This window comes from Melospiza georgiana, chromosome 4 (genome assembly GCF_028018845.1).
Source record: "Melospiza georgiana isolate bMelGeo1 chromosome 4, bMelGeo1.pri, whole genome shotgun sequence".
Lineage (NCBI taxonomy): Eukaryota > Metazoa > Chordata > Aves > Passeriformes > Passerellidae > Melospiza > Melospiza georgiana.
In genome coordinates this window covers 68,686,800-68,822,602 of record NC_080433.1, presented here as the reverse complement: position 1 = coordinate 68,822,602, position 135,803 = coordinate 68,686,800, and the positions used below count along the sequence as shown (strand labels likewise).

General features: G+C 38.6%; 3 protein-coding genes across 4 annotated transcripts; 2 read left to right on the top strand and 1 right to left on the bottom strand.

The window, feature by feature from the left end:
* Positions 1-31,498: 31,498 nt before the first annotated feature.
* GSAP (gamma-secretase activating protein) lies at positions 31,499-77,150 on the top strand. 2 transcript variants are annotated; one of them, XM_058022974.1, is made up of 31 exons: positions 31,499-31,594; positions 35,067-35,140; positions 38,593-38,649; positions 39,346-39,415; positions 39,831-39,887; positions 40,017-40,105; positions 40,517-40,586; positions 41,630-41,679; positions 42,982-43,086; positions 44,020-44,079; positions 44,715-44,758; positions 46,341-46,429; positions 50,930-51,007; positions 53,120-53,197; positions 53,669-53,761; positions 55,046-55,263; positions 55,558-55,627; positions 56,262-56,344; positions 56,960-57,013; positions 60,672-60,797; positions 61,208-61,263; positions 61,687-61,718; positions 63,243-63,304; positions 64,832-64,927; positions 69,313-69,383; positions 69,955-70,049; positions 71,161-71,280; positions 72,603-72,664; positions 74,558-74,662; positions 74,813-74,906; positions 75,464-77,150. In XM_058022974.1, the coding sequence occupies exons 1-31, from the start codon at positions 31,510-31,512 to the stop codon at positions 75,562-75,564; spliced, it is 2,544 nt and encodes an 847-aa protein (XP_057878957.1). In that variant the 5' UTR covers positions 31,499-31,509; the 3' UTR covers positions 75,565-77,150. The 2 variants fall into 2 exon arrangements, with proteins under 2 accessions (XP_057878957.1, XP_057878958.1); XM_058022975.1 differs by lacking the exons at positions 31,499-31,594; positions 35,067-35,140; positions 38,593-38,649; ... (3 more) ...; positions 40,517-40,586; positions 41,630-41,679 and adding an exon at positions 42,817-42,880.
* A 28-nt stretch (positions 77,151-77,178) lies between these two features.
* CCDC146 (coiled-coil domain containing 146) lies at positions 77,179-134,714 on the bottom strand. Its single transcript, XM_058022973.1, has 19 exons — positions 134,648-134,714; positions 134,424-134,509; positions 112,151-112,233; positions 107,738-107,944; positions 100,042-100,099; positions 99,337-99,510; positions 98,672-98,745; positions 97,389-97,616; positions 96,313-96,499; positions 92,981-93,076; positions 91,812-91,982; positions 91,080-91,168; positions 90,799-90,963; positions 88,218-88,436; positions 87,370-87,598; positions 81,970-82,098; positions 79,963-80,100; positions 78,330-78,575; positions 77,179-77,401 (listed from the first exon to the last, which is right to left on the bottom strand). The coding sequence occupies exons 1-19, from the start codon at positions 134,712-134,714 to the stop codon at positions 77,201-77,203; spliced, it is 2,847 nt and encodes a 948-aa protein (XP_057878956.1). The 3' UTR covers positions 77,179-77,200.
* On the top strand, positions 121,834-125,982 carry FGL2 (fibrinogen like 2). Its single transcript, XM_058022976.1, has 2 exons — positions 121,834-122,572; positions 125,276-125,982. Exons 1-2 carry the CDS (start codon positions 121,834-121,836, stop codon positions 125,980-125,982), a joined length of 1,446 nt encoding a protein of 481 aa, XP_057878959.1.
* Positions 134,715-135,803: the final 1,089 nt, after the last annotated feature.

The following is a 135,803-nucleotide window of genomic DNA, read 5'->3' as shown; positions in this document are numbered from 1 at the left end:
TTAGCATTTTCACATGACCTGCTGCAGACTTCAGCATCTTATTAAGGGGTTGGGGTTCTTAGCTGTTGATATTCATCAGCAAATATACAGGAGAGAGACATAAGGACATGTGAAGGAGCTGGGAAGGCATCAGCTCTGTGGTGAGATTTAGTGAAACCTTTATGAACACTCCACACAAATATATCAGCTGTCAGTGCTCAGTCTCCTCTCCACGTCCTTTGCCCTGAAGAGCCACAAGGATATCTGCTTTTCTTGTTTTAATTCCTCTCTTCCTTCTTTTCCAAATCTCCTTTTCTGCAATACCAAAAAGCAGCTTTAAAGGGTAAGAGAGAAATTAGAGAGAGACCTGAGACTGCAAGGATAGCTGGGGCTTGGATCATCAGATAATTTTTCTGTGCTACCTTGCTGGATTTCCATCTGCTTAGAAAGGTTGCTGTTTGCTCAGCAGTTGTCCTGGTAAACCTGCTCCCAGTGCCAGATGGCAGGTAACTTCAGAAAGGTGATACTTGAGACTACACAACCAATTAAGGAAGTCTGGAATGTTATATGGTTTTCTTCATTTATTCACGCAACTGAGTTGTAGAGGAGGAAAAGAAATATCATTATGAACCTGATGTTGTTATTGCCTAACATGGAAAGGACCCAGCTGTTATTCTGGCCTCATTCACAATCTGCAACTCAGCTGTAACAAACTGCTGTGAACCAGCAAGTGTGGCCTTTCACTTGGTTTAACTGATAAGGTTATCAGTCTCAGAAGACAAAAAAAGCCCCCAAACTAGGCACGTGTCACTAGCCATAACAAAAAGTAAATATGAAACAGAGAAATGAGGAATAGCGTGGAGAACTGTGCCTGGCATTGTCTGCCTGTGCATGTGTACCTGGACCTGGGAGAGCTGCAAACCAAAGAGCGCCAGTTTTATCTCCCACAGCCCTGCAAATGGTGCATGAGGTTGTCTCATGTCTGTGCTGTGAACAGACACCTCAAGCCTCAGCAGCAAAAATAGCATTTCAACCCAGGCTTTTGATGTGAGGCTCACAGTATCTGGGTTAACCCCAGACATCTGACCAATGCAGCATGTGTGCACGAGTGCCTATTTGTGTAGCTGTAGGAGAGGGGCGGAAAAACAGACACACAGCGTGAATTACTCACCCTAGACTTAGAACAGGAAGTTTCAACCCAAATCTGTAGAAGAAAATTCTAGTTTTGTCTTAACAATCCATATAAGTATGGTCCTTGAAGAAAAACAAGTAAATCACCTACAGCTTCTCTGCTAAAATCTCATTTTGCCTTGCCGTGCACTGCTCCAGCTGCAGCAGGGAAGGCAGACAGATGCTTTTTTCTGTTCCAAGGTGGCTTCTCATGTTCCCACAAGGTAAACATGGAGCAAATTGGTAAATGTGCTTCCTGGCCTGCATACCATGGTACTGCCCACTCAATGGGTGGGACACATCCCAGTTTACCAACCTTCAGAGGATTCCCTCCAGCTGAGATGGAGCACAGGCTCACATCAAAGATCTTTGGCTTCAGTGCCTCCGTGGCTTGGAGCTGTGTTCAAACCCCAGCACATATCCACCCAAAAGTATGCTTCAGAAAGAAATCAAAGAACTGGGGTGGGAGGGAAGGGTGAAAGGACCCTACAGCTCTAAGGGCATCACCTCTGACAGTTTTAATACCTCCTTTGTCCAGCAAAACAAGACCTTGTGTATTGCTTGTAATTTCGTGTGACTGCTTTACAATGATTGCTCACTTTGTCAAGGTTTCTTCTCCCCATGTAGACCCATGGGCTTTCACTTTTGGAGTAATGCAAAAGAACCATAATACATCATAACACTTTATGTTGTTGTATACTTAATAATGTAATACTGAAATTATAATTAAATTATGATAAATATATCCTATACATGAAAGCCCAATGAATTTTATCTATCCTGGGTGTCTGAAAAGTTTTTGTAATCAAAATTATTTAGAATAAAAAATAGATGTTAGCATTAATAGATTTCATAATAACAGGGCTGAAATATACTTTAAATGCAGTTAGTTGGAAGTTTTCTAAAAATGTGTTGTTTCAATGGAAAATGCTGTTTCTGTAAAAGTTACATTTTCCACAGGAAACAATTTTGCCAATGTTTTTCTGCTTTCCGACAAAAACAATGCACTGTTATACTTACAGATGCAGAAATGTCTTTACCATTGAAGTCAGCACAACTTGGGTTAGGGACTCAGCACATGAAAGAACTGGAGCATGGAGTATAAATGCCAGGAAGCTGTTGAACACCTCAAGGGTACACATAAAAACCAAGTCCAAGCGAAACATTTGTCTTTGATCTGACAAACTGAAATGCAATGTGTCTTTCCACAAATGTCAAAATGTTTCATGCTGGTTGAAAATAGTTAAATGAAACATTCAGGAATATCAGGATCACATACTTTTTGTATACTCTTATCCTCAAAATATTTCAGTATTTAGTCACTTTTGTTTCTGAAGAAGATAGAAATACTGTATCGAGTTTTCTGGCTGATCTTCAGCTACAATTTAACCACTCAGATTAAAAGTAACAAACTAAAAGACAGCAACCCCCATGAAGTCTCAAAATTCTAATTTTGGAAACAAAAGGCATTGTGGACAATAGATCTGAGTAAGATACATAGTATCCTTTGTATACTACAAAGGATAAATCAGAAAGTAAAAATTCATTTACTTTCTGATTTAAACCTGAAACAAATCTTATTTTAAATGAGTCATAAAGACCTGATCAGTGCCTGTATAATATGTTCCATTCATATTCATTAAGTGCCATGTGACTGCTGAATTTCTTGACATTTGCCTCTATTACTCTAAGTTCAGCAATGACAGACTCCTGTAATTACCACTGAAAATACTCCTACTACAATTTAATTTTACCTGGCTTGCTTAGTTTTTATTTATTTATTTACCATCTTCTGGGATTCATTGTGTGATATTGCTAAAACCCTTTATATGTGACATTTCTTATGCGGGTAATAAATATTTTAGACCAGAATTACTGGTCTAATTTATTAATTAATCTAATTACTGGTCAATAAATATTTTAGACCAGAATTACTGAATCAGAGTTTCATGATTAGGGCATATTTTGGAATCCTATCTAAGAGTAACACACACCTCTCCACCTCATACAAACACAGTTTCAGTGCACAGAAGAAACTTTGTTCTTGCTGCAGCACTTAGTGAAGCAAGCGCTTCACTAGTGAAGCAGCATTGAGGTTTAAAGTGGGTTTTAGGTATCTCTAGTACATAACTGAAAAAAAAATAAGAGTGTGCACTATGATCATCAGCATAATATTCTACCATGACCAGCTTTAAAAAGAAAATAGCTGTGAAATATTGTCCAGACTAAAAATGTTTCTGCTTTTTTAAAAATGTAATTAAAGATTGTTGACTGAGGCACTTCTTTGATTTTTTGTGAGTGGAAAAACAAGTTTCAGAATACAATCAAGATTTTCTGCAAGTTTTTAACAGTATTACAATAAATAGCAAATGGGTTTCAAATGAATTGCTGTGTCTCCTTTTGATAGCTGCTGTTTGATAGCCTCACTGTAAACCCGTCCCTGAGAGACCCGACGGCTGTCATTTATACATGTCACTATTAGTGCAGTGGGAGACCTGCTCTGTGCTATTGGATCAGGACAATCTGGAGCCATTTTCCATCGGATCTTTTGACCTTGTTCAAACTGGACCCAGAATTCCTGAGCCCTGTCTGTGGCCGGCAGTGCCCCTGGCAGGGCGCGGGGCGTGGGCTGCTGCGGGCCAGCTGCAGCACTGCAGCCTGGGCTGCCCCGGGAGCCTCATTTGCCTCCCTGTGACAGAGCTTTCCTCGAGGGTATTCCCCAGGCACAGGCACAGCACATCTGACATGGAAACAGCAGCAGCAGAAGGTAAGCCCGGGCACGGGCCATGCTAGGGAGCTGTGCTCTCCAGCCTTCGCCTGCAAGTATCAGAAAGAGCATCGTTAACAAACTGCTGTGTTTAAAAGACACCAGGGAAGAATCTGGATGTTCTAATGGGAGGAAATTCATTCAAAATGGGATTTTAAAATGGGTAATTGAATAAAAATGAAGTTTTCAGTATCCCTTGTAAAAAAAATAATCGTAGTATGACATTTTGCATCAATGAATACAAAAGGTTACTGTAAACTGAATGAGCTTTGCTTAATTTATCTTATTCAGTTATTGTGAATAAGCCTTGAGAACAAAAGAATTAACCAGTTCTAGTTCAGGGTTCTTATCCATTAGCATAGCAATATTTGTATCATCCTTAACAAATCTTAGACTTGTTTATCTCTAGTTTTACACTCATCAGCACAGATTAAAGTATTTCCACTTCTCTAAAATGCATCTTTACTGAAAATAAAAAATTGCTAGATTTTTAATAAAAATTGCTAGAATCTAAGCCAAAATTATGAAACCCTGCTCTTTTACCTGGCATGAGCATTCTCTGGATGCACATACTATTCCATTTTATTCTGAAAATCGTATTAAAATAATAACAAGGACAGACACTGCTAATGCATTAGATGGACTGGTGAAACTGAGCTCCCTGAGTCCCTCCTGTGAAAAGCCTGCTGTTATGACCATTAGTAGTCATAATGGCCAGTTTAGATTCCCAACTATTTTGTAGTTTTTAAAAAAGAATATTTTTAATAGTCTCTTAAGGGAAATAGTAAGGTTTATAGCTTGGGAAACAAAACCAGATGGGAAGGGGGAAAAAAAATTAAAACTAAAGACACCACTCCCCCTCAAGCCCACAGAAATTATACTCTAGGGAGCCACCCTATATATGACCATATCTGTTTATATGTTAACTTCAAAAAATATGGATACAATTATGACTTTATTCTCTAATGTGAGTTTTCTCCCCACATTTCAGGGAAAGGTTTGCTATTATATCTGTGCACTATAGCAAAGTGACATAAGGCCAGCATATACTGTGTCCAACAACATTCATATTTCATTATCAGAGAGCACAACAATAGTTCCATTGTGTAGGGCAGCTCTCCTTGGAGGTGGAAGGAAGGCTGCACACAAGCTTCCAGAGTGGTCCAGAAATACGATGGTGACACCAGACTGGCTCGTGTAAACAGGAAATCAAACCAGGATGTAAACTGGACTGCTTCCATATTCAGTAATATTTAGCTAAAAATAAACAGTTTAAATAGAGGTAGGAAAGCCAGTTCTCTCCGTAAACTCATTTTTCAACTTGAATTTTTTCAAGACCTAATAGAAAAATGCAAATAAAATGAGTGTCAGTGTTGCTGTATCAATATGTTTGTAATGAGATTGCAGTAAATATCAGAGAGCCTATGAGTGTGAAAAGGCCAATGGAAAGTCTCTTCCCAGATAATAATAAGGACTTGGAGATGAAGACTGAAAAGGGATAAAACTTATCTATAAGTATATTAATGGATTAAAAAAACAAGGAGAAAGAACTTATATTTCAGCTGAAAGACAATGTAATCATAAGAATAAATAAATACAGACTGTGAAATCTAGAACATTCTGAGAAGGCAGCTCACACAGAGTAAGGAGAAGCTGGGTTTTTCGTTTTTTTTGTAAGAGTATTATCAAATACTGCCTCTTCAAAACCATCATGTGGAGTTCCCCCGGGAGCTCCTCTGCAGTCCTGAATTTCCTTATGAATTCTCTGACTGTTGAAATTAGGCCAAACTGCTTTCCTATTTTGGGAACAGGTGAATACAAGGTAAGAACTGGAAAAGACCAGCAAAAGTCACCAAGTCCAAGCTCCTGCCATTACATGTAAATCTGAATATAATCCAATTAATAATACTGTCAAGCTTCATCTCCAAATAAATCACATTATTTGCCTCCACTGGCCACAAAAGAAGAGTATTCCAAAACCCCAGTGCTATAAGTCTGGGCGGTTTTTCCTTATTTTCAAGGATATTCTTTGCAGCATAAAATATCTCTTCATCACAGTCATCTTCTTTTTACTATATTAGAAAAGTTAGGCTTTTGCTCTAGTCTTATGCCATAAACTGGTCATCATTTCTAACAGAGTCTTCTTCATAGCTGGAGAGTCAAATTAATTCTTTAAGATGAATCAGTCTTTCTTGCATGGGGAAGATTAGGTATGTGCCAAGTTCCAGATTACTGAAAAACTTCCCTAACCTCTGCATCTGCTTGCTGAGAATGAAGGCTAAAAGACACAAGGAGTAGATGTAATTTTGAAGGAAAATAAGGAAACACAGGAGGAAGCTTTTTGTTTAGAGTTTCACCGCTGCTAAGCAAGGGCAGGATGTCATTTCCCAGAGTGATGCTTGCTGCCTGAGAACAGCAAGGAATGGCCAAAGGTTCTCTAACGTGTTGCTGTCATTTTTCCCACCTGGAGTACTGCACCCAGCTCTGGGGTCCTCAGCACAACAAAGACATGGACCTGTTGGAGTGAGTCCAGAAGTGGGCCACCAAGATGGTTAGAGGGATGGAGGATGTCATACAAGAAAAGGCTGAGAGAATTTGGTTTATTCACCCTGGAGAAGAGAAGGCTATGGGGTGATCTGTTTGTGGTCTTTCAGTACCTGAAGGGAGCCTGCAAGAAAGATGGAAAGACTTTTTACAAGTCCAGGTTGTGATGGAATGTGGGGGAATGGATTCAAACTGAAAGACAGTATGTTTAGATTAGATATTAGAAGGAAGTTCTTTGCTGTGAGGATGGTGAGACACTGAACCATGTTGCCCAGAGAGGCATCCCTGGGGCAGACCAAGATGGACGGAGCTCTGAGCAACCTCATCTACTGAGAAGTCTCCCTGTCCATGGCAGGGGGCTGGAACAGGATGATCTTTAAGTTCCCTTCCAACCCAAACCATTCATAGCACATTCCATTAACAACTAATCAAGGCCTTGGCATTGCCACAGACTATGTGACACTGGAATAGGACCCAGAAAGCAAGTAAGCCAACTGACCTAGCCTTCAAGGAGGGCTCTTTCTTGAAAAAACAGTCCACATGATCCAGTCTTGTTACCTCAGGCTCACTGGAAATGTTGGATAAGTAAATAAATAAGATGCTCAGTTTTTTCTCCCCCTGAATGTAGAACGTCCCCAGAAACTTGGAGGCTGGAGAAGTGGAAGGAGAAGAGCCCAGACAAACTTGGCCATGAGACAAACATCTTGGTTCAGGAGTCATAGTTTGACCTGGAGACACACAAAGGATATCCTGGATGGCAGAGGTAGAATTTAAGTGATGGCCATTAGAAAGAGGAATCACATTTAGTAGAAGTGGTGCAAGCTCTGAGGAGAAAGGATTTTTACACCATCTAGAAGTTGTTGAGAAGGTGTAAATGCAAACTCTGTGACAAGGTTTGTAATGGAACTGCCCTCCAGTGCAATAGATTTTGCTCCAACTTCCACCCTGTTCCTAGCCCTCAAGTCCCTAAGGATTGCCTTTCTTCCTTCTTTAGCCTTTTGCCACCAAAAATTTCATTAGCATATTCTTATTTTGATCCTTAATGAAGGTGATGAATAGTACCATTGAATGCTCCTGTGCTCATGACTGAATTCTGAGAAATTCCATTTGCAAAACAAACAAATCCAGAAAACCAAAAATACCAGCATGTGACTTCCAGTAGTTAAAACTGTCCCATTTTCATCGTAGAGACCTCAGGATTCTTAGCTTCACAGCAAACTAAAGCCGATTATAAAATCTGTAAATATGAACTAAAATAGAAAGAGGAAGACAAGAAGGATTCAGTTGTGATAAAAGGAAATCTGCGCAAAGAATGAGAGTAAAGCACAATGCAGCTGTTACATTTCAGCATCACTTATTGAAGAAAATGAATATCAAGCTCTTTTAAAATGATCTTTTTTCTTCCTTTCATTTAGCTTGTAAGTACAAAAATGCAGTAATTGCTTGAATAAATTCACTCTTGAAAGTGCTAAGACCTCAGCATTAACAGAACTTGCTTGCAGTATTGATTGCATGTATGTTTGCTGGTTAATTATTTAACTGTGAAACTGTTTTATTGTTCCTGGTTGTTCTACCAATTTATACTTCTGGCAAGTATCAATTTCTGCTCATCACAGAAGAAACTCTACTTGATTAGAGTCAGAAACCATTCTATTTGGTTCTATTTTCTAAGTGCAACATGTTCTCTGTACATGGAATAAATTATATACCTGCTACATTGCCAGATGCAGTCAGTAGGCAATCTTCTGCAAACATGGGGGATGTTTGTTGTTTTCACATCAATATGGACCAGCTCAGTCAAAATGCAAAATTCACACTCATTGCCATCTGGATTGTTGTAAACACAAAATCCCTGGACAGTATTGTACAGAAACTTAGTGTTTACAAATGGAGAATGGCTTTCCCTCCTTTACTGATGTAACTTCAGAAAAAAAACTAGCAAGATAAAAATCACCATGAGGTATTATAGCATACACTAAGCATTCTCAAAGCATCTGTGTCAAAGAATTTAACAGGATGTAAATTATTAATATCAAGGAAACAATGGCATAAGCATGTGGGCAGAGCAACAAAGATCAAAGTTGTGCCTTTCATTACAGGAGCATCAGGCAGATCGAAGGTATGCATGATGGAGAGCGTACCTGAGTACTTCTAATTATGACAGCAATAATCACAGGCAATGTACAAAAATAATAAGAGGTAAATCTCTTACACTAATGCCTTTTGAAGTTACAGCTCTGTGAAAGACATACTGCCTGGACCATTAGTATTTTTTATTAGTATGGTGTCAGTGTGTTGGAAAGATATAGCAGCTAAACAGCCAGGAAGTCTCCCAGAACAAGACTCAATTGACAAACATTTAATAGATCAAATCTGCTATATAATTGGAAATATCTGCAGAATCCATTAGCAACTCTTTGGATTACATTGTTTTTCTCCCAAACAACCAAGAACCAAGCAGCCTTTAACACAGTAAAGCACACCATTTTCCCCATAATCTGTCTGGCAGTCAATGAGTTGGTAACAGTGTGTCTGAATGCTTTGAATAGTAAATACAGAAACAGTGAAAGCCAAAATGTTCTCAGGTCCACACACAACTGCTAAAGTGGAATGCTCACAAAGTTATCTGTACTCATGGTTTAAATCTACTTTAATTTTAGCCTTTACTTGCACTACACAAATCCAGCCAAGTCAACAGTCACATTCTGTAAAACTGGTATAACCAAATAAACAGCCTTTTAATATGCTCAGCAAAATTCACCATTCCTGAAAAGCCTGATCTAAGTGCAAATCTACATGTTGCCTGAGTTGTTTTTTTTTGTTTTGCTTTGCTTCATTTTAAATGAAACATGAATGGTAGTCTTCTATATTGCTCACAGAAATGGAGATCCACAGGAGAGCAAACATTCTGCAGGATTTTTATTTAGCAGCCTCTCAAATGCAGTGATCCTGACAGCACTGCTCAGCCCATGCCAGAGCATGGGCACAGCATCTTGGGGTTGTCCCCTGCATGTACTTCAAAGGCAGGGATCCAGCTGCCTAATTGTGTATCCTTTTAATTCATCTCCCTTAGAGCCACCCCAGAGAAGCCATTGCTAAACTTATTGCTCACTGCCCTGATACCAGTTTTTAAGCAGGACTGCAGGACAGACCTTAAATATTCTGAACTAATACCCTGTACTGAATCAAACAGAAGAAACAATAATAAACAACAGAATTGATAAACACCAGGATAAATATGGTACAATGAGGAAGAGTCAGCACAATTTTTCTAAAGAGAAGTTGTGCTTCACCTATCTACCAAAATCCTTTGACACTTCAATAAAACGTTGGCAGCACAGATCTGCTTGATACCATCTGTCTGGATTTCCAGAAGGCACTTAAAAAGTTGCCTCCCTTGAGGCTCTTGAGGAAGCTAATCAGACATGAAGAGATGTTCACAAGATGGGAAGAAAGGAGGTTAAGTATCAGTTGCCTCTCAGAGTAGAAAGAGATCACACATGGAGTCCCACACAGCTTTGTGCTGAAGTTCACATTGCTCAACAAGGATCACAAGGGATCAAAAAACAGTGTCAAAAAGGGATGAAAATATTTGCTGATGGCACTGAATTAGTCAGTGAGAGTCTGATTGCAGACTCACATAAGAACTTCCTACCATGTAATGACTAGGCAACAAAAATTCACAGTAGAGAAATGTTAAATGAGGACAAACATTGCTAGAAAATCACTACAAAAGGAATCAAGAATATAAAATATTCTTTTTCTGTTGTATAAATACATTACATATCCACATCTTCAGCAGTGTTTATAGTTATGTGTCCATCTGAAGACAGATACAGATGCAGAAGTCTTGTAAAAGATACAGATAAGTGCAACAAGTATGAATAAAGATATGGAGTGATTACAGGATGAAGAAAAATAAAATAGATTAAGGAATTTTTTTCTTTTTCAAAAAGAAATCATATACTAGAGAACAGTAAAATCAGGAGTGGCCAAAATAAGGTAAATAGGAAATAACTGTTTCTTTCAGCCCAAAATCTGGAAGATATCAAATGAAGCCAGAAGATGCCAGTTTCCAGGCAAACAGAAGGACCTCTCTTCACTCTTCACATTATTAACCAATAGAACTTGTGCCAGGACATTGTGGATGCTAAAAATGTGCCTGAATTCAAAATAATATTTTGACAAATTCATGGAACAAAACACCTAGGACTATTCAATACAAGCCCACATCAAATAGTTTAGGAAGTCACAGAATTACTGATCAGCAGACACTCAAAATGTATTTTTGGGAAGGCTTCTAGAGTGTCCTTATAACCCTCTCAGGAAATTTACTTGGTAGTAACTATTGGAAACAGGGCACAGAGCTAAAGGAAACTGCTCTTACCCATATGCAATTATTCAGTTTTGGAGCTGGAATTGGAGTTATGCACTGTCAGTGTTGAGTCACTGTGCACAGAAGTAATCTGTGCTTCACCTGCAGAATGAAACTGGAATTTCTGGGCTGTGCCATCAAACTGCACATACAGCTGTGCTTCTGGGAGAAACACCAAGCCTGCTCTACACATGGAGTCACAATCTCCAATGTGCTGTGAATGTCCAAGGTTTCTAATGTATGCCATGCCTCTGCTCACATCTGTGCATGCTCACTGTCATTGCACAAGTGTCAGATTTCCCAGGAAAAGGGTTGCTGCATACCTCCCAATCTTAGACAAATACACAGTTTATCTGTACTGTGCCAGACAAATTCTAAGTGAGAGATAATTTGTGCTCATGAGAAAACAGAAGGATGGTAATCCTACTTGGAATATTTTATTTTATCTGGAGTGAATGTGACTTCTCTGACTTGAACAGTTTTTATATCATTTGGTGGTCCTTGCTTTCATTGTCTGCAAATGAGCCTCTTTGTCTCTGCTTGGTGGAGGCACCTAAAGGTTTCCTACACAGTTCCATTTCTTTACCCTCATCAATTTTGTTGTCACAGTTCCCAGTCCTATAATGAGAGGTGGTTGAGTTCATGAGAACACCCTCAAATTTCTTTTTGCCAAAGTGATCTTCCTGGTCCATCTGCACATGTGACTGAGGCTCTGGGGTGCAGAGGTGTGGTTTTATAGTGAAGTAAACCAAGATAGGGTCTTAATCATATTCATTTGCCTTAGTGTTTGCTTTGCTGTTTCAACATAGTTTTCCAAGTCCATTGACCTCCAAATAATACAGGCTGCAAGTGCATTTATGAGACCTCCATACCTTTCAAATATCTGAAATTCCTGGGGTATTTCATGTGTTCTGTTATATGAAACAACTTTATCATAAATGTTGCTGTTTAATGTTATCCTGTTGTTATTGATTGCCTTGCTGACTAATTATTTAGCTGGATTTCATTAATAACACTGGTGCAATAGTTGCTGCAAGCACGTCCTGGTCACCTCTGTGTTTGAATAATTCCATTGCCAAATGCTTTCAGGCTCTTCCTCAGAAATTAGCACAAGCTTATTGTAAGTTTATCTTTAATATTCTTTGTACAACGAAAAATATTTTTTTTCTTCTGTTTCTGCCTTGTGTTGAATTTTAATTTTTTTTCAATTATTCTTGCATGCTTTTTGGTCAGCACAATACCAGCATGAGTTCTGTGGGATTTTTCTCAAATCTCCAAATTTTCCTCAAAAGAGCTGTTTCCTTTTCTTGGGACTAGTTCACTTCCTGCAGACAATTCTGTTTTTATTTTAGATGTCTGTAAGAATAGATTGTTTTCTACCAGCTATCCAGATGACTTTTTGTTTTTTTAAAACATTATATTACTTCCCTTTGTATCTGAGGGATTATTTGTAGATTATGGTAAGTGTATTGTGATGTGCCCTGGTCCTACATCTCATACTCTGAAACAAAGTGAGACCTGTTTGACAAAAAGTAATATAAGCCTCCAGTTTTACATTCAATTACAAGCTATATTTTCCCATATTTTCTCACAGAGAAAGGTTTTCTCACAGAAAATATGGCAGAAGGGATACCAAACCTTCCTTACGAATATTTTCCAGGATTTGTTTATACAATTTACCTCTCCAGTGCTTGTCCAGATAGTTTTCCTTGCTGTCCCATCATTGTGTCTCACTTCAAAGGTCTTGTGGACACATTATGATTTTCATGTGTCTCACAAATAAATATGGAAAGTTTTCTTACTGTTACTAATGTGACTTTCACCTGGGGGTAGAGGGGGCTGGTGCTTTTGGCTGTTTCTGAAAGAACACAGATAAACTTTCTGACATCTAATGACAATGTGAAATAATTTCTTCTCTTACTGAGCATAAATTTGCTCCCCCAGTTAAGTGTTCTCCATTTGCTCCATTCCTGCCACAAGGCTGCTCCAAGGGCTGCTGGTGAAGGAGCTCAGAAACCTATTTGACACATGTTAATGAATTATCTGACTTTCCAGCTCACACTATGTTTTCAGTAGCCAGCTCAGCAGAAGCAGTCAATCACCAAAAAGCTGGAGCCTTCATTGATTTCAACTGCTTGGCTTTTCTAAAGGAAATATACATGGATATAGATATTTATTATTGATTCTTCTCACTCTATCTCCTAAAAGCTTAAGCAATTAATCAATAATGAATAACCTCCTTTATGTTTTACAGTCACATTTTAAGCTGAAAAATAGCCTGACTGGCAGCATGTGTTGATTGCAGACACCCCCAGCAGCAGCTGCAATCCAGCTTCTGAGGGAGATTCTTCTGCAGCCACCAGCAGGACAGGGGACAGTGTGGGAGCAGGTGCTTGTGGCTCTGTGTCCTGCACAGGAGATCAGCCCTGTGAAGAGGAATGGGGGTTGCCAGCATGAACACTCATTTGGATCCACCACCAGAAAAGGGCTACAGGGAATTCCTGATGGTGCTGCTGGAGTGTAGCTGGCCCTTGCTTTGGGTGTTTTTCATTTAGAGCATACTGAGAGCTGCTGAATTTGGAATCTCCTCTTTGTGGCACAGCCACAAGAAGTGTAGGCTTAGGACTTAAGCTTAAGAACATTAATGTTAGGGGATTCTGATATGCACTTTTATTCTGTCATTACCAATAATTTGCAAAGGCAGGAACAAAATCAATCTCATAAATAACATAATCCATCTTGGCAGAAAATGCACATAAAGGTATTAACATTTTAAAATACTTCCAGCTTCCACATGAAAATCTGTGAAGCATCTGTTTCAAAAAAAAAAAAAAAAAAAAAGGTTTTAAAAAGGTTTTTAAAATAGTTTTCCGGAGGTCAGGTAATTTCTTTACATATTATTACCTCATAATTTAGTTGGATGTAGATTACGGCCTATGAATATCAAATACTTGATCTTCTCACTCCTTTTGTTGATATTTTTGTTCACATTGCTCATCATACACTTCTCTAATGCAATCTTCTTCCTTTTGACCTAACAGTGATCTCAACAGTTTTTCTCATAAGAAGCTACCTTTCAGCAATGTTTATAACAAAAAATTTTCAACTATTGTTTTGTTGCCACCTTTTGATTTTATCATTCGCAATGAGTTATGGTTGGTGATTGCTAAATTAATATCTTTACTCACTAAGGCTTTAATTTCTACTAAAATTGAATTTAAAAAGTTTCTTGACTCAAGCCTTAAAAAGCCAGATGTTTTTAAAAATCTTTCTACATTTTAAAACAAGTGTTGATTAGACAGACGAAGAGAACATTTAAAAGTTAATTTTGCTATCAAGACAAAGAGTTCAACAAAACTAGAATTTTTCCAACAATACCAGTTGAAATAGCATAATAGGATAAAATCATAAGGGTTAGAAATTGAGTGTAAAAAGTATAGGTCTGATGAATGAACCTGAGATATAAATGTGCATCCAATTGCAAGCAACATACATTAAAACCCTTCCCCATTCCCTTTTCCCCTCAAATGCAATGTGGGAAGTTCATAGGTAGTGGTCTCTCACCATAATGGTAGATTAAAGATTGCTCAGTAATAGTCACTAAGAGGCTTAACATTAAAAATATGACTATATGAGTGGTTTTACACCTTTTTTTTTTTTGTTGGGTTTTTGTTTGTTTGTTTGTTTTTTTGGTGCTGGTAATTTGTGTTCACAGAGGTCAAAGAGTGAATTTCAATGGATTTTTTCTGTTTCTTTCCAAAATTTCAACCAAAAAGGTATTACAATATTTTTGATCACATCAGGTCAGGTCACAGTCCAGCTGGGTCCATGCCCCATGCTATCTCTAAAGTGGCCAGTGGTGGATGTTGGGTGAATGTATGCAAGGGAGGATGCAGATCCACAGCCAGGTCATCCACAGGCACTGGCACTTTGCAGCTAAGGACATCCTGGAACAAATCCTGGAGTTTATACACTGACATCCTGTGCTACAGTTATCAACAGTATCTGTGAGTGTTGCAGCTCCTTGACATGATACATTTCAAGTCCAAAACATTCTATGGTATCTAGATCTGCAGCATAATTATATGTTACCTGGAAAAGTACATCCCTTTGCTCGGTTTAAATCTGTTGCCCAACAGGATTTCATTTGATTCCTCCTCAATCCTTGTATCAGGATTTGTACCATAAAATGATGGCTAACACCTATTGTATTAACAAGTTCAGAGTTCTCTCTCAAATTCTTCCTTAAATTTTCTTCTGCAAGCCAGTCAGTCCAAAACTATTCTGAGTTTCTTCATACAGAAGTTATTATATCTGCTCAATGTTTGAAATTTTCAGCTGCCATCTTTAAACTGGACTATCCTGAATAATTCATTACCATTCCCAAACTAATCTCTACATATCCAAGATTGTTTATGGCCAGTTAATTGAGTAGTGTCCATCTCAGTAGAGATACTTCCAGAGGCTCCTTATAACATCCATCATTGTGAGGACAAGAACTCTGAAGAGAACTTTTTTCTTTCATTAGATGATACCCCCATTTATTTCAAATACTTTAGTTAGGGACTTAAGCTTTTAAAAAATCTGAAAACATCAGTACAGTTACTGTAGACACTGGGTGACTCTTGCCCATTGACCTCTAGCATCTCCAGTAGCTTTGTGAAACACCACATCAGGTATAGAGGTTTTGTTGATTTTTCTCCAGCATATCAATCTGAATGCAGTGTTTACTTTTTTGTATTCTTTTGTATAGTTTCCACCAATATATTAATATGTACTTTCTTCTCATATGCCCTTTCTGTTTTAGAACAGCATCTATAAGGAAAACATATTTTCATTTTTTGTATTCTATGCACAACAAGCCAAAGGATCTTTATTAAAAAATTAACACAACACATTTGCAGAGCTTCAAGGGCAAGTTTAACTGTAGAGAGAGGCTTGAAGGCCTTTTGGAAGTAGTTCAAAGCCCACTGAATCTTTTTGCAGCTCCAAAGATTTCCAATGCATTTAGATGACTTGGTCACTGTGTGTTTGATGCAAAGAAAAATTTGCAGCCAAGGCTCTGCTGTAGAAAAGGCTTCTGACTGGTTATAAAGTTCCCCATGAGGCTGATGCTGTTCTGTAGACTTCCAAGACTTCCTACTGACTTCAGTGAGCACAGAATAAAGCTCCACCATCCCACTGCTGCTTTGGGAAGCCAAGCCCATTTCCAGCAGAAGGAATTCTGCCATGGAGAAGAATCCTATGCCATATTTTGGGAGAACAAAATCTCAAAGTCTTTCCTCTGGAAAACTTTCATCTGAAGTAACAGCTTAAAGCAGTTCTGCACTAGATAGTAAGTGTCTAATTATTAAAAATGATGCATCAAGGTAAGGAAAGAAAAAGCTGGTCTGGTATTTCATTGAACTTTTTTCATTTGTAAACTCTGTAAATGAGCAGTGACAAAAATGTCAATACTGACATTTTATCTACCCTTCCTCCTTTAATTACATATTTCCCATTTTCCAATAACTCCTTATCAGCTCTTTTAAAAATTCACTTTATGTCTATTTTCCCAATGTTTTGATGCATAACTTCCATGCATGTACCAAAAATTGCACATTGAAAGTCAATTTACAATGCAAAATTTCATGTTAATTTTTTATATGCAATTCAAATTTCAAGAACAATGGCACATACATTAAAAATACTGCATTTTGAAAGTATAATCTTAGGTAGGCAATAGATTGCTATTGCACCTACAAAAGAATATCATTAAACAGTGAAACATGTCTCACAAGTCACAGCAAAAACCCATTAGCACTCTAAGCAGTAGTTTGTTTACATTAAAATTAGCTCTGAGAAGGTTTACTGGGAAACCAAGTGCTTATATTTTCCATTAGAGTACTGAGTGCAGGATGTAGAGCTGCTTCCATTTTTGTGTGGCTTCTGTTCTTCTAAGCCACATGGAAATACCCATTTACTTTGAATTTTCTGTAAATTTCCAAATTAATTTCAACTGAAGGTTAGGGTGCATGAAAGCAATAAATAAGGCTGTGTTGACTGCTTGCCTTCAGGGAAGCAATCATTAGTTCACACTCAGGAATGTGGTGGTGGGTCTCACCAGGGATGTTTGGAGCTACAGAAAGGCTAAGGGAAAGCAGAATTTCCAAGCCTGAACTTCACACTGGCCCAGTCACTTTTCATTTAATAGCAGAGGATGATTTGTACAATGAGCAAATGTAGAATCTGGCCAGCATTTAACTAGCTGGATGAATAGGAAGTGCTATAAAGGTGTTATTGTCATCTAAAAATGACCTAAAGAAAAGTAAAAATATTCACACTTTGGAAGCCTCTGGTATCTCTGCCCTTTAGATAAGATAGTGCAGCATCAGTTCTGCAGCCCAGATGTCACATTAGAGATTATTCTGTAACCATGAGCTAAGAAAAAAAATCCCTTTTTGTTAATGATTCCTGAAATTTTGGACAGTTGGTAGCCCAGATTCTGAATTTGTTGGTATGCCCCATAAATGCTTCTTAAAATGCCACAGATCCACTGTACAGTCTGTTTATGTGAAAATCCTGTTTCAAAGCATGGGGAGGGGGACAGAAGAAAAGGGACCTGCTGAAATGTACTTGTTACTTCTTGGGGTTAATTTTGATTTGCTGAGCTGCTCTTGACCTTTTACTATCCCAGACTTTTACTACCCCCATTTCCCATATTTACACTAAGATCCCTCTCCATAGCCATGAGTAAGAGCAGGATGACCACAGCCACTTTGTAGAACCACAGTCAATAACTTCAACTGTGATCAAATGTTGGTTACTGGGGCAAATGTTTTTTTTCATTTTCAGCTAGGGAAACTAATATTTATCATTTATACAGCATTCCACATATCTGAAACACTGAAAACATTTTAAATTGATTAATCCTGTCTGTCATACACATTGAGGTCAAACTTGCTTTTATGGGCAGCAGTATTACTCAGGATTAACTCAGCAGAATTCAGCTTCTTCAGCATTACATGATAATATAATTTGGCTTTTAGTAATTACAAATATTTTAAAGAGGTTAAAACATTGAATGAAATGTTGTCCTGATCTGCAAAGCTCTTGCTGTGGTCTACAGGATTCCACAGTTTTAGGCAATGGCAGGATCTGCTCATTTTGAGGTTATGTTTGTGTAAGGGAAAAAATTTATGCCTGAGATAAATTCACTGAACAGAGCTTTTTGCCAACACCACAGGCCCTTGCCACATCTGCACTACAAGTGCAAAAAGTCAGAGCAGGGCAAGAGGTTACTGAATCTCCACCTGGCTGCACCAGTGCAAATAGAGGGAAAAGGGAGAATTTCTCTTACTGCTGAGGAAGAGTGGAGGGCTGGCACACAGAAAGGACAGTGAGCACACACCACTAACTAGGGCCAGTACAGCAAATCTTCACCCTCCCTGTATTAATGCACTTTAACATATTGGATATATATTTAAATATCTGTAGGTTAAAAAAAAAAAAAAGAAACAGTCTCTCCCTAAACAAAGAGCAGATTGTTAATTCCTACTCATGACCACAAGAGGAAAACCAAGAAATAACTAGGTTATTTTATAGCTTGGGAGATTTAGCATACACATTAGGAATATGCTTTCCAACCTAAAGGATTGTTAAATACCAAAATGGGTTAGCTTGGAAGGCCATGGACCAGAAAGGCTTTAGGAAATGGGAAGTTTTAAGAGCATTTAAGCATACTTGCATTTAGGATGGCCTAGGATACAGCTGATCAGCTCAGTGGGGGATGAAGCACCAATCTCCTGAATTCCCAGACAGCTCCTCAGTGCCACGATTCCATAGGGGTACAGCTGCCCTTAGTCTGGTACAATACAAACAATCCTGAAGGCAAATGACCAACCTGAAACAATTGTACAACTGACTAAATTAAAGAGAAAGGAAATGTCCTCACAATTTTCTTACTACTCTTTATCTCAAAGTTATGTATTAAATTGGGTCAGACAAGAAAACAAACATCATATTCTGATGCAATCCAGTCCTGTCTGTTTTGCCCACATCACTGTTTCTTTTTCCCTATCTTGATTACAGATCAGAGTAGTCCAGGCTTAAAATTGTAGTTGTCAGAACAAGAGGTCACTTGAGTCATTGCAATTTCCAGAAATGTGGCTTATGCCCTCAGAATTTTCTCTGGCAAGGTTTTATTGAAAATTAAACATATTCCATATCACCCTGTTTTTGCAAAACTTTAAAAGAGCTGACAAAGTGGGACAGAATGGCTGAAGGGTTTCTGCTTGGGTTTTTCTGACTTCATAAACATTAGAACAATACATTCCTGGTTTGGCCACTTTTATGGCTGACTGCCTGCACTTCTGGTAAAGAAATGTTTAAATGAACCAAACTGTAAACTGATGCCCTATTGCAGTCATGGTGACTGCAGCACCCCATTAGAGAGGGCAAAACATTTTGATTTGCCTTGGAACCAAACCCTTCACTGCTGTAACTCCTTTGATCTGTGTAAACCTGACTTTTGCTTTTTTAGTTTTTCAAATTGCAGCTTGAGTTTTCACACGTATTTTTTTACGGTAAAAATTACATTTGTCTGTAAAAATATAAACCCTGATCTGAATGCACTCTTGGTCACCTAATACTGTAAAATTAGAAACTGAAAGCTGAAATGACACATTCAAGAACATATGATCATTCTAATTCATGTTAGAGGAAACAAAACGAAAAAATCATGAGATAGAATTCACTAATTTTTTCCCTTAAATACCAATCTTATTCCCACAGTAAGATTACTATCTAGTAAGTCTAGCTAGTGTCTAGAAAGCTAATTTTCAAATGTGCACCAATACTTTGCCCATAAGTATAATCTGTAAAGATGAATGTGGAATACAGATGTTAAAAACATTACATCAAATTCTGGTCCAAACCAAATTATATTCCTACTTTGTACCAGTAAATCCCCAGCACAGGTTAAAAGGCATAACCAGCACCAACAGAATAAAAGCTGAGCACTGGGAAAAAGCTTTACTGTATCAACCACACTGAAGCAGGAATAAAAAATACTAGTATGAAAAAACAGTAGAAAGTAAGCTACGTTTATTCTCTAAATGGCAGGGAAAAAAGTCCATATTATCTGCGGTTCTCAAATGCTTCAGAAGATTGCAGAGTATTTAGTGAAAATCTTTCAAAATTGCCAACTAAACTGATGGACATCTTGTTTGTACATGTTACATTACCAAAATTGGGCATTGCTATATTTAAATGAGATTTTGTGGAAGCTTTTCAGGTCTTACCAGTTTCAGACTAAACCAAACAGTGGTTCATTGAAATTGAAACATTTTACAGTCAGTCTGGCCTAAAGACAAGCCTTAAGTGACTTTAATTCTGGAATTGTTTCAATTGAAAAAAGAAAGCTTAAAGTTGCTATGCTACTTATGTTAATTTCGTTTTGCTACACACAATTTTTTCCCAGCTTTTATATTTATTAGTTATATTTCCAAGATTTTAATATCTGCCTCTAATTCTTTATTCATTTATTTTGTATTCTAGATGGGTTGTGAGAGGTGTAGTCCAGGTGGGAAAGGCTGCATTACAGTGTTCAGAAAGTATGCTATAAAATGTAATTCTTAGTAGCATCAGCTGTAACTTCATGGGCTAACAGCAGCTAATATATGAATCTAGCATCTGGGACAGTGTCACACCAATAAGCCTGTTAATTTACAACAAGATTTTAAATTTTGTTTATAAATATATATATATATATATATATATATATATATATATTTATTTATTTATATTTATATTTATATATATATGTATATAAACTGACTGTGGTCCTCACACACCCCAACATACCCACTTCTTACTGTTCAAAGAGAGCCCATTTTAAGCAAAAATGATACCTGCCTTACATGAACACAGTTGTCCTAAAATCTGCAGCTTTATCTTTCAGGTCCAGCAGTAATTCCTGTGTTTTCCTGGTTCTGTAACCTCTATACAACCATGGAGGCCAATCCCAACAAATCTGTAAAAAAACCCCATGTTTCCCCACTTTATGAACACAATTCACCCTCACAGACTATTAAGCCTGATCTAGTTCACTAGAGCATGCCCAGCTCGTGGCTCTAATAATTTTGCTCTTTGAGTTAATTATTTTTACACATTCCTTGCTTTGTAGTACTTTGTATTTGTAGTTACAAAGCACCTTGGGGTGGTAGGCAGACAGACCACTCTTGCCCATCTTCCTCCACTCACTAAACAGTTGCACAAGTTTGGGTTCTTAGGTAACTCTCTAAAAGACTTGGATGTTTTTATTATTAGTCTTGTTTTGAAACTCTGTGTACCCCACTGGAGAAGACAAAGCCTTCCACCTCACACTCATCCTCTTCAGTCATGGGGATGACTCTTACTTGACTGTTTGAAGGAATCACATACTTTCTACAAATTTTGTGTATCCAGGACCCCTAAGTGAATTCATGGCCTTTCACCTGAATGGATCAGTCTGTCCTGATCAAACTGCTCTTCCAGGAACAGCAGCATGTTTCAAAACACTCAGATTCTCCTGGTAGTGACAGCTCCTATGGAAAGGGTGGTGAGAGGGCAGTCATTACAGTAGGATTGCAGGCCTGACCAAATTGAAAGCTGCTTTTAGGGTATTTGCAGTCCCCTGAAACAAATGCTCTTGTATTGGCCATTTGAAAGTGAAAATTGTACTATCCATGCCTGGTTAGCCCATCAGATGTGCTGGGAAAGTGGTGGCTTTATAGAGTGGCACAGCTGAAAATGAAGGCCTGAGAGGAGGTTACAAATTACTGCTCTGTGCTTTCCCCAGTTTAGGGGAGGTGACGTCTTGGGGATCCCATCTTAGATAAAAAGACATAGGATAAAAGGCTGAAATAAATGACTCATGATCATTAGCTTCTTAGTCATGGGAGAACTACAAAAAGCACCTACAGCTGGTTAGATTTGCATGCTGTGCATTCATCCTGTGGCCTCAGTGAGTTTCTCAGTGGAAGGAACAGAGCCTGATCAGCGAGCTGGAAATGCAGCTCTGCAGGATGCTGCCTGCCCTCCTCAGTGACTCTGATGATTACTTCATTAGGTTGTTTAATGGACCAAATTTTCTACCTACACCTAGATTTTAAACAAGATTGCTCTTATTCTAACTTTCCATATATTCACTAACTTCAAACCTTTCCAGAAATGACAAAGAGTAGAGCAGCAGCAAGCTGTATTACTCTCAACTGACTTCACTGCCTTTAGTTCAGGCAATCTGAGTTGTCCTGATATTTAAAGTGACCCATGAAACTGCTCTTTACATTCAGAACTAAAAATATTATTTCAGGATTTTGAGAAAAAGAGATATGTACAAGTAATTAAAATGTAGAAAACAAAAGTGAGGGTGTTTACGGTAAAATATTGAGGTGTTCTTAAGGTACCTAAATAATTGTAACCTCACTTCAGAGAGAACTCACACAACAATCAGAAAATTGGAATGAAGGTATTTGGCTCACTTAGCTTTTAAGTAATTAAAACTGGTTTCTAAAGATGTATTTACATTTTTATGTAATTTTTTTCCCAGCCTGAGAATACCACTCAAGGCTATTATTCATGAAGTTCTCAAAACAAAACTTTGTAGAAACATTCATTTTGCACAATAAGGGACATATAACTCATTAGCTAACCTCATCAGGCTCCCAGTCCACAAAGCAGTATAGAGCATCTAATCTGAGGTCCTTAAGCAATTTAGAGCATGAAAACTAAGCAAGCTTCTTGTTCCCATAACCAAGAGCCACAGTCCCACAGTTTGTGTGCCCAGCACCACCCTGCACATTTCCCTACCCACAGTCCCTACTAGGAATGTGTGAACATGTAAAACCTTCTGCAACTGCAAGGCACTGATGTTTTCTGTGGCCAAGGAACAAGGTAAGAAAATGGGTTGGGCAAGTAGTGAACACAGAATCAATCTGCATCAGGAGGGCCCTTAAGGATCATCTAGTCCAACCCTCTGCCACGGTCAGGGACATCTTTTCCTGCCATGGAGGAGGTTGCACTAAGTCTCATCCAAACCTGAACATTTCCATGGGGTATCCACAACTTCACCTGGGCAATTTGTTCCTGTGTCTTACCCACCCCTCACCATAAAACATTTCTTCCTTATAAGCAATCTAATCTACTCCCTTACAGTTTAAACTATTAGCCTTTCTCCCACTACCACAGGCCTCAGTAAAAAGTCATACTCCATCTTTCATACAAGCCACCTTTAAGTAAAGAAAGGTCACAATAGTGTATTCCTGTAGCCCTCTCTTCTCCAGGCTGGGCAAATCCAACTCTCTCAGCCTGTCCTCAACACGAAAGGTGCTCCAGCCCTTTGTGACCCTCTTCTGACACTGCTCCAACAGGTCTGTTTCTTTCCTGTGCAGAAGATGCCAGACCTGGATGCAGAACTCCAGGTGGGGTCTCATGAGAACAAAGAAAGAGGGGCAGAATCCCCTCCCTCTCCCTGCTGCCACACTGCTTTGGATGCAGCCCAGGACACAAATGGCTTTCTGGGCAGAGAGTGCACACTGCCAGGTCATGTCCAGCTCTCCTCCACCAGCATCCCCAAGTCCTTCTCATCAGGGCTGTTCTCAATCCCTCCGTCCACCAGCCTGTACTGATACTGGGGATGGTCCCAGCCCAGGTGGAGGACCTTCCTCTTGGCCCTGTTGAACCCCATGGGTTCATCTTGATCTCCTGAGGCTTCTGAAGGACACTGCCAAGTGCAGACTGTTTCTGCAGCAATTGAACTGTCCCCACCAGTCTGCAGCTGCTTCCTGCCCTAGGGCCAAAGCTAAAAGCAATGTGTGAGCTACAACTGATAATTAACATTAGCTGGCTTTTGTGCCTCTGAAAAGCAAACCACTCATTTACATGCCTTCAAAAAGATACTTATGGAAAATAAAGTATAAAATGGAAATTAGAAGGTCTAGGTGAGAATTTGACAAGCAAATACTCATTGATGTAAGGAAAATTAAAGGGAACTTTATTACAATATTAAAGATGCAAATTATGGATCAATGGCACTCCCAGGCAAATAAAAACAACAATTACAAAGAATAAAGCCTCTGTATGCCTATTCAAACACGAGTTTCAGAAAAACACAAAGAAGCGTAATAAGGATTGTAAGAAGTTGGGCATATATTTTACATGAAAGGATATTAAATACACTCCTCACCTTGGAACAAGGAAAGTGTGATAAATGTATATAAAATCCTGAGTGGAGAATGATAATGCACTTTTTTCTTAACTTAAAAACTACAGTACACCACATAAAATTATCAGGCAGGAGAATTAAATAGACAGATGTACTCTTTTCCATTTATTAAATCCTTAAACTAATTATCATAGGATTTTTTGGATTAAAAAAAAAAATTAGTATATTCCAGATTGTCTTGATTCCTTAATTTTATAATCTGGAAGAGTTTCAAGAGTAGAAAAAAAACCTTTTATGTTTTTATATATGCTTTCTCTCAGCATCTATTACTGGCTACTGTGACAGGCAAGATGTTATTTAGATGGACCTTTGATCTGACTGGCTTAGTGAGTCTGAAGTTTTACACAAAACAAATAATCACCCATGTTTAGCAATTTTTTCCCTAGCAGAGAACATTGATGACAATAATATTTTTCTTGTAATAAAAATACAAAAACAGCAGAAGGATTACAGAGGAAATAACATAGATGTTATAAACTGATAAATTTAAAATAAAACATGGACAGGGTACATCCAACACTGTAAGAATGAGAATGTTCATGGGTTAGCATACAAACCTTCTCATTAAAATCATCTAACTATCTAATAGTACTTTAAGTCAGTAACATGTGCATATATCCACAAAAATATGGCTTAAAAAGATTTCTAGGAACTATAAAATAAGGATTTTTATTACTAGGTGAAGTGGTTGACACAGTCTCTAATGACAGACTTATGAAAGGCCTGACCATGATCATGATAAGCCAAACACCTCTGGCCATGCAAAGGAAAAGCACACTCCTGAGTGTCCTGAGAAAATGGAAAAAACAGTGCATATACATTACTTCTGGGTTTTAAAGTTGGTTTTTCAAAGGCCTCCTCAGAAGATGTTCAGGAAAAGCTACAAGCATGATCTAGAGGATGGAAAGCAGCTTCTCTGAAGAAAAATTTAAAAGATTAATTATGATTGACTTAGGAAAGAGCACAGAAGACTAAATGTGCTATAGGAAAGATGGAGCAGGAGTTTGAAATGAATTCAAAGCAATTAAATGATGGAAGTTTCTTAAATAATTCTCTAACTTTTCTCTTACTTCTCATGTACCCTGTAATTAGACTGTGATAAAAAAGGTCTTTGAGCCTAAAACTTAAAAAGGAATTAAACATTTTTATGGATTTTGAGAATATGTATAGTTCTAATTAATCTGAATACCCTGGAATATTAAATGTTACACTTTGAGGATAAATCAGTCTCTGACTATCAGAGATCAGAATGAAACCTAACATTGAAGACAGGTGCACAGTATCATTATTTGGCAACCACAAGGCTACTTGCACCTTTCTCAGAAGCTGACCAAAGTTCTTTGGAACTTACCATTTTTGAAGGTACAACAATGCCTCCATATGCAATTTTAAGTAAATTTTTGGTTTCTGTACTCCTGCTGTGATAAGACAAATTATTTGTGCTGTGGGAAGAGGTGGAATCAAGCCCAGTTGCAGCATTCCTCAGTTTTGGACTGATGTCATTTCTAGTGGAATGAGGAGTCAATGGCCCAAAATGGGAGAAAGAGGAAGAGGACAGCAAAAGGTGCCTTTTTGTTTAGAACCCAGGGCAGACTGGGCTATTAAAAAAATCAACACTAGTTAGAAGAGTTTTTAGAAAAAGACACAAAAAATACAGAAAATAGATTACCATTGTCATACTGTGCTAGTGTAATCACCTAACACTGCAGTAATATTCTACTTAAAAACAGTTGTGTCTTCCTGAGAAAAAAAATCAAGTACTTTTAGTAATAATTCTTATGACTGAGAAATCTAGTGACTGCTTTCTTCTAAAAATACATGTACTGTCTTTCAAAATGAGAATTTAATGCTTTCATTTGTAGCTGTACACACCTAATGTAATAACACTCAGTTTATTGTTGCAGTACTGAATGCATAACTTAGCTGCATATTTCCCCCCTATTTTTGTACTTATAACATTGTAGAAATAACACATGCATAGCAGAATTGATTCTGTGGCATTTTACCATGTCCCACTGAGCTGGGAACCAAGCCTGCAAAATCATACTCATGAGAATATTCCCCCCAAGTCAGGTCAGAGAATAAAAGCTCCTCACATGAGTAAGGCTACAGGAATAGACTGCAGGAGGTCAAGGTCAGTGGTGAGTTTTGGCTGAGTCAGGGTTGGAGGATAAGGCCCTTATGAATCCTATAAATAGCTCATTGTTAAAAGAGGCCAGACCTAATTCTGGAAGTATTTTGGAAGAAGAAACCATTGCGTGACTGATGACGTGCACCTACCCAAGCCTCTCTGCTTTATTAATGTGACATTTGTTTGGAACCAACATATAATAAATAAAAGATATTTTTAGGATGTGCCAGGGAAATGTATTCAGATTTTTAGAGAATAATTTGAGTATATTAAAAATGCTGCACAGTATCAAAGAAATGGTTGTTAGAGTACACAAGTAAGTGTTAAAAAGCAGTGGATTGATCCTGATGGAAACAGAAAAGCAGGCCAAGCAGGCTGACAGTAGGTTTTACTCACCTGACTTCAACCAGCTAAAAGCTCATACCTATCCTCCTTTTACAGTAAATCAAGGGAAGCAGGTGTCTCTAGTACCATTAAGCACGTCCTAAGGCTGCAGTTAGGCAGAAACTGACACTGACCTAAGTGAGCACCAGCATCAGGAAAAGCAGTGTCCCCAAGGTCTTCTGCCCAGAATGAGTGGTTTATTCCAGTTCTGCAGAGTGACTTCATTTTTGTTGACATAAGGGTTCAGTAACCTTGATAGATAGCTGACATTACTGAAACCATTCTCTTCCACCTCCTTCTTTCTTCCCTCAAAGTTACTTCTCAGTTGGATCAGTCCTCTGGTCTGGAAACTATGCCAGCAGTGGCTGGGCAATGGACCAGAGCAATGCTGGGCAAAAATGACTGCTTCTTTCAAGTTGAATGTCAGAGGAAAGCATTTTGCAAAGAGTCTGGATGAGCCATGTGAGTCTAACACTTCACTGCCACCAGTACAGGGAGATTTTCTATTCCATTCCCTCCCTGCTGCCAGGGCCACACAACCACTGCTTCCCTCTGCAATGGCTGTGGACTTGGAAAGGCCTTCTGTCACTGGAGACACCTTCAGATACTGGTAGAGAATTAAACCATTTAAAAAGTAAATAGATTTTAGTGTGTCAGCCAGTACAGCTGGATCACAGAGGTGTTAGATGGACAGCAGAGCTGGCAAATGAAGAAAGAGGCTGAATGACCTGGGGATGAGGAAGGGAAAAGAAAACAAGAAGGGAATGAAGTCTGGGTCCATCCTTTCAACAGTCATGAGCTGTTAGATCAGCTGCCCATCAAACTGCACCCTCAGGGCCACCTTCCATATTACACTGGATATGATCTAATTGGAGGCAGACATGGGAAGGGACAGTGCCACTTTCCTCCAGGCTTTCAGCTGCACATTCCCAATAGGCAGGGGAGCAGAAGTGAGGGGAGAGGAGAGCCAGCATCCACAATCAGATAAAATGCACCATAAATTAACTGTTAAAACTGGGTGGTTTCAGTTACTCTCTGGAGTTCTTATATTTCCTCATTAACTGAAAGGATCCTAGACAAAAAAAACCCCCTCACACTAGAACCCTATTTGCAAAGTGCCTGAAGGTCAGTGAGACAAAAGTCAGACTGATGTGTTCATCCTGTGCTGTCCCTGTCTATAGTCTCCATCCTACAGCATCTTACATTTTGAAGGAATGCATTTGTGCTAAATATTTCTTTCATTTTACAAGAAAAATTATAATGGAAAGACATTCAAAAAGTGTAAGAAATAGGAGCTGATCTGCTGATATATACATTATGATACTAATTACCAAGATAATTGCAACTCTGTTGCCAAGTATTGACACTGTCCTCTTGCAATTCAAAATGAAATCCAAACTGAAACATCACAAAGGAAAAAAACACCAAGTTTCTAAACCCTGCTGATGAATCCCAATCAGGCTGGAGCAGAAGAATAAACATAGAGCCAAGAGCTCCTCCAACAGCTGTTGAGACAGTGTGTGCTCACAGGGCTTTCATCAGCACTAGCAGGGCTTGTCTCTGGAAAGAACAAAGGAGCCTCAGAGCCCGGGCCATGGAGGGAGAAGCAGCGGAAACACAAATGTCACTTCGATGACAGTCAGAGACTTCCCGAAGTCCCATTCTCTTCCTCTGCCTCACTTTGAGGAATACCTTAACTGTTTCAGGAGCCTCATTCACTCATGTTCCTGGCTTGAGCATGGTACTGACTTCAGTGAAGCCATTTAAAAGAAGGTGCTGTTCAACACGAGCATGAATAGCCAGATTATTTTTTCATTAGCAGCTGAAAGACTATTTCCTATGATGAATTATTAAACAAAGCACACAAAAGCACCTCCATGAAGCACTGGCTTTCATAACAGATGCTGACTGATTTCAGTGAAATAACTCAGATCTGTGTTGATATTCAGTGATTAAAGAGACTCAAAAAAGGTAATCTCACACACTGAAATAAAGGTATTTCATTCTACTAACTCTGAACTGCATACTTTACTACTAAAATATTGATTTCAATTTGCATCTTATTTGTGTTGCCAAGAGGATTTAGTAAACATATTAAGCACCAACTTCAGGAAGAAATTTTGTGTATATTTTTTGTGTTTGACTGGATGAAAACATTCAAGGAAGCAACTGTCTAGACATGATGACAATAAACCCTCTATGACTGGAACAGCGGGAGAAGAGGTTGCCCTCAGTAAGCAGTACTTCCCAAAAAAGTCATGAACTGTGTGCCAGGCTGTCATGTGCTCAAATAATTATTTCAGATATTCATTCTTCATAAGAAGTCCTATGTATAATTTCCTAAAGTGGAACACATGGATGGTTTATGGATCAGTGTTTTTGCCCATGAACAAAGCTTTGTTCTGTTGAGAGCTGAAAGGTGCCTCACACCAATCCATGCCATGTCAGGGGGCAATGCTTCATCAGACACACACTTGTGTCATGGCATAATTTTGTAATTCTTCCAGTATCAACTGTGTGAAAAGGGATTATAGGGACACAGGAAGTTAGCACAAAAATTGTTATTAGCAGTAAAATAATGCTGATGATGGTTATCAGCAGGGCCATTACTGCTCTCTAATGATTTCCCTGTGGTCAAGACTCAGTCCAGATAAAAATTCAAGGGAGATCCTCCTGCTACTAAGGCAGGAACAGATCTGTAAATTAAAAAGAAAATAGAGAAATTTAATTTGTCTCTTTTTTTATGAGAGCTTTAGTTTCACATCCCACTCCTGGAAGTTGCTCCATTGGGATCAGCTCTTGTGCCTGCACAGCTTCAGACTGGAACTAAAAACCAAAATTAAGTGAGTCAGATAATCAGAAAAGGAAACTGAGTATAAATTGAGAGCAAAATCCACAATTTAGTTTCATGATGCAAGCAAAAGTGACAAATGGGTTATAACATTAATTTCATGTGACAGAGATAAGAAAATGGGTTGTTTCTTTAAACCAAGAGCTTCTTTCTCCATCTAGCAAAGTCAGGAGATGTTACCAAAAATATATCAGGCTCTGTCTTAATTCAAAGACTGCTGAAGGGTTTTTTAGATGCTTATGGCTTTTTTATCAACTGTTTAATTTCATGTATCAGGTTTAAGGTGGCCTGATACTCTATACTGAGTTATTTCTTGAACTCTGAATGAGTCAGCTTTGTGGTTTCTAAGGAATGTGTTGTGCTTCTAGGAAGTCAACTTGGAGCTCTGGGCCTGCAGATATGGCCTCTGATGTGCTTAGCCAGACTGATGGCTCAAGGAATACAGAGTTTTACATAATAAACATGAACTTTAGATCTGGGTACAGGAGACTTTCTCCACATGAAAATCTCCCCTTTTGCATATACTTACAGAATCAGTCAGTTCATTGCTTTTGTTTCCCTCCTTTGCTTGCCTCTCCAGTTGTGTCATTTCCAGTTGTGCCATTCTCAAACTCATTAAATAGCCCCATCTTTTATCTTAAAAAATCCATTCATTCGGGACCTCTTGTCTGTTCTCTACTTTTGTAGAGAACTCCAGTCACATTTTCAAGCTTTATTTCACAACTGTGAAAATATAAGCTGAAATTCTTTCACAACCACTTGATCTAAGGAGCTTGAATTTAAAATGCTGAATACAAAACTTGTGGTAAAACTGTAAAAGTTGGCAATATGAAGATTGAGAAGAAGAGCATGCTTGCTTTGCATTTTGATTAACAACCTGCCTTTCATCCACATTTTGCAGACATACCTGATTCTGATCTGGCCTTTTTATAGCTCCAGATCTCAGCAGTGATGGGGAAAAACTTGGTACAGGGATTAGCTCTTATAACAGGCTCAAGTTGTTCTGTATGTTGAGCTTGGTGTGAGTCCTCACAGCACCTCCTCACTTTTATGCCACCTTTAACTGGCTGATATCAGCCAGCACATTTCAGAAGGGAAATGGTAATTAGGCAGGCTATAGATAGCCATGGAGTAGCACCTTATCAGTGCTACAAATATTTTCAACAGCTAAAATAACCCCAAGCAAACAAACCACAAACCCCTCTAAGATTACATGAAGTTTTACCTCCTTTGCAGTTGAAAAGCACAAACAGGCCAGGCCTAGTCTGAGAGGACATCCCAAGCTTTGCCAGCAGTTTACAGACAGACAATCCATCTATTCAACAAGCAATTTCAGAGTGAACAGCCTCAGAAAACAGGGATGCTACTTGAAGTTCTGGAAAACACCTGATGCTTCCTGGGGAATCACAAGCAGGGCAACTCATCACGGGGCCTCCCGGTTTGTGAATGCCAAGTGACTGAAGCTCAACTCCAGGCCTCACTGACAGGCTGAAGCACCTGGAGTCACTCCGTGGTGAACCTTCCTAAAGGATTGCCCTTTCTCCTCTCTGGTGACCAGTGACAGCAGGGAATGGCCTGGAGCTGTGCCAGGGAAGTGTAGATTGGATATCAGGAAAAAGTTCTTCACCCAGAGGATGGAGGGACACTGGAACAGCCTCTCCAGAGAGGCGGTCACAGCACCAAGAAGCGTTTGGACAACGCTCTCAGGCGCATGGTGTGATTGTGGAGGCTGACCTGCTCAGGGCCAGGAGCGGGACTCTGATGATGTTTGTGACTCCCTTCCAACTCAGAATAGTTTGTGAGTCTGTGATTCTTTCAGCCGGCCTGAGGAGGAGCCTGTGCGCCCGCTCCACGGGGAAAACGAGAGCCTTTGAGTCGGCGGGCCAGCAGCACGGAGGCGGCCGGGCGGGCAGGCTCGGAGGCGCTGTGCCGCCGCGCTAGGAAGCGGAAGGGCCGGCGGCGCCGGGAGCGGGCCGGGAGCCGCCGGAACCCCCGAGGGCCGCCCCCCACGCAGGGGGCGGGCTGAGGGCAGCGAGCCGGAGCGGCGGCGGCCCGGGCCGGGGCTATGCTGCTGCGCCTGGTGCCCGAGTTCGAGCTGCGGAGGGACGTGCTGCCCTGGCTGGCGGAGCGGGGCTGCGCCGCGGCTCTAGGTAACGCTCCGGGAGGCCGAGGAGAGCCCCATCCCTCCGGCCGGCCGGCCCTCCCTCTCTCCGGCCGCCTCCGTGCCCTCCCGCCCGCGGAGGAGCCGGGCTGCGGGGAGGCCCCCGGGTGCGGGTCCCCGGGAGACCCCCGGGCAGGCCCGCAGCGGGAGCTCCGGCCGCGGGGCCCGGGGAGGGCGGCGAGGGAGCGGGCCCGGGGCCCCCCTTGGCCCCTGGGTCCCCTCGGCCACTGGGCCCCCCTCAGGTGCCGGGGCTCGAGGGGAGCGACCCTCGGGTGCCGGGGGACTTGAGATGGGCAAGTTTGCTGTTCTCAAGGAGTTTCTGACATCCCGAAAACACTTCTACACATTTGCTACACTCCACAGCTTGTTTCTTCTTCCTGCTTCTTCACACGTTTGAGGCTTTCTCTTTTTCTTCTCCCCTCCTCCCTGCCCCCCGCCAAAAAAAAAAAAAAAAAAAAAAAGTTTCAGCATTACTCCCTCTCCCACACTGCTCCCCTTTCTGGGGGGAAAAGCCCCACAGCCTGAACGCTTTGGTGTGCCTGGTGAACGTGTGCTGGTTTAAAATTAGATGCAGCGTCAGCTGTCACAGCACCGTGCGATCGCCGGCATAGCGAGCGCTCGGGGTGGTGGTTGGAAAAAAGTGACCTCCCGTGTTCTTGGCACTGTGGCTTTTTGCTTGTTATTCGTCTGCAGAGCAGCTGGCTCAGTTCTGCTTTTCAGAAACTGATGAAAAACTTAATCTAATAAAATTATAATACAGTAAAAGTTATTGCTTCGGTAGAAATACCGTCGATATGCAAGTGCGATGAACTTGAAACGCCTTCAGTTGTTTTTACTTTACTTAAAATACTTAACTTGCTTCCTGCATTGAGGGGCTGCTTGGTGACAAACCAGAAAGTATCAGCTTGGAGAATAAGGGAATTATTTAGCAACCCATCATTTAAAAAATCTGTTAAAAACTAAAAAATATTTCACATTTTCTGCATTTGCTGAATAATTATTGAAAGGTATATTGAAGGGATCTGAGGTAAAATTCTGAAATTCTCCATGCATAATTGATTAATCTATGAATTTATTAGTTCATCAGTGATGAATTCAAAGATAAATCAATTTATATGCTAATGAAATAATGGTCTCAGAATGGCACTGACTTGTATTTGAGAAAGAGAAAATTGTATTGAGTCTTTTAAAATGTAATGGAGTCTTCATTCAGTAATGCCCCTGGTAATACAGAAGCATAAGAATCTAGTTTGGAGGGTGCATGTGATGAAATACCAGCAGTGCTGTATTGCATTTTAACTTATCTGTGCATAGTGACTTCCTCCTCATGCAGTGCTGTCATATTAGGAATGTGAAGGTGGGAGGTAGGGATTTGAAAAGATTAATTTAAACATCAAAGAAATATCTAATCACAGAAAGCAAGTAATTTTTAGGAGTCATGGTACTTTCTGTCAGTGTTTTCAGATGTTACTTATTCATATTTATTATTTTCTTTCCTAACGACTTGAAAGCACTTGATAGCATGTGAGAGCTGCTAATTGCGTGCGAGCTGGGAGTAGCTGTGATGAGAGGAAGGGAGCGGCAGGCAAAGTGAACCAGCCTTGTTCTCTTTATTCCACTTAATTTGGTATGAGCTGTGTATAATGGTCTTCAGGAAATCAAACTCTGCATCCTCCTGATTATGTTGGTAAAAGCTGTGTGCTGGGCAGGCAGGCTGGCTTGGCTCATTTGCAGCCCTTCATCTGCTGGTCTCAGCTGTGTGCATGAGGAAGAAGTTGTAGTTCTATGTGCAGGATTTTACTGCAGGAATTTCCAAGGGCAGAGACCATTGCCACTTTGCCTCCATATTCCCACTGACTGTTCTCTGGAGAAGAGAAACTCTTTTCTGACACAGAACTTTTTCAGCACCTTTAAGATGTCTGTGTCTGGTGATAAGTAAATTCATTGACATGGACCTTCTCTACCAAAATTCTGTGCTGAGGAAATATTGCATGAGAAAATGTGGAGACCGTAGTACTCATCTTGAAAGTTTGAGGTGGTTGTTAAGTTCCAGGAAGCTTCAGATAAAAAAAAGAGAACATATTACCTTTGACTCTCCCAGCTGTCACCATCTAGCCCTAACATAGTGGTACTATAGTGTACTCTGAGTGATCTGAAACCAATAGAAAGTGATGTGTTGCTCAATGTAGAGGAAGGGTTTTCATTGTCCTCCCACAATCAAATGGAAAATTTACTTTCTTCTGATAATACTTGAAAACAGTTTTTTTTTTTCTTACCACTGCAAGCTGTACAAGCCAGTTTACAGTATCAGGCTTGTTAAACTAAGTTTCACTAAGTGTCTTCCTTCTATCAACACTTCATGATAACTGCCAAGTAAATAGTGTCAGACTTGACTAAATGCTTGCAGAAGGTTGAGGAGAGTTCTTTATGTTGATGCTTACTGAACTGCAGGCCACCTTTACTATAAAATTGAGACCAATCATACAGCTTCAACCTTACTAAGGGCAAAACTTCCATTTCCAGTACAAATTCCATCACAGATAAACACAGTTTTGATGGCTGCAGTGATGAGAAAACATAAAAGCAGCATCAGGAAAGCATACATTTTTCTCACCTTGGGTACAATATTTTATCTTTTTTTCTGGTGGTTTTCTTTTTAATTTGTACTGCTTTGTCCAGATATGCTCTTCTCTTTCTGTGTCCATCTTAGCTTCCTGCTTATTTATTTCTACTTTAACAGTACTCTTTGATTCACATCCCAAATTTTGTGTCCTCCATTGTTTAGTTCCCTGTACTTGTAGGTAGGTTGTATATATCTCTATGTGGTATTTGACCTTGTGGTTCTTTGAATTTTGGTGAGTTTTTTTCTTTATTAATTTCTTTCTGGAGGAGGAGGAGCTAAGAATGACACAGGAGAGGTAGTGTTGGTGTTATAGAAGTAATCTAAAGATGTAGTTTATTTTCAGGCTTTCCTTTGAGATGCTGAAGAGGCAGGTGTGAGCAAATGATATTTTCCTCAGGTTTGTTCTCTCTTCCTGTAGTGACCAGAGGACTGCAGTATGGCTTAACTGTCTGAACCCTATGTTGTGTATAGTGAATTAATGATAGGGGGTAATTTTGGTTTGGTTTGGTTTGTTTATTCTCTGAAAAAGCACATTTTATTTTCATAACAAAAGATAGTGGTAACTAGAATAATAATTCTGATGAAGAGGTAGGTGTTTACAAAAATAATGTTTTTCTTGCATGTTTTGAAGTCCCTTAACTATCTTTGTTGAAGTTATCAGATTAAAATCATGGTGTAAGAAGTACTCCCTCTTTTTCCAGAAAGGAGTCATTTTGGCTTATGCAAATAAGTATTTACAAGAAAAAATGTATTTAGCATATTTGCTTTAAGTGTGCATAAATTATAGGATGAACTAGCTGAAATGAAAATCTTGTATTTTTTGTACTTTTTATTTCAGACACTTCTGAGAATTCATCAGCATTCTACGTTGTAAATGTTGAAAGAAATGGAAAAATTATTTATACCTGGAAGGTAAGTCCACCTTGGAATTTAATAAAAATATAGTTGAGAATAATACTCTTTGTGAATCTAATTGAGTTCTTGTAGTTTAATTTTTTTGAAGTAAGTGTTAGAACATGGAAACACAACTGATTACAACCTGGGGGGGTTGGGCAGTGGGAAAATACCTGTCTCCACTTCAGTCAAAGGTTAAGAATGATGAAATAGAGAGTAAAGTACTCACTTAAGTCCATAGGGTTTTTGCCCTTGATTTTTTGCTGGCCCAAAATCTCCCCATGAATGAAATGCAATTTCTTTAAAGCACTTCATAAACACAGAATTTCACACTCAATTTCTTAGTGAAGCCTAGCTATTAAATTCATGTGCAGTGCTTTAGTTAAATGTTTTCTCCTACTAAAATCTCTTAAGATACCATTTATCTAGCACTTTTTCTGCATATACTTTTCTGTAAGATTCATCTATAACACTTTATTGCAAGTAGTCTGAAGTAACCCCTGTTTATTTGATGTCTTGAAGTATCTAGAGCTGGCTTCTTAACATAGGATTCTGCTCTCCATGGTATATGTTTTATTTTTACTTCCAAGTGGGTTTTCTAATGGTTTTAGAAAGTGAGACTTTGTCTTCTCATTGTTCTTTTGATGAGACAAGCTGTGCTTCTTGACTGTGTAGCTCAGAGGAGTTTGTAGATCCAGCTGGATCCTGGAGGATCTTGGTTCTTGAGGAGTACAGAAATGAGATGAACTATAGTAGAGTAGGGATGCCTTTCATTCCTCTCTGGCTCAGCAATGCTAAAACTCTCCAGCTTCCCTAGGGTTAAGGGAAGAGGTGAGGCCTTCACCAAGGCTTTAACTTTAATATGCTTTCACTGTGGGTGGGTGTTTCCTTTACTACAAGCATAGGGAGGGGAGTCTGTACAGAACAACAATAACCATAAAAACAATTCTAAAGAGTGTGTCAAAGTTTGGGGTTTTTTTTCATTGCTTAAGACTCTACAAGACTTAATACAAATAAGCATGTAGCTCAGCAGGAGATCTGGTACTCTGTGTGTGTGGTGTCCCTGCTTTGTAGCACCTGTGGAATCTCACACTAGGCTTTTTTGGGCCTCTGTCAGTCTAAATGCCTTGTGTGCTCTTCAGGCTCTTGCTGGCACAAGGGGTGAGCTGTAGCTCCAGGTGCACATGGCTAGATGTAGGTGTGTGCCTGCATGCTGGCTGTTTAGGCTGCCACTGTAGCCTGTAGGGATGTGGCCAAGGCAGCTGGTGGAGCTTAGGGAGCTGGCCACTGCAGCCTGTTCTTTGGGAGGAGGTGTGTGGGGTGGAGGGTGTAAACTACACTGAGCTGGCCTGGCTTGTTTCCTTATGCATACAAACAGAAAACAATCTTTGTCTTTTACGTGAGAGATGTCGGTTTCTCGGCTCTTTTAATGACCTGGAAAGGCCCGGGGTGGCCTTGGGCAGCCCGCGCTCCAAAGGACGACAAGAGGCTTCAGGTTTTTTCTTGGTTTTCAGTGTTTATTCATTTTTTATCTAAAAGATTTTCTCTCAGCCCAACAGAGGTCTGCACAGCAGCCAGCCATGAGCACACTGAGAGCCCCCGGGGCGGTCACCTATCTTTATACTCAAAACTACGTACACAATATTTATCAATTTCCCCCAATACCTTTTACCCTTATTGACCAGTACACCTTTATTAATAACCAGTCCCAAAGTGCCAACATCACCACAGAAGATGGAGGCCAGGAAGAAGAAGAAGAAGGACAGGACACGCCCCAATTCCTCCATCTTACTTCTCTAGACCCCCCTGTACAGAAATCTTAAACCCTGTGTTTCACACTCTAATTAACTTATCCCTTCACCATTCACCCAGTGAAATCCTCCCATCCTCATACAGGTGTCGCCTCCCGTGCAGGATCAAAGTCCAGCCACCAGACACTTCTGGCAACATTCCAGGACTCCCGAGCCCCCCAAGGGTGGTCTCAGTCACTCTGCACTTCTGTCCTGAGGTGCTGAGATCCCACAGAGAGACAGTCAAGTGTATTCTGTGTGAAACCAGGAGCAAGTGGACTCTGAGTTTTATTTCAAGCTTATTTTAGAGTATTGTGTTGTACTGTGGTTTTGACAGCGTCTATATTTTGTGCCATTAGTAGTTAATGTAGAGGAATATATTTTTAACAGAAGTGAATTTTATTTGCAAGGTAATGCAAGAATCTTCAGAGTGCACATGAAAACAAGTGTCCTAGTTTATGCCCAGTCATGGGCATTGATGTAGCTCTGTTACCAGTCTTGTGAAGTGTATTTTTCAGTATCTAAGTAAGATGGTGTTAACATTTCAAACACACTTGAAAAAAAAGTTATTTGTGAAAGCACTTGCTTAATCTTAAATTAGGAGTCCTGGAGCCTGTGTCTTAATATAAAGACATTTTGTTTTCCTTGTTTAAATCAGAAGTCAAAGACTTTTGTCATTGCCACAACAATAATGACACACTCAGAAATAGACCCCTTAGGAATCAAATACTCAGGCTTTTGTTTCAACTTCACAAAGCACGATGCCATAAATTTGTAAATAACCACAGATCTCTGCCCTCTCCCCCTAAGCAATTGTTAAAAACAATGAAGCTCACTGTGGAAGCAGAAGCCTGTGTGGCTGGATTTAATGTCAGTAGTTTAGCAATTTAGTGCCTATACCCAGAGTACATTAATACACGTCAGTTTGATTTGCTATCCAGTATATGCTGTAAAGCAGAATTTTCTTTTCCAATATATTTGGGAAATTTAATGTATGGTAAAAATAATGTAGTAGTAATGTTTTGATTTGTAGTCCCAAACATTTGTACGTGCTTCAAACAAAATCATCATATATTATTTATCAGTATGCTAGAAATGATATTTATTATGTTACTCTTCAAAGGCAGAAGGCTAATGGTGAGCTTATAAAATACTTAGCCTTCAAGCAATCACTTCCTAAGGCAGTGAAATCCTTTTTCCAGGCTACAGCCAGATCACTGGGAGCTGATTTTTGGTGATGTTCGATGGTTCTGTGCCCTCTTTTGACTCACCAAGTTGGTGAGGTTCAGAATTCCAGCCTTAAACCTCCAGGGGCCAGAGCATCCCTACTGATTCTTGTACTGACATCTCTCTTCCTGGCCCTATTGCCTGTGGCTAAAACCAGTTTAGAAGCAAAGTGAGAGAGAGGCATTAGGTTTATGCAATGGCTTGTGGGCTGTGGATTGGCCACATTTCAGCTTTATCCCATGTGTTAATTCTAAAAGGAAAAAATAAATCTTTGTTCTCTTGGAATTAGAATTTGCTTTCTTGGAATTAGATAATTAACTGCCTGTTTATTTACAGGAGAGGGAAGTGTGTGAGGGTGTGTGTCAAGGGTCTGGGAGACCAGGGAGCTAGGGAAAAAAACCCCCAGTGTTTAACTTTGTGTATATTTATATTGCTGTTTGTTTCCATCCATAGGGAAACCAGAGGAACACTCACATTGGATTGTATGATCTTCAAACGAAGCAAAACGAGGTGAGAGCAATACCAGGTTTCTCTCTGGTGACAACTCTGCTGTAGTGTTTCAGATTTTGATGCTTTGCAACACAGTATGTTATGTCCTTAAGGGGTGTATCCTTGTTGCAAACAGAAAATATGGGATATTGGAATGATTCTCAGTAGTGTTAGAATGCACCACATTGCAGAACATCTGAGAGGCTTGAGAATAGTAAAGCATCATGCCTGCAATCTTCATTTCTGAGCAACCTTTTAAACAACAAGTCCTTTCCACTTCCCTTCATATTGCACAAATGTGCCAAGAAGTAAATGTTTGGGGTTTTCTTTATATGTGTTTATTCTTGGTCTGTTTGGTGATACCATTATAAGAGATTATTTTATTCTAAAACTGAACACATTGCAATTCAATAACTAAAATCATGACAGGTTTTTGAAGGTGTCCCCATAGTAGTATGAAATGAGTGAAATTTTGTTTTTATATAAAGGTCTGCTATGCTCTAGTGGCAACACAGAGCTCAAAAGCACCATTAAAAAACAAACATGAGAAAAAGGAGAACTATTATAATGGAAACTTGTGGTTCTTCTGGGCATGAAAAGATATGGCTTAAAGATAAAAACTGTGGGACAGCAGTGTTTTCTTAAGAAGCAATTAGATGGTTTCCTTTATGGAGTTTGAAAAAGCACAGTTATTAACATTACTGTGTTTCTCTGTAGCACCTCTATATGTTTGAGAAGAATCTGCACATAATCAGCTGTTCAATCAACAATGAAAGGACCTTATTGGGTAAATATGTGCTTTATCATTAGATATTTTTGGTCAAGATTTAGTTTAATAGGATGATACATTTGGGTTTAGAATTACTTAAATGTAATTAAATGTTAATTAAACCTATGTGTTGCCCACAGCAATTTATGAATTTCTGTGGATCCATCACCAGATAATGTAGGTAACAACATAAAGACACAGCTGTGACAATATTGCTGTTTTAATAAATCATCTAAGACACACTGCCCCTTTGTTCACTTTCTCCTCCTGCATTTGTGCATACCTGCTACATCTAGAAGAGCTTCTGACATTCCTTTAACATAAATGTTTTTGGTAAAAGAATTGGTATGCTCATTCTTCAGGGATGCTTGATGAGATTAATGTCCAATATGCACACTCACTGTGGTTTTGTTGGTGTTTTCTTCTCCCACAGCAGTCAGCTTCTGTCAATATGCAGAGGAAGAAAGAGCAACTCAGCTCTTACAGTCAGGTACTGCAAGTGGATTTTTAATACTGTTTGAAATATTGTACCTTTTTGCTTTCTTTCTCAGGTATTTCTGTTTAAAAAACAAACTTGCTTACATCAAAGAATATTATCTAAAACTTCTTCTTTTTGCAGTGTCCAAGTATTTAACCTTGCTAATTGAAATTCATCCCATTAATAATGTGAGAGTGCTAAAGGCTGTGGATAGCTGTGTTCGAGTACAGGTAAAGTATCCAACTAATCTGAAGATAAGCCAGTTTAATCTGCTGTGCTAGAGAGAAAACATGGTTTAGTGCAGAAATACCTCATGTTATCTTGCAACTGTTACAGAGGTAATGTCCCCTGTTTCTTCAGAGAAATAAAGAAATGAAACCTCATAAAATGTTTGGTATAGAATATTTCTCCAACATGAAGGCTACTTTTTTATTGCTCTCCAGTCTTCCATAGTTTGCAGTTATAGTGACTGGTGACTATTAGTATGTAATAATAGCTATTTTTATTAATTAAATATCATTAGTGTGTCTGATGAAATTTAAAAATACATAAATACCCAGCTGAAAAAATACAAAAAAAAATTTAGATAAATGTTCCAAACTACTTTGTTTTTTACTTATTCTGTGAAATTTTCTGTGTAGTTTCTTTATCCAGTTGAAGACAGAAATGCTTCTGGAGAAAGTCGTCTCTTGCTAGTTTCAGAAGATAAATGTGAGTTAATGTTTTCAAAGTACATTGTCATTCTTTTACTTCAAGATGATTGTTATAGATTATATTTTTGGTAGGCTTTTATTGGGGAAAAAAACCCAGGAAAAAGAAGGGTGTGAGTTATTCTAGATATTCTACAGCACACCACAACATATTCCAAAGGTCTTTCAAAAACTGTGTCATTTACCAGATTTTTTTCAATGTTAACAGAATGACCATCTTTGTCTACAGTTAGTTGCTTAGCTCTTGCATTCATCAGTTATCTTTATTTCTAAAAAAGCTAAAATACACTCCTTATAGCTGCCTACATAAATCCAGAGCAGATCAATTGACTGAAAGATGTTATTTAACATGGAGAGTGGGACAAGAATAGAGCAATAGTTCCTTGGACTCAGCTAACATTGCATGTTCAGCCTAATCTAATGGCAAGGAATGGATAAAATGGACATTTGGAAAAGACTGGATTTTCCCTTCTTATTATAGAGTGAGATCTCTTATTCCATCCCCTTGGAGAGGCCCATCTTCCCTGAGCTAGACACCAGCCTTGGGAAGGTGGCCTTAGGTGGACAGAGCTAAATCAGAAACACAACATCTGGGTGGGTGTTGCACTTCTCACGCAGGCCAGCTGTGGATAACTTCCAGCAGTTTTGTGTGGGAAAGGACTGGGAGAGGTGTTCATGGCAGGAGGTGAAACAGGTCAGGGATGCTCTTGGACATGGGCAGGCAGCTCTGCAGACTTTTTCTCTCCATGGGGGCTCCTTGGCTTGGTTGGGACATTCCAGTCACTGTTTTTCAAGCCTGGGCTGGGCTGAGCAGGGAATTCTGTCCATGAGGTGTTATGGCTGAGGCCACTCTCAGCTCAGCAAAGGAGGAGACTCCAGGTCTCTGTGTAGGCACCTGTGCTCATGTGACCCAGATTTCCTCTTGAACTTTCCTGGCCCTAAAGTGTTCTTACAGAATTCTAAGAGGTGAGCTTGTTTAATAAGCTGTATAAAAGCATTTTAAAATGTTTTTTTGTAATGATTTTTTAAAATTTTATTTTAAAGATATTGAACAATTTGACATTCATGTTGTTGCAGAAGAAGAACACAAAGTGGTAAGATTAAAAAATCTTTGGGTTTGAGGTTTTTTACTTTAATTAATTTAGCTGAAAGTTTTGAACTTTTTTTTGTCTTATGCTTGGGCAACACAAAGTTTATTAAAGCAAGCATTGATTATTATGGCAACCTATGCAGCTGACCACAAAGCTGATTGAAAAACTTTACACCTTGTAATCTTTCTTTTTATTTTATTGGGTTTGTCATGTATTGCTAAATGCTTCTGTGTGTTAGAAGTTGGGAGTAAACATAGTGTTTATTAATTTTAAAACTATTTTAAATATTTGCAACCATTTAAAATATTTTCAGAGTTGCCTTCCTAACCTTGTCTATTGTGAGTCTGTGTGGAGTCAGTAGAGGATTTACTTAAAAAAACAAATGAACTGAAGATGTAAAACTTAGATACAGTCTGAGTACAGTGAATGTTCCAATCTCTGTTTCCCCTCATCTCTTTTTCTAACATGAGTTTGTCAAAAAATTGTGGATATTCTTCTTGAAAGACTTATTGTTAATGAGCACTTGTCTAATAATATAATAAAATAATGTCTAATATTGTAAATGATTGTGTCATGAAAGCCAGTGTTTTGTGTTATGGAGCTGAATGTAGTCTTTGAAGGAAAAATTTAGGACCTGATTTTTGTCCCTTTGTAATCTTTCATGGTTTTCTCAGTTTGTCATGACCCTTCAAGCAGTTGTATTTTATGTGCTAGACTACAGTAGTGGAGTAAAGATTTAAGTATAATCAGAAAACAGATTGATCTGATGTCCTTCTGACAAACAGTTTTATTTTGGTTGGTGTGAAATCTCCCTAACTCATGCAAGTGGGCATGTATAAATCCCAACAATTTTCCACAGTTCTAGCTATTTCTATACTCCAGCCCTCTCTCTCACATGGCTGAGACTTGGATAGAAATCTCTTTTGGAGCTGACCCATTCCCTTCAGTAGTTAATGTAGCTGATTCTGAACTGTGGTATTTCCCTCCTCTCTGAGGAAGGGTGCCTCTGCTATTCTTTGTTCACTTTGAGCAATTTAAGTGGTGAATTTCTTGCAAGCAAGGAAGACTGAAAGAAAAGATTTGTTAGTAGGTGTACTCTGAAAACTGTGCTTCTGATCTCTTTAAACTGAGCACCTTGCACACAACAAAGGTGGACTTCATGCTGCTGACAAGGAGCCTGTTCCTTCCAACCTCCTTGCTCTTTGTGTGTGTTCTTGCACTGCTTTTCTCTTTAAAGCACAGACTGTGCATAATTGTTGCAAAACTTTATTTGATGGCTTCTAATGTTTTATTCTTTCCCTGTAGGTGATTCAGAAGTCAGGTCAGCTTCCAAGAGCCAGAGTTGCAGATGACCTCGTTTGGGCACAGTGGGATATGATGGAGCAAAGACTCTTCTACATTGTTCCAAAGGTGAGCTGAAAGTCATTCTTGCAGTTTTGGTCCTGCCTGCCTGGTGACAGTGAAGTTTTAAGTGTGTGGAGTAGCAAGTAGGGGTTTGTTTTCATTAGGCTGCTCTTTCTTGTTCTTGCCTTGAATAACCTAAAGCAAAAGCCAAACTTGCTGTAGCTGCTGTTGTGCTTAGTACATTGCAAGAAGACTGGTGGTCTTAATGCTTTCTATAAAAAAGGTGGGCTTGGTAATTTCTTCTTTTTCTTGCTTTAGAAAGGTCTTTTATTCAAAAGTATCTAAATCTATCCAAAACTGCTGTGAGTATAATGCCTCTCTTCTAGGGAGTTCACATCTAGAAAGTATTTTGTGTGCAAACTTACTGAGAGACCAAATGAGGACAGGTTCTTGGCAAAAAGCTTTGAAACTCTCAAAAAAACCCAGGGTTTGGGTTTTTTATTTTGACTGAGGGACTAATTGCTCTTGATGCATTCTCTGTAAATAAAAAAGATTTTTCTTTACTCTTCTTAGCCACGAGAAGAGTGAATGTTAGGAAATAACAGGAAGTGAACTGTGATGGAGAAATGTATTTATGTTTTTGTGTCTGAGATACCCATTTTGAACTGACTAAAGCAAGATGCAATTCTTTTTGCCATATAGGTAGATATGGAAAACATTTTTTAACTTTCTAAAATGTGTGAGACGTGTATTGCTGTGCTGAAATGAGAGCCCACGCAATTATATATGATTGGCAGATAATGATCTGGGACAGGAAGGAAGCATGTCACAGTGCTATTGTGAGGGGTTATATGTGGTTTTTAAATTCTTTTGTCCCCTAACTCTGCATAGCTGTTAGCAAAGCAGGTTGAGTGTGAAGAATAGTGCTGAGTATCCAGTCAGTTCTCAGTCTGTATAATATCCTTTCTTACTTACAAAACACATTCTTTTTCATTCCAGGAATCAAAGAGTACTTTAAGGTGTGTCCAGTTTTATCCTGAGGAAAATTTTAATTCAATAGTAAGTTCTGAGTATTTTATTATAAATGGTTTACAGTGGGATGTAATTATGTTTTCCAGGTACTGGTACAGAGATCTTTTGTCTTTTTCATTGTTGAAACTTTTTCAAAGGAAAACTGGAGTTTTTTAGGATTTTTTTGCATGATTTTCTTGTCAAGAATATATTCAGTCAGACTCAGATTTTTCCCTACAGTAAGGTAACTTCATTGGAATTACACTTTTTTTGACCTAGAAGGCAGTAAGTGACATTCATGATACTGTACTGAACTTATACTCACTTATTGCAAAGCAGGCTTAGCAAGTGCACTAGACAAAGAAACCATGTGATTTTCTGTCAGTTTTAAGTGAGACAGGAACATTTATTGCAGCCAAAATACAAAAAACAGAACATAAAAATTACAACATGTGATTGCTGCTAGACCTTTGTTTCAGTCACTTTTATTTTCTCTTTTTAAAACATAATCTGTTTTATGGAGGTCTTTGAAGTGACTGTAAGGATTAGAGGAGAATAAATAAACTTGTTAAAATATTGAATTTGGTGAAATGTGACTATGACACATTTTACTGGTCTGAAATGCTAAACATAGTATATTGACCTCTGTAAAGAACAGGTTTGTTTTCATTTTTGTTTAACAGCTGGAATCACACCTGGATATTGCTGTAAATGACACACAATTAAAGTAAGTTGTTTGTTTTTTTAATGTTTTGGTTTGCTTTCCTTTCAATATACATGGTAACATTTTACAAACCTAAGTAAAATTTGTCCAAACCACAATGTCTTTGTTTGCAGTTGCCTGCATGGCACTGGAACATGAGAATAACATGAAAACTGTGTCCAGACCTCCAGTTCTTATTCTCATTGGGGTCATCTGTAAAAAGTAATTTAATCCTTGACTGCTTCTTAATTTTTGTAAATGACAGTATTTGTCTAAAGAGCTAGCTATAGGTTAAACCTTCTGAATATGCTGAACCTATTTAAATTAATTTGCTTTAACCTTGGGCAGGTTTTAATGGTGATGTTAAAATATCTGTCAAGGGAAGCTCTGCATTTTTAATTGCTGTTGCAAGTTTTATTGGGCAGTTAAACAAACCAGTAGCACCTTTTTATGGCCTGTGAAGACACTGCCTGTACTCTGTTCTCCTCCAGCATGCCCCTTCCAGCAGCCTGCACTTCCAAAGATGAAGATTTGTCTGATTCTGTGTCTGTCATGCACATGACTGCATCTGAGCTTGTCTCCTGAGGGCTCCCTTTTCACTGAGGGAAAAAACTAGTCAGGATGGTTTAACTCTGTCACAATCCTCATCTGTCTTTACATTCCAAAACAGCCCATTTATTTTTGTGAATAAAAAGGGAGGCCAGAGCTGTCAGGCCAGGTATCAGTAGCTGAAGGTGGTTTAGTTCCACCCTGCCCAGCTGTGGTCTCAGAATGTCTCAGTGCTGTGCATAAGGCTCAGTGTAAGGTGCTCCTGCCTGTGCAGGTTGTGTCCTTTTACAGTTGGTGCTGAAAGAACAGAGCTCTTGTAAGGGCTTCAATGCTGTATTTCACTTTATTTTATTGGTTTTCCAAATTACTGCAGAAGACCAAGGGGAAAATCTCTACAGGATCAAAATACTTCCTGGCAAAAAATACAACCAAACAAAAAGACCACCCAGCAACAACAACAACAAAAAAAAACCCAAAGCAGACTGACTACAGTCTTCTGCTGCATGTTTTCCAGGGTGAAAATAAGCCTTGTAGATTTAAAAATATGTAAAACCATTGAAACACAAGCAGCATGAGACTGAAAATGTCATGGTATAACAAGTTCCATGTGAGTGTGATTTTGTGCTTTTCTTTTCAAGTATTTCCACCGAAGGTAGTGTCCTTATTACAGATTAAAATGTAGCTTTACAGCCATGGGCTGTACAGTTAGTCTGCAAAACCTCTGAGTTATTAGGTGTCACAAGTACTTGGATTTCTAGTATGTCATGACAACTTGCTTTCACTTCAAAGTATAGGAATGCTTGGACAGTCCAGTAAGTGAATATGAAATTGTCAGATATGTTCAAAATTGGTGGTTAACAGTGTGCACTCTTGGGATTCCTGTTTCTAACAGGATTGAGCAAATTGGTTAAAGCCCAATTTAACTTGTATTACAGAATATTTGATTATAATTTAATTAGTATATTTTGGTTACATAGTGACTGTTCTGGTGATCTTTTTGTTGTGATAAATCTCTGTGGATGAAGTGATTTACTTAGTGATCTTTATTTGCTCATAGACTTGTGAATTTTGGATATGATTACTGTCAAGATCAAGATGTTGCATCTAAATCTTTGAAAAACCTTCAGGTTTTCACAAGTAAAGCAGGTAATGAATAAATACAAATATGGTAAAAATTACCCCCACTAGTAATTATCATGCAGTGTAATCCTAATTGATTACTGAATTTACTCATAAATTATTGGAAAACACACACAAATACAAAAATTTATAATGTGAGGGTGAGATTTGTATTCCTTTAGAGCACACTTGGCAGGTAACTGGAAGGAGAGGGAGAAGGCAACTGTGCTTTATTAGCATTAATACATTTCTTACCTTCTGAAAGCTGCAGTGAAGTTGAGCTGAAGTACCCAGAGTTTTATATATCAACCTACCAACAAGAAAACAGTCACCCAGAAACCTTTTGGTAGCCCAGCTGCAAAGAACTGGTACCAGTAAAATCTCTCAGCCTAAGAACACCTTAGCATTTTCCTGGCAGTTTCAGAGCCCAGCAGGTACCAGAACATTGCTGTGTGTTACATTAAAGCAATCTAATGTTAAAGCTGACCACAATTATGTTAGAAAGTAAACTCAAGGAAGGTTTTGTCTGGGTTTCTGATCTAGTATGTATTTGTGTTACAGAGGGGACATATGTACACAGAGCATGTGCAGTGCAGGCTTTAAGAGCTTCATATTGCTGATAGTGTGTGGTGTTTAGAGGTCCAAGTATGTGATACTAAACTGGCATGTGCTACTCAGGGATTTAGTATATATGTGATTCCTTAAACTTAAACCTGAAATGTTTCTTAAACCTTTAGGATTTTGGAGTCTCCCTCCATCCTAACATATGCCATGAGCTTTTTTGGATTAAAAACTGGTCTCAAGAGGTATCTGTTCATCACAGCTGTTTTCAGCCTCTCAGTTAGACCATCCAGGCAGGCAGAGATGGTGTCTGTTTGGCCTTTGGCTGGTCAGCAGAGCTGTACAGGGAAGTGTTGCAGGGGAGGCTGTACATGTCCCTCCCCAGGGCCTGCTGTGCACACAGGGACCTGCTGAGCTGTCTGCCCCTTGCACTGAAATGACCATTGCTGCAAATCTAGTGAAGTACAGCTTCCTTACATGGATTTCTTTTCTTACCAAGGCAAACTGCATACTTATAGAGATTAGAGGGAAGGAATTAGAAGTAAGAGAAAGCCAAGGTTCTATCTTTCAAATGTAGATTAGGCTTTTTCTCTGTTAGCAAGACAATTTCTTATATAAACAGCCAGTCCAATAATAGAAAATATTATTTATTTATATATCTGTTTCCTTTAAAAACCTATACTCCTCTGGGGAGGAGTATATTCAAATTGAAGTACCTCCTTGAGTTTAGGATGAAATTCAGTCATCCTCCAACAAGACTCTTGTTTAGTTACTGTGAAGTAAAATGTTTTTTTCTGTCTGGTGACACACAAAGTCTGTGTGGAACCTTTCTAAAGCAAAAGCAAAAGTGCTTTTCATTGCACTTACTGTAAAACAGATAATTTGACAATTGCACTTAAATGAGATTACTGTACATGGCTTTTCCTTGAATTTTGTTTAAAACTGAGGATTACCTTGCACAACTCATTTTTGGTAACTAACAGTTTGGACCAAGTTATTTTGGTGCTAAAATCATATCTAGTTGTTGAAGAATACTGTAGGTAATAACAGTAAAGGTTCCCTTTTGTGCCTCAGGGGTGATTTGCAAAACTGGATTGCAAGCTCTTTGTGGAGCAGACTTTGCCTGCTGTGGGCCTGCTAGCACAGCTCTGATATTAATGCCATATCCCTGCTTGTACCATTCAGACATCCCTGGCAAAGTGGAACTGGCAAAACTTCAAATTGGAATATTCCATACAATTTCCCATTTAATAAAACTCTTATTGTCTCCTGCCAGTCTGAACTCTGAATAAAATCACTTTTCCTTTCTCAAACTTCTGCAGCAGAAAAAGTAGCTCTGTTCCTTACACTCAGCACAGACAAAGTATCTCCAGGTAAAAACCCCCATGTAATTCTTGAATAGCTGAGATCAAGTAGTTTCAGTCTCAGAATTAACTTGGCATGTCCAGAATTCAGTGGTTATTAGATAAACACTGTACTGTTATGTGTTCTCTTAGTGCTTTAGAAATATTTTTCCATTGAATTTGCACAATATTTAAAAAAATGCAGGCAGTAAGAGGTCATAGACACTGGATTCCCATCAGCTAACTATCCCCTGAAATGTAGGCATCTGGACTGTGTTTCTAGAGAGAAATAGGCATCTCCAGAGGATGACTCAATCCGTATTTCTTTGTTTGCTGAATAAGGGTCTAAATGAGAGATGTTTGGATGGCTGAGGTTAAGTGAGGCAAGTCCCTCCTAAGTCAGTACAACTAGACAAAATGCCCTGATGCAATGTTGTATTTGAGTTGTGACATTTGGATGCTTTGTTGGGATGCTGTTACAGCCTTATGTGTTGAGGTTTTGCTTGAACAGAAATGAGGAATTTAGTTAAAGTTTCCTAGGGAAAACCAGATTTCTGCATAGCGTAGGTGACTCTTGTGGTCTCAGTGGGCTGACTTTGTCGAGTGCCAGAGTTGTAACTGCTGTTTGCTGAATAGGAGTGGAATTTAATTTGAAAATTCTGCTTCTTTTCTCTTTCTCTTCTTTTCTTTCTTTTTCTCTCTCTCTTTCCTTTTTTTTTTTTTTTTTTTTTTTTTTTACCTTTGTGGTCAAGATCTTTTTTCCCGTTTATTTCTGGAAAGATAAGTGTCCATCCAAGTATATCCTCACATGAGTCTTCTCACCTTGCAGCATTCAGCTACAGCTTTTACTGTTTGCAAATGATTTTGAAGTGAGTAGTGTGGAAGACCTGGCTCTGCATACAGTTGCAGTTGGCTGATAAGCTTTCCCTGCAGCAGAACAACCCAGCTCTAATTTGCAGAGAGCACTGCTAAGGGTAGGAAAGGAGTCTGTGATGTATTCTTAGTGTCTGGCTGCCCTGCTGGGATTGCCAGGACTGTGTCAGATGTAACTTTGCTTGGACACCTGTTGGTCTGAGGCTGCCATGTTTCTGTCTGCATTAACAAAGCACCATTTGTTATTTCCGGTTGTTTGTAGCTCACTTTGTTGACACATGGAGCAATATTGTTGAGTTGAAAGATGCACATCCTATTTATAGTCTGCCATAGCTGCAGTTTCTGTGGTCAGCTTGCACATTGCCCACTGACACTTCAGTCTGAGCACACTCACTTGCCTGTTGTGCAATTTACAGACAGTGTACACAGAAGACTCCAGCATACAAGAAGGAAATTTGCAGCTCTGGAAGGGAGCTGTTGATAATAAAACAGCAATCCAGTGGGTTGCTGGAACTTCTCCAGTCTTCCTCATGAGTCCTGATGCTGCTACTTTAAAAATTATGCATGTTCTGATAGAAGCCAAGGGCTCTGGCAAAATGCCCTGTCTGTTGTCTGAATGACTCAAATATCCAAGCAAAACTGTATCAAACCATATTCAGTCAGCTAAGAATAAGCAGAAAGAAAAATTGCATCTTAAGAAAGCAGTTACCTTCCCCAAAAGGCAGAAACAAGAACTGTCTCAGCCATATCTTATCACAGCTATGGTACAGCCTTGTGGTGTGAAATACCAAGGCATTTAATCAAATAAAGTAACTGGGTACCTGTGCTTTATTTGTACTTGTGCTTTTTCCATACTGTGCCATTTTCTGCATAACTTGTATACACAGCCTTTTATTTTTTACAGAACAGTACCTGTATTAGTATTACTTTCTTTTCTTCTTTTAAATGATAAATTTCCAATCAAGGTAAAAGGTGAATGGTCATATTTGTGGACAAGCTTTCCCAGCTGTATTGGGATAATGTGATTTGGAGGCTGCTTTTAACATGTATGCCAAAGCATCAGAGTAAGGGGATTAAAGTTTTTATGAGAAATGAAAGCAGGGTTACCATCCAGTGGGGTCATAACAGGAGCAATCTGATCTAGAATTATTCTGGGAGTAGGAAACCTTCCTGTATGCAGTACCCTGGCTGAAATAAACTTGCCCCAAGGACTGACTTCTCTCCTAAATAAGGTAATGGCAGTTCTTTGGGCTGGAAAGGGGAGAAGTGGCTGTCACTTCTAGTGTGAGAAAGCTTTGGCAGTGTATTCATGCTGCTGCCAATATGAGATTACTTGAAAAGCAAAGAAATGGTGTTTTATTATGTTGCTGAGCATATCTGACAGCTCCTGAACACAAAATATCTGGATTGAGGCAGTCTGTGGAGAGAAAGGCTTGATCAGTTTTCTGGCTGCAAGCATGATTTCTCCTGGAAAGGGCTAAAATGTACTTCCCATAAAAGAAAGAACTGGCCATGACAGGACCCAGGTTTCCATTGTGCCAGATTGCCTCCTCTGTTCTTTCTTGATTTTGTTTCATTAGGTAAATGATGATTAGAGTCCATAATAGATACTCCTATAATCCTTATCTTTTTTGAGAGATTGTTTTTAGTTTCTAATTTGAAACAGTCTTGATTTGGTTTTATGCAGTATAAAGATGTCTTGATGTTCAGCTGGACAAGTGAATTTTCTTTCTCTATTTTGTCTTTTTAGGAGGCTTGTGTGTGTGTTGTAGTCTAGTCTCTGATATTCCTCATGAGATCATATACTCCATATATTTTCTACATAAAGGTAAGACTAACTTGTTAACTTACTGTGCTTTATTTTGGAGAATGTCAGTGTGCTGAAAGAGTCAGAGAATGCCTTTCAAAACAAATAACTACCAAAGTCTGCAGACAATAAGCTACTGTGGCTGCTGTTTCAAGACAGCAGCTGCCTTTAGCTGCCTTTAGCTTTGGCTTTCCTGCTGTAGGGTTCCTGCCTGATGCTGAGTGAGTAGCTTCAAACCAGTGGCCTTGTAAATGGTTATTAATTTGCTCCCTTTTTCTAGCCAGACTTTCCGGCATGCTGAGCACAGACATCAATGAAATCTGTGGGAGCTTGCAGGTGTGTTGTACTTATGCCATAAGGCATTTGTATGGGAAATAGAGCCAACAGCTCTTAGCTTGAATGTCTGTTTAGAATTCCAGTTCAATGTGTCATTTTCACAGCAAGAGGTGCAACACCCACTGACTCTAAGAATAGTTGCTGTGTAAGTGGTGCTGGAGCTCTTAAAGTTAAGACCTTTGTTTGAAAATAATAAAGGGCATTGTTTTATTCCAATCAGAATAAAAATTCTCGTTATCAAGATTTTCTTATTTGATACATGGACAGAGAGGCAAATTATTTCTCAACTGAGAAGCTGCATAGTATGGAGTAACTGTTCAAGTGCACACTGTGTCTGTGTTCTACCTTAACTGATTGCTTTCTTGTGTCAGGATGCTTCTCATAGGTCAGAGCCACACATACAACTTGCTTTGCTGCTGGAATATTGTGGGATTGAGTGAACTACCTTTGTCTGTTCTTGAAGGCATTAAAAAATTGGGAAAAGTCATTTTTGGGTGTGACACACAGTGCACTGCCCTGCTGTGAAGGGCTGATATTCCCAGCCACACCTGACATGTAGCCAAAGAGTTTTTGGATTGCTTGGAGCCAACCATGGCCCTTGCACATCCTGATCTGTACTAGGAAGAAACTGAGGATAAATATGGTGACATTTCCTAGCTAAGTCTGAAATCACCTCTGTGGAATGGAGTTGTTTGGTGCAGAGCTGTTTGTGGGTTCATGTAAGATTCATCAGTTGTACAAGAGAATTTTAATAATGGTCCTGCAGCAACCCACAGAAGCAGTGGTATATTGGGTCCATTACTCACATTTTGGAGGCCATAAGCCATATTTTGAAGACATTTAAGTAGTTCAGTTTATTCTGCAGCCTCTGTAATCTTGGCTGGAAGCTTCCCACCCCTGTTAAAGCAGTCACTGCAGCATAAACAGAGAAGATGTTGCAGTTGAATTCTGCAGTGCTGGTTTTAGCTTGCATGTGCTCATGCTGGCAAGTGACAGAGTGGTGATGGGGAGTATACTGACTCACTGCAAGCTAACTTCAGCCAGTATTTTGTATGAAGAACTCTATCTTTTGACACCTCTGCCTCTGTAGTGTTGCTGTTGGTGATTTTTCTCTTGGTAGTCCTGTAAACTGTGGATCTTATCTTGAATTTCCATGCATTATTAAGTAGGATCCTGGTCATGACACCATTAGTTACTAGAATCTTCAGCTTTTCTCAGAGAAAATTTGAGGGCATTGTGTCATTCTTACTGAGTGCCAGAAGTGTGGTAGAAATCTAGATTAAAACAACAGCTGTGCTGTTGCAAAGCCCATGCAAACACAGCAGGTCTGAAATTGGCCTTTGTATAAACAGAGCTGAACTAAATTAGAGCAATAGGGCATGCAGATAAACAAAGTGGAAATTCCTTAAAGCAATTGAAAGATCACCAAAATGTGAAACACAGCTATATAAAGGATTTGTGTTTGGGTTTTTCTGGGAGAAAGGTATTTATTATCCCAGAGCACAAGCTTGCTCTGGGATGGAGTGCTTCTCTAAACACAAATGTAGGCTGCGCCTACATGGGTAGTTTTCACACACTAAAGAACTGCATTGTGTAGGTGCCAGTCTACTAAGTGTGCAGGAACTCGTTCAGGATGGATTAAATCTGTCTGTGCAGACAACCCCATAAAGCAGTCTGAAAGATCCCTGTTTGGGTCTATGGGAACTGCAGAAGTTTCTAGCTATAAAGTCGTAGGTGGATTGTAACAAATGGTGTTTATTGTTTGAGGTTTTTAAAATGTTTTTTTTTTCCCTTCAGGTTACAACAAAACTTTTACAGTTTCTCTAGAAAGAGCAGAATCTCATCAATTGAAGGAAGTGGCTTTTATGAATCTTGGTGGGTTACTTGTGTTACTTTCCTGTGTGACTGCCATTCTCTGTGTAGTAGGGAGACAAATGGCTAACTCTTCTCTGGGAGGAAAGGAATTTTTTTTTACCTTGGCTTTAGGGAGTAGTGTTATTTTGCTGCTTTTCTTCTGCTTGCCTTTTGTATTTAGCATTTGATATTGCAATGCCTCAATGTTAGTAAGCAGCTTCCTCTGAAATTGCCTCAAAACCTGTGCTGGACACCAGCTGCTGAGTTCTTTGAGTATCTCAAGTTTCTTGAATCCTACCCTGGAAACCCAAATGTACTGCTAGTGTTTCCTGTGTTAATACAGCAGCAGCTTTTAATTAACTTCTTTTGTATTTCCTAGATATAATCAATTCCTCACAGAGAAGTGGGCCAAGTTGAGAATCATGTGAAAGAGCCTCTTAAAGTAAATAAGTGATCAAGTGCTAAATTGACCACTGTTGTTTCTTTAAATAGACTATTATGTGGCTGCTTATTTGCCTGGCCAGTTCCTGCACCTCCTGAACATTCAACATCCTGACATGCTGTGCTATAGTTTGTTTCTGACAGGTATAGTAAAACTGCTTTAAGTAATGTAATTGTTGTTGTGGAAACTTGTTCATATCTCTTTACATGAAAGTTGTGTTTCTCAATGTTTCCTTATTGCATAGTGTTCTGACAAAGGAAGGATACTCAAAAAATGACATTTTTGCTACTTTCCATTTTAGAAAGAGAAGTTGAACTGGCATTTCATACTTTATGTATTTCATACTTCTTGCTTGTTATGAAATGGAAGAAGACCTTTCACTGAATTTGAAATGCTCTTCCTTGGTTTCACAGTTTCCCTTCCCCCAACTTTGCCCATGTTCTTGGTCCTCCACTGTTTTCAAATTTCACATGAGATGTAAATTTGATTTTACATTTCCTTCCTCCAATTGAGTTGCTCTAAATGTGTGTGTTTGGAGGGTGTGGGGAAAGGAAATCTGTGTTTCCTTCACCTGATCAGGCTGATGCAATTTAATTTAGAGATTCATCTGAGATCCGTGTTACTTCATTTCCAACGCATTTCCAACAAACACGTCCTTGTGGGAAGTGGTTTATTTTTGGAAGTGGGGTGCCTTTGTTTGAAAACAGAAATCTGTTGTTCTGATTGGGTGAAGGGGACATAAATTGTGGAAACTGGTGCAGGGGCAGCATCATAGGAAGCTAATACCTGTTTTGTATGTGTAATGAAATACTGTCCTGCTAAAAATGAGTGGAAAGCATCACTGCTGGATGGTGGGCCTGATTTCTCTGATGCAAGGCTCTGAAATACAGTACCTGTGTGGTACCATGGTGGTGAACACTGGTACATAAATAAAATGGTTTTGGTCTGAGGCTTCAGGAATAATTGTAGAGCAGAACCTGCCTGTTCTGGCCATTTGGATTGATGGCAAGAGATCCACCAGTAGAAATTTGTATCCTGAGTCTGCATGTGAGCAGTTCTGATCTGCACAAGCTGTACCAATAGGTGCTAATTGTAGTGTTGAACTTGTGCTACTGTCCTTGTGCTCTGCTCTGTTCCATCACATGTACTCTGATTTGCCTTGGAGCAGCATTGTGAGCCTGAAATCTCTACACTTCTCTGTGTCAGCAGTAGGGAAGGAGAGAACTGAGTATGGACTGTGCTCCTTATCTGCTTTCTTTATGGAGCCAGCACCATTCCTACTCCTCTTCAGTATACTACCAGGCAGGTAGTGCAAGAGGCAGACTCTTTCTTATTGCTGGGGGCCTAGGAATCTTAAGAGAAACACACTGGTAGCAGGCAAATTTTATGTTCTTCCTCTTTTTTGTTCTCAAACCAATGTTCTCCAGGTGAGGATGCAAGAATTGACACGTTACAAAACTGTTCCATCCGGTGCCCATGGGTGTCAGCGGCCCTGGACTGCAGTGCAGGAAGTCTGTACCATGTGAGCATCAGTGACAGTGCCTTGCTGCAGCTCCTACACAAGAGCAAACGAGACTGTGAGAGATTGGCAGCTCTGCATTGTGCCCTGCTCTACTTCCAACACACAGAAGATTTGGAAATGCAGGTGGGAAAAGAGCTTCCTCTAAATTTTTTTCCAGTGACTGGCGTCTTATACAAAGCAGGAGCAGGGCATGAATGGCATCAGCCAAAGAGAGGTCCTGATTCACCTGGCAGTGCCAAGAGGCTCATCAGCTGGGCTGCCCTAAGCCCTGATCAGCCCAGGCTGTCCTGAAAACATCTGTGTTACTATCACTACTCCATGCAAAGGTCTAACTACCAAAACCAGATTTTCTGTTCTCTCTTACAACACGTGATTAAACAGAGAGATGTGACAAGCTCCCTGTTCTCATTCTGACAGATTATTCAATGGATTTCTGAGAACCTGTCAACATGTCATTCTTTTGACCCCATTCAAGAATTTATCATTGGTAGGTACTTCTTTTCTTGCATTCTGAGTTTTTCTGCATACTCCAGTTGACACTAAAGAGAGGCCATGGCAGTACAAAACTGACTCTTATTTCTGAACTTTTTGGTTATGATTTGTGTTAACTAACCTGCAGTTTGTGCATTAAGAGACAGTATCAGTAGTTTAGAAGATACATAGACATCTCAAATCAGATTGGCAGTAAAGCTTTTCAAATGCATTTTGCTGTCTAATGGAACAAATGGATTTATCATTATTTTAGGTCTCTGGAGATTCTCCTTAGCTCCATTCTCCTCCAGCTCTAGCCCAAACCAATTTTTTCAAACAGATTTGGCTTATCATGATATTCTCTTCTAATAGGTAGTTTCTCAGTCTAGCCAGTGCAGAGTCTTTGCACAAAGGACCCCTGCAGTGCTGAGCTGTAGCCAAGCAGCTGACCCAGCCCTGCAGCCATCTGGACTTCTCTTCCTCCTTTTGTGCACAGAATGGGACCAGTTCCACAATGGAGGAAGCTGTTTCAGAGACAGCAGCAGGATTTGTCCCTAAAAAAGTGTCAGATAAGGAACAGTGAAGTGTAGTCTTGTTAACTGATAGTTTATACAATCTTGCCCTTATAAATCTTTTCACATTACATTCAGCCTCCCTGTACTGCAGACTGTGTCCAGAAACTGAGAACCTGGATAAACTCCTGCCCTACACATCACTGCAGGACTGGATTGGGGTAAGATAACAGCTGGTACTTTAATTAATAGCTAGAGGGTCTGGGTTTTTATCCCTTAGTACAGCCTATAGCTTGTGTGTCTTACCTTTTCATAGATATGCTACAAATTGATACCTTTATGCCTGTGCTTTATGCCTGTTTTAGTTTGCCAAGTCTTACCCTTGGTGGTGTTTTCCATGAGGCAATTTTTTGTCAACAAATAAAAGCATTTGCAAAACCAAGAACAGTTATAATAATTGAATGAATGGTTAAATATCTCAGTTTTCATAATGAAGTATTAATTTATTCCTTATCACATGAGGTTTATAGTGAATACAGAATACATTTCACCAGCAAAATCATGCACTTATTTCCAGGACAAACAGAATCTGTAGAGTTAAGATTTACAAGTAAGCTTGAAGAAGTAAAATAACTTCAAGCAAGACTTTACAGTTAGAGCAAATAGTGTCTTAATTTCTCTGCAGTGACACTGTTCTAATATATTGTTTTTCTTAAAAATAAGGGCACAGTTTTGGCTAGCTAGCTAGTTTCCTGGAGGAAGTGGGTGATGGAGATTAGATGCCCCATGTTCTATGCTAAATTGTAAGACTATAAATATTTTTTCTGTATTTATAGGCTGTCCCTGGAGTAATATGTGCCACAGACATTATTTCTCTGCCTGTGTTAGAGGTAAGTTCTGGTATAAAACCACATTTGTATTTGCAGATTTGTAGCTGCTTTTTTTGTGGGTTGGGGGTGTGCTAAATATTAATGCAGCAGTATCCCCACAGACCTACCCAAAAATAGATGTGAACAGAAAATTGCCCTGTTGGAAATGATTTATGCATTTACTAAAATATCAGTTAATCAGACTCAAAGATGGTGGGGTGTTTTTTCCCTTTCTGAAGACACCTTTATTCAGCAGGGAGGATTATCCACAAATTAATTCTTTTTAATCAGATTGATACTGCTTCACTTTATGACTTTGGTAGCTGAAGGCAGAAGTGGCATAACAGACCAGTAGGATTTCTACACATGCCCACTTTGAGGGCTATTTCATTGTGCTGCCATTGGTGTGCATGGCTTGTGACCCTCTTACTTTGTTTTGTCCAGAGCATCTTGTGATTGCAGTGATGTCAGGCTTTGGCTACTCAATCTAGACAAATTGCTGCACAGCCTGGAAAGGGCAGTGCAGTATGGGGAGAGCAGGATAGGTTGTTTGGGTAGGAAATTGTACTTTCCATTGAAAACAGCATGAATGATTCTTCTTGTCTTCCCATTCCACTCCCTCAGCTCCAGTTTGGAGAAATTCTTGAAATTTTCCTAAGCACTCCCCTACAAAACCTGAAACAGAATTTTTATAAGCAGTTTATTGTGGAGAACTAACTGGAAGAATATGGAGTTTAGACACATAGGATTAGACTCTGGATACCTGACAATGTTGTTCCATGTAGCTCTTTAAAGATGTGTTTATAATTAGTCATAAAGCATCACTGTTCACAAAACCTTTTAAAAATCAGTGAAATTGCCACTGCTCTCTCACTCTGCAGCAGTCAGTGCATCACAGCTGTGCTGCACACATTCCTAGGGTTGCTGTCAGGGAATAGGGCTTTGCATGGCTTTGCTTGGAAAGGCTGCCCTGAGAACTGGGACACCTGGGAAAATCAGATCTTGAGAAAGTTTGTGTGCAGATAATCCCTGTAATTCACTGAGGTCAAGTTAGCAGGGCTTTAATTTGTCTGAGATTGAACCTCCAGCCCCTGGGGGCACATGCCTTTAGCAGCTATACTTCCTGATTGTGGAACTCATTTCCTATTTCTGTCTGAAACCTAAACAGATTGAAAAGGTCAGAGTTGAGCTAAAGACAAATATTTCCTGCTACTTTTGATGGCAAATTGCTGTGACTCTTGCATGAGGACAAAGATGCTAATGCACAGGGTAAGATTTAATGCTCTGGACGTTTTGTACCGCACCAGTGTCACAAACTCACCACAGCTTGAGTTTAAGTGGTCACCTGGTGTTTCAGTTGGTGCATGTTGGCATCAGGAGTCAGGCCCTGGTGACAGACTGGTTCTACAAGTAGTATTTCTGTTCCAGAGATTTTATGGCATTTCAGAGGAAAAAATGGTTAATTGCTACTCTGAGAACTTTTTGGAGTTCTCAAGCCCATGACAGCTTTTGGGAGGTCTATGCCCATATTCACATTAAAAAATTGTTCTGTTTGGGTATCAGGTGTTTTTATCACTAAATTCTTGTTCATTAAGGTATACTGAGAAAGGGGGAACAGTTAGTCCAATTGTCCAAAAGCTCTATATAAGGATTGCAGTTAAAAAGTCTAATTTCCCCCCCTTTTTAAGCACAAACCAAACTTATTTGCAGGGTGCAAATAAGTTCAGCTGGAAAGGGAGAAGGCAGGAGGAAGAAGGGAAATAAAGAAAATAGGAGGAGGTCCAGGGGAAGAGTGGAAATTTATAGTGTAAGAAATTGTCAGAGCAGCAGGAAAGAGTTTCTCCCCTGTGCTGTGCTGAGCCCCTGGGGCTTTCCAACTCTCTGAATGCCATCACTGCTGGGGAGACACTGCACTACAGTCCAGAGAGACATGGGCCTCTTGAAGGGAACTGTCACCCCACATCTTTTCCAAGGGGTGTAGCAGAGAGCTCTCTGTCTTCAGCTGGAAACCCACTGCTTATGAAAGGCTTCAAGGGAGCTTTTTGTGTATTGCAAACTGGGGAGGCCTTGCTTTGACTTCTGGTAATACAATGTCTTTTAAGTGTCATGCTTAGGTGTTAATTCTTGACTCTCTAGAAATGTCTCCTAAATAAACACCTAAGATGAAGAAGCCTTCTCTTTTTAGTCCTCGCCCTGGTGATCCTCTAGAAATAATAGATTTAATTGAAAAAATCCTTTACTTTAAACTTTTGACTTTTTAATGAGGCTTGATACAATGAAATTTTGGGGGATTAAAAGCAGACAACACTCAAGCCTACCACTTCCTGTTTGAAATGTCTTATATGAAAGAAAATTGCTGTCTTGCCTTCCCCCTGCCACATATCCAAGTCCAATGTGGCCTGAACAGTTCTGCAGTGGTGGTGCTGTTGCATGGATTGGTCACTAGATGATACCCTTATGCTGTATTTAACATTCCTCTGCTTTCATATGGGGAACATTTAGGCAACATTCTGCAGTTGTAGGTTGCAGATCTCATGAGTGAACATATGGTGCCATATGTGATCCTAGTTTGCAGCTGCTAAGTATAACTAATATGAAGCAAAACCCAAGATTTATTGTCTCTGCTGCAGCTACAATAATAAAGTGACAATAGGCACTGGCAGCAAGAGGAAAGTGGCTGGCAGGATTGAGTCTTTGAAATTTATTTTCCTTGACAAATTATAGTTTATAGTAGGAAGTTCTTTTTGAGTTTCTTCCTTTTGAGGTTTTCTTTTAAGGTGATTGTTTTTGTAGGATAGTTGAGAGGAGAGAGCAAAATCCAGTGCAAGTGGAGGAATACTGTGAATTCAAAGCTCTCTTTATTCAAATATCATTACTGTAGTGTCTGTGTTGGGAGATAATGTATGTTCAGAGGGGCAAGAACAGCTCATACCATCTCTTGTTTTTTAACTGTCAAAAAGAACTGCCTTAATCTCATCTCTTCCTCAGCAATGCCCCCCATTGCATCTTACCCCCCTTATAAACAGCAGCTTCAAATTTTTATACCCAGTCCGAGAACTAGCTCAGGAAACTGGTGTGGTTTTGTTTAGATTTTGATCCCCCTGTCTGTTCACAGCTGAGTTTAGATTAATTTTAGCATTAGAGTAAAATGCTTTAGAATTGCTATGGAAATTTTTGGATTTGTTTCTTTTCTGGGATGAAGCACTGTTACTTGGGGTTGGTAAATGGATGTTTGCAATCTAAGTCTTAGTGCAGCTGTCATGGCCATGGTGGTATTCCTCTATTTGGAACTGCTAGAAACCTCAAATGGGATTTATTTGACCAAATGTAAACATTTACATCTAAGTTAGTAGCCTAAGGCCCTTTTTACAGTCAGAGGAAGTCTAGACAATATGCCCAGTGTAGTCTGTGGTGCAGTTCTTCCCATCTCAAACATGTAAATAGGTCAGATGAATTGTGACCCAGAAATAGTTGTTCCTTCCCAGGCACAAAATCTTGACCTCAAGTCAAGTAAGTGCCATTCCATCAAGAGAAATTAGTTTTGATGCTTTGGTTTAATTTTTTTCACTTAGATTGTTTTTACACTAATCACATCTTTGCAGTCATTTAGTGGGAGGGTGATGAGGTATTCCTTTAAGAGGACAGCCTATATTCATGCTTCCTTTGCAACACTTTGCAGTTCCAAAACTCCAAAGGCTTCTGGGAGAAACTCAACTCCAACCTGGAGAGTGTGAAGTATGCAGAGCCACACTTGCACTACCACAGTAAGGTGCTCAGGAGGGAATGGTGCAGCCTTTCAGAAGAGGTGAGTGAGAGGCCCTGGAACTCCCCAGAGCTGCCTCTGAAATGGGGATTTAAAGTCAATCATAGCTGAACTGGCTTTTTTATTTTGAAGATAAATAAATGGGAATCTGATTATCAAAAGTGCTAAGACTTGCAGTCATTTCATCTAAGGTGATTGCCTCTAAGTTTTTTTCTCTTAAAATAATGCAAGAAATTAAAGAAAAGCAGAGCTTATTTTGTATTGTCGTGAGGTTTACATGTGTGTGAGTGTGTGAGAGCACAGGCACTTGGAAGATGGTGTGAAGCCCCACTGTGTTCTGTTTCCATTCAAAGAGAAAACCAAATTAATTTTTGATCTTCATTCTGTCAGGGAGTATTTTATTTGGTCTTCTGTTTTGTTCATTTTGGGAATTTTGTTTGTTTACAAACCAGAGAGAGGAGAGAAGAACCACAGCATATTTGAGGAATATTTTTGAAAATGCCAAAAAGTACGTACTGGTTTATATTATATTTACCCCTTCTTATTTTGCACAAATATGTTGGAGGAATTAATGTGCTATTTAATTAGTTGTTTAGGTATTTGATTAAAAGATAACTTTTTTATCTTTAAAGAAGATTATCCTGATGAAAATCAGTTATTGGAATCCTTGTAATCACTACAGCATGATCTGAAATACAGGTCTCTAGAGCTAGGGAATTTATGGTAGATGTGAAGTCATTCTCATACGACCTAGACAGATAGAATTTTTTAAAGCTATATAGTATTTTTACTACATTTAGTCACATGGACTGTTCTCAGATGTCTTTAGCTGTCTTTGAAAGATCAAAGGCTCATTTGAGTTTTTAGTGATGTTATGAAAGCCTTTAGAGTATTGCATATGAAACACACTGATTTTGGTTTCAAACCCCAGGGTGCTTTCTCATCTGGACACTTGGGACTCTGGTAAGTGAAACCTTTCTTGATGTAAGATTTAGGTTTATTAGAATGTTTCCATCCAGCTGTTGTTTGCTAAAAATGAGTTGCTATGTGTGTTTTCAGCTCAGAAGAGTTTGAGGTTTTAAGATGAGAAGAAAACTTTCATGTACTGACCAGGAAATGCTTGAAAATAAAGTCCTTAGTTCATATTGGATCTAACAACATAAGCAGTAAAATGTGGTCTGCTAAAGAATATCTTCAGGATTTTTCTTGTGGAGCAGAGTATCAATGACTCCATGTTACTGTTGAGTTTTGTCCACCTGTAGCTGCCTTTGCAAGATCAGAACTTGTGCAGGAGATTAGGCTGGTTAAAAAACATGGTATAGAGAGAGCAGGTGTAACGAATTTCTTTAGGCCAGAAACACTTGAGATTTTTTGATGCTCAGTTCCTCTGTCACAAATAAGTAAAACTGAATTTAGTGGTGTATTATGTTCCTGCTGTTCACACATCAGTGCCTTCTACATGCCCTGCCATGTGTGCTGTGACATGAAGCTCATGTGAGTGCTGCTTGGTGCTTTTATTACCAAGAATTCTCAGCGTACTCATTCCCAGCCCCTGACAGCAGTCATCTGTGTCACTGCTACTTACTGCAATGGGCTCTGACTTTGAGAGACTTTGTATCAACTTTGTGAACCTCAGCTTTGTGTTTTCAAAGGTGCTTATTAAGAAGTCAGATGTTTAAATGTTACCAGATAATTTCTAAATAGCTTCTATCCAGTAACAAGCATCTTTGTAGTGTTTCCCTGTAGATTTGTCCCTGAGTCCTTTAAAATCAGCATCACAGGTCTTTGTGCTGCTAAGTGGTGGTGTAAATATATTTGAAGGTGGGCAAAAATAGGAAAATTTTGAAAGAGTTCAGCACTTGGTTCCATAAAATCTTGAGCTGGTTTTATCTGTATCAGGAAATAGAGGATTGGTTTTCTTCCTTTGTTTTAGTAGAAGCACTGAGTAGGAAATACAGGTTATGAATTTCAGCAGATGCTGTGATCTCCTTCCATTTAGTTAGAGAAGTTGTGTTCTTTTCATAGTGGTCTACAAATCTGAGTACCAGAAGCAGATAGAGCAGCATGGGAGAGAATCAGTGGGAGGTGATTCCCTGAACAATTTACTTTCTGTCTGGCCATTTTCTTGGAAAACCCACACAGCTGCTGGAGTTTGTTTGTAAATGACAAGATCTAAGTAGCACATCAGCACTGGTGTTACCAGAATGGTCTCTCTGCCTTTTTGCTCACTTGAGTCACCACTCTGTGATAACTCTTACTTAAATGTCAAAGAGAAGAAGAAGTGAATGGCAGACAAAGGGTTATTTTCCATTTCTGTATCCTCCTATTCAGTCCATGGTTCTTCAGTGTCTTAGTTCTGTATCAGAGTAGGTCAAACCACAGCTTCTGTTTGCTTGTCTGCTCCTAAGTCCTTTTGAAGCTGGTGGAATGCTTGTGCTATTTCTGTAGTGCCATGTCCTTGACTGATTGTTGCTCTGTTTGTTCCAGGGGCAAGGCTGGTCCCTCTCTTTGAGGAGGAGGATTATCAGCAGCAGCTGCTCATGGGACTGGTATGTTGTGCTGCTGTCAGTGTGCACTAGAGGACGCACAGGCTCCACAGATGTGTCAGGAGGGACCTTCCAAGTCCCAGTGCTGAGTGGAAGCTCACTCAGGGTAGCTATGGGGCAAACATGGCATTTCCTAAGTTTTAGAGTTCATCTAAAATATCATGATAATATCATCATAATTATATTATCTTATCAGGTCATTGTAAGGCATAGGGGAAAAACAGGAATAGAAAGCTGATTTGTCAAAGTGCTTTTTCCCAATATAACTTTGGAAACTGGGAGGTCATTTAATCTGTCAGCTATTTTTGGACTGCTTTATGCCTTTAAAACATATATAAGTGAATTCCTCCCCCTCCATTCTCTCAATTTGATGAGCAGAGATCTTCTTGCTCCTCAATTTAACAGCTCTTTTACTGTTTCTTTTTCCTTCTACCTCACTTCTGAGACTGCTATGTCCATTCTGAGGTCCCTTCCTTTCCACTGTTTTTGCCAGTGATCTCCCTAAAGGATCTACCATCTATATGCTTCCGGGAAATAAATTCTGTCTCAAATCCCTAGCTGACCTCTGTCTAAATACATGTCTTGGCTTATCCCTTGTTCTCTTACTTTTAAAATCAACCAACTCTTCAGTATGCACTGGAAGATCACAGCAGTGAAGAGCAGATCAACCCTGTCCTGTCCACATCTGAGGCAAATTTCCTTCTTTGCAGTGGTCTCCCTGTTTCCAAGTTTTGCCTCTCATTCTCTGCAGCTTCTCTACATTCCTTTCTCTCTGTTTATTCAGACAGATCCAAAAAACAGGTCAGTTTCTCTATGCCTCCCTCATGCCTGTATTGCTGTATTGACACAGTGAGATTAGTCTGTATACAAGTTCCTTGAGACAGGGATTTTTATTTGCTCTAGTTTCACTCAGCTTCTTAGTAACTCTCAGAAAAGAGCCAGCATGGACTTGAGTTGCAATCTGAAGCTACATGAGGTCAGCAGATGTTTCAGAAAGGAGAGACTAGGGAGTGGCATGGACTCTATGTTAACAAACACTCAACTCTAATGACTTCACAATTAATGTTTAACCTGAAATTGCTATTAATCACCCTGGTTCTCAGTTCTTGGCAACTACCACAAATTGTACTTGTGCTAGTTCTCTCTTTCATAAAATGTCTCAGGTTTATTTGTTTGTAATAAGTACTTATATTCTTAGAATCCAGTGTTATTTAAATCCTTTCATCCAGTTCCCTTGGCTTTGCACAGAGAGGTGTGAGAACTGTAAGTTTTTTCTTTTCAGTATCATGGAAAGTTCAGCTTAGTATTCATTTTGCTGAATTTGCACCAAGTAACCATTTTGAATATTCACATCTGCTGATGAGTTTAGCAAGATTGCACAGCAGCTTGGGGTTTCACTCTGAAGTGGAGTTTTGTACTGGGGAAATGTTTTGTTGCACCAGTGCCTATTGATCAGGCCCTGCACCTGCTGCAGTTTTTGTGTTTCTTTGAAGATGCCCAACAACAAAAAATTTTTGGCTTTTTTCCTAGATGGTTGCTCAGCTGAAGGATCACCTTATGAGACATCTACAATATGTTGGAAAAAAGAAGATTGACCAAATAGTTTTGGATTATGTTGCAAACCTGGTTAGTTTGGTTTCATAGTCACTATTGTGAGCAAGTGTGTATTTGCTGGATTGTAGGTTCTTGGGTGTGTACCAGTTGTATATAGCATATATTTGGTGGGAAGATTTTTTTAAAAGATATTTAAATATATTTTTCAGCCTAATATTGTATAAATGCATAAAGAAAATTAATATTATTTAAATATTATTTAAAAAGTATTACCAGTCACTCAGAATACAGAAGAAATGGTTCCATTTACAGCTTGTCTACTCCCAGAAATAAAATGATAACTCATCCTGAAAGTTTAAAGCTGTTAGATCCATTTGGTTTCCTGTAGAACACATTGCTGCAAGTCTTGAATAATGAAAGTGCCACCAGGGGAAATAAAAAATGAACAAAAAAAGATGTCACTACAATGTGACATGTGGGTAAATCACCACCACTCCTACACAGTGCCTTTGGTGGGCTGTGTGTGTGACAGGAGAGTTTTGCATGAAGAAATCTTTGTAAACTACTGTGAAAATTTGCCTTCTAAATTCTTATTTTTCTGTCTTTCATCCTCTTAAGAGACCTTTAAAAAAAAAGCCACAAAAACCATACCTTGTGCACAGAAGTTATCTACTTGGTTTTGTCTGTCTCAAGATCACATCCTTTAAGTGCAGAACGCAGAGTTCTCAAAAGCTTGCATGGCAACTCTAAATCCTGTTCTTTGTGCCAGTGTTCAGTGAAAACTCCCCACAGTGCTGTGTTCTAGGGATGAAAACCTTGGGAAACTTCCTTGGGGCTACTGATGCCTGCATCTGCCCCAAAGTGTGTGTGAGTCACTCACTCTGTCAGTGTCACAGCGTTCTCTGAACCCCTGCAGCCCCACTGCCCCTCCTCACTTTTCAGGCCTCACTTTGACAACTTCACAAGTTGTTTCACTGGTAATTGGCAGACTTTTATGTATCTGTGTAGGAAAGAAACTGAAACTAGTGGTTGATTAAAACAGGAACAGTACAACATGAACCAAAGGTCTGTACCTAAAAATGGTGCTGAAAAAAGCCCAAGTGGAACATTTCTTCTCCTTTTATTCAATTTCTAATAACAATTTTTTCACTTTTAGTAAAAACTAAGATAAAAAAAGTGAAAACATTTATTCAACCTTGATCTGCAAGGCTAAATTATTATAGACAAAATCTTGCAAAACAAATCTCAGCCCTCCCCACAAGCAAACTCTCAGGACTAATTCTCTCAACTCAGTTGACAGGCTTATTCTTAGAAAAGCTACTATAAATGAAGATAAAGTGCCTCTAAAAGTTGCTTCTGCTTTCTGCTGGTGCATCTTAGGCACTGTTTGAAAATCTTTAGAAATTATTTCCTTTTTAACCTTAGGTTTCCCCTCATCCTAATTAGAAATTCATACATCTCAAACCTTTCCATATCCTAAATGTTTTAGAGTTCTTCAGGGGAATGAACTGGTTTGAGTCTTCCAGCAGTTCTTCTGTAGCATCAGCAGTGAGTAACAGAGCTATTGAAACTAATGAAACAGGAAGAGACTTGAAGTTTGTCTGTTTACTTTCCTAAGATATTTTGCATTACATTCAGGAGTGGCTGAGATGAGGCTCCATGTTGTGTAGTCACTGTGTAAATCAATTTCAGAAGAAGTCAGAGAAGCCAAAACTTGGGAGCACTGAGAGTTTCTTATAAAACAAGCAAAGGCTGGCTGCTGTCAGAGAACTGTGTGTTCTTGTCTACAGAGAAGTGAAGTGGGGAAGTGTGAGTGACACACCTCAGTGGGAATTCCTTGTTTGCTGAGCAGCTCTGCAGAGCTGGGTTGTGCCTGGTCCCAGTCCATGTGCCACCTTTCCTGCAGTGGTTGTTGTGTGTCCATAAGCTCTCTCTCCTCTGCAATCACTTTACCTTAGCTTTGCTCCATAGCTGTTTCTCTCATCTTTTTATTTCAGTGAAGCAGGAAAGAGCAGCAATAACTTACAGAAGCAGTGTGACATTTTCTGCCCTGACAGCAAGTGGAAGGGGAGGCAGGGTGAGCAGGCAGCCTGTGGCACAGGAAACAGGCAGACCTGAGTATACTGCTGAAATTTCTCTGCATGTCCCTGCAGTAGCTGCACATTTCCCCTGATGTCTGTAGGCTCAGCTGCAGAAGACAGACAGACACCATTTGGATTTGAGTTTCCTTGTGAGGAGGACGACTGTGTCATACTACTGCACAGGAGGGGATCTGAAAGACAGCAAGACCTTGTCTCACTTCCTTTTCTCCTTTGCTCCTGGTTCTTTTCTTTGACTTTCTTTGGCTTTACAGTCTTTCCTGTAGAAACAGCCAGGGGAGCTGAGCACTTGTAGTTCCCAATTACAGGGGAACTTCAGTTTCCTTGGCACCGTTGCCTGGAACTGTGGATGTTTCAAGACAAGGTGACAGCACTGTCAGCCAAGGCCCTCCTGCACGTGCTGTCTTGCTGATGGTCATGTGCTCTCTTGCTAGTTTAGAGCACTCCAAGGGAAATGCCTTCATGTATGTGCCCCAAAAAACTTCTCATTGTGTGTCTGTTATTCAGGGGAAAATGGCCTCCCCTGCTGTGAGTGCAGCTCTTAACTTGGCTGCCCCAGCCACCCACTGCTAACCTTGGACAGGAAGCTGCCTGTGCTCCTTCCATCAGACAGATAATGCTGCCTTTCTCTCATGCACATTATCTTGTGTGGTATGCTCTGAAAAAAAAGATTGAGACGTGGATTATCTTTCTGTATGTATTTCCTACAATGCCAAGGGTAGATGTTGATCTCCAAAGAGAGTTGTGCTGTTAGTGTGGGTGTCACACACAAACATTCATGTGTTTAAGATGCAAGTAAGTTGTGAGAGCTTGGATGATTGTAACTTAAGAAGTTGTTAAGCTTTCTGTGCCCTGTGAAAGCTGTACAGTTTGCTGTGTTGTTAACCAAAAAATGCTTATTCTGGAGTAGCATACTCTTGAAAATCATTTGTGTTGCACAGATTGGTGATTTTGGAGCTTGTAAGAGCCTTCACTTCAACACTGATCCTTCAGATCCAGCTGCAGCTCCTGATGCAGAGGCCTTAGCTGCACTCTCTATGCTGGCCAGAAATGAAATTCATTCCAGCAGCAGGTGTGGTTCTTGTGACCCTTCTGTGGAAACTGGAAATCACTCATTTCCTAGAAAACTTGCTATACTTCAGAAAGATCAAATTGGATCTTTCCATTGCATTTAGAAAGTGTGGAGATGGCAAGGATTGGGCAGTTATTTTGCATCAGGCAGCTGTGCAAGCCTGGCTCAAGTCAGAGTGGGTGGGAAAGGTGCTGCCTTGTACAGTTTTCTGGCCAAGGCACACAGGAACACTCAGGAACATTATTGAAGATCAATATTCCAGTTCTGGCCTTTGCACGCAGATCTCTCCTGTGTGTCCTGTTTCTCTCTTGCTCAGAGCCTGTGATGAGTCAGACAATGGAGAGGGCAAGGCCTGTGAGGAGAAAAGAGAGTAGGGAAAAAGCATTCCTGGATTCTGACCATCTGGAGGGAGGAAAATTGTTCCTAACTTCTTGTGACACCTCTTTGCAGAGCAGGGCTCAGACCAGTTTCCTGAGTTTCCTGGGATTGATTGATTGCTGTGCTTTGAGGCCCAGAGATAAAAGGCCAGAGGAAGTGTCTCAGTTGTGTTACTGAGATGTGGAACTGGGTGCACATGACAACCATGAGGAAGTTGTTTCAGCTCTTCCGTGTGTGGTTTCTCTTTGAGCTGCAGGAGCTGAGAAGGCCCAAGTGAGAACAGGGCTTGTGGCTTTGGTATGTGCTGACTGTGTGTGGTGGATGTCAGTGTGGGAGCACAAAGAACAACAACATGGGCCAAGGGATTGTTTCACTTCACCGGGGACAAAAAGGAAACTCCATAGATGAGGAGAGGCATTTGTTTGTCTCATTTTTCCTCCTTTCCAGGACTAGATCTGTCATTGCTCCTGCACACTTTTCTTGGCAAACAGAACATTCCACTGTCTTTAACATTATCTGCTTTTGCTGAGCCCTTGGGACTGTTCCTTGCCAATTGCTCAGCCACTTGGACATGCTGTTTTTGCTTTCATGGCAAACAGATCTTTGAGAATTTGCTGCAAGAGCCTGAGATCAGTTATCTCCAAGAAGCACAGTGTGTTAAGTTGCTGTATGTCTTGCATGATGCTTTGATAAGCTGGAAGCACTTTAATCAGCTGGAATAGGGCAATTCTGTTACAATTCAAAGTTTAATAACTTTACATTTTTAAGGCCCTAGAGAAAAAACCGAAGACTTATTAGGAGTCCCATGAGAAGATTTTAACATAAACTGGTGTGTGAAATGAATGAAGGCCAAAAGGCTGCTGTATACAGGCTCCTGGGAACACCCACTCTTCTCTTTTTTGTTTTAGCTGAATCTGGTGCATCGAATAATGAAAGAAGTTTGGAGGAGATACCAGCTTCATTCCTGTATCTTCTGCTTGTAAGCAATTGATTCGTTAAAGTTTTCAGCCTGCCTTTTAAAATACGGGCATAATGATTTTGGTCTTCATCAGCAGTACTGCTCTGAACAGTCAGGGCTTGTGCTGCTGTCAGTGTCAATGTTACTGTCACTAACTCTTCAGTGCTTGTGCTGCTGTCAGTGTCATGTTACTGTCACTAACTCTTCCTAAGGCTCCTGCTGGCCTCTCTAGGCCAGTGTGAATATTAACCACACAGGCAATGTTATGGCTGGAGCTCAAATTTGCTGAATTTGGAGTGGTCCTAAGCTGGTGGTGGGTGTTAAACACCTGTAAAAGCCAGGTCAGTCACACCAGCACCATTTTACCTGTTGCTGCTGATTCCAGGTACTGCTGAGAGCTTTGTAAATGTGCATCAGTGGGGGAGGACATGGGGACACCACAGAGACTTTGTGTGTCTGCAACACTGGGCAGCTGGTGCTGGCTGAGACACCTCAGTACACAAGGCAGCATCCCATGGCCCTGCATCCCAAAGGCAGGCATGCAGTGCGCTCCCAGCATGGCAATTAATGTGTTGCTACTTTGTTATCTCAGTGATGAGAGAGGAAGTGCAGCAGAGTTTGCGGTGTTCCACATCATGAGTCGGATTCTGGAAGCAGCAAATGGCATGTGCATGCCTTTACCTCCTGGTAAGTTCTGAGTTTTGCTGTTTTTATCATGGGTGAGGAGAGCAGTGCTGTAAATTCCTCACAGCACAGCACAGGTTGCAGCTCATGTGTCAAGTTAGCTTTGGCAGTACTGACAGCTATTCAAGTCACTTAGAGAGGGGAAGGCTCTTGATAAACCTGTACAAGTGAAATGAAACAAAACTAAATAGTTATCAGAAGCAGAGAAAACTAAACAGATGTTTCCAATGGAATGTGTGGGTGCAGTCTTATCTTAGAACTAAGATCTAGACTCCATTCACATATATATATATATATATTTAGTCAACTGGTCTTCAGTTTCAAGAGGCACAAGGGAAAATCCTATCCTGTAGCAGATAGAGTGTTTTTTCTCATGGTCTTGCCCTGCTAATAATTTTCAGTTTTTTCCTGAAGGGATTATTTCCAGCCTTGATGGAAAAGCTGGTCTTGATAGTAGATTTTCATTTCCTAGAGCTCTTCGTAATTCTTTACAGCATTTTCAAAGCACTTTTTTATTTTCATTAGGGAGAGACGTCTTGACATCTTAATATTTTAATGCTTTCCAATTCTGTTTGAATCTTCCTGGGGTTTATTTCCTGATCTGTCTTTGGTCATTGCAACTGCTTTTGGTATGAGTTTGTCCCTCAGTCTGTGTGGGCACAAATGCTGCCACATATTAGTGTTACATGATAAGACCATCATCAGTCAAAGGAAAGCTGAAGTTTTAATGCTGCCCGTGGGAGTGTCTTCATGGCACGAACATCCTGATGGTGGTGAAACCTCAAATTTTGATTAATTAGGAGGAGAGAGGGAGATAAAAGACAAATGAATAGAGCAATTCAGATATAAGGCAACAGCTTGGAGACATTTAGGGACAGTGTATGACTTTAATGACTGTTTTCAATTCCCTTAGCTTTCTTCTTTCTGACAAGATTGTACTTGAGAGGACTTGAAGGATGTCTAGATAAGATGACCTGACTTGATAAATTGATTTCCCCACCAACTATAAAGAATCAGAAGTCAAGAGAAGTAATGGTTTTAGCTAGAGTAATTTCAGTCTTAAATAATTAGGAAAAACTACATATTGTACCAAACAAGTTTGTCTCTTTCATAGGTTTTCACACTCTGCACCTGGGACTTGGTGTTCGATGTCTGCCTCTGCACACCCTCCTGCACTACATTGACAATGGCATCTTGCAACTGACAGAAACGTGTGTCAGGAAATTGCTGAGAGGTACAGTGAGCATGGTGCTTCATTTGTTACAGCCAGCTAACTGGCAGTGTTGTCCTTTGAGCCCCTCCCCTTGGGCACAGGTTTTATTGCCCAGGACTCTCAGCTCTCCTTAGAGTGTTGTTTCAGTGAGGGCTGTAGCTGAGGGTGTTGCCTATCTGAAAGGAGAAAGCTGGGGCTCAGGCTGTGTGATTGCCCTTACCCACAGCACACAAAGAAATATCTGTGTGGAGAGAATTTAAGTTTGCTGTTTTTACACTTCAGACTTCTTAGAAAAACAAATACTAAAGATCATCATAGGATTTGTTGGGGAATTTCTGTGACTCTGTGACAAAGTGCACACCTGTGTGTGAGGAAGTTGGTCTGCTACCCAGCCCTCAGCTCTTGCTTTATGTTTGGAAAGAGAAGAACAGGCCTGCCAAGCTGACCTCCTGGCTGGGGAAGCTTGTGGAGCAGATCATCCTGAGTGCCATCACATGGTGTGTGCAGGACTACCAGGGGTCAGACCCAGCCAGCAGGGGTTTGTGAAAGGCAGGTCCTGCCTGACCAGCCTGAGCTCCTTCTGTCACTGGGTGACCCTACAGGGGGTGAGGGAAAGGCTCTGGGTGTTGTGTGCCTGGACTTCAGCAAAGCCTTTGACAGCATTTCCCACAGCATTCTCCTGGAGAAACCAGCTGGTCATGGCCTGGATGGGAGCATTGTTCACTGGGATAAAGCTGGCTGGACAGCTGGGCCCAGAGAGTGGAGGGGCCTGGAGCTACATCCAGCTGGTGGCTGGTCCCCAGTGGGGTTCCAGAACTCAGTATTGGGCCCAGTGCTGTTTAATGTCTTTATCAATGATCTGGACAAGGGGATCAAGTGCTTTCTCAGCCACAAGACCAAGTGCTGGATCCTGCCCTTTGGTCACAACAACCCCAGACAGTGTCACAGGCTGGGCAGAGTGGCTGCAAAGCTGCCCAGGAGGTGCTGGTCAGTGGTGGCTGAACGTGAGCCAGCTGTGCCCAGTGGTCCAAAAAAAGGGGCAACAAAAGATGTTGTATCTGTATCAATCTGTGCTTGATCTTGATAAATTATTATAAACTTGAAGAGTTGCGCTTAATCAAAGTGCATTTGAATTACAGTAGAAATTGTTACATAAAATGGTGAAGTTATGGACAAATATGCAGAAATATATTTGTACACATGATGAACATGTAAATAATAGTCTTTAAACTGAAATTTTCATTTCACTAAGGAGGAGATGTTTATTCAGAATGTCTTCAGTGAAAGCTGAAAGTTTGTTATGTGATGTTTGTTTGATTTGCTTTTTTCCCTGCTGCTTATAGATCTGGATGACACTGAACAGAATGAAAAGCTGAAGTTTAGTATTGTCATGAGGCTTCCAGAGGTAACTAATGGCTTTAGATGTAATTTCTTGGATTCTGGAATTGATAGGAAATTCCTGCTTGTGCATAGGGTAAAACCAATGAAAGACTTGGCTGTGATTCAATTAGAGCCTGATTCAAATATAACCAGAACAGCCACAGTTTCCCCATCTGCTGCTCCTGGACTGTAGGTTACCCTGATAACTTAAATTACAGATTTGTCCATAGTGTTTTACAGAGTCTCCAGTATCCTAAAGAATTGAACAAGACTGACACTGTTCTGCTGAGTACTCATGTGCATAAGGCAATGAGGGTTATTTAAAGGGGGTTTATGGGGGTTTTGTGTGTGCTTTTCAGCATCCATGGAGTCTTTCTCACTTGTGACCTCTGTCTGGTTCTATACACTTCAAAAAATATGTTCAAAAGCTGGTACAGTAAAAGCTGTGAAGCTGTGTTGTACCACAGCTTTGTGGCAGGGATGGATTACAAGATCTCCCCTCAGTTAAACCTCACAGTCTCACCCACTGACCAAGCTGACTTGTGTAGCCACAAGAGTTGGTTACTGGTCCTCCATAAATCGTTCCAGCAGGATGGGAGATGTATTTCTTCTTCTTCCGTTTTGCTGTTAGTGCACAGCACAGGGCTGCAGGGGAAGCACAAGATGTCAAGAGGCAGAGGAGCACCAGGGATCCCCCTTGGGGAATGCCTCACTGCAGAACAGGCTTTTTTCCACATGAGTTGCCCATTGTTTGCTCATTATTTGCTGTCACTTGTAGTTCAAATGGCCAGAAGTGCTGCTTGGATTTTCCTCCAACAAAGGCTTCTTTATTTGGCAGCAGTTTTGAGAAGGGGTAGAGGAGGAGAACTCAAAGGATGTTCTTTGTCCTCTGTGCCTTGTTTTGGGCCAGGGCTGGTGAGCTGGGGTCAGCACAGGGCCCCTGAGTTGCCAGCCCTGGGCCTGGTGCGTGGGGAACTCCATTGCAAGCACGCTCTGACGTGAAGGGCTGAGCTGGGAGAGTGAGGGAACAACCACTGCTGGCTATGCACAGTAGAGTCAGTGCTTTATTGTATCTATTTACAGCTTTGGGAAAAAATGCTGGGAATAGCCTGTTTGACAGAAAGGTCACTTTGGGGTGACTCGGACTATTTTGAGCAGGTTACATGTACTGGATGACTTCAGTTTAATCAGAAGCAAGGATTTAAGCACCATGAAACTGTACAGCATTTACTAAAATGAACAGCTGTCTGCATTGCAGCACAGCTGAAGGGGAGGGGCAAGGGAAGATCTGCACAGGGAAAACAGCAGAAGGTGGAGTTAATTTCACAGTGTGTTCCTATTCTTTTGCTTATTGGTTGGGATTGGAAGCTTTGGGAAACCTGGTTTTGAATCTCTGGGCTCTGGAAATGTGAGACAATGTTATCAGTTTCCAGGATGATGACCTGAATAATGGGATCCAAAATTACATTCCCAGTATCTTTCCTTGCCTGTTCTGCTTGTCTAAGGTTCCTTAAGACTGAGCCTGAGAAGCCCTGTCCTGAAGGAGCTTTGAGGAATGGGGCATCTACTTTATCCCATTGAAATCAATCACAGTAAAGGATAAAAGTTCAATTAATACTTAAGTACACGTCAGGTGGGGCAGTGGCACTGGGACAGACCAGCTGAGATGAGGACTGAGTTGAGGAGGTTTTGATTTCCCACATTTTGAGAGCACATTGTGATCTCTGAGTTACTGACTATGAAAGGAAGGCTACATGGCTAAACATGATGACCTCTTAGCCTTGTCATTGGGGTCTGAAAGCAAAGCACATCTGCATTGCAGCCTGGATTTTGTGTCAGCTTTTCCTGCCTTTTTCTCTAAGTTTCCACTGTCCCATTCTATGTTCTCAGGTTTTGGGGTTTGTTTTTTGCTTACTAGGCTCTTGGTCAAAAGGTCCGCCAGTACTGGAATCATCCGATAAATGCCAATTTCATAGCACGGAAATATGTGAAACTCTTGCTTGAGAAGCTGGGAAACAGGCAGGTAAGGGCACAGAGCCTGTTTTAAAATCTTGTGCTTGGACAGTATTGATATTCATGAGCTTTCTGTGGACTGTAACCCACTAAAGAAACATTGAAACCTTGGTGCATCTGTGCAGCTTTGTGAAGTAACTCGGAATGTTCTCCCTTACAGTGCAGCAGGCCTGTCCCTGAGAGACTCTCCTTCCCTGTGGAGTTTCTGCCACTGAACTACCTGACTAACATGCTGGCAGAGATAGAGAATCAAGGTAGTGTTAATTCTGTACTTTGGAAGACCAGTGATTGTTACCCTTTGATGCTCACTCAAATGTATCCTGCCTATACTCACATTACTGAGTTATTAAAACCCCAGTGATGTCTGAACACATAGGTTTGGTCATATTTCTGCTGAAGGGAAGTGTCAGGGGCCAAGAGCCTCCATGTATGGGTATCATCCTGTTTGGGGAGGAAACAGAGTTAAACCATGCAGCAGATTGTGAGCAAGTGCCCTGGGCCAGTTCATGGACTAGCACCAACACAGCCCCTCTGCTTCAAGCTGGGTTTGGATCTCCAGTTTGGAAGTCCAGCCTCCAGAGAGGCTTCCCTCTGTGTGGGTTATAATTTACTTACATCCCACTAATAGGATAGTTTTTGCCATGGATGAGCATCCAAAGGGCACTAGTGAAATCTGTAGGTATTTTGGGTGCATGAAAACACATCCCTTATCTTTTGGTATTGGAGATGAAGATGTTTAATAGACAGCAGGACTAGAAGTATGCAGGAACATGTACAATTTTGTAAATACTTCCTAACCATTTTTTTCTAGGTGTGCATCCATATGAAAAACAAGACCATGTAAATGCAAGATTTGTAGAGGAAACAGCACTCAAGCACACTATGACACTTCTGGGCCTCAAATACTCCTGAAATAGCATGCTGTTGAAGAAGGCTGTCAAACTGTGGTGCCTCTGTAAAAGTATTTATTTAAATGAAATGTTGTTTCCAAAATAACCTGCAGTTTTGGGCAGTCACCAGTACTGACATGAGCTACTAAAACAGTGTTTGGTCCAACAAACTGAGGTTGAAATTACTGACTTCTAGATAAGTCCTAGAGAAATGCATTTGACATAACCCTAGGTTTGAAATATATCTCTGGGTTCATTTTGAAGTAGAACAACAGTGTCAAAACACGCTGTGAAAATTGGTATAAATGTCACTTCTTTTAACAAGACAATGCTGGAAAAGGCAGTCCAGTTGCAGGGTTACGAGAACTAGTAAATGTTTACTTGGATTAATAAAAGGATTTCTTGGTGTGATTGTGTAAAGCAGGTAAGAATAACAGATGACCTTTTATGTCAGGCCTGAGTGAAGAGATAGTCATTCCTTGTGGTGGTATCAATTATCTTATGGTACTTCTGCTTCTGAAGCTGCATTCTAATATTTTCAGTTTTGTAATTAGCACAAAATGTAATCTCTTCAAAGTGCACGTGACTTTGTGCACAGATTTTGTTGAGGGTTTGTTTGTTTATTTGAGGGTTTTTTTCTTGTTTTTTAAAGATATGTATAATATATTGTAAGTAAACAGTATAAGAAAAAAGCTTTAGAAATTGATCTCAACATTGGCTTGCAGAGAGTTTTACATAAACTTTCAGTGTTACAGTTCAAACTTCAGCTTCAGAAAGAAATTAGGCAGGCTGTTTTTCCTTTGTTTTCAACTTCTGCTTGTATGTAACTGAGCCAATGTTGTTTACTCTTTTGTTTTAAGTTCTGAACTGTGACATTAATTTCAAATAGGAATAGCAATGTGCTACACAGAGAAAATTGCCAAGTTGTGCCATGCAGGATTTCTGCAGCCTTTTTTGGCTTTTAAAGAAACCTTTACGAAATTCCAGACTATTAAACTAGACAAACTCATTAATATTTTATACATTTGGGAGGTTTTCAAAACAACCTCTGACCTCTCTCTGAGTGGTTTCCATTGATGCTCCCTGTTCCTGACCAGTGAAATAAAAAGATCCAGTTCCTTGTCCTTGCCACCAGTGAAGCTTTAGCTTTCTTAGTGACTGCATAGTGAGAAGGAAAACATTTTTCTTAACATAACTAGAATTTCTCTGGCAAGTGTAAACTCCAGTCCCAGACTGAAGAAAGCCATGTTGTGTGTGGCTATAAGTGATGGACACTTTGTACTATATTAATAACAGGAGAAGATTTCCTAGCCTTTTCTTTTTAACGAATGTATTTTAACATACCTTCAGATGCAATAAAACTTTACCTGGAAAAAATTTAAGTATAGCATGAGGATCACTCACTTTTCTTGAAACTTGGAAATACTGGATTGCATTTGGGATACCATGAGAAAGGATTCTGGATCACTGACCAGTGAGCTGTGCTTTTGGCATGAACAAATACTTCATTTTCAGCATGGAATTTGGCTGAACACCAACAGATCTTTGTTCAGTGCAGTGTAAATGCTGCTGACTCTTGCGATCCAGCAGCTGGTAATGGTCTCTCCTACTTCAGGTGTTGTCTGTTCAGATTTCAGATGGCTCAGCAGGAGGCTTTTTCAGATGTCTTGGCCGGGGCTCACTTGATCTGAAGAGTGTCCCTCCTCCTCCTCCTGCTGCTCCTCCTGCTCCAGCTCCTGCTCCTCCTCCTCCACCTCCTGCTGCTCCTCCTGCTCCAGCTCCTGCTCCTCCTGCTCCTCCTCCTCCAGGGTAGTGGAGTAGTAGCTGGGCAGTGCAACTTCTTCCTCCTCTGGAGGCTCCTGTCAGAGAAACACAGCTTGGTCACACAGGGCTTGTGTGCTTTAAAACTCCAGTGCTGCCCCAAGCCAGTGCACAGAATCCTTGACAGAGGTAACACCCTTAGTCTAATCCCTGGCAAACCAGGAAAGCTGAAGGGCTATTAAAAGGAAAGCATGAGGCTTGACCATGTAGATATGAGTTTGTCGTTTCAAATAGACAGTTTGATCCTGCCATGCTTTTGTTGTTTGTCAAGAAAACAGATTAGATAAACCTGTAAAAGATGTAGTAATTATGCACCAAACATCTGTGGAATAATTCTGTTCCTGAGTACAGTTACTAGAGTGGGCCTTTATCCACAGCACTGAAAGGAAACTTGAGTCACAGCATGAGGAGAAGTTTTATGACAGAAGTTTCTTATTCTAAAATATTATTATGTAGGAGCTCTCTGCTCTGGGATCACTGATCATCTCTAGGACAGAGGCAGTGTAAGATTTAAGTGCTTCAAGTGTTTCAAGTGTAGGGTGAGGTTTCAAGTGCTGTCTGCCATGCTGCCCTGCCTACCCTCAGTATCTTGCTCAGCAATCTGATTTCTTGCTACTTCTGATCTGATTCTCATTGTATCTTGTATGCAGGAGACATTAAACTTACTTTTCCTGAGGCCCACACTCCACCTTTTGCAGCTTTACCTTGAAATCCTGTGAACAGCAGTATTCCACTGATGGCTGCCCTGCCCTTCAGCCACAGCATGGTCACACAAACTATTTTAATAACCAAAGGTGAGGCTTTTAGTATATGATCTCCTTAAGATTCAATGACCAGCTTCAAGTGGTGGTGCCAAACTAGAGTTAAAACTCCACAAACCCACTGTAGTGGGTTGTCAGTTGTTTCTTTCTGTACCATCATCTGCACTGGCTCCTGGAGCTCTTGCAGTGTGTGACAAAAACTTACTTCAGCTCTGGCTTCAGCTTCTGCTTTTTGTATCTTCTCACTGTCTAGGATCTTCCACTCGTCCGTTTCTGCTTTGGGAGGGGAAAGGCCTTGGCTTATCATCCATGAAGCAGTCATCACAGATTGTTCCTTGTCTCTGATTTCCTGCTGGAGTCTAAGGGCAAATGCTTGCTTCATGGACAACTCTGCAAAAAGAGCCCTTATCTGCTGGGTTTTGCGATTTATGTCGCTCTGCAGTTCGTTGCTCTGGAATGCAAAACAGCTGCATTGTAGTTAGGGCTTCCCTTTAGGCACTCACTGGGACTGACACTTGGGTCAGCATTAGGCACTGGAAATAAGTCCACCTTGACAAGGTTTTAAATAGTAGTTCAATTCTTGAAAATTACTTAATTTTTGTGAACACTTAGAACAAAATAAAATGGCTACTCAAGGAGTCACATTTGCTCCAGCACAAGAAAAGAAAAGCACATTTGTTTTTGCTTCTTGACCTTTTCAGCTGGACAGCAAAACTCCCCCAGCCCTCAAAGGCCTGGGATCCCAGTTCTTTTTGAGTTTATACACAATTGGCTTCATAATAAAGCTGGAATAAGCCCAATACCTATGAGATAATTGAATGACAATGCTGATGCAGGGGCTGTGGGTTGTGACATTGCCCTTGGAAGGGGGACGAACAGAAAAGGAATGTGACAGAAATATTTGAGTTTCACTGCAGATGATTTAAAAAAAAAAAACAAACAACAAAAGGCTTTAATACTCTTTAAATGACTAATTGGAACTGGGACAGCCAGAGCACTTGCAAATGCAACTTTTGGCACACTGCCATTTTTACAGTAGCTTATTAGCCCATGGCCATCATTTCACAAACACAGTTAACAACCATGATACTTCTCTCTGTGTTTAAAATAAATGATAAAAAACTGTTTTAAGCTTTCATGTGTGCCAAACCTAACGTCTAAGACAAATTTCTACCCTGGCCTTATTTTACATTAATTATTTAGCTTTTTTTTTTCCTGTCTTTTCCTCAGCTCTGCTCAATTTGCAGCTTTTTAATTAGGAATATGGGGGCTAGAAGCATTTTTGGTCTTTCCCAAACAATATTACTTGCAGTTAATAAAAGCAAATTGCTATAATTATATTTTAAAAACTGTATTGGAAATAATGGTTCCTGTATGGTTCCCCCTACCTAAACAATAAAAGAACTTTGAGCCAGATACCAAGTTCATCTTTTTGTATGTTGGAGTAGAATTTGCGTGGCCTTCCTTTATTTCTTTTTTTCCCCTTATTTCTTTTTAGCCTTTGACCTGTTTTTTGTGGAAAGGCTGTTAAGTGCATTGCAAAAGGAGGATCCTACAAAGCTTCTAAGCATCTACTTCAGAAAGAACTAATTCTATATTTTAGTGAAAGGTACCATTTATGGTGCAACTTTGTTTTTAAAAGAGAGGACATTCGCCTGATAGTTTCAGTTTATCTGTATTACTGTTGCTGTTCCTGTCTGTAATTTCTGAAGGACTCACTTATGACTTGCCTCTCAACATTTCCAGCCACTTTTGTAATTTGCAAGTGAATCACCTCTTGCCCAGATAGTGTTTCATTCTGTGCAGGCTGGCAGGCAGAGCTGCAGTGCCCTTCTTACCCTCCTGGCGAACAGCAGCATGTCCTGCCTGCCGCTCTCCGCCACCGTGCGCATTCTGTCCGTCAGGTCAGAAATGTTCTCACAGAGGAAATCGATCTTCAGCAGCCTCTGCTCCTTCTGCACCAGCTCTGCCTCTATCTGCAGCAAGGAGGAGAACGCAGTGTAAGGACAGGACAGGGGAAGGTGCAGCACAAAGTGTTCTGTGAATGCCCCCAGCTGCTGAAATAATACCGGTGAACAGTCATAAATGAATACCTTCACTCTCAGATTTCTCAAAATTTACACCTTCTCTGCCAAGGCCCAAATTGCTTCAGTTGGTTGCTGTCAGTCGTACAATTCTTCCATATCAGGCCAGGCCCTTTTGGGGACAGGGGTTACACCACTGTTACTGCCTTGCTGTGCTTTTCTTGAAAGCAATGGGGCTTTTTTTTAGTCATAATTTTCTTCATCTTCCAGTTCCTTGAGTCACACCACAATGGAAGCTTTCAGGTCTTGCTTTAAATACTTTTCCCCTCCTCATGCTAAAAAAAGTATGGGCTGCATAAACAAATTATAACTACAATGACTTTAAATCCCATGGAGATTGAAGTAGACATTTAAACTTATCACAACTCCAAGAGAACCTTCTTCCTAATGTGTAGGCTGGTGGTAGCAGGCTCTGGCCTGCTCGGCTATGCAGAGCTCCCTCCTGTCAAGGAATATGGGGCAGTAAAGCAAAAAGCTCAGGTAATTCAAGCAGCTGTGTTCAGGGTCTCTCTTTACAAACTGGATTTCAAAAGAAGGACTCCGGGGTGTGCTCAGAGCTTGCTGCTACTGCCCTCACACCTTCAGAGCCCTTTGCAAATCCCCTCCAAATACTGAACACTGTGGGAAGAGTTTTGTGCTTCTATAACTGGGACAGACAAAACTGTATAAGAAAATGCTGTTCTTTTACCTTCTTCCCCCACCCAGAGGGCTCTGAAGTGGCTTTCCATTGGACCTAATGCTTCCCTCTGGAGTCTCTTGGGGCAGTCACCAGCAGTGCTGCAGTCAGGTGTAGCTGCTGGGCTGGCCTGGCTGCTGCTTCCACCAGGCTCTCTTTGGTGGCTCCTTTTTCAGCAGGGAAGGAAAGCAGTGGGGCCCAGCCCTGCCAAGGGGCAGTGTTTGCTCCTGTGTCACACGTGCAGGCTTTGTGACAAGGCTGGCAGCTCTGCCTCCTGCTCACAGCCCGTGGATAGTGGTGAAACAGCTCATGGCCACTTAGCAAGGACTGACAACCCTGTTTGCTAGCAGTTTATTATTCTGCATTTCTCTCCCTCTGCTCCCTTTTCTGTGCCTTCCCCTGGTGAGGTGGGGCTGCTCTGAGGTGCCAGTGATGTGAAGGGAGTCAGCAGAGGATGCTGCAGAGCCAGGGGTACCTCAGAGAGCTCCCCCTCCCCAGCCTGTCCTTGTCACAGACACATTTTATGAAAAGTCCTTTCCTTAGGATTTTTCCTCCTGAGAGCTGAGAGGCCTCAGGAACAAAATGTAAACATTGATTATCTGCTGCTGTGGAATGCAACAGGTGCATCTGTGATTGGGCCATGTGGTTGTTTCTAATAATGGCCAATCACACTCAGCTGGCTTGGACTCTCTGTCCAAGAGAGAAGCTTTTCTTATCGTTCCATTCTTTCTCCATTCTTAGCTGGCCTTCTGATGAGATCCTTTCTTCTATTCTTTAGTATAGTTTTAATATAATATATATCATAAAATAATAAATCAAGGCTTCAGAAACATGGAGTCAACATTCTCATCTCTTCCCTCATCCTAAGACCCCTGTGAACACCATCACATGTCCTGGAAGAAGTCAAATGTCCCAAGTTCAGTTGACCTGGAAAGCAGATGCTGGGCTGGAGTTCACAATGGCCAATCATAATTGTTTTGATTCCTCTTACAGTAAGTTTATTTTAAAAATAAAAGACATTATTTGCAATTTCTAAAAGAGGTCAAGCACAGCAGGATAGCTTATGATATGAGAAGTGACATTACCTTGTCAATCCTTTTTAGCAGCTCAGGTGGAGATGGGTCCTTCCCTCCCATTTCTTGCTTTCTGCTCTCGTTTGTGGCATCACCATAGTTTTCCTCCAGCTTTTTAATCTTGTCCCTGCATTGGGAATACTACCAGACAAAGAGCCTCAACAGTTATTTATTCCCACCAAACTCATCCCCAGACCTTGGTCTGGAAACTTCAAAAGAGAAGGATTCCTTTTACTGGGAAGGAGGGCAGGTAACATAAAATTATGAGCCATTTAAAAATTTTCTTTTAAAAGAGAACTACAGTGTGACAGTTGCAGGACAGAGGGAACCCTGCTGTTTGACAGAAATTGAGTTCTGCCTGTTTCTTGGTGCTCAGGCTACTTTTTGTTTTTTATCCTCAGGAATACAATAGAAAGCCCTGCTTCCCTGCTGGCCAGTACTGAGGGTCTCATCCCTACAGACATCCAAGTTTTCTACACTAACATTCCCAGGCACGTGTCCTGAAGTGACTCAGTGGTGACACTGAGCAGTGAGGTACCCTTGGGGTCACAGAGGCAGGTGTGCCCTGACCTTTCCCATGTGAGACCTTCCCATGGAATAATGCTTCCCAGAATATGCTACTGGTTCATCCAGGCTCAGCCTAAATACTCACTGAACCAGTGACTGGGGCTGCTTTCTCATCTTTGGACTTGCAAAACTGACAGTGGTGGGGCTCTGATGTGCACCTGGCTGGCTGTCAGTGAGCTGTTAGCACTGCCACAGCCACCCAAGTGTAAATGTCAACCATCCACTGCAGGTGATGAGTGATTAAGGAAATAAGTGGTCCCAGGCTCTCAAAGTTATGAACAGTCACCAAAATATAAAGTAAATGTTTAGATGTTGCCAGGATGAGGTTTGTCACTGGAAGTTAACAAGTCATATTTAACTAGAAAATAGAAAACTGACAGATATTCTCAGGTGGCAGTGGAACATTACCAGAACACTTAAATACCTATTTTCATAATAAAACAAGCACCACACAACTCACTCCTGTACATTTTGTCTAAAAGCAGCTAAAGTAAAAACCTTAGATGAGTGTAATGAACAATTTCCTCAGCAAACCATGATTCTGAATATAGCTAGGTACTGAAAGTTACATTTTGCTAACAAATAGCTAAAACTCAAGCCCAAAAGTACACAGAATGGAAGAATGTAAAAGCAGGGCCAGCACAAACAGCAGGATGCAGCTATGCTTCCAGTGATCTTTTCTATCTGGGGCCAAATTTCTCAACCACTAACTCAGGGGAAAATGCCTTGTTGGAGGCAGTGGTATCTTAATGAGATTAGGGGCAGCTCACCAAAGAAAATTGTGCAGGACTGAATAGTTAATTTAGAGAAGGACTAAGCAGCAAAACCACAGTCCAAAGGTCATAAAAAAGTTTCATGTTAAATGTAAACACTAGCCTCACTTTTAAATGCAATATGAATTGGAAGCAAGCCAATCCAAAAGCATCAAAGTGCGTTTAGAGATAACCTTGCTATTCTGTGTCTGCTTAAGTAGCATGACTACAGGCATCTTTCTTTATTTTTTTACTAATTTGTAGTGTTTTCCTAGGAAAAGACTATCTGAGTCATAGCAGATTCTAAGTCTTAAAATTTTAAAAAAATCCTTTCTCTCTTTCTTAGAGTGGGTTTGATACAAAAGACAGGAAAAGACTATAAGAGAGGCTTTTCTGCATTGGATTGTAATCAGTCAGGATGAATTGTTGAAGGAGAGAACACATGTCTAGATAAAGCAACTGGTCTGAAAAAGTGGACATCAGGTTTTTATTTTGGAATCTCAGAGAAGGTAGGTGAGGTATTTACCGCACTAAAAAAGGGAAAATACAAGACCTATTTTAAAAAATGGAGGGGTGCAAATGGAGCTTTGGAACCATGATAACTTCTCTTTCTGAAGAATAAATCTGGAACACATAATTAAGTTTTCTTTGTAGGCATCAAGAAGATAAAAATGACAGGGATAACAGCCACCACAGTGTGTTGAGTCATGCCAGATCAGTGTCTACTATGATAATTCCACAGGTCTATGGATGACAAATAGTAGGTGTAATACATTTTGATCTTTATATAGCTTCAACATTTCATATGATATTCTCATAAACAAGCCACATAAATGGGTTCTTGATTAAAACACACAGTAAATACCTCATCAGTAGAATGAGGTGAAGCTCAGAGAGATTGCAAGTATATTTTGTAAAATATTCAAATGCAAAATTACCTTTCTCTGAAAAAAAGGTCTGAACCAAAAAGATAATAGTAAATAAAAAAGTTAGTAGTTACATGTAGGCAGGAAAAATTGCCTGTACAAGCACAGAATCAAATCAACTGTTTGGATGCCTTTTCTCTAAAAAAGGGTCTGGTTGTTACACACATTAACATGATGATGAATCACCACGTCATGTGTCAGGAAAGGTGCCACCATAGCTGGATGCACAAGCAGGAAGGAAACCTGCAAGATGCCCGAACGAATCCTTTCACTATCAGCCACAGGGACCAGGCACTGCCCTTCAAGACAAATAAAGACTATATTGCCAAGATATAAAAGAAATGCAGAATAAGAATGATCTAAGAAAAATCTGTAAGAGCTGACTGAAAGAAACAAGGTTGTGTATTCCAGCAAAAGGATGGGAGAGGAACATGATTAACATCCTTCCACTAAAATGAAGGGTTACAGAAAGGAAAAGAATGGTCCATTTGTAATGTCCCTGGAGGACAGAATACAAACCAATATTCTTACACCACAGCAAGAAAGATACAGGCTAAAGCTCAAGAAAATTTTTCCACTGTTAAGGAAAGGCTGGGATAGCTTGCTTGGGAAAACCTGTTTCTCAGTGAAGCCACAGCTTAGCCCTCTCAGGCAATCCAATGCTGCTCTGGGAGCTAATTGCTTAGATAAATTCTTTATCTCTCTACTAGTCCCTTTATTCTATGATGTGGTGATGTAGTCTGAAGATTTTCATGTATTAAAACCTGGACAAATTTTGTTGCCAAATGCCTCAAATAAACTGACAATCCTTGTGTATTGCCTGAGCTCCAAGGCATGAAAGTCCCATCTACAGCACCATGACAGCTCAGCAGGTCTGCGTGTTGGACTAATTAATGATTAATGCTAAGTATTTCTCATTGATGCATGAAGGCAGATTAGTTTTTATGGGTCACTTCAGTCAGCAGGAGCAGTCCCTTGATGTGCAGTCCCAATTAAAAGTTACATAGTTTTATGCCCGGGGAAAACCACCTTACAGTCTCGCCAGGTACTTTTTGTATAAAGAAGTGTCTGTAAATATTTCTATTTTTAAATCTTTACCTAGATGTTAACAAGCCTACCTAGTCCATGTGACTTGCACTTGCTTAGAAGAGGTCTGGTCTTGCTTCAGATGATGGTATTTTTTAGCTTAGCTATTCACCAATGTCTTGTGGAAATAGGAAGCTTCTGATGAAAAGCATGCAAGTGGAACATGCATCACTTTGATGATTAAGCAGCTCATGTGGAATGTAGGAGACCCAGGTGGAGTGTTTGTTCTTGCTGAACTGGCACACAGCCCTGATCTGGGCTTTTCCCCTTCCCAATGGGCACTACAGCTGCTGAGATTATGGGTCAGTTTTTGCAGTCTGTAAATATTTCTAATTTAATTTTTTTTCATTGATAATAATGAAAATACCTAGTCCACGTTACTAGCACTTGCTCCAAAGGGGTCTGGAATTGCTGAAGACAGAAGGAGGCAGGAAGGGCAGGAAAAGGGGAGGACAGAAGAGGCACAGGTACAGGATTCAGCCTGCCCAACCCAGACAGTCTGAGACCGTGGTAACTGAACAGCAGCTGAGTCAGATTTCAACATGGGTTCAAATCTGTAATCAGTACAAAAACCAGCAGTGTGCATTTGGCAACCAACACCGAAATTCAGATTTGGGCTCATGGTTTTTGTTTACATCATGCAGATAAAGGCAAACAATTTGAAACTACTTCTCATTGGACTTAATTCTATTGGCAGTGTGAGTAAGAGCATTAATGATGAATGGTGGAGCATAAGGAGATGAACTAGTTAACAGCCAGTCTGAGCCATGTAATATTCAGTAATCACAGTATCTAGTTAAATTTTATAGGTTGATAAAGGATTATTTGCCATACTTCACTGGAAAACTCCTCACTTGGGAACAGTTATTAGGACTACTGCAGGCATAGTATCACACCACTCTATATTTTCCCACTTTTAAATTTTATGGCAACATTGCAAAAAGATTTTAAGCACCTCCAACAATAGCATTAAAATCCCTTTAACAGTGATTTTAGGTTTCACATGAACTATCATCATAAAGGAGAAAGTTGCAGGAATGCAGAACAGAAAAAGCAAAGTTTCATGATTGATTCTGTCAGTTCAAAAAAACATCTGCATTTTGCTACTACTGTATTTGACTCAGTGAATCTCAGTCTCATTTTAAATCTTACCTGAAAACTTTGGAGTCTTTTTAGTTTTTTTTTTCATTTAGTCTTCTTTTTTTTTTTAATACTGCCTCGGTTCATATTTTAAGTCTGTGATGGCCCTGCAAAGGTCTTTGGGGCATGATTTGCATGAGGTATTAAAACATGTACTATGCTTTGTTCTTGTAGCAGAGCATACCATTTCTTCAAAAGGCCAGAAGTAAGAGAATAGTGCAAGCACTATTAAACAGTGAGCCACAGCTCCCACTGATGTGGGTTTGAAAGGCAATGGAACAGCCCAATTCATGATTTTGTGCAGGCATTAACAGAGTATGTATGGGAAAAATTACCATCTGGAGATAAGGTCAAAAGTAAATGAGCCATTTCAGAAAGCCAGGAAAGAATGTCCCAAGCACTGCAGTTTGTTAGCTGTTTAATGCTATTTTGTTACTAGGACTAAAACTTACACTGTTTTTGTGCTAAAGAAAATATATGTGGATTATATCATTGTAGGCAGCAGAGTTTCCAGAGTAGGCTCAGGGTCAAGTGTGAATTGAGTTATTATTTTAGAAATTTGATGTCTAAGTGTATCTCCCACCCCTCCACCTACTCCATCAATACAGTTTTAACAAATTTTACAGTCTCATTTTTCCTCCATGACTCCAATTCTCCAGCTTAGTCATAATGACATTTCAGGCTATGGGGTGGGTTAGCTGGAATTCCATACCCAGGAAACATTTGGCACATGTGAAACAAAGACCATGAGCCTACTACACATAAGCATAAAAACTCACATATGTGAAGTTCAAAACATGTATCAGAGCTTTGCTAGACAGGTGTATTACTAAACTTGCTGCTTTAATTAATCTTGTACATCCACATATTTTTTTCCAATGAAATCACCTTAAATTTTAAAATACAAAACAATGGTAAAAAAGGTTTCCTTTAACACCAACCTGTGTCCGAACTTTCACCAGTTGTGCATCCAGGGCATTCTTCACTGAGAGCTCTTTAAAATACAATTTAACCTCTCTTTTTTTCTCAACTAACTTCAGCTTCAGAAAACTGATCTTTTCATCCATAACTTGCATCTTAGTTTCTCCATTCCTACACAACACCTCTTGCCTGTTTATTTTCTCATACAAAACGCCCACTTCTTCTTCTCGTTCTCTGAGCAAAAGACCACTGAAATAAAGCCAAAATTTAAAGATAATTTTTTAGAAAAATGAGTCATATTCAGTATATTCCATTCAAGAACATTAAAAAGTTATCTTAAAAGATAGTAATAATCTGTGACAATGTATGAAGCTTTCTCAATTATCATTTTAATCTAATGACAGCATTTTAAATAAGTAACAAAATAATTGCAATGTGAAAATCAGAAAACAAACTCTTGGAAAGGCGACTCTTGTCTCTCACATAATTTTTAAGGTCTTCTGGCTTCCCACAGCATTTAAAACTGGATTAAGATCAGAGAGATCTAGATAATCTGCATTTTTGCAGATGCCATAGCTGTGCACAATGCACAAACCAAGCAGGTGGCTACAAGTGCTCAAGGCATTCAGTAGCCAAGACACCATATTTTTTGTATATAAGTTCTGAAGCATGACCATGATCACCACTGGAGAAATATCTACATAATGCAAAGCAGCACTGGCAGTGCAGTGAGGGGGCTGCTCAGCCAAACATTGCAGTGCCACAGACCTTTAGCAATCCTCATGAGGAGTGCTCATAGGCTAAAAAGTATTGTTGCTTCATGAATGTCAAAATTAAGCACTACCTTAGATCAAATTTACAAATGTACCTCTCATTTCGTTGCTCAATAACCCTTTCATAATTTTTGTGTAGCTGTGAGATTTCCTTTTCCACGTGTGTGGCTGCAGCAGTAAGGCTGTCAACATGCAAATACTTTTCCTTTTCTTTATTCTCTAGCATCTCTTGTTCAACTTTCACATAATCATTTTTGATGAACTCTTTCATTCTCTCATTCTTTTTAATCTTCATATAGTCCTCCTGCAATTTTCTTTAATGTAACAGAAATTGGGAATATTTTTAGTTCTTTCAATTTGAAACCAATTTCAGCAATTAAAAGCAGAGCTTAAATGTATTTCTCAAGCCCAAAGGGCTCCTCTATGTCTCTGCTTCACAGAAGCTTTACAAGAAGAAGAAAGACATTCTGAGAGCAGGTTGTTTTGGAAGTTCTTTCCAGCCTGAAAAGAACTGGATTCTGGCACAAGAAAAATGCTATAGAGGGAGCATTGCACTTATGAATGCTTTTACATTTGCACTTACAGCTCTTTTATTCTGTACTAGGTAGCCCAAGTAGCCATAAATAATAAAGTTTAAGAGCATATACATGAACTATGATGAAAAGCCTTAATGTGTCAAAATCCTGCCACTCTATTTAAAAAAAATATTTAAATTATTTTTTGTTGCAACTCAAAGTTTTTCAAAGCTATTGTTTATAAAACAGTGTGTCACAACATTAACACAAGAAAGAAAATTATTAGATTGCCCATTATTATTTCATCTGCCCATTTGACAGATGAAAAAAAACAAAACCAAAACATAGTGGGAGGTTAGTGACCAGATCACACAAAAATAAAGAACAGATATTATTTCCAGCATCCTTTTTGATCACTGGATGATGGCTTCTAATTTAAAAAACAGATTCTTGTCACCAAATGGAGTATTTACTATCTCACAGAACAGAATTTAGAGTTATTGCATTTGATCTGTGGTATCACTTCTGGATCAAGACACAGCTTTATCTATCTACACCAGGAAGATACTCATGTCAACATACAAAAGAGGTAGTGAAAGGAGAAGCAAAGTCTCCTGTTAAAATACAGACGTGCAGATGAAATATCCTTCCCTCATGGGCTCCATCATTAAATTGCTGATTTGCTGTATACAGGGCAGGGAGCTGCTTTTTTTCATTTCCCCCACATGTATAACACTTTGAGTACCACAGGGTATTACTGAATTTAATTAAACATCTGTTAAGTCAAGTTTCAGACTGAAAGTATAACAGAATTGCAGAAATGCAATGTGTTTTAAATATTTTCTGAAAATTTCTTGCCTAACTTGGACTGATACTCTGTCCTACAAATAGCATAGGTTGCAGTGAAGTCAGTGGTACTGATACTAAATTCTATTACTGGGATTTAAAATATTTTTCATAGGCAAAAGAGTTACTGAAAATTCAATATCTCTGACTAGTTTTAAATCTAGTTTTGCAGAGCCCAAAATATCTGTTGGATCTGTATCGAGTAGGGACACAATTATAATATTTATATACTTCTGATATCTATACAAAATTTATGTCTTCTTAGCCTTTTCCCCCCTTCTTTCTTCAGAGAAGGCCTCAAAATTTTTACAACAAAATGTCAGCTTGTACATCTTGACAAAATTGCTTCAATCACTGAAGTTCTACCTCTTTTTTAGCTATCTCTAGCATGACTTTGAAACCAAACTACTAGGAGATTCACAAAAATATCTACTGTGTTGTTTTTCTGATTTAACAATTTCTTGGCACCAAATAATGAAGTTTTTGGAAAATTATGTTATTTTTAACTGAAAATTATGTTATTTTTAACTCAGTTTTGGTTTTCCTCTTTTGCTTACCAAGTTGGCTATTCATTGTCTCCCTATTTGCCCAAGGACAGAATTCCAAGACATTGTAATTCTGTCATTATTGCAGAATTTCATCACTAGGATGACAAAAATATGGCAAAAAGATATCCTCACTAAATAATGGTCTAGGAAAAAAGAGAGTCACAGCTATTCTGCCTCATTATCTTTGCTGTGAATGTGACCTTTCATTCTGTCTAAGTTTGTTTGGAAATTGAAACCACACTTTATCTGAAATAAATGTTATGTAATAAACTTCAGTGTGAGTTTGAACCAAAATCCCCAATTTGATCTAATTTTTTAATTAGACAGCCATTTTCCTAGCTAGTAACTCATTTAATAGTCCCATGCACCACTTCATTAGGGAATCATCTGTGTCAGACCTCTATTTCTCTGAGGACAGCAGATATGAGTGCAATGCTGATGCTCACATTGAACGAAACAGCATGATAATGCAAAACCTGAGAGCCAAAAACTCTGATGAGAAATGACAGAGTAGCCAGACAAACTTCAAAACTACTTTCTGACAAGCATTGATGCCCAAGCTAGTTGTGCAGTGTTAGTGGGATAAGAAATTGGAAGAGATTATGGAGGGGTATTTCTAAATGCCTTTGTTTTAATCAGATTTAAAAAGTCAGGATAATAACTACCAAGGATATGGGCATAATTAAAGATGGAATAGATTCCCTCCTAAGATTTTTTTCTAGTCTTAAATTTTTATAATTGTGAACTACAGTGTACTTCAAACTCACCTTTCTCTGGTCATAACAGCATGCCTTAAATTTTCTATATTATTTTCTAGCAATTTTACCCGGTGTTCACCTTCTTTTGCTTTCCACTGGGCAATACGCATCAAATCTATAGATTTGTCCTTTTCAATTTGCATAAGTTCACACATTTTAACAACTCCTTGGATTCTGAAGAAATGAGATATGTGAAAGAAATAATTATTAGCATTTTATGCCTGCATTCCTTGGATAAAATTTGCTTTTGAAGACTTTTTTGAAATAACGTATTGTCATTATTTTCTTACTCTTTTTCGTTTTCTTTTTTCATCTTCTTGCAGATGGTTAGTTCACTATCCAATCTTTTTAGTTCTTTAACAAGACTTTGGAGTTGAATCTGAAATTTAAATAAAATTTAGTAAGCACTTTAGATATACTAAAGAAATGTCTTCAGTGAAATTACAACTCTTAGATGAGAAAAAGTCAGTGAGAAGACATTATTGTAAGAACTTTTTCTTATTACAATGGAATGTTTTTATTACAACAACATAAAAAAGCAGAGTTTTCCCATTTATATTAAGCTTACAATTACTATTAGTAGTGTAGATACTTTGATGCTGCATCTTAAATGCTTGGTTCCCTCTATCTGGAGTTCCACTCTTTCTACTGATCAGCCAAGTCCATCACTATATAATTATTTAGCAAATGAAACACTGAAATTGTATCTTTACAAATAAAATTTCTTTCTTACTCAATTCTGACTTTTAAGCAGTCACTGATGTTTGAGCAGAATTGCATTCTGTTAAGTTTCTGGATCTTTTGATTCCAGTTGTGTTCAGTCCTCAATAGCCTGGACCATCAATCTTAAATTGAGAGGCCTTTTCTCCCTTCCCACTGGTACTGAGAGGGTTTTCTTGAGAGCTTTTTTTGAGAGTGTTGAGAGTTTCCAGTGTTCTTGTGGAACTCCCCTCACTAGTAATTTAATTTCTCCCTACACCAGCTGATATTTTGAACAATCTTCCAAATATATAATTTTTTACCTTGGCTTTCTGAACATCCCTGCTTTTCAGTTGCTTCTCATCAGCTTTGAGCAGAGTCAGACGTGTCAGTGTGGCCAACTCATTTCTGCATTTTTCCTGCTCTTTGAACAGCGAGCGTTCTGCAGCAATGCATTCTTCTAACACACGGGCATCTGTTTCTGATATCATTTCCTAGAGAAGATTAAATTTAAATCCCAATGCAACAATGTATCTGTGTTGGCAAACCCAAAGCTGGAAATACTTTGGGTTTATCTGCAATGTAAACAAATACACGGACTACACAGATTTAAAACCATAATTAATTATTGCTTTAAAACACCATCCACAATCCCTATAATAACATTTCAGAATATATTATCACCTAGGAGCATTTCTGTTCCTCAGTGTGACATCTCTCAGCTATTGTCCATTGGACACAATGGATATTTATAGCTGTATAATCTTTAAGGAAGTTCAGTGCCATGTCTTCAGGAGGAGGTGATGGAAGCTCCCCAAGCTCCACTGACTGCATGCCTGTCCATGGCACGCAAGGTTCATATCCCAAAGAATGCCAGGTAGGTACTGGAAGGCACATGTATCCAAATACAAGCAGATCCCCACTTGATAATGTTAATGAATTCAAACAAAACACAGAAAGAAAATGGATATAAGGGTAAGAAGACAAGGAGGTATGTCTGAAATAGATTGCTTCTTATGAGGTCATTTTTGTAGTGGCAGGTACTGATGCTCTTATAACACAGGTATCTGCATTGCCACACTCTGTATGGCTGTGCTGCATACAGACAGACATCCACAAATGACAGAACTGTGAAGATGAAAAATCTTAATGTACAAATGCTGAATTTTTATTGTTGCAACAAGACACGGTTTCATATCCAAAGGAAATGTATAACAATATATTTCTAACTGCAGTGTCACCAACAACATTTAGAAAGACTTAAACTAGAAAGATTTGCTTTCTGCCTTCTATTATACAACCAGTAACACCACAAATGTTTTTAAAAATGAAAGAAAACTGGTCTTTAAAACTGAAGAAACACTATTGCATTTTCTCACCAGAAAGCTGCAGCTAAAAACTCAATTTTTTTTTTCTTCAAACAGTCCCTTTATTCTCATGATAGAAAACCTACTGTCAAAATGAAAAAATGTGAGAAAGCAGAATTCAGCACCTGTTCAGCTAAATCTCTCTTGATCGTTTCAATCTCGTCCTGCAGTTCTTGTCGTCTTTCCAATAACGCTGCATTGTACTTTGAGTTACTTTCTGCCTACAAAAATAAACCAAGCACATAGTGATGCAAATAAAAAGGAGGAAAATTTAAACTGCTGATACTGTGTTAGAAGTAGCTAAACAAATTAAGAAATTAATTTTTTCCCTTCTTATAATTGCTAGTACAAGAATACTTAATTGAGTAGAGTTCGTCAGCAACTTACTGAAGTTTCTCAAATTTTTCATTCAAGAACTATGAACACTAAACTTCATGGAAATTTAGAAGGTTTATGGTTTTCAGCAATTAAATTGTCATTAAAAAAAAATAAACACAGAGATAATATATAAAAAATATAACCTAAATTAACGGAGGATTTTCAGAGTGAAATTTTGAGCTTACTAAAGGGAATAAAGAGTTCCCATCTACATAAAATGGATATCACATTTTTTTCTTTTTATCACTACAGTAGGATTTTCATTAGACCCTAGAAAGTCAAATCTAATAACACAAACATTGATGTATTATTTTTTCATGTACATTATGGTAAAATTCTATTCTAATCTATTCAATCAGATTTTAACACTAAGTATGTGAAGGAATACATTAAAAACACTACCTCTGATTAAAATCTATCTGATCAATCTCACTACAACTACTTACATGATATAACTTGTAAGACAAAAAGCTGTACTAGCCTCACTGTAATTACCTTCACTTAAAAATTCTTTGTGGTTATAAGAAAGCAAGAAAAAAAATGCATCAGGCTAACTATGATGGAATATAATGATGCCTCTGTGTAATTGATGGGGACAAACAATTTAGCAGGAACTGCTCATAGGAAAAGGAATAGTAATTTTAAAATAAAAGAGGGAGGATTAGATATTTGGACAAATTTTGTTCAACAAGGGTAATGAAACACTGGCCCATCTTTCCCAGAGAGGTGGTTGATGCCCCATCTCTGGAAACATTCAAAGCCAGGCTGGACTGAGGTCTGGCCAATCTGATCTAGATGGTGGTGTCCCTGTCTGCTGCAGGGGTTTGGACCAAATAACCTTTAAAGGTCCATTCCAACCCAAATGATTTTAATTTCAAATCTGTAATTCATATGGATGGGAAAAAATTGCATTTAACAACACACCTGGAAGATATTCAAAGATAATACACACAATCCTGTGATATCTTGCTCAGATCACAACCAGATGTTAGAGTTCACTATAAATAATACTGATAGGGAGATATTTTGCACTTGTTATTTTCCCTTCTGTGATAGTATTGTAAAATTAAATTCTGTTCACTTGCATTATGGCAAAGGGAAACAAGAGGCGCAGTACAGGTCAAATTGTGGAGTTACTTTAGTTTCAGCTGCAGCTCTGAGATTTAATTTGACTTAAGTTTACTAAAATGTCATTTAAGCCTGTCCTTCGAAAGCGACTTTTGGTCTTGTGTAGGGATCAAAAATAACTTTTCTGTGAAGCATATATTAATTACCACTTCTGCTGCGTAAAAATAAAAAGCTCATCTAAACATCTTCAATCTGTTCAGGTTCACATAGGACAGGGCTAAACGTAGGCACCTTTGGAGGAGCAGCAGCTCTGCCCCAGGCTGGAGGCAGCAGCACCAGCAGTTCTCTTTCACACACAATTCTGGTGTTTAGCAATAGCTGACCTTTCACAACGAACGCACTAACGAGAAAAACACATTTGAAGGAAGTGCTCGTGTAATTTCCTTATTCTACAAACCAGTCATTCTGCACTTAGCATATGATTCAAAAGAAGAAATTTAGGGAACCACACTGATGTACTGCTGCTTCTGCAATCACATATTTATACAAACAATTCATTCTTGTGATTTTTTTTCACTTTGAAACACAATGAATAAATGTAAATCTGGGGGTTTAAGTAGTTAAAGAAATTTTATCTACTTAAAATACTGGTTTTAAATTTTTACTAGGTGTGCTCCCAAGTCTTACAAATTAAAATTGTCCCAATATAGCAAAAAACAAGCAGAATCAAGTTGGCCACTTGACTCTTCCTTACTGCAGTACTGTATTTCAATGCAGAGGAGCAGTGATTTCACAATTGCTCTTCTAACAGAGCAATCAAAAGGAATCAAAGAAAATATGGAACATGGGAGGATGGGCTAAAACAACTCTATTGCTGTGGCTATTTGCATTAGGGTAGCATCCTGCAGCTTCTGGTGTAAAATACTGATCAGAATTCCATTTCTGTCTCATGGCATTCCTTTTCCCTTACTCCTCATGATGATGGTTTTTGTAACACACATACAAGGTCTTGCCCTTCCACAGGGTGAAGGAATTGGGCTGGGATGGGTTTGGATCTCACCCCAGGCTGTGAACTCTAACCACAGCTGCTGGTGAGTTATGGCATTTGATTTTAGCATTACATGTTTTTAAACAATTGTGGCTCTCCATCCAGGAACATTTCCTCAATGGGAACACATGCAAAAATACCAACTCCCAGATTCTCTTAGCTGATACTGAACAGAAACTCTTTAAGCATTAAGATCAAAGTCTGGAATATGAGTCAGCCCTTTAATCATTATTCAAGGAAATTCAATCCAAAACTTTGTTGTATTGAAATTTTGTTTTTCTAGAGCTTTCCTCCCTTCTCCCAGGTGAGCTTATATTACTAGGCAATACACAAGTGAATTCAGGAGGAATTTCAAGGGAGACAAAAAAATATTGTTCAATAATATTAAATATTACCAAGTAATAATTGGAGTTGTTTAAATAGCAAAGCTTAGTATATATGATATTTGATATGTATAGCTATTTTAAAAACTTTACAGTTATGTAAGACTCTTTTCTGCCCTGAATTACTAAGAAGGACCAAGAAAAATTTGAAGGACAGTGTCAAGGTAGGAAACATCAAGTGCTGTGAAAAAACATTCACCTGACTAAACAAGATTAATTTTTTATGCTCAGACTGAGCAAGGAGCAAGTATAGGAGAAAATAGATATAGGAAAGAGAGAATGGAAGAACCAGTGATGAGAAAAAGAAAATATAAAACCAGTAAATTTTTAAGAAATAATTGGAAGCGGAAAAGAAAGAAAATGCTTTGAATACACAAGAAGAATAGCACTTCCCTTTATCATAGTCAAAAGACAGTAAAACAGAAAAGAGTAATGTATTATTGAAAGAGGAATGCGTGAAATACTAAAGCAAGGAGGAAATGAGGAAGATGAAATCCCTTGTAGGACTGTCAAGAGATTTCATAGAAATATTTCTTAGGAGAAAATTTACATTCTTTATGATCAACACTTTCATACAAACCTCTGATTTGAGTCTTTTATGTGTTGCCTTATCTGCTTCCAAGGAATCCCAAATGCTTTTCAGTTGTAACTCTAACTTTTTTAAACTTTTCAGTTCTTTATCTTTCTTTGTTTGATGGTTACTGAGAATTTCTTGTTGATTTTTGTTCTCCGAGATACATTTATCCAAATTATTTTCCAGGATTTGTCTATATAGACAGACACAGAATTTTAGAAACAGGCAACTTAATCAAGACATATGTGTAAACAGGCACAACTATTTTAATGGTTTTGAGTACCTCATTACTATGGCTCAGCAAGACAAACTTGTAAACTACATACAAAAATTACCTAAAAAGGTAGCATTTTTATAACTATAATCAATTTTGTCACTGAGGTCCCACAGTCTGTTCTAAATATGCTAAAAATGTCAGCAAATCTAATACACATAGGAAGAAGAAAACATTTTTCATATAAGAGAACATTTCAAAATAAGAAGCTGTGGGCCTTCAATACAAAGCTTGAAAAGCAAAAATTGTTGCTGAGCATATGGCCAGAATTGCAACTATACATCTCCCTCTGCAAAGGTGGAATCATTGGAAGCTTCTCTTCAACCTAACAGTTTATTTTACTTTATCAAGTAAATAGAAAATTATAATTGAGGGGAAGATGATTGACCAATCCCCACTGAAATTCAGGACTACATGAGAGAAGATATCGGAGCCTCATTTGAAAATGAAAATACTGAAATACTTTATTCTTCTTCAAATTACTTTCAGTGGGTTACACAGGAAAGAAAATGTGTGAAATATTTTAGAGAATCTCTCTAAAATATTTCACTTTTAAGAGCAAAATCTCATAGAATTTTATCAAATGCTTATGTTTTTTGATGTTCTTCTTCTAGCCAGATCCTAAATTCCATATTCCAAATTTTTACATCAACATTTTGGAAGTGAAAACCAAGTCTGATAATTTATAATTTGCACGGGATGCAGCATAAAACTTGAAAATAGAAGCAACAACAGAAAAAAAGAAATAAACTTTTGAGAATAGAGAATCATTCACTCTTTCCATATGGCTCATGTCTCCTACTCTAACCTGTCTGATAGGATGGCAAATTCCTTCTCTGCATTAATTTCTAGTGATTTTGTCAAATTATTGCATTGTCGTTCATTCTTTTGTATCAAAGTTTGTCTCTCATCCAGTTCCTTCATTACTTCTTTTTTTTCTTGCAAAATCTCTTCAGTCCTTTTTTCAGTGGCTCTCAGGGTGCTATTCAGTTCTTCTATTTGGTCATTAAGGGCTTCATTCTGCTTCTCTGCATCACTGTGGATATATTTTAACAAAGCAGTAAGGGTTAGATTTTCCACAGGCATATTTAAAAGACAAAATGTAAGTTGCCAGTTTTTGTGGACATACAAAATAATTTCACAATAATATATGTCAAATGTTTGAAATCAGACAGTGAGAACCTTCACATTCCAATACAGTCCAACAATAAAACTGCAGATAGCCAGGGGGCTATGGGACAGCTTAGCACCATGACAGTATTAAAAGAGTTCAAGGAAATTGGTCTCTGTCAATATTGCTACATACATGGGTGTGACATTTCTAACCATTCTTCCTAGGAACTGGGAACTCGGGTTAGTTTATTCTGTGATGTGACACAAATATACAGACTCATTTAAATATTTCATTAATAGCAATCTGCACAATGTAGGTTTTACAATTGTTTTAGAATTGCTGTAACACTATAGGGCAAACTTCTTAGATTTATGATGGCAGAGTTGCATAAGTAGAGTAGCGAGGAAAACGTAGAAGAAAATCATCATACAAGTTTTAAACTGGAGAAATTTAACAGTCAAACAGTTGATGTGTTATTACAGATAGGGACTGGAAGCAGGAGACACAAACTTCAGTGTAAGCCTGTGCATGAACAGGGTACAAAACCCTTCATTCATCTGGATGGCAGCTGGGCTGCTGGGATCTGTGGGTGACCTGGCTGAAAGTGCACAGAGCTAATTTGATTTTACACTTAGAGAAAACAGCACATGCCATGCTTCAGAGGAGAAGAACCCCAACTTCATGAGAGAGAGGAAGAAAAGACTGGCTGCTGGCTTGCATTTCCCCTGATGAAGTGTCAGAGACTGCAACTCATGTCAGGACCTTGCAGCAAAGCAGCTGTGCCTCCACAGCTGGTACAGGACTAAGGGAGAATGGGTTTGCAGCTCAAGCCACACTGCCAGCTGTGGAATTGTTAGTTTAAATGTTGATCCTAACTTTAATCAACAACCATCCTCAATCATTTCTGTAACCAAGGGATGAGAAGAAGCTATACATATATATATTAATGTGTATAGAATTATTTACTAAAAACATACATTTTTTTCTGTTTCAACTTCTCAGTTTCTTTTGCAAGTTGCTTTGGAACACCAAGGATCCTAACTAGCTCAGCCTAGTAACAAAACAGAAAGGTTTGATTAATAGCTACAAAAGCTAATGAGTTTTCATAGCAGTAATATGAATTTAGAACTGCTGTGAAAATCAGTTGGAAACATTTTTTAATTGTTTGAGTTTTTCCCAGAGAATTGTAGCTCCTACTTTTAAAACTAAACATTGATGTTGACAATTTAAGTGTATCTTCAAGATAAAAATTATGCTTGAATATTATGAATACATCTTATAATGCTACTTATACCATGGAAGGAAGCAGACCCAGATATATTTTTAATTCTCAGTGTAAATCTGTATTAACTGTAATCTGAACAACCTAAAATAACACAACATAACTAAGATGTCTTTATAGAAACCACTTTTTAATCAAAAACATAACTCTCAGTATTTCCTACAGGAATACTAAGGATATGTGCAATAAGGATATGGCACAGCAGCATGTTTCATGCCTATTGGAAAATGGTCTAATATTTAATGTAATGGCACAATGAATTTGGAATGACAACACCCAGAAGATTCACTGCTCCTTTGGGCAAAACCTGGACCCGCACACACACTCACAGATACACAGGCACAATTATTTTTGTGTTACTTTTAAATAAGTAAGCATCTCCTGAAGCTTTTTCATTTCTTCCTCATCTGTCAATATCATCTTTTCTTTGGATGAAACAGCTTCTTTCATTGAATCAATTTCTGCTTTCCTCTGGATTACTTCTTCGCTGAGCTCATCACAACTTTCCTTCAACTGTTGAACTTTATCATTTTTCTTTAAAAATGAAATAAAAGACCAGATTAATTGTATTTCCCCTTTTACATTTTGCAGGTTTCTGACAACACAGACTCACTACCATTGGATGATGATAACATTTTTAGTGACAAGATACAAAATGTATGTTCTTTACCAGATGAGTGTTTCTTCTATCAATACTAACAGAATTTATTTCCAACAAAGCCACATATATTCCTCAGGACTTATGACAACGAATGTATTTTTCATGTTCACATCCTAGAACCAAAAACCTGCAGCTACCTTTACATGCAGTATCTATTTGCTGAATATAGTAAACATTTCCTTGGGTAAATAAAATTCCAGATCTTTTCTGAATCAGTTATTTACTAGTTATCAAAATTAAATGATGTAATATAGCCTATAGAATCTATTTATTTAAAAATTTATTTTCTATATACTCTATTTAAAATAAACTCTAGAAATGCACACTGAGAAAAGTTTCTGTGATTTTTTTATATGTTAGTTGACAGAACACAAAACATTGCTTTTCTCATGTTTCATACTTACCTTTTCTTTTAACATTCTTTCATATTCATCTTCCAGAAGCTTTTTTTCCTCTCTCAAACTACAAAATCAAAGCAGAATGAAATATACTAGTAATAGAATAATCATTACTGTAATACAGTAAATGGTAAAAAAGTATGAAAGCCTATGCTGTGTTAGACTAAAACACATGGTGAATTAGAATGAAAGGTGCTCAGTTTTAAAGCAAGTTTGCTGACTGGTGACTGGGGTCCTGAAGGTCTGGGCATGTGTATATGGAGGTGCACAAATCTTTTTCTACAGTGCACACATCTAAAATTTGAACCTGATTTTTCTTAGACTGATTTCCTCCTGCAGGGGTGCATTCATGCCTCACTCACCCTTGCCTTTTCCTAGTGGCACCCTACACCCACAGTTCCTCCCAAGCTGAGGAAACAAAATCTTAACACAGAAATGTGGCAAAAGGAGAGAGGAGATGGGTAATAAATAGCCACAAAGACATCAAGTATCAAAGAAAGTGCAGCTGCTAGTGAGACACCTTGTTGTTCCTATAAATGTTTTCACATACACATTTACTCTTGAGACAACTGTAACTGAAGCTCCTCAAATCTGGACTGGATCCTGTGGGAAAAAAATCCTGAAAAGTGGCAGGGGTTATAGGCTAAGCCAAAGGAGTGTGGTAGAAAAGTAAATTGAATACCCACAGTCATCTTAACCTGTATCCAAAACTAAAACGCAATTTAATTTCAGGCAACAATTGAGACAGATGCTGAAGTGAAGAAGGAAGAAAGGAAAAAACAGGAAAGATTAGACCTTGTGGGTGTTCAGTAACACTGTCCTGAGAAAGATGAAGGAATGGTTATAGAAAGGGAGCTCAGCCAACAAGTTTGTTGGATTTACAATAGGGAGCTTTTTGGTAGCAGGTAGGTAAATACTGCCAAATACAAAACGATCCCTTCTGAAGGTGGATCCCCAGTGCATGCACAGAACAGCTCCTGTGTAGGTAAATGGGCTACAGCAGTCTGTGTGCCATCACAACCAAACTTCACCGAGTCCTCTGTCCCAGGTATAGCAAAGAATCAACTTCAGGGCTTCAATTCATGTTTATAACTCCAGTAGGAGGATGTGCTGGTCAAGTTCTGTTGAGACTCATGGCAGTCCGGCAGAACAAATAACTCTTTAAATTAGGGAAGAATTAAGAGAAAGGGACAAACTTCCATAAAACAGCTGTGTCACTTGGAGCTATAACGATGGCAAGGGACTCCTGGGCATCCCCACCCACCCAAGGCAGCCATTACAGTGACCTCATAATGTGGCTGATACAGAAAAGAGGCTGCTGATTGCTATTTCTTTTTTTTTCTTCTTCTGAAACCTTCCAGCAGCAGTGCAAGACTTTGCATGGTGGTGGTGGTTCAGGTTTTAGAAAGTGTGTGGGCATGGGAACAGAGATCAGTCTCCCAGCAGCCAACCTCATGGAGGACCATCCCTAAGACCTTCTGCTCAATCCTTTAGCAGGGCTGGTTTAAGATTCCCTCCTCCATGCCACCACTCCCACTCTCTCAAGAAACTCTTTCTTAAGTTTGAGTCCCCCAACAAAAGGAGTGAAGCTTATACCTGGAAGTCTCAGGAAACATATTTCTAGTTAAGGAAAAGAAATAGTGAAAAAAAGAGAACTGGGTTAGTGGTGTTGCAATACAAACAAAACAACTTCTCTCCCACAAATAAGAAACTCTGGCTCAGATGAAGAGCAAAGAGAAAAAAGACACAGTGTAGATGTTGTTGACATACAGCATGTATGATATTTGTATGGGCAGACTACAAGTATGCCTCTACAGGGACTGGTAAAGACAAAAACTAATTTGAATGTCAGCATTTGAACACTCACAGAGTGACCTAGTTTGCAGAAAAAAATCTTTTAAAGAAAAAGGTTGAATTTAAATCAATTTTCCTTCAAAACTGATAAAATTAATTTTAAAAAATTAAAAAATTCCAAAATCATCTTCCAAACCCATTTTGGCAGTACTTCTAATTGAACTCCTTGGGACTGGCATAATCGCACTAAGGATAATGAATGCCCACTTTGCACAAATATCCATAACTGTTTGACTGCCACAAAATATTATTAAATAAGTCCTGTGCAAAATGATTAAAGAAGTACTGCAGGGCTTGTGGTTAGTCTGTGCTATGCCCTCTTTAATATCACGCTGGATGATCAAAAAGGCAATACCAGAGATCAGGAGGGAGAGCAAAGCTGACACTGTTTTCTTTTGTCACATTCCTCACTCATGAGGACAGATTCCTGTGGAACCACTCCAGTTTCACAACAAAGACTTTTCCACCCAGCAAAAGTAAAATGATTTGAACACTTGATTTTCTGTGACATAAACAAAGGCAACACTGAATGACAAGGGCCAAGTTACCTAAACAGCTGGCAGACCAGCTACTTCCACACAAAAACCAGTGGAAGTGTGAAAAGAAAAAATGGCTAAAAAGAAATAAGTTAAATCTCTCCCTTTTGAGAATGAGTTTGATCCAGCTGCCCATAGCCAGAAGCCAGGCAGCCCTATGCTAGCATCCCCACTTCAGGGCTTCCTTACTGTCAGGGAGAAAAACTGGGACCTCCAAAGGTCATCTCATGTTCCAGGTGACAGTTTTAGGATGACATGAATCACCAGTTGAAGACAATATATATATATATATATCTCTGGACTCTAAAGAGGAGGCAGGGTGATTAACATACATTTAGGAATCAAATAAGATTCTTCAAATAATTGAAGTTTAGTCTCTGATTTAACAGATGAACAGAGAAGGTTAATGTAAGATAAGCACAGAAATTCTGGTTCTTCCATTTAGCATTGGAATCTTATAATCTTTGTTACATGGATATCAACCTCCTGACTGTTTTACTTAGACATCAATTGCAACAAGCAAAACAGTTGCAATTGGCATTAGGCATTTAAATTTCCCATCATTTTATAGCCCTTCTCTGATGGATGTATTTTTCAACATCATGTGGATTTTATTATTACCATTGTTATACCTCTAACAATACACACAATGGAAAGAAGATAAAACTCTTAAGTTTAGGCATTAATGTGTGCAAATGTTTCTAACATTGCTCTTCTTATTTTATGAAGCCTGATAACAGTACTGTACATGAAAAGCTGTCAGAGGGGCAGTTGTAATGAGTTAAAAAAAGGCAGTTGGAAAACTGGGTCATTAATAAAAATACATTCCATATTTTTCCCTGAGAGACATTTACAGCTGCAAGCTGACACAGAAATAAAAAAATTAAGACAGGGAGAATAAGAAATGTAGGGGTAGTTGTCAACAGAAGTCCATTTCACTTCCTCAGCTCACAAAATAACCACAACACTGTCAGCATTAGAAGTCCCATCATGGAAGAAGTGAACTCCTTCAGCTGCTGTCTCTCAGAGCTGGGATTGCCTGGAAATCCACAGAAGGTGTTTGGCACCTCACAACTCTAATCCAGTGACCACAGGTAGAAGTTATCCCAGCTGACAAGCTGCCAGCATGAGCTTCCTGTAAGGCTAGGAGCTGTAATTAATTTGTAGGTACCAGAAAATGCAGTCACAAGACCAGCTGATAACTTCAGCTGTGGTGCTATTTATTTTACTTATGGCCTGTAATTCTTTACTAGAAGAGCTATGGATAATAGCTTAACTTTTCACTTTCTAATTATTGAGTGACTAATACAGAAATAATTACAAATGTTGAAATAGTTTTCCTTATTTGCAATGCTTCTACAAGGACAAAATCAGTTTTGCAATCCTGACTTGCATGCAGTTGCAGAGTGCTTCAGTGAGGAGCTGTTTTGTTACCTGAACAAATCACTTTAAGAGCTGGAGATTGGACCTAGGCTTTCAAATAAAACTGTTTTCAAGCATCAGGCACCTTTAATATCACAAACTCTTGTTATAGATAAATTCAGTAAAAATTAATTGCTTACTTTTAAATGAATTGCTTAGATGATAGATTTAGATTTAATATTTATTATTTCTCAACAATAAACAATTGTTGATACCATTGTGTAACAAAGAAAACCAGATCTTTATTTTGTCTCATAAATCAACTCCAAGACTCACACAAACATTAAAATGAAATGTCTCCTTAAGCCAGAGCAAATCCTTGCTGATCAAACTGATTGTTCATTTCTTGTTCCACTAATCTGATTTTTTGATCTCTATTCTTACTTACTGAGGCTTCTTATCAATTACATGAAGAAATGTCATGGCTCTGAATGCAATTTTAGCAGAACTGAGTGGAGATGACTCTTTTTCCCTTTACTTTATGACCCTTGCCAAGTACTTTCTGAGAGGGAGAATACTCCCAGAGTCAGCTCTGACTTTGGGATGGTGGCCCAAGCTTTATAATAAGGTCAGTAAAATCCTTCCAACCCTTGTTCTCCCCCTGAGCTCTGAGGCAGACACTGAGCAATGAGCCCAGGACTTCCATATGGCAGAACAGGCCACAAACTGGGAGAGGAGGCACATAGCTACAGTGGGAACACACCCCAAACATGCACTCACCCTCAGGGTGACTTCCCTGACAGGTGAAGAGTGTCAAAAAATACACTAAATACCTCATGTACCTATTGGAATGATGAAAAAACTCACAAAATTCCTGAAAACCTGATGATACTGCAATGCTGAAAGCAATTGCATTTATTCTGGGAATGCTGACTATTCATTGGAACTATAAAGAATTAAAACAGAAAATGAAATATCATCTTCAGCTGTTCAGAAAGGTCTGGAAAAATTGTTTACAGAGGCAAACAAATGGGAAATTAAATAGGGATAGAAGAGTATGGAATATTAAGAGACCTTGAGACTTTTGCTAATGTTAAGGCATATCTGTACGGCTCCTCGAGTGTGAAATGTTGTTGTCAGATTTGAATCAAAGTTCAAATAAGGTGCTAAGTACTCTTAGATACCAGAGAAAGTGAACTGAGGCAGGAAATAAAGTCAGAGATAAGAGGGATGCTTCAGAGAAATAAAAGTTTACAGAAACAGGGGAACAGAGATCTGCAGAACCAGGGAAACAAGATCAGATTTCTCACTTCCAGCTCAGCACTAGGTCTGAGTAGACATTCTAAAAAAAGGATAAAGCAGTAGATAAGAAACACAGATAAACCCTTCAAAACCTTTTCCCCTCCATGTTCCCTGCCTGCTATACATATAAAAGTAAATAAACAACATGTTTGTTTTCAGACTGAACAGCCATTAGTCATAATTCCCAAAGAGAAATTTACTTGTAAGCGCCAAGCACAGCTGGGACTGTATTAACACAGTTGGACAACAAGGGAAACTGTGTTCCAGAGAGATCAAGGGCCAAGAGAGGTTGGGCCATGACTTTTTATCCTGAGAAATTAAGAAAACCAAACAGCAACCTAACAGCAAACTTCTAATACTTTTGATGGAGCTTCCCTCCCCTCTGTGACATTGTCCGTGCACCAAATATTTCAGAAATCATTGCTTTACTCTTTGGATAAAACCAGCAAGCATATGGATCTTCATTTTACATCAGTGTTACTATTAGATCACCTGCTACTCACAACTCTGTTCTGGATATTCACTTTCACTGTCTTTCACAGGCACCAAACTCATCCCACCTGTTACAAACATGCATTCACACAAATAATCTGGTTTTCTTCATAGTCCACTTCTCATTTCTTCCCTATATTCACTCACCCATTCTTCACACATATTGTGCTAGTCCTGTTCGTTCCAGACTAGTCCAACTCAAAATCAGTATGATTTCTTGAATATTTCTGGAACTTCTCCCCCAGTAAGCAAATCCACATATAACCAAGGCACATCCTTCTCAGTCCACACCCAGAAAACACATAAGACCCAATGCTACCATCAGATTCCAAACAGGGAACAAATAAATAATCTGCAGCTCCCGAGTTTGAAAAATTGGTAAATTAAAAGGGCAAAGGGTTGGACAAAGGAGATCTATCAAACCATTCTGCAGCAGTGAATCAGTTGCTCATTGTCTCATCCATTACAAGAACTGCAGGGCACTACATGAAGCTGTAGGGGTCAGGTTAAAAAAGTAAGGAGGTGGCAGCTCTTACGTAGTTAATCTGTGGAACACTTTGCCCAGCATGTTGCAGTGTCAGAAGTTTGTTCTGGAGGAGACAGGAGAAGTTCAAAGGAATAGAGGTCAGCTGAGGATTCCCAAACACAGAGGACTGTATTTGGCTCATGAAATCCCCACATCACGAGAGGCTGGAGCTGCAGTTTTGGTTTCCATGAGATAATGCACCTCACAGACCTCTCTGGTCAGACTCTACAGCTGGGTTTGATCCTGGCCAATACATAAGACATAAGTTTCTTACTACAGTGAAGGAACATTTTTTACAGCATGACTGACCCAAAAAGTGGATTTTTAATCTGCAAGACAATCAGTTCATATATAAAAATTAATCCAGTGCAAGGATGTGCAGGATAATTGAAATAAGGCCAAAACTGCATTTTGTATAGAGTTCTCATTTTCACTGGAGATAGAAAATAGAGAATGGGAAAATATTACCTAAACATAAAAATCCTCACATTTTTTTTGGAAATCGATGCAAAATCAGAGAAAAATGGTGAAAAGATACATGAGGACAAATGGTTAAAAAGCATGATACTTCTAAAGAACTCATTTCTGGACTGCTTGGAAATTGCAGTAAATTCTGTATTTAATAATTATTTCTGGAAATTTCATGTTTCTTAGTTATCTCATAGCAAATAATTTTTTCCAGATGCTTTCCATGTTTCTTTCCCACTCCCAGTTTGTTTCATTCTCAAGTTTCTTTTTCTCTTAGAGCAAACACTTGGCTCTATAAAACCAAAAAAAATGAAGAAAGAATTGCAAGCAAAATCTGCTCCATGCAGTGTGTACAGTGTTACTGATTTCCTTGCAGAATAATAATCTTAACTGCTGAGATGCTGACATTGTGTGCTTGTGTTTATATACATACCAATGACACTACAGCTGGATTGAAGATGGGTAAAAATAGCAAGTCCCTCACAAAATAAAAATCTGATTTCATCTAGGTACATTATTTTTACAAATGCAATACTTCTGCTTGTAATTTTACTATAAAATATGCAGATAATTGAAATGTATACAATACCAAGCTCATTCTCAACTGTTGTCTTTATATAGAAATGTTAAGATTTCACTCCTTCCACAGCAAATTTATCATTTTTCTAATGTTAAAATATACAAGTACTTCCCTTTGAATACCTGAATAGAAAAACTTGAACACACAGTGCTAGTGATGTTAAAAATAGTATTGGGTCTATTTATGACATTGTTCCATAAAATCCAAGCCAACAGGTCTCTGAGACACTTTAAACATTTGTATTGAAGGTGTTCTAGGCTAGATTTGCTCATGTTAATTTTCCCCACCTAAATATTATTCATCCGATGCAGTAAATTTTAAACTTAGCATTTTAAATTTAAGCATTTCAAAGAACCCCATCCATGTTCTAAATTTAAAACTATCTACAAATCTGACCATGGCAAATTTATTCATCACTGACATGTTGCTGTGACAGGGGAAAGTTTGTGGCAATTCATTTAATGACAGCCATCAAGAAATGTGCCCATGTAAAATGTAAAGGAGATTGATTTTTTTATTCTATTGATCACCTTTTGACATTACCTATGATAAAATCAGCAGCATTTGACCACTTTCACCTACCATTCTATCTTCAACCGATTTTCATTCACTCTTCCTTTAGTAGCATTGTATTCACTTCGGCAGCTGAAAAGTTGTTGCCTTATTTGGGAACCTTCACTGGGAGCTTCTTCAGAGATCTGTTCTGCTTTTTCCAGTTCACTTTGTTGTTCCAGTTCTGCACTCAGGCGTTCAGCTTCCTGCAACAGATGGCTCTCAGATTCCTGTAAACTGCATTAAACAGACTGGTTTAGAACTAGTCAAGGTGAAGCACAGGCTTTGTATTTATACTTCTTTACATACCTATAATATTTAATTGAAGGTTTGCAAGATGAGATGGAATTAAGATCTGTATAATTTTGCTGACCTTCTAGTTGACCCTGGCTTGGGCAGGAGGTTGGACCTCCAGAATTCTGCTCAAACCCAAATCATCCTATGATGCCACGAGAGCAGTGGAATCTGGTCTCAAGGGGGGTTTTCTGCATACCTACAGTTGGAGTGAGATTCATTTTATCGAATTTTAACCAGATGGCAGACTGTTACTTAGTCAAATTTATTTGTCTAACACTTCCTGGACAAAAATGAAGAGACAAGGAATCCATTTTATCCTAAGAAGTGCCAAAGGCTAGATCTGATGAAGACTGGAGACCTATAATAGTGAAGTATCCACCAGGACAAGGCCCAGTCTGGACTATATGACAACTTTAAGTTCTTAATTAACACCAGAACATCTACCCAGTGATGACCCAGCAGTCTTGCTACTGCTGTAGTGCCACCAAGTCCTGAAATAACTCATGTTATACACACAAAAACTGAAAAAAAATTTCTGGACATCTGTGGAACCTTATTATAAGGCCTGTAGATCAATTATCTGCTTTGTATCACCAGACTAGCTCCACAGAAACAACAAAGTAACACCTGTCAGTGTCTGGAGACTGGTATTCATAATATACTTAAAAACTTGTGTGGTGATAGCTGAAAACATCCTAAAGGCTGTTAGTAAAATACACTGGTTATTATGGAAAACTCTTAAAGGGAACACAATATGAAAATTCATAGACAATGTATTACCCATAAACCTATGCTTTATGCTACAGAAATATTGTGTATGCCTCCTCAATATCACTATATTATGACTTTTATATAATGGTCTACTAAAATGTGTCATAAATTATGTAGAAGAATGAAGAACTCTATCACTTGTGTTTTACTAATTAAAAATATAGTGCAATATTTTTTAAACAAAGGAACTTAGAATTTTGAGAAACATATTGAGAAACTCTAGACATAAATTTTGGCTCAAATTTGACATTTATGGCTTAAACAGAAAGAGAAATTACATATCACACCAAAGAATAGAGTTGGTAAAATGATAAAATTATGAAAAAAATACAAAATATAAAACTGATGATACTGCACAAACATAGTTGAAATAATATATAAAAAAGTTTTGATTCATGCAACATTTCTCCCTAGATAAGAACTTCCTGTTTCTAAACTAGAAAATAAGAAAATCACAGAATTCAAGAGAAACCATGTGCCTTCATCATGAAAAAATAATTTCATGTGTTTACACATATATGTTAAGCAAAAAATAAACAGACTTACTGACACTGGATTCTGTATAATATTTAAATCTTTAAATCTAACAGAAAGTATGCAGTTGTGGGAGAAAATATAATTGGTTGTAGTAACACACAATTTCAAACACAATTCTTTCATAACATATACACTTTACAAACAGTTACATAAACATGTAAGTGAATTCATAAAAACAAAATTTTGAGTATTTATTCTTTCAAGATAATAAAAAAAAGAAAAACAGAAACAAGAATTGAGTGTTGAATCTAGATTTTGCTCCCTACAGATGTCAACAGTACTTTCTAATTTGAATTTAATTGAAGACAATGAAGAAATAACTGCACATCTATCCAATGTACAAATACAGAATCCCATGACTGCAAAAGTAAGTTTATGCAGTCTGATGTGGCAACTTTTGAATTTGTGAAATAATTAGTCATTTAGCAGAGGCTTAAGATTCCCAATCTGCTAATGAATCATCATTACTATCTGAGTATCCTCCCGTTTGGGTTAACAGAATATCCATACTAGGCTCCTAAACTGAGATAATATAAATAAAATCTACAACTAGGCACATAATTGAGTGATTAAAAAGGTTTTCAGGGGCCAGATACAAGATCAGATACTTCAACTTTAGATGCAGCCTTACTACAAAGCAGATGGGTATGGTCATCACAATGGGATGACAGTCTGTTCTCAGCAAACACAAATTCAAAACCACTTAAGACTCTGAAGAAAAATATAAAATATATTATCTGCCAGGTGACATCTTTCAGCTTTTAGAAATGCCAAATTGTGCCAAACTGAAAGCAAGAAATAAATTTGCCCCTAAACAGAGGACTGCACTTATAGCTCTGTGTACATTAGCAACAGCCTTGGAAACTACCTGCACACAGAGTAATTGCACTCATGATTTTAGACAAATCTGTATTGTATATCAGAGACATCAGTTGCAATAGTTTGGCACAGCTGTCACAGGGAACTGTGCTGCTATGATATATAAGGCTTTCTGCTTGAGATTTTTATGTGCTAATAAAGGAAAGAAAAAAAACACATAGAGCTTGAAAACCTCATCCTGTGTCATTTCTCTTAACATGGCATTGCAACAACACTAGGAGAGATGGGCATTAATTAGGAAAGGAATTGAATTCAACTCTATTATGTGAAAAAATAAGTTCTTGATCCACAGAACTGTACAGCACGTGGTAGGGTGAAGAGCAAACAATTAAAAAGCAGCATTGATCTTGTGAAGGGTTCTTTGCAGGAAGAGAATATATATACATATTGCACTTACCACCAGGACAATCCTTACAGCTGATGGAGAAAACCAGACCCTTGCAGGTGTCTGGATAAGGAGGAAGTGTGTGGTCCTTATTTCTTTCTATAGAGCGTTAAGGGGCCCTTGGTACCTTGTTCAGATAAGCACATCTACTTGCTTAACATATGGACAATTGAATCCTAATTTTGATGTCTGAATCCCACTTTTGGTATTCTTAAAATATACTGGAGATCATGATGAATTTTTGGTAATTGATTTCCCTTGCTTTCTTTTAGCAGTAGGAGAAATTTATCTGTGAGAATTAGTGCTTGCTCACACATTGGTGTTCTGCTGTGACACACAGCTACACCCAATACAGAATGGGGCATCGTGATCTCTGATCCACTTTCTTACAGAAGCATGGCCAATTCATACTCCTGTAAGAATGATGGAAAGAATGAGAGATGTAATCTACCATCTAACATTTTCATGCTTTTGGTGCATTCTGTTAAGGGTAGTTTTAAGTGTGACAGAAAGGACAGCTGAGTCCTGTTTACACTTAGGCCCTATTCCACTTGCTATACACACAAAGAGATTGCCTTTACATAAATAAATGTCCCATAAAAAAGAATACTGTATAAATACATAAAACATGTAGGAATATGTTTGTATTTTTCCAATGAAAGACTGTTTTCAAACTAACACTGGCTGAAAATCAATTAATTAGCAGCTACTGGTTTCTGCTTCAGCTCAGTGAACACCAGTGTGGTAGAAACTCTCTCTATCAATTAATCCAAACACCACAAAATATGTTTAGATCTGAGCAGTTAGAAAAGTCTTCTTGTATTTTCTAGGAACCTGAACAACACTGAAGTGCTGTTTTTTAACTGTGCTTCTCAGAAAGATTTGCTATCTATTCCAGTAATCTGAAATAAAGTCATGTGATGTTTCACAGTCAGAACCATATTCAAACTCTGCATTTTATTAACACAAAACCAGAAGACTCAGCTATCCTCAAAAAAACTGTTATCTAAGTATTTTGAGAACCCTTTTTCAAATTACTTTACATTACTTTGCACTTGCTGCTATTCAGACTGCCAGGAGGCACAGCAAATCCCAGCATCATCCAAATAAGGGGCTATAACCTGAATTAGTTTTAGGATACTTAAATTAGGCTTTAGCTTTAATGACAGAATTGCCATAAAGTTTTCAATTTGGACTGTCAGTGAAAGTGGATAAAATATGGTTAATACAGTGGATATTATGGTATGCATTACAGGAATGTAACAGGAATATCATGATGCTGATTTTACTGATAATTACAGGTATGCTGTCTGTTACAGTCTGTACATCCATTCCCAATATTATTATGCTTGTATCAGAAACAAAGATGTGTTTCAAACAAGTATTTAAGTATCCCAAATTAACTTGAAAGTTCCTATTAAATAGTAGTGGTTTTCAACCTTGTGTTCTGGCTTCCTGTTTGTGAACTATAACAGCAAGAAAGCCTTAAATGATGATTAGGCTACAGCATGAGCAGAAAGTACTTTAAAAACAAAATGCTCTGGCTACTGAAAGTCTGAAAAGGAATATTATACCTTATCACAGCCTCATGCAGCAGGGTGTACTGTTCCTTCAGCTCAGCTACCCTGGTGTCTGTGATTTTTCCAGCAGAAAGTAGCTATGGAAGGCAAACAGACAGTTATGAAATCTCCTAAGAACTAATACTTTCATTCTGTTGCAACTTTTTATAACTGTAATTGGCAGCCTTTCAGTTTATACAGACTTTGGTAACATAACAAATTAAATACACCACCAAATCAAATAAACAGATAAAAAATTGCTTATTTTCATAAAAATTCAAGGCATAAATATAAGAACATAAAAAATTCTTCTATCACAACTACAGTGCTACTTGCACTGTACCATTTCTTCTTTGACTTTTGGTCTATATTAATATTTCATGATAATTCTGTCTTTTCTTTGAACTCAGGCCATAAGTAACCTCTTTTCATTGCTTAACAGGTTCAGTTTTGGTACAAACCCACTGGCCTGCACAAGCAAAACTGAGGCCTAAAGCATCTCTGCTGGCAATAGGGTTGTAAAAAATATAGGAGCTAGGCTAAAGCTGGATTACCCCCAGGCAACAGAACACATTACCTTACACACCTGTGCACATCTTCAGCAAACACCAAGATCAAACAGGTCCTTTAAATACCTCCAGAGATAGTGACTCAAACTCTTCCTTGAGCAGTGTGTTCCAACACTTGACCACACTTTCAGTGAAGAAATGTTTCCTAATATCCAATTTAAACCCCTCCTGGTGCAACTTGAGGCCATTTGCTTCTGCTCTATCACTTGTTACCTGGGATAAGACACTGATCTCATGGCTACACCTCCTTTCAGGTAGCTGTAGAGAACACTAATTTCTGCTCTGAGCCCCCTTTTCTCCAGGTTGAACACCCCCACCTCCCTCAGCCACTCCCCATCAGACTTGTGCTCCAGACCCTTCTCCAGCTCTGTTCCCTTCTCTGGACTCTCTCCAGCCCCTCAATGCCCTTCTTCTAGTCAGGGGCTCAAAACTGAGCATGGGATTTGAGCTGTGGCCTCACCAGTGCTGAGTGGAGCAGGACAATCATTGCCCTGGTCCTGCTGGCCACACTTTTCCTGGGTGATATTGCTTTAGAAAACCTCTCTTCCCCTCCTTTGGTCACAAGTAAGGAGAAGAAGTTTAAATCAAATTAAAAAATGTAAGATGATCCACCTCTATAAAAGTCCATGGCTACCCTGGTGGGGCAGCAAGTCAGACCTGCAACTTCTATGGGACCCTGCCAAGAAATGAGATTATGCAGATCTCCTGAAATAAGAAGTGAAATTACTACAGCTCCAAGAAAATGCTATACTACCAGTTATAATACAACCTTCAGAATATTCAGAGGAAACTATTAAGAACTAATCCTATGGCCAAGAAGCAGAATACATGTCAATATGTCAAAGGAAATATATATTTTCTTGATAACTGTTAAAGCTTTTTGAAGATTTGTTTCAAAATATTGCATCCTAGCAAAGACAATCTTTGCTCCCTGAGACCCCAAGAATAGAAGGTCTGCCTTTCATTTGTTTGCATGAGATTAAAGATAAGCAGCTCTCAAATATTTATTTTGGCATTCTGTATGATCAAAGATACTGTTCACTTAAGTTCAAAATACTATCTAGGTCTTCTGTGAGAAAGAAAATATTTCCCTTTCTCAACCCATTTATTTCTTAGCCTCATACAGAGGTATAGTTGTCCTGTTTGTGTGGTGCCTCACTAATGTGCTTTCTCCACATTCCTGTGATCTGTACCTGTGAATTACAGGTTTTTTTACTGCTTAGGTTCTCACTGCAGATCTACACCATGCTTGACAATGCTTCCACAGAAATAACCTTGCTTGTCCTGGAGGCTGTGTCTTTTTAATGTCCATAAACTCCTTGCAGATTTCACACCTAATTTCTCAGTTCAGTTCAGAGCTAAGAGCTCTATTTCAAGAAGGTTGGTCCTATGCAGGTTGAAGACTTGTAGCATTGAGGACTACACAGGACAGGCTGCATGGATGGCATACCAGCATGCCAAAGGCAGTGGTCTCACTTTCCTGGAAAGTTTCATCACCAGATAGTTCCCATTACCACAGCATTTTTGGGAGAGCCATCAAAGAGATAGCACTGGGCTACCCTGGTCCCAGGATTTGTTATTAAACTTTGGTATACCCTTTCCTCCAAGATTCTTGGGACAGCAGAAGGGAAAGAGGCAACTGTTTGAGGGGAAGAAATAGTTTGTGGAAGAAGGGAGCAAACGTGATCCTACTCTAGAAAAATTGAATTAATTGTGATGATAAAACCAGACAAGAGATATGCCCCTAATATAAAGATATATAATTCTTTCAAGGTGGCCTGTCCCACATTAATGCTAAAATAACCAAGAGTATTTATGCACTCATGGTCTATTTTATTGCTCAGAAGCTCTCACATTGCTGGGGTAGGTGAAATGTAGATCTCCTCAGTGTAACTATTTACATTGCTACACTGAAAAGTAAAAGAGTGAGTGAGAAAATGGAGAAGTGAGAAAAAAAATGACTTCTAAATGGCAATTGAGGATGACTTTCCTTTCAGTCCTGTGTTAACCATAATGCCCTTGTAAGAACTGAGGTAATTTTATTCTACTGGTGATCTCAGATCTGGAGTCTGGAACATAGTTGGATAAATATTCTTGACTTGTTGAGTCTTCCAGTCCCATTCCATGTTAAATACAGTTGTATTTAACTGTATGTTGCTTTTCTCAGATTTTCTTTCTCATTTTATAATGTACTGAGACACCATACATTTTCAAACACACTCAACATTGATAAATAATCTGGATAAACCAGAATAAATTTTCCTTATCTAAATGCAGAATTACTGGAAAGTTGGATGAAGATTTGTCTTTTAACAAATGGTTGCCTGGCAACTTTCTGCTTTCCATTTCCCCATACTCCCATAAATGCAATTACATGGAATTATGTGTCTTATTACTGGATTTACTTGAATCTTTTTCTTTTAATGCAAAATTTCTGTTATGTTTATTTTACCATATTAAGTTACCCTTAACTTGCCCTTGTGATTTTCTAACTGTTACAATTTTTTATATTGCTACGTGATTCGAAGTCTGGCTTTTCTACCAGAAAAACAAAACAAAATCTAACAAATCAAAACCAAACCCAAACCCAAGTTCCAAAGCATTTTTTCCCTTCAATCAGTGAAAAGTCCCAAAGTGCTGGACATTCTATTCTATTACAAAAAATGTGGAGGAAAATTTTGCAGAAAAGGTGAAAGGGAAGGACATATCCTTAATATTTTTCTAGCAAGAAAAGGTAGATATTTTGTCTCTGAGCAGGACTCATTTAAATGTAGGAGTCCATGAGAAAAACAGAGCATACTTATGTTCAAATAGCTGTTATGTACAAATGAAAAACTTTTCTCTCTCCAAGTTCATATCCACTTGCTACCAACAGTTCCCCACCAGACCCATCTTCAAAATCTCCTGATGAAAATGCCAAGAAAAAGTGAGCACTATGTGAGGTTATACACTGTCTGAGGTACCTCTTTTATATCCTTCCAGCTTGACTTCAGCCACATGAGCCCCTGGATCCACGGTAGTTTCTCCAAGCTTGCAAGGTGGAGATGTTAGTAAGAAAGAGAGTATGTCAGAATAGGAATGGGAATTAAAACCACAGAAGGGAGAGGACCCACCTGATAAATGAGGTACTCATCCATGTGAGCAAAACAAGCGAAATCTGGCCCTAACTTGATCAACACTTCCTCACTCTGCATTAACTGCAGTGGGCATTCTCCATTTTATCAGATTATATTCAATTTTTTCTGACAGTCAGCTCAAAACAATGCAGCAAGGAACTCATCTGAAATTCCAAAACAAGTTTTCTCTAACTCAAATAAGAACTCTAGGCACATTTCCCATTTCAAATTTCAAGGCTCTTAAAGTTCTTTTGGGATTTTCCAGAAATGAATAAAATTCAGTCAAATATTAAACATAAATAGATGCTGGAATCTGAATATTGGTCTAACTTTTCAGAGTTTTTTGATAAAAAAGCACACAAAATAAGCACAGAAGATAAACAAAGTCACCACCAAGAAATTACCACTTAACATCAATTACCTACAATCATTATTAAAGTGAAGCACTTGAGGCTTCTTAGGAAATACTCAATTTCAGCAGTGCCTAGGATCTCTGCATTTTGGAGAAATGATGTAGCTAACACGTGTTTCTAATTATGTTTGCAGTTACTGCAAAACAACTAAAATGTATTCTAAGCTCAAATGGAATAATAATGCTTTCCCTTCCTTCATGCTAAGTTGTAGGTTTTGTAACTGTAACAAGACATTTTGACTACACTTAGTGTAATTTTAACACAGAATTTCCAGCATTTTATACTCATTTTCTATTTCAAATATCTGAAATGTCTCATCAAACAACTCTTTTGCCTCCTAATAGAAGACTAGAGAAAAATATCAAGGCATTAATATATCTTATAGTTTGCATACACTTAGGATTTCAGTATAGTATTAGCCCCTTGGCATATGTCTCTTCTGGCCAGTCTGTTCTGTCAGGTTTGCAATTTCCCTTCTGTGCTGTTTATTTGAAGAGCTTTTGTGTATTTTTCAATTAATCTCAAATATTCATACACATATGGAAGATCAACACTTACAAAATTATAATTTCTCTACCCAACAACATTTCAGGCTTCGGCACATTTTTCAAAGTATTTTAAAACAAGAAGATAAAAGTCACTAATTTAAGATGGTAAACAGTTTGCAATAAATTGTAGTTATTGGTATGCAGTTCTGCATTCCATTTTGGAGATTGGGAAACAGTGAAAGCACACACAGAAATAGCCATACTGCAGATATTTAGAGAATGACATGCCTTCCTTAAGTCAGTATTCTAGAGAAAGGTTACGATGACAGAAAGTAAAGAAAAATGCACTGACAATTTTAAATAGATACTGTAAATGAAATTTAAAAATAAGATGTGGTCACTCTCACCTGGAACAATATACATTTATTACAGGAAGTAGACTTCAGAATAAGTATGGGAAGCTCATTTAGAAAAAGGCTGTTTAATAGCTTTTCAAGTAGAAAAATATTTGTCACTGAGTTTCCTAAACACTTAGCTTAGGTGACAAAAACAACACTTGAAGCCATGAGGTTACTGGTTGCACAAATGTAGTCAGGTGGGAGTAATGGCATACACACAAATCATAAATACACTTATGTACAGTAGATACATTGTACTGCCTTACACTGAACTTCTACAAATTTAATTTTTTAATTACAGATGGATGAACCAGGCATCCTTTAATGAAAAATAAACTGCTGAAGAGCCTCCTAAAACTAACAAATAATGACTAGGAAAAATAATATCCCAAATTCTTTCCCAAGGCGTAGTTCATAACCGTAGTGTTGTTGCCCTGTTCATGGGAAAAAGCAATCCCTACATGGAAAATATAAACATCAGCCACAATCAAGATGGCACAGTGGGTGAGACTATGCTGCTGGCCAACTGAGCCTTGCATGGCTCAGAAAAGAGGGCATAGGAGACTGATAAGACAGGCATTTCAGGAAAGGACAGCTTTCCTGCTGTCATCAAATTTCGTTTGGCTACAAATCAGGATAGTAAGTAACCAGCACAGTCTTATACTTGGTGTTTTTATTGGAGCAGGTTTGCAGGAATCAGAAAGGAATTTTTCTGAAAACACAAAGAAGGGAGAAGCTTTTGTATTTGGTATATCATCACTCTGAAAGTGCATTTGGGTTTATTCTCTCTGTATATTGAACTAACTACAGGATCTTCCATGGCTACAGATAAAGGAAATAGCAGTAAACTAGAGATTTTGAGCAGGCAGATGACACGAGAGAAAGAGAGTTAATAAGAACATAATTTTGTGGACCTCCTTCTTTACAAATTTGGTCCTCACCTTAACAGAAGGAGTGATTTTTCTTTGACCATATGAATTTTATGATGTGCATTATATTTACAGTTCTGATATGAATATCATATCCACTGCTTACATGATCTGTCAGTGGTGCCTTTCTGCCTGCTGCAGAATTTATAAATAAAGCAATGAACAATTTAAGCAGGTAGGAAGCCATGCAGCCACTAGTTCTATGTAATCTGTATCTAAACAAGAATATTTATAATACCAAATGGAATAGCACTGCTTTTCCTTTTCTGTTCTGATGTGTTCTCACAGACACTTGAGGAAGATGAATAGGTAGCCCCACAATCCAGTGGACAGCATAAGAACTGCTTGCATGAAGAGTTACTACTGAGTTAAAAGAGAAAACAATTTAGCTAATCAGAAAGAATTCTAAATCAGAATTTGTTTCTAGTAAGGAATTTTGGTATACATTCCACATTGTAGAAAAACCTGAAAATTAATCTAATTACTGGGCATTCTCTTTCTCAGTCAAAATGTATCACAGAATCACTGAAGTGTACAAAAACATCAGAAATATTACTGCAGCAGTTCAATCTCAACACATTCCATCTCTGCCACAAAAATGGTTTGTATGAATGAGTCCCAACGTACTTCAGGTTTGTACATAACAATCATTTGAAGTGCTTAGACAAACCTGGATATTTTGCAGCAATTCTTCTGCAGGAGATGTTGACTCCCAGAACAAAGCCAGAAATCAAACAGATGCCAAGCTGTTGTGTTTTAAATTGCCATAGTCACTAGTTAAATTAACATCTGCCTACGGTCATAACTTTGTTGTTTTCTGCTTGACCTACATTCCATTATCTGCCAGAAAAAGAAAAAAAACCTTATTCTAAAAATTCATGGGAAATGGTTCATGCTGGTTTTGATAAACTTTGGATAAACAATCTCAGACAAGTCTAATAAAATGAAATATATCACTTCTTTAACCTTGCAGTCACTGGGAAGTTCTGTGAACAGAATTAAAAACTTCAGTAGAATTTCAGAGTATCTTGAGCTGTCAGTTATTTTTATCTTTAGGAAGATGTCTGTATGATAAAGATATCTCTTCAGTCCACAGGAAAAAAAATAGATTCCTAAAAAGTAGACTAAAAGAGATTAAAAGCTAAAAGAAAATTAGCTTTAAGTAAAAAGCAAAGACCTTAGCAGAAAAGACTCAGTTACAGTCATCAGCTGTTATTCAGTTAGATCCTGTCACAGTTGAACAAGATTGACTTTTGGGGGTTGTGATTGCCTAATTTCAAGTCTTTTGTATTATACAGAACATTCTAGATCTAAAAAGACTCAAACTGGTAAGAAACTTTGTTTATAAACAAACAGCAGGTCTTAGTTTAAAATTGGTCCAATATTTCTGCCATAAGTTAAACTGCATCAGCATCTTACAGCTTAAGATTACTCAGTGTCCTCCTTCTTTGCTGAAAAACTCAGATTTGAAACTTTGCTTCATCTATTCCAAGAAGGATAGGAGACATGAAACATGAAAAAGGCTGTGTCATACTATTTTGGGTTCCTGAAGAAAGAAAAGAGATGTGACAAATTGTTGGGAATGGATAGGAAGAAAGGCCAGAACTCAATTACAAGGGTGCTCCAGGTAGGAGAAGCCTAAGACTGGAGGAGAAGTGGATCTTCTGGACTCCAGGCAGACTGGTGACAGCTTAGGAGCAGAACATCAGACCAAGAATAAAATCAGGAGCAACAGAGCAACTCAAGATTACTGAATTCATCCAAAGGAGGAAGTAAATATCCCAAAAGGAAGATATGTATGGGACTAAGGAATAGATGTCTCAGGACAGAGATGTCTGAAAAGCGGAGATTCTTCACCTTACTGTCTGAACTTTATTTTTACATTCAGTATGGGCAAAAAATTCTGCCCTTCTAGATGTTACAAAGTTCTACAAAGATAGTTTAGGCTTTCAATGTAGCACAGCAATCACAAATTACAACAATATTTGTTATACATTTAAATATTTCAAGGAAAATCATGGAATGTAGTCTGTCAAGGATAATTATTATTCATTTTGCAAACGCAGAACAGTTTTTCCAGTTCAAAGTCACAAAGCAGATAGCAGAGATCATTGTAAACTGAACAAACAAGAGTGTGGGGGGGAATGTGGCTTCCCAAATAACAAGGATTTAAGAATTCTATTCTATTTCTAAAGCCCCTCCAAAGAGGCTGGGATAGCTTTTCTCCATTTGACAGCAACAGCCATACACAAGAACAAGGCTTCAGAAATACCTGATTTTAGACTGATACGTGAAAAATTAGCATCAAACAAAAAAATATTTAAAAATTTTTAAAGATTGCAAATTAAAATAATACATTTTATGTTTTACAAACATTTCAGTTTTGGTAAAACCAGAGTGATGTCAGTATCTTACACCTGGATGGCAGGGAGTGGCTTTTACCTCATTGCTGGGGAACTATTACAATCTGACAGGGGCAGATAGAGTTTTGTCACATAACTGAAAGCACCATGGCAGGTTCTGGGATGCTCATTTAGAATACAAGGAAGATCCATTCAAAACCCATCTCATAGGACAGTGCCTCAACTTTTGTGCTATGCAGGAATCTGAAGGAATTTTTGCAGGGGTTAAACAAGTAGGGTTTTTTGACCAAGCCTCCTTCCTGTACTATCAATATAAGCATGTGGTGTGAATAGTAGCTAGTAACATTACAGAGATCAGGAACTTGGGGATTGTAAGTGTGACGAATATCTGCTTAATGTTTAATCTGTGTTATGACTAATTTCAAAAAGGGTTCAGGTTGGACTAATTAAACAAGAACTGGTGTAAATACCCTTTAATTATGCAAGTTATTTGACCCTTGACTGAGCTGTGAATGCATAAAGACATTCCCATGTAGCCTTGTTTTGAGGTACAAGGAAAATTACACAGATCATTAAAATTGTACAGGTATCACATGAGAATGGCAAAGGTGGCTGTAGAATGCAAATGGCAATTGTCACCTGGAGAAGTATTTCACTTGGAATCAGTCATGTAAAGTATATGATTAACTCTGAAAGTTGATATGAGGCACAATAAAAAGAAGAGCAATACCTCAAACAGAAGAGAGTTTCTCCCTAGGTCTCTGCCTCACTGTAGATTTAGAATTTGGGACATTAATCAGAACATCAGGATTTTCTTTGGGTTTCCTGTACAATTAGTCTAACAAGTAGGATCTGATGCATAAAAGGGGAAACTATCTTAAGTTCACTTCCCTTCATTTAAAAAGGCTCAATAAGAAGTACCCCAAATCAGATAATAGTGAATTTTAACTGTGATGTGCCATAGAGATTATGAATATTCCAGATAACTATTTTAAGGTGGGCTAGGTGAAATAGTAAGAAGAAAGTGCTGTTCATCCTCATGAAATTGTGACTCTGTACTGAAAAATGTTTGGAACCAAAACTATACCTGTGTTTCAACATGTTTGGGGTTTTAAATAATTTGTATGACTATATCTATTAAGTTTAAAAAAATAGGGAGAAGGGGACTGACTGTCAGTAAAGCTATTGCTGTGATAAACCTCCAACTGGGAAAAAGGCTGGGTTTCACTTTCTCTACCTGCTTTTTTTACAAAAAAAGAAAATACTTATACAATAAGGAATTAAATTAAACTGCATAATTTACCAGCACACATGCATTTCATCATCTGGCTTACATACACTAGCTCTGAGTCAGAAATACTCACTGAAATGTGCTACTCTTGCAAGCACTACCTAACTTTGCTCTGCTATTAATCACTCGTGATGCAAGCACTCCCACCCATTTCTGAGAACAGTGTAGGCTGTCTGATAACTGGCAGGCTTCGAGCTGCCCTTATAAAGTTGTTCCACTTGTGCATACTTCCTCATTCTGCTAGTTTGTCAGTGAAGATGAAGCTCCTCATTTACATAGTCTTGCTGAAGTCAACTCTCCTTGCTTTGACAAATGTTTTTGCAGTTATTTTAGAAGAAGAAGAGAATGCTAAAGAAGCAAAACTTACTGAAACTTGTCCCATAAAGCTCAAAGCTAATCGGAAATGTGATGAAGGAGAGGATTGTCCTTATCAGATAAATTTGCCTCCGATGACCATCCAGATACCCAAAGAATTCAAACTGCTTGAGAAGACTCTCAAAGAAGTACAGACCCTTAAAGAATCAGTAAACAAGCTGAAAAAATGCTGCCAAGATTGCAAGCTGCAAGCAGATGACAACCAGGAAAGAGACAGAAGTAATGAATTCCTGCTACCCAACACTGCAGAAAACAGCGAAAGCCAAGATAACAGAGTACAGGAACTGCAAAGCAAAGTTAACAGAATGGCAACAAGCTTAAAAAATGCAAAGAGCCAGATTCAGACACTGCAGGGTCGTTTAGAGAAGCTGAGCCTCATAAACATGAACAATGTGGAACATTATGTTGACAGCAAAGTTGCAAATTTGACATTTGCTGTGAATAACCTGGATAACAAGTGTTCTTCTAAGTGCCCAGCAATGCAAGCAAAACCTGGTATGTAATCTGTTAATTCTTACTGCTGTATAAGCTTTCAGTGTTTCACATTTCACTAGTGTTAGGTAAACAACTTAAAATATATTTTACCCAAATAGCTGTGTTATTAACTTCACAAGTATCTGCTCTTTAAGTGTGTATTTATACTCCTGTAAAATATTTCAGCAGCCACTAGAGGGTTACTGAGAGCTGCAGGTGTTCAGTCCCTCCTAGAGCTGGACTTCATTTAGGGATTGGAAACATGAAATTTTAAAAGACAAATTTGTTTGCAATTTAATAAATAAACATGAAAAATTAACCTTATTTTACACCATATTACCCTTCATTAGAAACATGAAGCATCAGTGACCAACACATTTTCTCCTTGGATGCAAAGGGTTAAATTTTCTCTAGGTGTGCCTTAGAAAACTGCCTTTTATTTTTTCTCACTACAAACCTGCAGATACTCTGAAAAGGGGTGCCAGGTATCAAGTGTATCTAGCAAAATGCATCATTTTTAATGGATAATAATTTTCTTTTCATCACAGCAAACACCTGAAAGGCTCAGCTAAAAAAGGCTTACTAACAGCACTTCTCGACTAGGTAACATATGTACCATCATTTTAACACTAAACTCTGTGCATTAATTTAATATATAAGGATCATAAAAGAGAAAACAGGTGTTAGCACTGAAAAAATCCACTTTTTTCTTTTGCCATTTAATTATCCTAACAAAGGAATAGAACCAATGCTCTCTTTCTCATGTTTGATGTTATTAAGTCAAGATTGAGGGGTTTTCTTAAAGTCATAAAGTTTTTATATTACATTTAGGAATCCTTGAAAACAAGAAATGCTCCATAGATTGTCAGTGTATTCTACCACTTCGATATCAAACATAAGAAGATAAAGCTCTTGAGAGACAAAACAGAGAAAGAGGAGGGTGCATTACAATCTTTAAGTCTCTTGCTTAGCATTCAAGCTTAAAAAAAATTATATCTACACATATTGGAAATGGATAGATGTGTATGTACAGCTGAAATTCCTGAAAGTGTTCTTCTTTGAAAAGAGGAAATAAGTAGTAATAATAAAGGTAATGCTCTTACTATATTAGTAATCAGATAAAAATCGCTACAAATAAATTATGTTCAGATACCAAACATTCACAAAAATAATGAGTAATTTTTGTTACATTAATAATGAATAATAAATCACATTCAAATACAGTACTCAGATAAAATAACAGACTAAATTAGTTTTTGATATACCTCACATTTACTGAATTGCTGGATAGTGTTCGGGGCACATGATTATGTAGATATTCCTTATATTTTTCAACAAGACACTAAAAACATTTGCAGCAGCAACATATTCATTATGAAAGCTGGCAAGGAAAACAGCTACAACTTTTTCCTATTCAGGAGCCATTCCTGCATCCACTGTAAGTAATAGTAAAACTTTATTTAAATAGGAGTTGAATTGCATTATAGAAGTATTTTATCTAAAATGTATATTCTCTGTTAACTGCTCTGAAATTTAGTCTACCAAAGATTTTGCACAAAGTTCAGTGAAATAAATGAGAATTTATTGTGGATTTAGATTAGGCTTTAAAGCCCTTGACTCCTATACTTTGTGGTTTCATAAATGTCCAGTTTTCTGGCAAACAAGAGGTCCTGAGTCTTGCTCCCTGCTGCAGCCTGAGATGACTTCTCCCTTTCAAGAAGTAACTTGTTCAAATTTTCTAGGAAAAAATTACAACAGAATCTGAACATGAAAACACCCATACATTCAAATCTGCAATAGGAATGAACACTATGGTTTTGACTCTTAACTGAACTTCTGAGAGCTCTCCATATCGCTTAAGAACACGGAATCCTAATACCATGCTGTTGAACAGAATTAAATTAATGGATGACATTGTGGATCAAAAATGGATTTTCACTCTGGGGAAAAAACCTGGGGTATTTTTCTTCTGCATAAAACACATCACCCATTGGTGGGGAAAAGGAACCGTTAGCAGTGAATGCTAACATTGTTCTTTTCTGTAAAGCCAGCAATGCCACGTACACAGGAAAGCACCATCACCTTCATCTTTCTAGGACTCACACAATTACAACAGATGTAACAATTTTATTACTTTTTTCCTGCTTCCTAAAGTACAGTCAACATTAACACACAAAGCATTCCTGATGACGTTATGTTCTCTATCAAATGATGTTTACTTAACAATAGCCAGGTTAACATCATTCCCACATGGACAAAGCTCTTTCTCTGACATACTGCCAGATGGAGCTGTAGATTTGAGGCAGATTGTGAAGCTATCCATTTAAATACAAAAGGCAGCAAGTGTGTAAAGACAAAGCATTAGAAATATGGACGGAAGAAATCAGGTTGAATTTACATGAGATAAAAGGATAGAGTAGAGAAAGGGACAAAAGGAAAGCAAATAATCAAAACACCCTTATATTAGGCATTTTGCTTAAAAAAAGTAGTTTAGCTGGGTTTTTTTAGTCAACTATCTGATGCAGAGATCCTAGGTGACATCTGTTATACAGTAAATCTGATGGAAAAGATATTTTTCCCTAGAACTGAAATTGTTGCAACACTATTTGTGATGCAAAAGCCTCTCTAATGCAAGTTCTGTACGCCATATCAGTCTGGGTAAAAATTTGTTATATTTTCAAATTGAAATTATGTTCATTCTAACACTACTTGTTCTTTCACCAGTTATACAAATAATGCAGAGAGACTGTGCTGACCATTACACAGCAGGGAGAAGGAGTAATGGAATCTACAGGATTAGCCCTGATCCCAGAAATGGGAGCTTTGAAGTTTACTGTGACATGCAAACACAGGGAGGCGGCTGGACAGTGCTGCAGCGGCGTCAGGATGGCAGCACTAACTTCAACAGAACCTGGAGTGACTACAAACATGGCTTTGGAAACCTCAGCAGGGAGTTCTGGCTAGGCAATGACAAAATTCACCTCCTGACAAGGAGCCAGGAAATGCAACTGAGGATTGATCTGGAAGATTTCAATGGGATCAGAGAATATGCCAAATACGAGCACTTCTACGTGGCCAACGAGTACCTCAAGTACCGCCTGAGCGTGCACGGCTACAGCGGCACCGCCGGAGACGCCCTCCACTACAGCAGGCACTACAACCACGACCAAAAGTTCTTCACAACCCCGGACAGGGACAACGACAGGTATCCCTCAGGAAACTGTGGTGCCTACTACAGCTCTGGCTGGTGGTTTGATGCCTGCTTGTCAGCCAATCTCAACGGCAAGTACTACCACAAGAAGTACAAAGGCGTTCGCAATGGCATTTTCTGGGGCACGTGGCATGGTATTTCTGATGATACTCCCACTGGATATAGGCAACCCTTGAAATCAGTAAAGATCATGATCAGACCCAAAAGTTTTGTGCAGTAATTCTACACATTCCTCTTAACTAGTTTCCATTGGATTGCACTCAAAATTGTACTTACTCAGTATTATACTCAGAAATCAAGTATTCAGTTATGTTTGGCAAAAGATTGTTCTAGACAAAACAACATACTTCCACATAATCTTTTTAGAGATGGTTTGACCCATATAATGCATTAAAAACCAGCATTAAAATATCTGATAGTTATTGCTAAAACTTAACACCAGTTAGGTCTTGGTTTTGTTATGCAAATATTCTAAACATTGCTTTTGGTGCTTTTACTGACTGTGATATACCACATTTTATGATTTAAAACTTTTATATTGTCTTCCACAAGTTGTCTGAATGATTACCTACATTTTAACCTGAAAATAATTCAGAGATGTAACTAATATAAATTTGTCAACCCTTTGTAAAAAACCTAGTTTCTGTAAAACAGTCTTTTTCCATCATCTATCCTTCATAACTTCAAAGGTATACCACAGCAACATCAATATAAATTAGGAAAAGTACTAAAAATTATTATTTTTAAAGAACTAGAAAACAAAGGGCCACATAGCTTGCCCAAAGTCACAAAAAAATGCTTTGAAGAAAACAAAAAAACGAAGATGGTTCCTCAAATTTCATCTCTTTATCAAAGGTTTATCAAAGTTGGTAGAAGAATTGAATAAAAGCAGAGGAAATAATTATAAAATCATAGAATCATTTAGTTTGGAAAAGACCTTTAAGATCAAGTCCAACTGTTAACACAGAACTGCCAAGTCCACACTAAGCCATGTCCCTAGGTGTCACATCTACACCTGGAGAGAGTATGCACTGAACAACAACATTCTTGCTCGTTTTGGTTCCTCCATTCAAGCTCAAGGTCCTATTTGTCATTTGTGGGAGAAAGGAGCCATTATGTGGCTTATTGCACATTTATGCAGGCAGGTAGACAGGAGGAAGGAAGACACATCAATAAGAATCCATATTCTTTGCATTAATGCCTCTAAATACAAAGAGTTTCCAGTGCCATTTCGCTTTCTCCTGAATCCTTTAGGTAAGTCAAATGTTACAAGATGCTCTTGTAGAGACTCAAGCTCTCATTCAAATAATTCTCAATCTACATATCATTAGATTCTAATGAAACTAAGAATTATAAACATATTGTAACTTAAGAAAAGACTGTTCTCCCCTTTTTTAGACTACACATTTTGTAGCCACAGAAACATAAAAACATACTGTCAGTTCTAAGCAAAAAAGAATATATGATCAAAGTTTTTATTCTAAAATATAAAAAATAAAAATATGAAATTGTCAAATAGTGCAGGAATTTCAATTTAGAGATACTGCTATTAAATATCACATTGTAGATAGTGAGCACAAGTTTGACTGCACATATTTATACCATGTCTCTATAAAGATAGTGACCAACATTGAGTGGAGGTGCCACTTATCTTAGCAAAGAGGCTATTCTACTATCTTGCTTACACCAATCCTGAGATGCAGAAAAACTACACTAAAACTCTATACCTTTAGCAGCCAAGTGTGGTCATTGTTGGCATAGCTTTTTAGATTAAAAGAGACATGAAAAAAAAGAATAGAAGTATACATCTGACCTAATACTTTATAAATATTATATCTACCTTTTTTTAAAGATTACAACAAAATTATTATGGCTATAAGTAATGAAAATGAAGAACACTGGCAATAGCTAAATTGTAAAATATTAATATATATTTTAAAGAAGTAAATAGTTTGAAGGATAGTTCAAATGTAATTTGGTTTATTATATTTCAATTTTAAAGAGCAATGAAAAGTTTTAACTGCAAGATGTATCATCTTTGCTTGAGAATATGTTTTGAAGCTATAGAATATTTATTTTGGGATAAAAAATAGTTGTCTAAACAAAAAAAAAGCAATTGAAGATGTGTCAGTTAGAAGAGTAAATATCTAATTGCATATGATTACATTTAATCATTTTGCATGAAATGCACAATTTGTTCCTATTCATTATATGATGACTAGCTAAGTGCAACCTATGGTATCTACAAGATTCCACTTGAAAATGTCTTTTTAATACTAAGTTGTAAGAAGAGAAACTGTCCTTTTAAAATCTTGTTTAAAGGAAACTTTGTAAAACACAAATGTTAACAGAATAAGCAAATGTGACTAAAATCACCTGCAAAAGCTTTCTCTCATGTCTTTAAAAACAAAAAGAAAAAGGAAGTGTAATGCTGTTACAGAAATCTGATTATGACCTGCCTGGAACTGTTGTAGCTGAATTTCTGTCAATATGCGCTAGTTTTACAAAGTGTAACTCCATCTCCTTGTTGCAAACATTATTTGTTTTTGCTTGGTGTAATAAAATAAGAATGTCCTACTGTTAAAGCTGTACTACTGTCATGGATGTACATAAGGACTATTAAAAATTTCTCATAAACAATTTTATTGATATTCTGTAAAAATTGAAGCAGTAAGAAAACACCAATAACCAACACAGATGACCATGTGACATGCCAAGAGAGTACTTGCTAGTAACAACAGTTCCTTAGAGATCTGTTTTATGAACCTTCAGCTACCAGACAATACCAAGGGCTGAAATCTCAGATTTTTTTGTAACTATTCATAATTTGGAAGAGGAAAAAGTAATTGCCCAATGAAGAGTTTACACCACCTCTATCTTTAACATGAAACAGGAGAAGCAAACCAAGGTTTTGACCTTTCAGATCACATACAAGAATCAGCAAAGCATGTGAACACAAATACAAATACATACCCCAAATTAAATCATGCAGTCTTTCATACAAAATAAAAACCCTTGATCTCTGCCTAAGGCTTAATAATTCAAAACATACCTTTCAGTCTATGGAAAACATCTATATAACACTGATTAGCATATGAAGACACTTGTGGTTTTAATCCTGATAATATTTAAATAGCAAATTTTAGTGGAAAAAATTACTAACAGCGGGTTTGCTAGCTGAATTCCTATGGCTTGTTTCCAAAATATAAAGGCACAAGCCCATCCGTTCAGCGTGATCAGCCAAGCAGACTGTAATGTCTTGGCTTCCTACACATTGCTTAAACAAAACCAAACCAAACCTTAAAAAAAAACCCCCAAACAAACCAGAGAAGAAATTCAAAGAAGGTTTGAAAGCACTGGTGCTTTTTCCTTCCCTTTTAATGCAAATACCTGTTTCCTTAACTGTGTTTATTGGGAAAGACTGCAGTCAAACTTGGAGTGAGTTGAGAACAATATGTAGCTTGACAAATTGGTGGGGAAAAAAATTTGCTTTTAAGTGTTTATTTGGAAAAGAACTTAAGAAGGTGGTCAATCCCTATCCAGACTCCTGTTGAAAAATTAAATCAAAATCAAACAAAAGTGCCAAATTTACCTAGCTTCTATGATTTACATGCCATGGAAAAATCAAAGCAGGAAGAATGCAACTTGAATTTTCACAGAGGGAAAAAAAAAAAGAAGATAACATAATTAAATACTGGCCCAAAAAGAAAGGGGATTTGAATATATTAAAATATTTTTAGATTTTCTGTGTTCTTTTTCTTTCAGGAAATATAGGTAAAAATGGTACACATAGGCCTGAAGACATTGACATAAGTTTTAAAGAAAAATGACTGAGCAATACCATCTATAGGGCCCTGCTAGATGCAAACATTTCCTATACTAAATTGATCTCTTTTGTTCACTGCTTTAAACTTTTATGGAGTTATAGTTCTTCTGCCAGAAGTTAATTTGGCTGTCACACTCAATAGTAACCAGAAACAGAGAACAAAATTTTAAGATGGTATGTCAAGTCCAACCTTCACACAAGTCATGAGAACATGGAAATTATGAAAGCAATGCTATTTTCTAAGTCCTCATTCATCAGCTTTTTCTTACCTTAATTAAAGGAGTAATCCATTTGGAAAATAATAATAGGAAAAAAGAACCCAAGTTACCTGGTTATGTTTATATAATCAAGACAAACTGGAAGCTTAATTAAGACTACATTTCAGCAGGAGTAGTATGCCATCATTTAAAATTACACCGTACAAAATAATAGTTGGCTTTACACACTTTTAAGCAATTACATGGAGTGAATGATTTTTATGGAAAAGCAGGATGCACTTTGAGAAACAGAAATCCTCATGCCTTTCTTCAGACAGAGTACAAGCCTCTCCACCTCACTCTGCAGTTTAACCTCCATATGCTAGATCCAAATACAAGGATTCTTTCTCATGCAGACATTTAAGGCTCTGTTCATTCAGGAGTATTTGGACACAGGTGCTTGGAATAAGTAAATCAGGAATCTCCTTTTTAACCCTTAAAGCAACCTCGTGTGTGTAACAGATGATTCTCCACCAATGAAGTTTCTATACTGAATGTACGATTGGTCACATTGCTCTGGCTTCCTCATCACATGGTTGTGCTGACATAAAATCCCAGGTAGACCCAGGTTTAGTGCAAATTTGTCTTGTCTCAAATACACATTTTAGGTGAGAAAACAGGAAGAGATAGCTTTGGAAAACAATATAGCAATATAGTTGTCAAGTTTCACGAGTATCAGAAACAGCTGAGAAAAGGCCAAAATGCAAGAAGATGTTACAGTTAAAGGTTATTCCTTCCCACAGTCTCACACTACAGAGCTCCAGTTCCTCTGTATGGTATGAAATATGCACACTTGACTTTATAACAGCATAAAAAACCAAGACATCATAAATAGTTTCAAACAGGCTTTTCAGAAATGAACAGAAATACCATCTGCTTTGTGATAGTTCAAACACACCCAACCACTTCCAGGCTTTGTTTCCTCTCAGTATCACCTGCTATTGGTAAGAAAAACCTCTCTGTAGAATGAGCAGGTCATACCAGCTCTGTTCCCACTCCTGCTGTTTGAAAGCACTTGTAAATCCACTCAATTCCTCTACAGCTCTTTTAGGAACAGTCAACTCTCCTGTTGCAACAACGATTTGCTTTAACATCCACAATACAAATTATTTCCTACTTGCTGGAAGCTGTTGCAAAAAACCATACTCCAGCTTACAGAAACATAATCAGCCCTAGCTGACTTCCCAAAAGGTTTATTTAATTAGCAGTCAGATTCCTGTGCATGGAGGTGGAGACAACATCTGTCTCAGCTGTCTGTGCCAACATATTTATATGATTTTTTGTTGGGCCAGGAGCCTTTGGAGCTTGTCATGTGAAGTGTGCCAGGATCAGCTTAAGTTTAAAAATGTTGTTTGCTTTCAACGTAATCTGTGTCAAGACTTTTATATCTTTAATAGAGCACATACATATTTGGTGAGTACTAAAACAAATTATGCACTGCTATAGTTACCATGCAAAAATATAGTGATAATCACACTTTATAACAGCAGAAAGCACATTACAGAATGTGTACAGGGACAGAAATTAAAACGGTGATTATGTAAAAAAAAAAAGTTCTATCTTTTAGGTACCTTTTCCAGGGAAATTTTCATTTAAAGATAAAGAAACTTTTTATTTAAAGGAAACTTGTTTACACTCACCATTTAACCTAAGTTAGGAGATAATTAAAAGCCAGTTTGTTACCAAAAGAAATTGGAAACAACTCTAATTTCTAGAAGGGCATTGTTAGATGTGTCTATGTCGCTGAAGAATTATATGAAATATTGATTCTTGGTATTTATATTTGAAAGTTGTAGCCAACCTTTATGTGACTTTCTCTTCTTTCCTGCAGCACAGATGAGAAAAAGGGGAAAAATGTGAAGCACCTTTCTCCCCTCAAACAACATTCAAACACACACATCATTCTTTGACATTAAAGCTCTTACAGATAGCAGATAGACATGAATCAGCATCAGATAATCAGAAACAAAATTTGCTTGAGAATTCTTTGTCATACAGTTAATTTCTTGAGATTTTGATTGAGATTTTGCTCGGTGTTTCCACTAGAACTGAGATTTTGGCTAGCATTTCTATTAGCAGTTCAACCGCTTTTGGCAGTCGGGAGTTTGAGCTTCAAAACAGTAATGAAAAATATTCATGAAAGGTTCTTTCTGCTTCTTGGTGGCAATAGGACACTTGGACATCAGAGATGAAGAAATGTAGCATAATAGTGACAATTTCCACCAAAAAAAGCCACACAAATGAAAGATTTGGTGCTGGTATCAGATAAGGGACACTGATCCTTTTATAGGATATCCAGTGCAGCAGTTTACAATAGACCAGTCAGGAAAATCTCCCAAAGAAGTTTATTCTTCTGCATGTTTAGATTTAGCAAATAAACGGATGATGTATGTTAGCAGGAAGGGATTATTGTGGTACCTTCCAAACAAGGTGCCACTCACAGGATCTGGAGAACAGCAAAGCACTTTTCATTCACAAGTGCACTATTCTGCAGAACAGGTAGCTGCTTAGTAATAAATCAAAACACTTGGTGAAAAGAAGTCATGATTAATTGGGTGGCTTTTTTTTAACTCTGTCAAGTTTTTAATATTTCTACCTAACCCACAAAGCTAAACAATGTTACTATTAGTGTCTTACTAAAAAGAAAGGAGAGATAGTGTACATGTTTTAATTCTTGCTCTTTGTATGTTTGAGTATCTGCTGCTTACATGAGAAAAACAAGACTGGCTTGATGGGAAGAGGGCATATATGTTTTTGAAGAAATCTTATAATAACAAAAGGTGTCCCTTCTGATAAGTACATGCTGTGCAGGCATAAAGGACCAGTCAGTGAAACTGAGATACTATGATACAACTCTTCTTCTGTGGAAAAATCCTGAAAGCCATCCCAAGTAGTTGAAGCCAGCATCAATGCAAGAAACCTCTGTGGTGACCAAAGCCATATATTTATCCCTGAATTATGTATAAAGTTCAGCAAAAGAAAACAAATACGTCAGTGGAAGAAAAGAAATGTGAATAAGTGATGAAAAGCCAAACTCACAAGTAAAGTACAAGTGCAAACTGTTAAAAATTGTGGTAAAATAAATGAGTCATAGTTCTCTTCTAGAAATCGACCAAATGACCAGAAGACCTCATTTATGAAATATTATGCAAATTTCTTACTTTATTTTTCCACTGCATGTTTTTTCCTGAGTTGGGAACAACTCTAAATACTAAGTTTTTCCTGTATTTGCCATTAATGGCTTACAGTGTTATCAGTGTTAAACAAGTTAGCTTTAAATTTGATATGCAGAATAACCTCTTTGGAAAGATTTTTTGAGGAAAAAAAATCAGGCAAATAATCTAATAATCTTCTAGATTAAGTCTAGAAAAATTAGTTTTCACCTTGATTAAAAATAAGGAAAACAAAGCAAAAATGCAGAATACAGTTTAGAAGGGGCATGGGGGCACTTTTGCTGCTGCCTTGGATTGAGAATAAAGGGGGTTTGTGCGGCAACAATACTGGAAGCTGTGGGCTCCCCATACACTGGCACTGGACTGAAAACAGCAGCTTCAAACTATGTCCAGTATGATCTAATAGCAGGATAGGAAAGGTCCAGTCCTATTTTCCCCTTCATTACAAATCCTTGCCATGTCCTTTCTCCTGACCTTAGATTGTAGGCAGAGAGTGAGAGCCAGGGTAGCAAACTGATCTGACAGATCCAAGATGGAAAGAGTCCAAGGTAAAGCAACTTTAGGTAAGAACTTCAAGAAAACTGTGAAGTATGAACAAAGCCTGATAAGGATACAAGATAGAGATATACATTTTTATTATAAAAAGGGCAGAAATTGGCAGGTCTCCCTTTTTAATGTGGGAAAGACAAGAAGAAAGCTTCATTATTTACTACAAAGGAAATTAACCTGGGATATAGGGAAAACTTTATAAAACCCTGGCAATGATGACATGCTGGAAAAGGATATACAAAGAGCTACCTCCAGCAATTAAAGAGTTAAGAACAAATTAGACAAATATCTGCAGAGAATCTACTTCAGTGGCAAATTTGGATTAGATTTTCTCTTAATAAGTCTTCTGGCCTTACATATATAAGGATTCCATTTGATATAAATATTTTATATTTAAAATTTTTATATACTTCTAGTATTTCAAAAGACTCCTTAACATAAAAAAATCACAAAAGAAACTGAGCTCCAAAAGGTTTCTTCTATCACCATCATCATATCATAGTGCCTTAGGAGCCACTTACCTGTGATTTTTCCTGCAGCTATGGAGCCTTTTAAAAAATCATGATGCAATTACCTCTACAGATAGAATACTACAAGACCAAAACCAAGATCTCTGTATTCTCATTTCCCTTAAGGCCATGATCGCTGTAAAAAATAACATGATTCTCTATGAAGCACAGCATCCCCAGCAAGAATATGACACTGCTTCACAAAATTTTCTTATCACTTAGAAAAAAGTCAAAGAAATGAGGACAATATAGATAGTCTGTGGTAACAACCTTCAATTATTAACAGCAAAAGATACACCTCAAAATAAATTACTGCTAGAGATAGAGAAATCTGGGGCATGTGGTACCTCATCTAAACACTGAAATGCAGGACTTGTTGTTAGGTCAGTGGGTGCCTGCTCCTCCTCTGCTGTCAGGCCAGTGTGTCCCTCCTCTTCCTCTGCTGTTAGGTCAGTGGGTCCCTGCTCCTCCTGTGCTGTCAGGCCGGTGGGTCCCTCCTGCTCCTCCTCTGCCTTCAGGCCAGTGGGTCCCTCCTGCTCCTCCTCGCTAGGAGCTGCAGCAGCCACCTCACCGGTAGGTGACTCATTCTCAGTCGCCAGCTCTGGGTCAGCGGCACTTCCTTCATCAGCCTGACTCATTGCTTAAAGGTCTAGAAAGTAACAAAAACACCAATACAGTTCATTAGATCCAGGATGTATCTGATTGTGAAAGATAAATGTGTAGTGTAAAAACCACTACATAACCATGTCAGACCCACATTCAAACCATAGAAGTCACAATGAGAGCAGATTAGATAACTACACTTACAACTTCAGTGCAGCCTCTTGCATGAAGTCTTTTATATCATTCTATCATACTCTTGAGTATTTTTAAAATATCCTGAAGAAAGCTCTTATTCCAGTTAGGTAACACAGTCTTTTAATAAATGCACAGACAGAGAAATTAAAGAAGGTTGGAACAAGCAGAATTGTTGGAAAACATAATTTTGCTATATTTACATTATAGAAAAATCCCATATTAATATCTGTCATATAGGAATAGAAATCTCTAAGATACCTCCATTAGAAACAGTTAGATAAGGACCTTCAGTACTTACTTCTCAGCAAGATTGGACTTAATGCCATAAAGTTTCTATAATTCCACTTTGTGTTTACTATCTTGGTCCAGCACTTGAGAATTATGTTCCCAAGGTTCAGTCATCAGAACTCTTTGGGATGTGTGAAAATGCCAGGGTGGGTGAGGGAAATAGGAGGTGGAATACAAGGGGATACAATGCTCCTGGTACCCTGATAAATCAGCAATGTCCATCAGGTAGGTTTCATCATTACATCAAACATGAATTAATATCTGCAAAACCTATCTTCTGGCATAACAGCATGTTTTGTATGTCCAAAGAATTTTAAAATACCAACTTTTTACATGAAGAAACATGAAAGGTGACAAAAACATCACAAAAGAAAGATAAAGGAGACATGGGATGATCCACCAGAGGCAATAAACATCTTACAGAGGGATGAGAGGGGAAGAGGGACCTGTGAGGCACACGGAAACCTTGCCATGACATAGTGAGATAGGGGAGGCATGGAGCACTTGTAGAGCAAGGAACAGTTCCAAGTGGAGATGGAGGAGTTCAAGAATTCCTTCACAAGTTCACTGAAGTTGTTTTAGATGACAGGAAGGGACAGATCACTATCACAGTATTTTAGTGCAAAATTTTGGGAGAAAGA

What these genes read in the sequence shown, in the direction of transcription:
- GSAP (XM_058022974.1), top strand. Translation starts at nt 31,510, where the DNA reads ATGCTGCTGCGCCTGGTGCCCGAGTTCGAGCTGCGGAGGGACGTGCTG. An exon ending in ATAGCTGTGTTCGAGTACAG is followed by an intron (nt 40,106 to 40,516) that starts GTAAAGTATCCA and finishes TTTTCTGTGTAG; the next exon opens with TTTCTTTATCCAGTTGAAGA. An exon ending in TTTCTCTGCCTGTGTTAGAG is followed by an intron (nt 57,014 to 60,671) that starts GTAAGTTCTGGT and finishes AACACTTTGCAG; the next exon opens with TTCCAAAACTCCAAAGGCTT.
- FGL2 (XM_058022976.1), top strand. Translation starts at nt 121,834, where the DNA reads ATGCAAGCACTCCCACCCATTTCTGAGAACAGTGTAGGCTGTCTGATA. An exon ending in AGCAATGCAAGCAAAACCTG is followed by an intron (nt 122,573 to 125,275) that starts GTATGTAATCTG and finishes TTCTTTCACCAG; the next exon opens with TTATACAAATAATGCAGAGA.
- CCDC146 (XM_058022973.1), bottom strand. Translation starts at nt 134,714, where the DNA reads ATGAGTCAGGCTGATGAAGGAAGTGCCGCTGACCCAGAGCTGGCGACT. An exon ending in GCTGTTATGACCAGAGAAAG is followed by an intron (nt 88,437 to 90,798) that starts GTGAGTTTGAAG and finishes GTTACATTAAAG; the next exon opens with AAAATTGCAGGAGGACTATA. An exon ending in AAGCTGAAGCCAGAGCTGAA is followed by an intron (nt 77,402 to 78,329) that starts GTAAGTTTTTGT and finishes TTTCTCTGACAG; the next exon opens with GAGCCTCCAGAGGAGGAAGA.